We start from the raw sequence: 131,369 nt of genomic DNA, 5'->3' as shown, positions 1-131,369 counted from the left end.
AAAGCAAAGTTTTTGCAGTTTAATAAAACTTTTCCTATGTGTTTATGATAGAACCAGTTAGGAAATGACAGGAACAAAAATCATGTTACAAAGTGTTATGACATTCACAACAACGACTCAAATCCCTGCTTGGCCACCAAACTCGATGAGCAAGTCACACTCTCTCAACCTCAGAGGAAGGCCAAGGCAGTCTCATTCTGAACCCTTCTTGCCTTAAGGCAGTGGTTCTCAACCTTCCTAATGCCACGACCCCTTAATACGCTTCCTCATGTTATGGTTTCATTGCTACTTCATAACGGTCATTTTGCTGCTGTTATGAATAGTAATGTAAATATCTGATATGACGGGTGTATTTTGGGAGGAGAGCAATGTCCAGTCTCGATAAAATAGTGAAGAGTAGAGACATCAGACTGGCAACAAAGATCCGCCTAGTCAAAGCCATGGTATTCCCTGTAGTCACCTACGGATGTGAGAGCTGGACCTTAGGGAAGGCTGAGCGAAGGAAGATCGATGCTTTTGAGCTGTGGTGCTGGAGGAAAGTGCTGAGAGTGCCTTGGACTGCGAGAAGATCCAACCAGTCCATCCTCCAGGAAATAAAGCCCGACTGCTCACTGGAGGGAAAGATACTAGAGACAAAGTTGAAGTACTTTGGCCACATCATGAGGAGACAGGAAAGCCTAGAGAAGACAATTATGCTGGGGAAAGTGGAAGGCAAAAGGAAGAGGGGCCGACCAAGGGCAAGATGGATGGATGGCATCCTTGAAGTGACTGGACTGACCTTGAAGGAGCTGGGGGTGGTAACGGCCGACAGGGAGCTCTGGCGTAGGCTGGTCCATGAGGTCACGAAGAGTCGGAGACGACTGAACGAATGAACAACAACAACAACATTTTCATACACTGGACCAAAATTGGCACAAATACCCAATACAACCAAATTTGAATACTGGTGAGATTGGGGGAGGGTATTGATTTTGCCCCGTGGGAATTGTAATTGCTGGGATTTATAGTTCACCTACAATCAAAGAGCATTCTGAACCCCACCAATGATGAAATTGAATCAAACTTGGCACACAGGACTCCCATGAGCAACAGAAAATACTGGAAAGGTGTGGTGGGCATTGACCTTGAGTTTAGGAGTTGTAGTTCACCTACATCCAGAGAGCACTGTGGACTCAAACAATGATGGATCTGGACCAAACTTGGCACGGATACTCAATATGCCCAAATGTGAACACTGATGGAGTTTGGGGAAACTAGACCTTGACATTTGGGAGTTGTAGTTGCTGGGATTTATAGTTCACCTACAATCAAAGAGCATTATGAACCCTACCAATGATTGAATTGGGCTAAACTTCACACACAGAACCTCTATGACCAACAGAAAATACTGTTTTTTCTGGTGGTCTTTGGTGACCCCTTTGACACCCCCTCGCGACCCCTCCAGGGGTCCCGACCCCCAGGTTGAGAAACACTGCCTTAAGGTCACAGTGGATCTGAAATGATTTATGAGCATGATACAACAATGATATCCACTGCTGGAAGACTGGAGAACAAGCCCTATGAGGAGCAGCTTAACGAGCTGGGCATGTTTAGCCTGAAGAAGAGAAGGCTGAGAGGAGATATGATAGCCATGTATAAATATGTGAGAGGAAGCCACAGGGAGGAGGGAGCAAGCTTGTTTTCTGCTTCCCTGGAAACTAGGACGCAATGGAACAATGGCTTCAAACTACAAGAAAGGAGATTCCATCTGAACATGAGGAAGAACTTCCTGACTGTGAGAGCCGTTCAGCAGTGGAACTCTCTGCCCCGGAGTGTGGTGGAGGCTCCTTCTTTGGAAGCTTTTAAACAGGCTGGATGGCCATCTGTCAGGGGTGCTTTGAATGCAATATTCCTGCTTCTTGGCAGGGGGTTGGACTGGATGGCCTATGAGGTCTCTTCCAACTCTTTGATTCTATGATTCTAAGACATGGGACAACTTGTCCTGCTTGACAGAAAGCTTGACAGTGAGTGCAAGCACGAAAGATGAAATGATCATGACTTGTGCTCTGTAGTAAATGCTTTTTTCAGCACCTGTGGATGGCCATCATTTTATGTCATTCCATCAGACAGCTGGAGCTGGCTCCCTTTGAGTCAAACCCAAGCGCACAGAGCTGGGGCAGCAAAGGCATGTGCCAGGTGCAGGAATGGAAGTGGATTCAGATCTGCAATGTGCCGGGAACAAGAAGGATCATCCTGCTCCCAGCACAAGTTCGCAATCTTCCACATTTTACTCTTCCTGAGAGGGAATCCATCCAGTACTTTGAGATTTTTTTTCATTGGTGGGTTCCTTCCTTCTTTCCTCTCTTCCTTCTTACTGGTTGACTATTTGGCTGCCTGGACAACATCCCCATCAGTTCTGCAAAAGCTGTAATTTACAGTGTTCCCTCGCTACTATGCAATTCGCTTTTAGCAGACTCGCTGTTTCGTGGGTTTTTGAAAATCTATATAAATAAAAATGTTCGTTTGTGGGATTAACATAACTCAAAAACCACTGGACTAATTGCCACTGAATTTGGCCACAAGACACCTACTAACCCAAGAAGTGACCATCACTAAAAAAAATGATTTTGTCATTTAGGAGTTGTAAAGGTAAAGGTAAAGGTAGTCCCCTGACATTAAGTCCAGTCATGTCTGACTCTGGGGTGTGGTGCTCATCTCCATTTCTAAGTCGAAGAGCCAGCGTTGTCCGTAGACACCTCCAAGGTCATGTGGCCAGCATGACTGCATGGAGCGCCGTTACCTTCCCGCTGGAGCGGTACCTATTGATCTACTCACATTTACATGTTTTCGAACTGCTAGGTTGGCAGAAGCTAGGGCTGACAGCGGAAGTTCACGCTGCTCCCCGGAATCGAACCTGCAACCTTTCGATCAACAAGCTCAGCAGCTCAGTGCTTTAACCCACTGCGCCACCGGGGGCTCCCTTAGGAGTTGTAGTTGCTAGGATTTATAGTTCACCTACAATCAAAGAGCATTCTGAACTCCACCAATGATGATGTGTGTTATTTGTAAGCCACCCTGAGTCCCTATGGGAGATGGTGGCGGGTATAAATTAAGTTTGTCGTTGTTGTTAAGACTGAAGGACCGCACATCTTACCACTGCACTTGCCATGTTATAGCTGATGGGGTTTCTGTGCTAGTAAGAGCTGTAAATGCAAGCAGGACTAGAGCCGTTCACATCTGACACAATGCCAGGGGAGAAAAACCTCCGCTCCCCACTTGCGGCGCAGCTGTTCAAGGCCCGAAACAAAGAAGAAAAGTAGCAGGCGGCTTCTTTATTTCCAAGTCTCTTCATAGTTCCACAACAGACAAACCCGTTGGACCAGATTGTCCCATGATGAAAGGAAGCCCAGTGAGCAAAGGCAGTGGCGCCCAGTCAATTGTTACAGGTTTAATGGTACACACTAACCCATTTGGCCGTCACAGTCATAGCAGTGCATAACAGCATGGCTGGAGAGAACAGAGTCCAGAGATAAACAAAACTCACCCACTTCGGAAGATTCAGGGGAAACAGAGAACCCATTAGGATATTTTACACACTAAACCATTAGGATATTTTACACACTAAACCAGCTTTTACAATGTTTAACTTATTATTATTATTATTATTTTATTATAACATATGTCAATGCAAGGGGGGAGGGATCAGGAACAATGAATTCCCATAGTTTTTAAACTTTCATTTTTGAAAATAATAAATGCTCATTTGAGGTAAAGGTAAAGATTTCCCCTTGACATTAAGTCTTGTCGAGTCTGATTCTGGGGGGTGGTGCTCATCTCAATTTCTAAGCCAAAGAGCCAGCGTTGTCCTTAGACACCTCCAAGGTCATGTGGCCAGCATGACTGCATGGAGCGCCGTTACCTTCCTGCCAGAGTGGTACCTATTGATCTACTCACATTTGCATGTTTTCGAACTGCTAGGTTCAGGCATGTAGCCGGGGGGGGGGGGCCTCGGGGGACTTCAGCCCCCCCCCCCCCCCCCCAAATTCTCATGGTGGTTCGCGAAAAGGCCTTACTGGTGCATTATCTAAACTGTTATGTTTATTCATATCATGATCTGATCACCATACTCAATATATCCCATATGCATGGGGGTATTGGGGTAATGATACAAAAGGTTTGCTAGGCTAGACCTTCTTTCACTCAGACTCAGCCCCCCCCCCCGAAACTCAGTCCCCCCGAAACCCCCCCTGAAAAAAATCCAGCCCCCCCCCCCCCCCGAAACGAAATCCTGGCTACGGGCCTGGCTAGGTTGGCAGAAGCTAGGGCTGACAGCGGAAGCTCACGCCGCTCCCTGGATTCGAACCTGTGACCTTTCGGTCAACAAGCCTTCCCGCAGAAGCAGTACCTATTGATCTACTCACATTTGCATGTTTTCAAACTGCTAGGTTGGAGGAAGCTGGGGCTAGCAACAGATGTGCTGGTACGGCTGTGCCAGGAGCTCCAACTTTATTTGCTTTGTATTAAATGTTTACTTGCAGTCTAAGGTTTCAGGGATTCTGCAGAAAGGTGGCTTCCTTTGGTTGCAGTCGTAGGGCAAGTCACCTGTCCATCATCGTTAAGTTTTGGTTCCGCCCCTTGTTCAGGGCAATTGGGAAGGGAAGGGAGCAATTTTTAGTTAGTTTCAGTAAGGAAAGCTAATTTAGAGGACGTGTACAAGCTTCTCCTGTACAAACTTGCCCACGAAGGACAGGCAACTGTCTCCAATAACTTCTTTACTTTAAAGGGAAGTCCCCTTTTTAACTTCTCCCAGACTGACTGTAATCTAACCCTCACTGATGTGGGCTCCGCTACCAGGTCGAACTGCTTCTCAAACGCCAAGTGGACCTACCAGTTAAGGCTTAGATGCTCTCCAGCTGGAGTTCTTTGGTCTTTAGGGCTGTTTTCCTGGAAATTCTTGGATGCTCTTAAAACTGTTTCCCCCTGTAAATCTTGAGGGTTGAAGCTTTTGTACAGGGGAAGCTTGCACACGTCCTGTACATGAGCTTTCCTTGCTGAGACTAACTAAAAATGGCTCCCTTCCCTTCCCAATTTCCCTGAGCAAGGGGTGGGACCAAAACTTAACGATGATGGACAGGTGACTTGCCCTATGACTGCAACCAAAAGAAGCCACCTATCTGCAGAGTCCCTGAAACCTAGGACTGCAATCAAACATTTAATACAAAGCAACTAAAGTTGGAGCTCCTGGTACAGCTGTATAGTTGACTTTGCCCAGGGGCTCTCTTGAGGCGCTCTTGGGGGAAAATAGACCTTGACATATGCAAGTTGTAGTTACTGGGATGTATAGTTCGCCTACAATCAAAGAGCATTCTGAACTCCACCAATGATGGAATTGAACCAAATATGGCACACAGAACTCCCACAATGAACAGAAAATATATATCAGAGATTGGTTTGGGGGGAGGGTGCCAAAATACTGTTTGCTTACCATTGAAAATTACCTACGGCTGCCTCTGCCTATACTGCACCAAAATGGGGGCTCTATGTGCCAAGTTTGGTCTTTATTGGTCATTGGTGTGGATCACAATGGTCTCAGGAATTGAGTGAAGGTACTGCAAATTCCATCAATCATGGTAAATAATATTTTTTTCCTGAGGATTTTCGTGAGAGTCAAACTGCATAATCTGAGCAGGACTCAAGGAAACAATCATACTAACATTGCCACAAACTGCCAACGTTCAGGCAGCCTTGCTTCATAATGGAAATAGAGCTAAGGATGTTCTCCCCAATCTTCTTTCCAAAGTCAGAGGAAGAATTGTCTCATGTGGTCTCCTGCACGAGAAGCAGGCCTTCCTTTTACATGAGCTCACCCTGCCAGCCTGCTCCGTGGTTGCCTTTCCCCACCCTTTCCCTCCTTCCAGCCAAAAAGAAGGCAAGGCATTAGAAACAGCCAACTCTAGAAGGATAAAAAAAAAACAGAGAGAGAGAAAGGCCGAGGACAGGAAGAGGAGGAGGGAAAGTTGAAGACTGGCGAACTTGTTGACAGAACTGCTGGCGAGATTTGACAGCACTCCAGCTTTTACTCAGCACTTGAGCTTTAAAACTGCCAACCCAACAACGGTACATGCGATGCAACATTTGGATTGGTAGTCGCGCTTTCTCTTTCTCCATCTCTTCCTAAACTACTTCTGTGCGAGTTGTGCAAAGAGGTAGTTTATTGCCCGTGATCATAAGCCATTCACAAAGGAGGAAACTATTTCTAGCGTGGTAATGTGATCGCAGACAGAAAAAACACCAACTGAAGTGACACTGCAGTGCAACTTGCTTTAGATCGGCTGTGTATATATAAACGCTGCCGCCTTTCCGCAGATATACTGTAGGGAATCCTCTTTGCCAGGCATGACTGAAAAAGCAGGGGTTTTTTTTTGCACAAACTTCCTCCCAGTTGGAACTCTGTAAATATGTTGAACTCCAACTTCCACTATCATGATCCACGGCATTAGGTTGTGGAAGAATGCTCAGCACAGCAAGCTAGAAGTCCAATGCTACAACCTTAAAAGCTGGTGTACAGGAGGGTGAGACCCCACAAAAAGGGATACCCAGACCTCGATCTCATTATGCATGGAAAGAGGAAGGGCTACATGTCCACTCTTCCCACTTGTAGGTTGCAGTGCCAGCATTTTAAATATTTGTAACATGAAGCTAGTACTTTGGAGGGAAGGATAGTAGAGGCCAAGATGAAGTACTTTGGCCACATCATGAGAAGAAAGGAAAGCTTAGAGAAGACAATGATGCTGGGGGAAATGGAAGGAAAAAGGAAGAGGGGCCGACCAAGGGCAAGATGGATGGATAGCATCCTTGAAGTGACTGGCTTGACCTTGAAGGAGCTGGAGGTGGTGACAGCCGACAGGGAGCTCTGACGTGGGCTGGTCCATAAGGTCACGAAGAGTCGGAAACGATTGAATGAATGAACAACAACATGAAGCTATTATATCAACGGTGTCCAATCTGTGGCCCTCCAGTAGTTTTGGACTTCAGCTCACAGATTTCCTAACCATTGGATAAGCTGGCCATGGCTTTATAGAGCAGGAGTCCCAAAGTGTTGTAAGTTTTTCGGGCTGTGTAGCCATGTTCTAGAACAGTGGTTCTCAACCTTCCTCATGCTGTGACTCCTTAATACAGTTCCTCATGTTATAGTGACCCCCAATCATAAAATTATTTTCGTTACTACTTCATAACTGGAATTTTGCAACTGTTATGAATCATAATGTAAATATCTGATATGCAGGATGTATTTTCATTCATTGGACCAAATATGGAACAAATACCCAATATGGCCAAATTTGAATACTGGTGGGGTTGGGGAAGAGGTCGGATTGATTTTGTCATTTGGGAGTTGTAGTTACTGGGATGTATAGTTCACCTACAATCAAAGAGCATTTGGAACTCCACCAATGATGGAATTGAACCAAACTTGGCACACATAACTCCCATGACCAAGAGAAAATACTGGAAGGGTTTGGTGGGCATTGACCTTGAGTTTTGGAGTTGTAGTTCACCTACATCCAGAGAGCATTGTGGATTCAAACAATGATGAATCAGGACTAAATTTGGAGCAGATATTCAATATGTCCAATTATGAACACTGGTGGAGTCCAGGGTAAACAGATCTCGACATTTGGGAGTTGCAGTTGCTGGGATTTATAGTTTGCCCACAATCAAAGAGCATTCTGAACACCAATGATAGACTGGGCCAAACTTTCCACACAGATCTCCAATGACCAACAGAAAATACTGTGTTTTCTGATGGTCTCTGGCGACCCCCTCAGGGGTCCCAACCCCCAGGTTGAGAAACGCTGGTTTAACCCATTGTACCACTGGGGGCTTCTACCAATAGATAGATTAAATTAAACCATCATGCTTTTAAAAATAGTTCAAAAATACAACCAACTCTAGACACTACAGGGCACCTCAAAAATACAGTCTTCACTCTTCACCAAAAGTTCAAAATGGATAGAACTGGCCTGATTTGAGAGGGAGCTCCATAAGAGTGCTATGGCTACTGAGATAACCCTGTCTCGGAGATTCGCCAATTACGCTCTCAAGGCAGAGGGAGACACAAGGGTTAGGTAGATTAAAACCAATCTTATAGGGAGTGGTCTACCCCCGTTTAAGGAGCTCCACTGGCTGCCGTTTATTTTCTGGTCCCAATTCAAGGTGCAGTTTATCACTTATAAAGCCCTAAATGGTTTGGGACGTGCCTACCTTCATGACTGTATCTCCCTCCATGAACCAACTCGGGCCGTCCGATCTTCTGGGGAGGCCCTTCTTTCACCCCTGCCAGTTTCACAAGCTCGCCTTGTAAGTACAAGGGAGAGAGCTTTTTCCTCAGTGTCCACCCGACTCTGGAACTCACTACCTGGAGAGATTAGGAAAGCCCCTACCCTAGAAACCTTTAAAAAGAACCTTAAAACCTGGCCCTTCCGTTGCAACTTTGGTGAGTAGGTATACAACCTCACACTATTGCTTAGCCTCAACGTTCTGTCTTTGGAGTATACGTGTCCCCCCCCCCCCCCCCCATCGTGGAAACGTTTGATTCCACAACCCCCGCTAATAATTTGCCCTCCTCCACAAATAACCTGTTTCTCCTTTTATCTCACCCGAGTTTTAAATTAGTTTTCTTTTAATCCATTATGTGTAGCCCGCCCAGCATCACTGTGATTGTGCTTACTGTAATTTTATATTGTTATGTATCCATGTTTTATGTAATTTGATGTTGCTGTTTATTATTTGCGTTTTTGGTTTGCGTTTTCGGTTTTACTCTGTTGTAATTTGTTGTTTGGACTTGGCCTCATGTAAGCTGCCCCGGGTCCCCATTGGGGAGATAGTGGCGGGGTATAAATAAAGATTATTATTATTATTTATATATTATTATTACAGAATATTACATATTATTACATTATATTACATATATGTTTTACTTCATACTTTTCCTCTGTTAAACAGCTGGCATCATGTTGGTTCGTCCCAACTAAAGTGCACCCGTCAAATCAATAGTTGAATATTGAGTCAACATAAAGATTAATCAAATTCGTTTAGTGCTTCACTAACCACTAGCAAAAACTCAGCATATGATTTGATTTGGTGGAACTGATTTTATCTTAGAAGGATATATTTCTTTCTCAAATAACCAAAAATAAAGTTACACTGCAGTGTACATCAGAGAACCCTGCAAACAATAATTGTGACTGTACACAGAGCAATCACATTTGAGCAGATGTTCTCTTTTTGTAGACCTTCGTGTGCCCTTAACAGAGATGTACCAGTAATTAATTAAACCCTAAGATTAAAAAAACCCCAAACAAATTAAACCAGGACACATAGCACTTGAGTGTTCAAAAGATATTTGCACGGTAACAAGAAAATAGCACAATCATGTCTTTCCTGTTATGGCAACCTGACTGTGAAGCAGCAACTGCGAATGGTCATTGCCCATGGGAAGAGCATCTTCATTTGTATGTTCTAATGAATGCTCCAGTGGCAACCTCAAAGTTAATCAAGGGCAAGCGAGATCAATAGGATTGATGCACAATCTGTAAGAAAATTCTCTTGCAGGATTAGAAATTTGTCTCAGGAAATACAGTAGGTGGCACTGTTCTCCAACATTTTTGCATCCTTTATTTTGGATAGGATGTGAAGGTGGGGTGGGAGTGGGGGTTTTGTTAAAAAAAACAATAATTCTGCTTCCTGCAGTATTTTGGACTTCGGTATTTGAGATACACAGGAACTTCAGCTATAAAAGATTTTGGTCCAAATGCTCTTTTCTCCCTGTGTTGTACCAAATGGGTTTTTCAGACTCTGGGGGTAAATAATTCGGCACAGAGCCATGTTTATAATATACTAGCTTTCCCCTGCCACATGTTGCTGTGGCCCAGTCTGATGATCTGGAAAATGAAGTAATGAGAAAGTTTTGGTTTCTAATATAGGTTATTTCTTTATGCTTGTGGGCAAACAGTATTTCTCGCTTCCTAGTTCCAACAGACCTCACTACCTCTGAGGATGTTTGCCATAGATGCAAGCGAAACGTCAGGAGAGAATGCCTCTAGACCATGGCCATATAGCCCAAAAAACCTACAACAACCCAACTTGCAATTTCTCAAGTTGCTCCTGATATGAAAAAAAGTTGCCTACCTAGAAAGAAAGGTAAGGTGCTCATCCAAAAATATAGGTTTAACTAGCCGTCCATTGCCACGCGTTGCTGTGGCCCAGTCTGGTGATCTGGAAAATGAAGTAATGAGAAAGTGTTGGTTTCTAATATATGCTATTTTTATGCTTGTGGGCAAACAGTATTTCTTACTGTTTCTTTGCCAGTGTTGATGTGGAGATTTTCTGGTTTGCCTGCTCTGGAACATGCAATATATAATCGTATATATCTATCTATATCTATGGCTGGATGGCTCTTTGTCAGGAGGGCTTTATTTACATTTTCTTGCCCTGGTGAAGGGAGTTGGACTGGATGGCCTTAAGTATTTTCTATTGGTCATGGGGGTTCTGTGTTGGAAGTTTTCCCCAATTCTGTCTTTGGTGGGGTTCAGCATGCACTTCGATTGCAGGTGAACTATAAATCCCAGTAATTACAACTCCTAAATGTCGAGGTCTATTTTCCCCAAGTGAAGAGAGGGGCCAGGAAGGCAGTTCCATCTTGTCTCCTGCACTGTGCTTATAATATAATATAATATAATATAATATAATATAATATAATATAATATAATATAATATAATATTGATATTATAATGTAATACAATATACTACTACTACTAAAATGATATTATAATTATATATTTTATATGAAATATAAAATATATAATATTACTAATAATATTACAGTATAATGTTATAGTACAATGTAATATATAATATTAATATTGTGCTATGATAATAATAATATATTGTATTTACTTTTTACTTATAAGCCGCTCTGAGTCCCCTTCGGGGTGAGATGGGCGGCATATAAATGTCATAAATAAATAAACAAATTTAGTTTTCACTTACCTTGCAGTTTCTCAAGTTGCTCCTGACATGAAAAAAAAACTTACCTGGATGGCTCATAATATAAGCTCCAAACCTTTGGAATATTTATTTTATTTTGATCAATTTCACTGCCTTTGGAAAACAGCCCTCCAGTTAAGAATGGAGAATAGTTTCACAGTTCACCTCAATATATGGATATTACCCATTTGTGCTCTTTCATCTGGATCAATGCAGCCATAGTTGAAATGCTATCCAAATAGTTGAAAAACTATTTGGATAGCATTTGGCTTAATCAATACACTTTGAAAAGGGTAGGCAAAGGGTAAAAGTTTTCCCCTAACATTAAGTCCAGTCGTGTCGGACTCTGAGGGTTGGTGCATATCTCCATTTCTAAGCTGAAGACCCGGCATTGTCCGTAAACACCTCCAAGGTCATGTGGCCAGCATGACTGCATGGAGCGCTGTTACCTTTCCGCTGTTACCTATTGATCTACTCACATTTGCATGTTTTCGAACTGCTAGGTTGGCAGAAGCTGGGGGTGACAGTGGGAGCTCATGCCGCTCCCTGGATTCGAACCTGCAACCTTTCGGTCAACAAGTTCAGCAGCTCAGCGCTTTAACCCACTGCTCCACAAGGGGCTCCTTGAAAAGGTTATGTGGACTAATGAAACGACTTCTTGAAAATATGCTATCAACAGGAGTGGTTTGATTTTGTAAATGTAAGACCTTCACACCAATGTCTTCATCATATGGCTGAAGCGCAGGAAATGCACATCAATGTGTGATACTGGTACTCAAGAAGCCATGCCTCAGCTTGCAAACTTTTGCATGAATACCCTAAAATACTGTTGACTCTTCCTTCTCCAGATGAGTCTGATGAGGGGAAGGGTAAGGAAAAGGAATGCTATGCTTATTCTTAAGCCTTGCAAAATCCAAGTACCTGCCAAGGTCTTATAGACTGCAGCCTTACTAACCAGGAATCTTCATGATAAACTTCAGCCATGGCCCATGTTATGAGTAGATGGATGAATGAAACTATATCACTGGAGACCTATTAGAACAGTGTTTCTCAACCTGGGGGTTGGGACCCCTGGGGGGGGGGGGTCATGAGAGGGTGTCAGAGGGGTCACCAAAGACCATCAGAAAACACAGCATTTTCTGTTGGTCATGGGGGTTCTATGTGGGTAGTTTGGCCCAATTTGGTCATTGGTGGGGTTCATGATGCTCTTTGATTGTAGGTGAACTATAAATCTCAGCCACTACAACTCCAAAATGCCAAAATGCCAAACTTCCCCAGTGTTCATATTTGGGCATATTGAGTGTCAAGTTTGCTCCAGATCCATCATTATTTGAGTACACAGTGCTCTCTGGATGTAGGTGAACTACAACTCCAAAACTCAAGGTCAATGCCCACCCACCAAACCCTTCCAGTATTTTCTGTTGGTCATGGGAGTTCTGTGTGCCAAGTTTGGTTCAACTCCATCCTCTGCTTGTAGGTGAACTTTAAATCCCAGGAATTACAACTCCAAAATGACAAAATGCACCCCACCCCTGAACCCACCAGTATTCAAATTTGGATGTAGTGCGTATTTGTGCCAAATTTGGTCCAGTGAATGATACATCCTGCATATCAGATATTTACATTACGATTCATAACAGTAGCAAAATTACAGTTATGAAGTAGCAATGAAAGTAATGTTATGGTTGGGGGTCACCACCACATGAGGAACTGTATTAAGGGGTCGCGGCATTAGGAAGGTTGAGAAACACTGTATTAGAAGGACTTGCCAAGGCTGAAGACACCATCCTAAAAAAATTGGAACCTGGAAAACTGCATTATGGAGACACAAAGGAGGTAAAAAATTCATTATGGGATAAAAAGTGCTGATGAAGAAAAACTGTTGAGCTGCTGACATAACTGGGAACTTCAGGGGTAAAGATGACAAGTTTGCATGGTCAGAGACAACTTATTTAAGTTAAGGAAGTCAAAAACAATGGAGGAAAAATAACATTTGTTCAGAACTGATGAAGCCTCAGCCAGTCTTAGATGAATAACAAGTTGTCAATCAATCAAGAGAACAACAATTACAGAAAAAATGCTATATAGAGACACTTTCCTCTTAGAAAAGTGTGCCAGACCTTCAGGGATGTGGAGTCTGGGCACTCGTCGCCTCCTTTCAAAATGGCGTGAATGAAGAAGGTGACTGAATACATGTGACTGAATGTATCTGGAGTGAATGCAGAGTGAATGATTCCCCTTTGTCTATGCAATCAATATAGTTATTGTAAAACCAGTGCTGGGTCTGTGTGGCTACTTCTTTCTCTGAAAGTGCCCAACACACGCTGTCCTACTGAAAACTGATTAAAAGAACATTTTTAAGGTTCAAAAAGTAGTCATGATACCCAAATGGCTTCAATTCCACATAGACAAACATTGTGCAGTAAAAGGGAAACATTTCCCCATTTTATCATTGGGGCATAAAAAAAAAATTAAACTCAACATTGACAGTGTATATTTCAGTGAATGCATAAAAATTATTTTTCTTCCTAAGCAGTAGAAAGGGAGTTAAGGAAGTGGTCTGCAAACACTTAAAAACAAATGCAGTCATCGCTAATAGTCAACATGGATTTATCAAAAACAAGTCATGCCAGACTAATCTGATCTCTTTTTTCGATAGAGTTTCAAGCTGGGTAGATGCGGGGAATGCCGTGGATGTAGCGTACCTGGATTTCAGTAAGGCCTTCGACAAGGTCCCCCATGACCTTCTGGCAAACAAACTAGTCCAATGTGGGCTAGGCAAAACTACGGTGAGGTGGATCTGTAATTGGTTAAATGGACGAACCCAGAGGGCGCTCACCAATGCTTCCTCTTCATCCTGGAAAGAAGTGACGAGTGGAGTGCCGCAGGATCCCGTCCTGGCCCCGGTCCTGTTCAACATCTTTATTAATGACTTAGATGAAGGGCTAGAAGGCATGATCATCAAGTTTGCAGACAACACCAAATTGGGAGGGATAGCCACTACTCCAGAGGACAGGAGCAGAATTCAAAACGATCTTGACAAATTAGAGAGATGGGCCAAAACTAACAAAATGAAGTTCAACAGTGACAAATGCAAGATACTCCACTTTGGCAGGAAAAACAAAATGGCTCGAGAGCAGTACGTGTGAAAAAGATCTTGGAGTCCTCGTGGACAACAACTTAAACATGAGCCAACAATGTGATGTGGCGGCAAAAAAAGTCAATGGGATTTTGGCCTGCATCAATAGGAGCATAGTGTCTAGATCTAGGGAAGTCATGCTACCCCTCTATTCTGCTTTGGTTAGACCACACCTGGAATATTGTGTCCAATTCTGGGCACCACAATTCAAGAGAGATATTGACAAGCTGGAATGTGTCCAGAGGAGGGCGACTAAAATGATAAAAGGTCTGGAGAACAAGCCCTATGAGGAGCAGCTTAAGGAGCTGGGCATGTTTAGCCTGAAGAAGAGAAAGCTGAGAGGAGATATGATAGCCATGTGAGAGGAAGCCACAGGGAGGAGGGAGCAAGCTTGTTTTCTGCTTCCTTGGAGACTAGGACGCAGAACAATGGCTTCAAACTACAAGAAAGGAGATTCCATCTGAACATGAGGAAGAACTTCCTGACTGTGAGAGCCGTTCAGCAGTGGAACTCTCTGCCCCTGAGTGTGGTGGAGGCTCCTTCTTTGGAGGCTTTTAAACAGAGGCTGGATGGCCATCTGTCAGGGGTGATTTGAACGCAATATTCCTGCTTCTTGGCAGGGGGTTGGACTGGATGGCCCATGAGGTCTCTTCCAACTCTTTGATTCTATGATTCTATGAGTCTTCACTTTTTTCTTTTTGGCTGTACCGAAAGTATAAGATGAATTACTACACACAGTAACAGACTATAGAACTTTATTTTTTTTATTTTGTGTAAGCTAAGAGGAAATTTATACACTGAAATTTCAAAAAAGACCTCAGGCATGCACATAAACCTTGTTAGAGGTTGTTCTACATAGCATTCTCTTTTTCCATAGGAATTTCCCCGAACATTTACAACCCATAGTTTTACTGTACATACAGCCTAAACCATAGCAGTCTATGATTATGTCAAATTTACACTGTGCAAAATCAAACATAAGAATAGTGGTACAACAACGAAAAATAAATGTAACAAGTATATTTCACTGTAAGACATTCAGATAAGTTTTGGTCCTTCCAGCCCAAATCAAATTGACTAACACAGAGATTTCAAACAATTCAGTGGTTAGGCAGTGATTTATCACTTAACTAAAAAGAACTGATAGGAAACCCTTTGGAAGGCAAATATGATAAATCCATACTGTAGAAGTGGAAAAGCTAAAAACAAAAGCAAACAACCTCCCAGTCCCCCCAAAAGGAAAATGCCACATCAGATGAAAGCCAATGAAAGACCAAGAATATTTGGGCTTTTTCAGTAAAAAGGATTTTCATCAAAGGTAATTGATTCATTGTAAGAGAAGGGAGAAGGAAAAACTGGTGGAGGTTTTATGAAGAGCAAAGTTTGGAACTTTTTGATTTTTAAAAAATATTTATAAAGTTTTTTTAAGAAGGACATGACCAGTGTATTCCACAAAGACTAATGTTTACACCCCAGCACAACAAAAAAGAATAAATCTTCAAAAAAAAAAAGTTCAACCTTCCCCAGTTATTTACATTTCTTCTAATTATAAATTTAAGATTCCAGTATGTAAATAAATATACATAACTATGTATACCGTTCTAGTGCTGCTTACCAACAAATCATCTGAACTTTAATTTTCAATTAAAGCAAAATTATTTTATAGGACCCTGAAAATGGGGCTGGGAGGGGGGATCAATAGAAATTGTCCAATTCATTTTTTTTAGTCTACCTTGCCTTGGCAACTTGTTGAAGGTGTTAACGTGGCCGGGAACATCAACACCTTGGCATGCATGAAAGATAAGTCAGGAAGGCTAGAAATCACCTTGGCAGCTTCTTCACTGAGTTGTTCTTCCTTTTTGGGCTTTCTGTTAAAAAAAAGATAAACGAAAAGTTACTTGACGTTGCCAGAGAAAAATCTTGTACAGATAGCTTAACTCAGTGGTTCTTAACCTGTGGGTACGCAGTTGTTTTGGCCTTCAATTCCCAGAAATCCTAACAGCTGGTAAACTGGCTGGGATTTCTGGGAGTTGTAGGCCAAAACACCTGGGGACCCAAAGGTTGAGAACCACTGGCTTAACCATTCTTGAGGAGAAAGCTTCTTAGTCACAGCAATATCCTTTTTCAAACTTGCCAAATTGTTCAAGTGTTCAACAAATGTCAAGTTCATTCCATTCCATTTCTGTTCATTTAAATCACTGTGTTGAGCTGCCTTTCTTGGTTTAATAAGTTTAATATTGTGTGTTCACCTGTCTGAACATATTCTCCCCTATGGACCACCAAGACAATTAAGATCTTCTGGTGGGGCCCTGCTCTCAGTCCCGCCACTTTCACAATCGCGTCTGGCGGGAACGAGAGACAGGGCCTTTTCTGTGGTGGCCCCTTGGCTTTGGAATTCTCTCCCGATTGAGATCAGATCTGCCCCCTCCCTCCTGTCCTTCAGGAGGCTCGTGAAATCTTGGCTATGGAAGGAAGCATTCCCAGAGTAATGGTTGAAACCGGCTACAGAACAAAGTTATCGACCACACATTCGGACTGAGTTGGACATGATTTTATCTTGGTGATTTGGCTTATTTGTAGTTTTAATCAATATGTATTTTAACTTGTTGTTTATTGTATGATGTTTTAGATTGTACTACTAGCATTGAATACTTGCTGTGAGCTGGTATGAGTCCTTCTATAGAGGTTAGAGAAGATCAGGATATAAAAGTTCTAAATAATAATAATAATAATAATAATAATAATAATAATAATAATTGTGGTGCCTCCAGCTGAAGGAGGGCAGAAAGAAGAGGTCATTTCTGCCAATATGTTTATTTATTTTATTTACACCCAGCTTTACTCCCAACACTAGGATTCAAGGCAGCTCACAATAAGATTAAATGAAAAAGTGAGGATAAAAACATGATAAGTCATAATGTTAAAACGCAAATAGAAATATTAAAATACAACTCAGGAAAAGGCACATGAATAGGCCAAGATGAACAGTTAAATGCACTTCCTAAGGAACCAGACAATTAGCAAAACTTTCCTGAATAAAATGTTTCTGCCAGCTGGTGGATCTACTGCAGGAAGGGGCCAGCCCTATCTCACTTTGAAGAGAATTTCACAGCATGGAAGCATCCAGTTTAGAAGAAGCCCACTTAATGGACAATCTTCACACACTTCTCTTAAATTAGTTCTGTTTTTTATTTTGAGGATGGAGGGGCTTAAGAAGGAAATCAGTGGTGAACAGGATATCGAAGTAAAGTTTTTGTACTCATATTAAGTGTGCACCGTACATTGAATCACTACTGTATAAATGCTCACAGAATGAAATTATTTTGTTGGCTGTTTGGAGTTTACCAAATGTTCTACAAAGCAAAGTAGAAAGAAACTGGCCTTTTATTTCATCAACAGCAGTGTTCCAATGGGAACATAACCTGTGTTTCTGGGATCTGGGACAAATCAAGTCTCTGGAGACAACTGAGAGCCAGACCGGCATGTCACCAGTTCAGCACAATAAATGTTACTTGCACTAAATTAATCAAAATACTGAACCATGAAGTCAAATGTCACTTAAGCAGACCTAGTGCACAACATCTTTGGAGTGATATGGAGTGTGAAATTGATAAAAGAATAACTCATTTTTAAGTTGTGTAGGTTATGGGGGGCATACCAGACAAGAGAGATGAGGAGCACACAGCCTTTCTAACTATGTGGGCATTCGTTTGATACTCTTTCATCTCATGTTTTGGGTCTAAGAGATAGACTGAAAGGGTGTTATTTAAAAAGGAAGTTGCTCTAGTGCAAGGGTCCTCAAACTTTTTAAACAGAGGGCTAGATCACAGTCCCTCAAACTGTTGGAGGGCTGGATTATAATTTGAAAAAAACATGAATGAATTCCTATGCACACTGCACATATCTTATTTGTAGTGCAAAAAAATAAATAAAAACAATACAATAATTGAAATGAAGAACAATTTTAACAAATATAAACTTAATAGTATTTAAATGGGAAGTGTGGGCCTCCTTTTGGCTGATGAGATAGGATTGTTGTTGTTGCTGTTATGTGCATTCAAGTAGTTTCAGACTTAGGTTGACCTTGAGCGAGAGCCGGGTAAATGACCTTGGAGGGCCGCATCTGGCCCTTGGGCCTTAGTTTGAGGACCCATGCTCTAGTGAATGCTAGCAACCTTAATACATGATCAAAATCACTCTCTTAGTTCTCTACTTCATTTACATTTAGAAAATCTAACTGAGGCACTATCAAATTAGCCAAGTCACTTCCTAAGGGTGTTTATTATTATTATTATTATTATTATTATTATTATTATCTTGAATTGCATATTTATTTACAATTTGCAGACAGACTGATGAAGTGTAATTTGGCCAATAACACAACCATAAAAAGCATGAGATACTTTCAATTATCCATGTGTGTAAGTATGTGTGTGTCTGCAAGGCAATAGTTGTAATGAGAAGCAGACATGTAGATGGAAAATTTTCTTAAGTTCTAGTTTTCTGTGAAAAAAATCCCCCCCCCCCCCCCCCAACATTTATCTATATTTGTCTGGACTATTGTGCTGTAATCAACCATGTTAGATGGACTAAATATAGGATATGAAGTTTTAATCCTCACTCTAGCATTCAGAGGAACTGACTAAGAAATGAAGATCCTGCTAAATTTGTTTAGATTTCTCAAAATCTTTTGTTTCCCCATCAATCAAAAGTACAAGCAGTCAAGAAAAAATGCGATCTGTTGTTCGTGCCCACAGACTCACACTCAACCTTTAGGGAAATACAGGGTTCAACTAGTTGTACTGAATCTAACTTTTTCAATTTGAAATGGATTTAGTGAGTGAAGAGAATGCAAGTGAAGATGAAAATACTACAGTTAAACTTCAACAATAAAAGATTAAATTGTATATACAAGCAATAGCAGGTACAACTCTATTTCAGTTACTGTTGTTGCTATTTGCCTTCAATTCATTTCTGTTTTATGGGTTCCCTGGAATGGGATTTTCTTGGCATTTTTTCTCTGAATCTGAGGTATGAGTGGTCTAAAATTATCTCAGTAGGGTCCATGATTAAATGGGTATTTGTATTCTGGTTTCGGAGTGTTCTAATCCAACATTCACACTGCTGCACAACACTGGCACTCTCTCTTGGGATACTGTCCTTATCACATAGTGTACAGTAAATTGTTGCTAAATATAAGGAAAGTATGATCTATTCTCTTTATACTAGTACAAATATTAAGAAAACATTTTCACGTTAAGTTTTGAATGTGTTTGAACATATAATTTAAATAAAACCACCAAATCATGTTTAGCATAATAGAAAATATTCTCGAAAAATTCCAGTTCTACTTTTAATTTTTTTTGTTTACAGGTGGATCTGTACAAACCTATTTTTGGAGATATAATATTGATCTACTTTTGGACACAACTACTTCTGAATTATGAATTTCTATCAATTAATGTATAATTTTTAATCCAAAATGAGTTTAGATTTTTTGAAAAAATACACAGTAGCTTATGCCAGATTCTTTCCTTGTTGGAGCCTCATATATGCTTTGAGTAGTCATTCCTGAGGCCTAAGAAATCCTTTAGAATTAAGCTTGCAGTGCAGTAGAAGTGAGTAAAGGAGAAGAAACAGAAAACTGATATTCTGCCAAGCAAAGAAATGCCTTTTGAAAAAGCTATTTTAATAAACGACATTTAGAAATTTGCTACCAAAAGACTTCTGTCCTAGTATTTATAAGTGAAATAAAAAACAATTATGACTGTTCATCTAAAGTGAAGTACACAGCATGTCAACATTCCCCAGCACATTCCTTCTTTATGATCAAAAGCATATGGCTTCATTTCATCATAATTTCAATCCAAATATGGCCCATGGCATCAAGATAGATAATTTTTCTCTCTGTTTTACGTAATGTTTTCCTGTCTTTGAAAAGGCAGACTTCATAATACGTTTCTATTTCTTTCTCCCTACAGGAGTTGTGGTTAAGAGAATAAACATTAATTCAGAGTAAGCATTTATTTATTCAGCAACTGAGATGTGCTTCATGTTGGAAACTTTTATACGGTTCCAGCAGCTGAAAAATTGCTCCACTCAGTGCCAACCTGACTACAACCATCTATAAAAGGTTTCTGTACAGGCTCAGTTCTTCCTTGATCAGCTGCCACAAGCAAAGGCAGGGACTAATAATTTTCAGCTCCACACATTCCTTCAGCTGCCATCCTGGGAAGGAGCCATATCACATGCAGCCATGGCTACAAACAAGTTATATAATGTATCATGATACAATATGATACTCAAAAGAAGCCACACCACCCACATGTTGTTACCAATTATTGTGTGTGGCCTTTATTTGAATTTGTCATTTTTCCTGCCCCAATTCTGATCTTCTACTGTCTCTCTCCTATAGCATGTCTCATATCACCAAACATGTCTCCTTTCATGAAAATCCAAATATTGCTCATTACCAGACCTCAAACTATAAATAATATGAACTACTCCTAAGGTAAGCTTTCTGCCAATCTACCTGGTTTTAACCAAATGGCTAGCTATAGATCTTTCTTTAAAATTGTTCTACTTTGCTCATTACCTGGAGAGATCAGGAAAGCCCCTACACTAGAAACTTTAAAAAGAACCTTAAAACCTGGCTCTTCCGTTGCGCCTTTGGCGAGTAGGTGTACAACATGACACTATTGCTCCCTTCAATGCTTCTGTCACTGGAGTACATGCCCCCCAAATGGGAAGTTTAGTTTTACAACCCTGTGTGTCTTTATGAGCTCCCTGCAAATAACTTACTCCTATTTTTATCTCATTAGAGTTTTTAACATTTTATTCTGTACATGTGGCCCGCCCACTGTTACTGTGATTGTGTTTATTGTAATGTTATTTTGTTACTGCATTCATTTTTTTTTCTTTCCTTGTGTAATTTTGATGATGTTGCTTGTTGTTTATGTTTTGGTTTTATTTTGCTGTAATATGTTGTTTGGGCTTGACCCCATGTAAGCCGCTCCGAGTCCCCATCGGGGAGATGGTGGCGGGGTATAAATAAAGATGATGATGATGATGATGATTATTATTATTTGGCATTTTGGTAAACAACAGGTTGAATATAGCAAAACTCTTAATGCTCACAGATTGCCCACCAGATCAGTAAAGTCAAGTTAGGCAACTCAGTGCAACTCAGCGCATTCGGGATGTCTATGCACAGCTGGACCTAGAGAGCATAGGTCTTCAGCCACAAGGTTTTAGCTTCCCACAAAAGGAATATTCATATAGAGCATTACATAACTATTCCACTTCCTCTACCCTTAAGAAGAATATATACTAGGGCTAGGTTTGAACAACTCTGTACTATGGTGCAAACCGGGCGCTACTGTAACATCCCAAGAAGTGAGAGATTCTGCGTCTGGGGAGAACAAACAGTGGAAGACATTGAACATTTCTTAATTGACTGTCCAGCATATTCTGAACTGTGAGACAGATATTTACATCCAATATTATCCAACTGCAGGTCCCCCAACAGAAATGATATTCTGACATCCCTCTTGCAAGGGCAGGAAAGATCCAGCATCATCAGAGTAAGCCTTTTTATTCTGAAAGCTATTAAGAAAAGAGCAGATTTCCTGAAAGAAGAACCAGGAAAATAAGATTCTGACTATAAATAGAAGGTCGGCTGCTGTCTTCACCTTGTTGCCTTGGTTTTTTACTCATGTTCTATTTTGAAATGGTCATATGACTGATCAAATAAATAAATAAATATTATTATTATAACTCAGTGCAAATCCATGAAGAATGATAATCAATAAGGAGTTCAGTTTCCTGTATACTTGGTGAAAACATCCTGGATTTAAATTGCACTTTTTTGGGTTACGAGTGTTAATACCTACAGTATATATGCAACAGCAGTAAAAGTAAGGAATGTTCTGACATAAAAGACTGAAGTCTTTAGTTTATTATTTTGATGATTACAGAAAAAAAAACCTACAATAAAACAACTTCTAAACATCAAATTGTGTAAGAAGACTGACACTCCTCTTGTTTCAGAACTGAACATTCAAGCTAACATTAACTAAAGCAAAGGGGAATTTGTGTTCTGTGCTCCCCCCAGTGGCAAGCTGTTGGATTAACGTCACTAGAAGTTTTAGAACTTGGAATGACTTATTAACTTGCAGAGAAACAGTTTCAAAAACTCTGAACATGTTTCCTACTAGATTTTTAAAATCTGTCATATTAACTGCAGAAACACCATTGATGTAGTTACAGGAGCGGCTCACTGTATACCTGCACATGCTTGAGCTATGTACTAGTCAGATTTATCTTTTTTTCAACATCATAGGCACAGGCAAACAAAAATTCTGCCAGTCAAGTCACTAACTGGAGAAATAACAGGCCTCCATCGCATTGCTGCCAGCCTCATTCTCTTAGACATTTCCTTGTGATCTTGAGACTCTGGCATCCGACAACTATAGAGAACCACAGAAAGCGGCAACAGCCTTCTGAATTGATATGGAGGCACATCTCATCATGTTAAAACAGTAGATGTGGCCCTTAATGAGACATGCCGCATTATCACAGGATGTCTACGCCCTACACCGCCGGAGAAATTATACTGTTTATCTGTTATTGTACCACATGACATCCCTCGGGAAGTAGCAGCCTGCAATGAAAGGACCAAGGCATCGTCATCTCCAGCCCACCCTCTGTTTGGATATCAGCCAGCATGCCAACGCCTTAAATCAAGATATTTTCCCCTAAAATCCACAGAGATACTCGCAGGAAAACCTCAGCAAGAAAGAGTCCAAAAGTGGCAGGATAAAACCCAGAACCCTCAATCCATATCTGATACCAGACGTGAAACTCCTCCCTGGGTAAACAGAAGAATGGGTGATTTGGAAGGCACTGAACAGGTTGCGCTCTGGAACTATGAGATACAGAGCCAATCTTAAGAAATGGGGCTACAAAGTGGAGCCCACGACATGCAAATGCAGAGAAGAGCAAACCACAGATCACTTACTACAATGCAGTCTGAGCCCTGCCACATGCACAATGGTGGAGCTTCTTACAGCAACACCAGAGACATTCCAAGTGACCAGCTTCTGGTCAACGGAAATCTTTTCCTTTGTTTTTAACTATGTTTATGTTTTAAATACATTATAACTGTATCCTCAATTTGCTTCTGACATTATAAATAAATACTACAGAGTGACAACAAAAATATGGACTTGATAACTAGAACAGCATCCAAATCTATATCTTTGCTGTCACCTGCAAGCAATGTAAGTTTTCAGAGATGTTTATAACATGCAAAGTTGTGGTTGACCTTGTAACATGTCAATGAGCTTTTATCACTGCAGCTGAGTTGCCAGAAACCTGCATACTGCTATAGATAGACTGAAAGTTAGATAGATTCTGACAGGACAAAAGAATCACCATCTGGAAGCATGGGGAGCTGAATGTTACTACCAAAAGAAAAGTGCATTTTTAACATGAAGTTTTAAAAAAGAAGTGCATTTTTAACATGAAGTTTGTATGATATAAACCTTGGCAAAGACTCTTATTTCTGCACTGATGTAGTGAAAAGTAATCCCAGTCCATTTGTCAAGGACTATACAGAGAAGGAGGGAGGAAACATATTTGATGGATCTGGAGCTGTGTCTGGCAAGACCAAATTAGCTTATCTGTTGGTCCTCTTATACTGCAACTCCTCCCCAAATATGGGGGACATATATACACATGGGATCCAGAAGGCCTTTGTATCCAAGCAAGATAGCAAATTGCTCAAGGCAACTGTTCTTATGTGAGCATTGTGTCCCATTGTTAATATAAGGAACATGGGAGATCAGCCATAGTCACTTAAGTTTAAGTGTAGAAGAAATGTAAGAATCATTAGTTGTGATGACTTACTTTGCTGATGAGTTTGCTTTCTCCACTGTAGACATTAGCTTTGCAAATGCATCTGTAACTTTACTGGTGGTATTGGAAGTCTCCAGCTTGGAAGTTGTCAACTCGTACAATTCTGGATCCACACCTTATAGCATAAAATCATAATGAGTGATAGGTGGAAAGGCATGTGAAATGTTTAATTTAAGTTTAGGAAAGTATACTCCCATATTCTGTAAACATCTGAACTATCAACATTTCTCGTAAACAAATCAAATGCAAGATGTTAATTCCATCATACACTCCATCAGTCATATAAGATGTTTGCCAGGTGCAAATAATAATGTTGAACAATTGTTTACACTGGACATCATAATCTAGAAATGGTTTCCAATCATTACAGCATGATGCTTTAAGGATGCCATTTTCATTCCACTGTCTCTATAGAATGCACATGAGTAAGTGAAGTCTCATGCCACATTTCCTCCTCCTTTTGAATAATGTAAAGCATTATTTCAATATTTTCTTCGGTTTCTCATCTTCTGTTCTAAGATATTTATAATAGGAGTAAAGTTTGGGAACCCTAAACCCAGAATAGTAATAATACAAAACATTAAAAGGAAGAAAAGACTTTACAAATCTTATCATCTGAGCAAATTTCAGTATGAAATAATTTTTAGAAATTGGCACGCCTACAAGTACAAACTGTTGACAAGAGCAAAGGGATTTCTTTTACATTTCTTGATAATTTCAAGGAAAAAAGCTCAAATATTTTCAAAATGTGAGTTAAGTGAATATTAAATGGTGTATATTGTCTGCTATGTTATACAACTAGAGTAATCCTTCAGTTAAGCCAAAAATAGGGTATCCCAATTTCATTACAAGCATTTTATCTATTCTAATTAAACTTTTTGGTTCAAATATCAATACAAAACCAATATACTTTGCTTTCTAAATATTGTCAGATGTTTACAGAACCTATAGACATAAAAGGCACAGGCCTTCTGAAGAGGCACATATAGAATAAGTACGAAATAAAGCTTCTGAAATCCCAGTAAGTTATACAGATTTGCAATTGTGTTTTTCACAATCTAAAACAAGATATTTGATATGGAAAGGGCTTGTAGTATTGTGACATGTTGCAAGTAATATTTACAAGTCATTTGTCAAATGCAGCATCATTAATTTTTGATGCTCTTCAGTTTAGTATATGATTATGAAATTATTATTAGAGATTTTCTAACACTGATACTATTTCACTAAATTTAACACCAAGGTGTTGGAAAACATGAAAATGGATTTTAAAAAGTATGAAGAGTTTTGCTGACATAGGTATTGGTCTAGATATTATTTTATTTCTCGTAGGAAATATATATAGCATTTTAATAGCTTTTAGTAGAAAATGGGCACATCAGAAGCCTTAATGAGACTGAAGTACTTAAAGAACAAGATTTAGACCAAGCTCTGCTTAGACACACACATACACTATTACACATATAACCCACAAACAAAGCTCCAGGCTAGAAGCAAATGACTTTCCAAGAAACAAGCCAGCAAACCTATAGGAAATGCTGTGAATTAGATGATGACATTCGGATGAGAACCCAGAATAAATTATAATCTGACTTCAAAATGATCACTTCAGAAGTCGAGCTGCCAAAAATGCATGTACTGATAATGATCATCACTCTTGAAATTAAAATGCACTGATAGATTTACAACTGCTTTGTGAAGTTACACATAACTACTATATATAACTCATCTATATTTTTCGTTTCCAAATACTTGCATATCCACCAATTCTAATTAAAAGTTAAATTTGGACTTAATCATCTTCAAAAGTAGAAGAAAGGCCCCTGCAGAGAGAAAAGCAAGGACATGCTCTTTCCATCCATAAAACCATTTCCACACAGCATCGCAGAGGCTTATTCTCTCTCCCTGTCACAATGTATGCATGGATATGCTAACAGGCCTGCTTGCTGGTTGAAGCACTCTGCTGGGCAGAGTGATTTGGGAGATCTTCTATTCCCCCTAAAAAAACAAAGGGCACAGTTGTCTTCTTAGCCATACAGCAGTGCTGCTGCTGCTGAATATTTAATGCTCTTTACAATTCAGTTTCTTTTGCAATGTGTTGTGACGGGTATCTATATTTTTTGAGAGGAAGAAACTGAAGTAGCCCACACTGTGAAAGTTCAGTGTTTCAACAGATTTTCTCCTGAATGTGAAATCATTTTAATATTTAAAATGGCAAGCTTAGAGTAATTGGGTGCCATTGGGAGCTACTATACATTGCATCTTGACTTGTCTAAAATACCAATTGTGCGGCTTTTTCCACAAAGCAGATATGTGGCAGTTCTTCCCTAAGAAGACTTTTACTTTTATTTCCCCAGGAAGACTTTTACTGCTAGGTGAAGTATTTTCTGCAAACTTTAAGTTCTTATATAAGTCAAAGCTTTAGGGCCAAAATTATGGATTTTGATATGACCTGTGGGTAAGTCAAAGGTCATTTTGCAAAGAGGGGAAAAGATCAATGCCATCTCAGGGGGCCAATTGCCCCAGATCACTGCCACCATTTCCCGTCCAGGCATTCAAAAAGGCCATGGCAGAAGGTAGAGGGGTCGGTGCTTCTGGGATGGACTAAGGTCTTGCTTTTCGCCACTTGATTCACAGAAACGGATAGTTCCTTTTATATATATATATATATATATATATATATATATATATATATTAAAGTACAGTATTTACACTGACCCATAGATAAGTCGACCCAGTTTTTTTTTAACTAAAATGCCTAGCCTTATGCAGGAGTATATAGGATACACTTATACATGAGTAATGCAAAAATCAAGGCCTGAAGACGTTTACAGAAATATTTGTCTTTTGTTCCAACTGTATCTTAAATTGTGATTTAGTTCAAAATGTAAATCTTCTATTAAGGTTATTCACATTTCTGACATTTTAAAATTAGCAAAATCCACTTTCTGTTTAAAATTCTGTAGCGCTGATGAAGCTGTGTTACTAGAGACAAATACTGAAGTAAAACTCCATTTCAAAGTGGGGATCTTAAAGGAAAATTAAAGCACTGAAATTCTTGTTTGTAGGAAAGTCACACAATGCAGCTCATGCTTTTAGTAAGAATGTTAAAAGATTAAATGTGCAGCATTTAGGACTCTGCTGACCTGGGATAGTGGTGGCGGTGCTAGAGCTACTGTCATCCACGGGCCCAAAGAAATCAAGGTTCAGAAGAGTGGAACCTCCACTAGCTTGAAATTCAGTGACCGTGTTGGTAGGCAGCCATATAGAAGGTAAGCCAAGGTAGGGGTTTATGTGTAAAAAGGGGGTAAGACACACACTTGAACATGCCAGTTATAATTAGTAGTTATTACATAGTGTTTTTTTATTATTAACATAAATAAATAGTGCTTACAAGATTAGTTTGTAGTTTCTAAGATGTTAACAAGTCAGTGTACATTCTCATGTACATATGAAACACGTATTCCATTACTAATAACTTAAAAGCTAACCCATACTTTTTAGGAAAATGGACAGAACCAGAGAGAGATCCAGAAAAGATAACTAGTCAATTAAAGGGAAACATTCAGAACCTTTCATTGAATTGAAAGCCATATTGCTCTCTTGCATTATTATACACACACAATTTAAGATACTGACAAACTGATTTGTTACTTTTAGTGAATGGATTGTCAGTAGATTAGCAAAACAACGAATATGAATATTGGTAACATTGGTTCTCATTACATTCAACTTCTCAGTGGCTAATTATGTTGTTCCCCTTTAATACTGAAACAGAAAAATCAGAAATAGATACATTTTTTTAAAATTGTTATAAAAAGCATGATGAAGAGACTGAAGTAGTAAGACACCAGACAACAGCAAAAGAGTCCATCCAGGCTTTCCTTCAGCACCTTGATATGAATCAAAGTTTTTATAGCTTTAAACACTTGTATAGCAGTGTTTTCAAGTCATTGATATGGCCAATAATTATGACAGATTCAACTGCATTTAACAGAATAAACTGTGTTGATGTCGGCCAAACTCTTGTTTAATTTAGAAGCATTTAGATTTTGAAGTGTTGTTTCAGAAAAAAACTATGATAATACAATTTTTTGCCATTAACAAGATGTATTCAAGTAGTGAACATTTATAACTGAAATGAACAAAAATTAAAGTGGACTTTCAGCTTATATAATAGCTGCACATTTTATTTTTTTCCCCATTAAAGTGCACCCTTTGGAAACAGGGTTTGTTAAAACCTGTGCTTGGAAGCAGCCATCAATGCACAAAGGATTTTGCCATTTAGAAGCTTACCAAGAAGTCTAAGAAGACAAGAGTTTGTTGTGAGGAGCGTTTTTGGCTCAAATTTTAAAAATTACTTAACTATTCCAATCTTCAAACATGTAATGCAGTATTTTATCACGCAGGTATGTATGCAACTCAGCAAAACAATGCCTTGCTTTGCTTTTAAGCACTACAAATTGCTTTAATTTGGGCATAGCTAAAAAGAAAGAAAGCCTGAATTTCCAAAGTTAAGAAATATATATATATTATATATATTTAAAATATCAGCAGAGAGATGTTTGTCTGAACTTTGTAGCTTTCTTAACTCTAGCTCTGGTGCTAGAGGCTCTACGGAGAGACGTACCATCTAAAGGGTTAGTAAGGCCACTGCTACTCCAGTCAAACTGGACAGGTGGTAGAGATTCCTAGAGTTGGAAAGTCAGAAATCAGATTTTACAGTTAGGTTATAGCATAATAAAATGTCTTGTGTGAAGTTTTCTTTTGCATGCAAGCAAAAAGGCAATATTTGAAAAGCCAAAGAATACCTACAGAGTCTACAACAAAGACATAAAGATTAGCTTCCCATTAACCTTTAAACAGCTATGGTTCACAGTCCTTAGACTAGAAATGCATATGAGGCATCACATCCCTGCCAAAATGCAGAAACAAATAATGATGTTATGCTAGCACTGCAGGGATATTTCCTATCAGAGTGGCAGAAAAAACAATCAGCTTCTACAACACCGTTATTATCAACTTTTCAGCTTTGAAAACATAAAAGGAAGAATTGCTTGCAATGCAATTAAAAAGATACATGCAACAGTTGGGTAAAAAAGGTAGAATGGGATACTTTTTAAAGACCCAAATCCAAACAGTATCTGTCTACACTTGAAATCACAGCGATTAAAGAGCAATAGGCTTATGGGCAGGTAACTGGACTGAACTGTTAGTACAGTGGGCTGGGTTATACAGACCTTAGTTTGGTCAGCATGTTTGCAAAGGAAAAGCTTGCTAAATAACGACTTTAAATATGACCCTGACAGATAAGGCAGAAGAGCCACAAGTGTCAATTAATGTCACACTATATCTGCATTAAAATTGGTTTGGACAAAGAACAAAAGGAAATTTATGCAGGGCACCAGGATCCAGTGGAAACTTCCTGCTAGAATAGTGTTTCTCAACCTTCCTAATGCCGCGACCCCTTGATACAGTTCTCATGTCGTAGTGACCACCAACCATCAAATTATTATTTTTGTTGCTACATCATAACTGTCATTTTGCTAGTGTTATGAGTCCTAATGTAAATATCCAATATGCAGGATGTATTTTCATTCACATTTGGCACAAATACCCAATATGCCCAAATTTGAATACTGGTGGGGTTGGGGAGGGGGGATTGATTTTGTCATTTGGGAGTTGTAGTTGCTGTAGTTCACCTACAATCAAAGAGCATTCTGAGCTCCACCAACGATGGAATTGAACCAATCTTGGCACATCCAACTCCCATGACAGAAAATAAAAGAGTTTGGTGGGCATTGACCTTGAGTTTGGGAGTTGTAGTTCACCTGCACCCAGAAAGCACAGTGGAATGAAATAATTATGGATCTGGACCAAACTTGGCACGAATACTCAATATGCTAAAATGTGAACACTGGTGGAGTTTGGGGAAAACAGACCTTGACATTTGGGAGTTGCAGTTGCTGGGATTTGTAATTTTCTGAACTCCACCAACGATAGAATTTATTTATTTATTTATTTATTTATTTACTGCGCTTATATACCGCAATTCTCAGCCCCAAGGGCGACTCATTGCGGTGTACAACATGAAGAAAAACAAGTGCAATCTACAAAGCATAGTGCAAAACAGTGTACAATTCGTCATAATCATAAAAACATCTTATCAAACAACAACATTACTACAAAATTACTACTACATTCCGAATCGTCTCATCGTCAAGCCACAATCCGATATCATTTCCGCTGTTCCATTCCTATGGTCAATTGCCAGTCATTGCACTTATTGATCAAATGCCTTCTTAAATAGCCAGGTCTTTAACTTCCTGCGGAATTGGGCCAAACTTCCCACACAGAACCCCAATGATCAACAGAAAATACTGTGCTTTCTGATGGTCTTTGACAACCACTCTGACACCCCCTCACAAACTCCCCAGAGGTCCTGCCCCCAGGTTGAGAAACACTGTGCTAGAAGGAGGAGATAACTTTGTATATTTCTCTTTTCCCTTCTGAGTGACCTCTTCTGGGCTCTGAACCTTTCAGAGACGCATTTCATGAGAAACAGCAGGGTTCTCCCTCCTCTTCTTCCAGCATGAGTTGAATTCTGCAGAGTTCAAATCTGTATGGTATTCGGCACAGTGGCAAAAAACCCTACAAGGATTTGCTTTGAAAACAATCCCTTTGGATCCTAAGGAAGTTCATTCTATGGGGAAAAATAGAAAGCTGCGTTCTTTCTTTGAAAATTTTAAATCAATCTTATTTTCGAAAGAAAGGAAGGAAGGAAGGAAGGAAGGGAAACAAAACAGGACTGGCTTTAGGTTTATGACCATCTTGAGACTCAACCCCCCCCCCCCCTCGTGTGTTTGTGCTGCCTTTACCCCATCCCACGCTGCTTTCACTCTCTCAACTTTAACATTATTTACAATGAACAACAGCATCTCCTTCATACAATGAGGCAGAATGCAGAGGCAGGGAAGAATCAAAGTATGGTAGCAGACTGTTCTATACAATCTCTCTCTCTCTCTATTTTTGCATAGTGATTAGAGTTTACAGAACAATATTGTCTTAGTATTGTACTACTTTCCAAGACTTCAAACATAACTGCATAGATTCAAACGTTTACTTTTCAACTTATTCTGAAAGTCTACTGTTACAAAAGTGTAGATTGCCACACACAGAGGAATGTAATCCTTTACATCCAACAACTTTAAACAGAAATCTCATCCTCCATCTGCACTCATGGGGCCTATTTAAAAAGCTTGCATACTCTTTTGCAAAGAACCCTGATCTGATCACCTTGATCCTTTTGAATATGCTGCTCTCTGGATATAAAAAAAAGATACAAAGGAAATATCACACAAAATATGTAAAAATCCCAGTCAATTATAGGTTTAGTTGTGTTCACAACCTTAGAGGTACATTATAAATCCATTCTTCTCTTTACTTGCTCCCACTCACTTTGAAATCTAAGAAAGCTGAATCTAAATACTGGGGGAAACTGTACATGCAATTTTACAAACTGATGGTTTATAACTGAATACAGCATTTTTTTTCCAAATGGCAAAAGTAGGCAAGCTCAAAGGATGCAAAAAGGAATAAGTCTCTATATGTAGGTTCTAAATTATACCAAAAGATTTAAGGGAGGAAAAAAGGAAATTGCTAAGAGCTCAACTAATCTATAAGAAACTTTGCTGTTTGATATGTGGTGAGAGCAGATTTTCCTTTAGTGTACTGATTTTGAGGACGCATCAACCTCTTGAGACAGAAAAGACTGATAGATTCCTTTATAAATAAGTGTCTCTCCTCCAATAGATTTTGACTAGTCAGTTACATGCTATCCAAAGACAGTAGATAGGATCATAAATATAATAAAGATGTTAAGAGAAGCAACAAACAAATAAGGACAGATGCACACAAAAAACTCAAAGAGAGTAAGCATATAAAAGTGTATTTGTATTTGGCAAACATATCCATACACTGTTTATGATATTTCTCTCTTTCTCCCTCTTTTTTTACCTGGAATTGATCGGGTGCACATATATTCATCTCTGGTGATACAGGCGGAGTCTGTCCTATTGAAGCAATTTTTTCTGCAGCAGATATTGGTTTCAGGGGTTCTTTAGTAGGTTCTAACATACCCTAGAAATAAAAACATCAGATTGCAAGTTCTGTTTTATTTCCATGCATTCGGAACAACAATTAAACTCTTAAGCAGTGGTGGACATCATTTTGCCTTCCATATATTGCAATGCAACTCTCATCACCATGAGGCAGCACTACTAAGAGTAAGGGATGATGGGAACTGCTACCCAATATCAAAGCACTCACACATGTCCCATTCCAATTATTTATTTATGGCATTTATATGCCGCCCTTCTTACCCCGAAGGGGACTCAGAGTGGCTTGCAAGATATATTTTCATACAATGTAATATATTATTAGCATAGTACAATATCAGTATTATATATTACTATATTGCACTATACCATTATATTGTAATATTATTAGTAATATTACATGTAATGTAAATATATAATTATAATTATAATATTGTATTATTATTACTAGTATTATATTGTATTACATTATTTCCTTGAAATTAAAAATACCATCTTATCCATTCTGAATACATTTAGCCCTCTGTATCTATGGCTGTATCTATTAGCTTCTGAAATTATTTTATAAATAGTTAGACAAACATTTGCCAATTACTGCAGTCTTTGATTTCAATGTGGTATTTTGTTTTGTTTTGGGGCAGCATATAGTATTAAAATATCTATACTCTCTACTATAGCTATGTTAGTCAACATCTTTTTGATACACTTCTGTTTCAATGAACTTTATTGTAACTAATGCTTATACACTGCTGAAGAGACATATAGGCTGAATAAGTTTTATCTTAAAAGTTTGGAACCATAAATGTTTTGGATTTGTTTTCCTGATTTTCAAATACCTGTATTTGCACATATATATATAATGATATATCTTGGGGATGAGACTGACGTCAAAATTCAAAATTAATTGGTATCTTAGATACACTTGAGGGTCATTTTGATTAATTTTGTGCATAAAACAAAGCCTGTATACATCGATTCACCAAAAAAATCGTGAATTAGAGTAATTTCGGATTGGGGGATATTTAGGAGTATTTATCTGAACAGACTGGCATGCCCTTAGATTTACAAGTATTCTCATGTCCCATTTATTTATTTATCATCTGAATTACCACAAATCGTTATCAAAATGATCTGGTTGAAAGCTCCTGCTCCTACATTTTACTCTTTCAAATAGTGCTTTGTGTTTTAGCCTTTTAATATACCTCTGTATTTTAGCTTTTAGCTTAGACTATAATGATTTCAATGTATAATGCTTTTATGAGAATGTACCCCATTGTCCTTAAGCTGGTCTATGACTATAATAAATATTTGTTTCACTGGTTGAAGGTGGAATACAATTTAGATGTGCTCCCCTCCTTCCTTACACACACTTATTCTCTTCATCATTTGCTACATTACGATAAATATAAATTGTCACCTCCAAACCAGAGAAATCCAGGTCAAAATATGGATTCTAGTTTTGCCTAGAGGCAAAATCATAATTTGTTCTGTTCTGATGCCAAGACAAACTTTATCAGGAAGAACAAGAGGGAAGTAACTGGAACATACAAGAAACAGGACTTTGCTACTGCTCAACATGTAAAATATTGTTTAGTTGAAACAAATGTGTAAGAACAGCTTTACTGGATCAGATCAGAGGTCTTTCCAGTCCAGCACCATGCACCATTAGTAGTCAACCAGATGGAAAACAATACCCATCTCACTCTTTATCCTGAAATGAGTACATATCACCTTACCCATTCCCCCCACATCCTCTTTTTGCACTAGTCTCAATCAGGCCCTTTTAATTTACCTAGGTCCATTTTTGAAATTCTTGCCCTAACAGTAATTTTTGCACGAAGAATTGGGTGGGATTGGTTTTTAATGTATTTGTGTTGCTTTGATAAGTCTATGCTTATGTTTTGTGTACTCTGTATGTTGGTGTTCTGCTATTTGGAAACCGCCCTGAGTCCCCCAGGGGAGAAACATTGGTATATAAATAAAGTTTTATTATATATCATTATTATTATATTATATCAGTATACTGCCACAGTATAGCCCTATATTGGGAATCATGCAGAGCTGAAGTGGGAATCATGTAACACAATAAATCCTTGATCTATTATTCCTTTATATTTTGATGTAATGTAATATATTTTATTGAGATTAGCAACTATACCCAAATTCCAACAATTTCTGAATGGAAAGCAATGAAGATTCTGAAAGGAAAATCGGACATTCTAAATAGAACAGCATAAAACTTTTAACTTACCAGTCCTGCTGCATACATGGGCACTATAACAGGTTGCTTCTTGTTGCCTGTGAAGAGCTGAGGTAAAAGACATTTGGAAAGAATTAGTAAAATTATTTTAACTGCAAAGTTATCCAGTTAGTCTCAAGGCCCTTGCTGGAAAAGGGGCTGTTATAATTTGTTTACTTATGAATTTTAATGCAAAAACAAAGCTCCCAGGAACAAAACTGCATTCCAATCTGCATGCAAATAAAACAGAGGAAAGAGAATGGAAAGTAGAAAGAGAAAGTGGCTTTACTGATAACTTACAATATTTCTGGTGTCAATTCCCAAGGAGCAGAGGAGCTTTTTGTTGCTGTGGGAGCCTCCCCACTGATATTTCAGTCCATAAGCATCATGGATATCTTGAAGCTCTGCCCACACATCAAGCAGTTCCCTAGAGAATTAGTTATAAATTAAGTAAAGGGGAAATGCTGGCACTCACCAGCTTCAAACTCTTTATGGTGAGTCTTTGAATGACCAATCTATTAGAAAGTCTCAATTAAAATCATGCTCAACCAAAAACCTCTAAGGAGGTAACAGTGGTGTAAGAATAATTATTATTCCAACTTGTAATTAGAAGATGTCTGTAAAAAACAAAATTGTGCCCTCTTTGTGTTTTTTTACATAAGAAATAATATGCAGTAAGTGTTCATAATAAACCACATCCTAATTAACTACCTCATTTGTACATCATTTAAAGTGATAAACCACCAAACACATTAATCTGTGACCATATAATCATAAAAAGAACAAGAAATGCAAGCAATGAAAATGTGTTGCTATTCAGACTCACTGAAATATTTCTGCAGTTATATCTCAGAAACATGACTATTTTTAAAATATATATATATCTAGTTATTTGTCACATTAAACAAAAAATACCTTTCTGATTGGGTGTTCTCTGCTCTCCCAGGTTTATTACCCACTTCAAGCAAAAGATTCAAAGGAACAATCTCTTCTTCCATTTCAGAAATGAGTACAGAAGGAAAACAGGCTTCAAATATTCGTTCTATACGATTTAGGAGCACTGTCTGCATCAAGACATACAAGCCAAATGATTGACAATTATGCAGGTCAGCATTTTCAAGAGTTAAATAATATAGGAATAAGTACAGAGCTATTAATTTGAGACACAGAATCAATTATTCGAAAAACAGGTACTTCAAATGGTTGCTACAAAAAAAAAATCAAAATGCGTTAGGAAATTGATAACCACTGTCATGATGAATATTCCATTGTTCTCTAGTGAAAGGGGATCAAAAATCTCTCTTCCTCTCTACATTGGAGCAAAGAGTCCCTAAAAGCACCTAGAAGCACAATTACAAAGAAGGCAGGGTGAAAGAAGGAAAAGAGCATAGGTCAGCCAACATGGACCCACGAGGAATTAACTCTTTGGACACGCGGTTTCCAATGCTAGAGAGAACCCCACCTGCTAAAGGTAACAGCCTTGGTAACAGCCCTGCTCATCTTTAGCTATCCAGCTTGCTTTACACCTAAGACCACAATTCCCTGGACCAGAGTTTCTCACACTGTGGTCCTCCAGATGTTTTGGACTTCCCACAATTCCTAAGAGCTGGGATTTCTGGGAGCTGAAGTTCAAAACACCTGGAGGAGCACTGTTTGAGAAGCACTGCCCTGGACAATGGCATAGCACCTCAATGACCTAAAGAAGGCTGGACACAAAGACAGGAGTTTGAGTATGCAGATGACAACTTGAAGAACTACATGTACAGGTAAACCATCTGACATTATTTGTGATCTCTGAAATTCATACAAATGGGAGACTAGCAAAACACTTACTTTAGGAGGCGGGACTGTCATGCTAAACATGACAAAATATAGCCCTTTTGATGACTGGGTCAGTTCTGAATCTTGCATCTATTCTATAATGAAGATCACAAGCTATGACATTGTAGTTGCTCTTGCAAATATCCCCCAAAGACATGTTACTCAGAAAAGTTGATGGTGTAGCCATGCTGCCTGTAGAATGACTACACAAAGAGATTGGAGGGGGTGGTGGGAGGGTCTTTCCCAGTCAGCTCATAATCCAGGTCAATTGTGAGGGGAAAGCCATGTTTGCATTAGCTACCACTGTGAGATCAGGACGCATCTCGCTTTGTCCCTTTGGATTTATCTATCACCTGGGTGACAGAGAGAAATGGAGGAAAAGCATACAAAATGGGCCTTCCTCGATGAAACAGGAACGGTGCAAACCCTTTCCCTGCTGAGTCCTGGAGCAAAACATCTGACACTTGTTTTTCTTGGACGAGGTGAAGAGGTCCACTTACAGAATACCCCACTGCTGGATGTTTTGTGGTGTTTCTGGATGCAGCTTCCACGTGTGCCACAGACTTGAGGTTCCAATAAAGGCATCTGCCAAGACATTCTTCTCTCCTAGAGGACGGATTGCTGATGCACCAATCCCAGATGCAGAGCATGAGATTGAGAAGGTACTGAACCTCATTCCAGCTTGCTTGCTCAGTTAATAAAATACCATGTTGTTGTCAGTAATGATAGGAACCACCATGTTTCAAAGAAGTGTTTCAAAAACTCTAAAGGCCAACATCTTAAAGAGTATTGACATGGAGAATGTTCTCTTCAAGTATTCAATGACTCCTGAGAGGACTAGATAAAATTGCGTAGGATGGAACTATCCATGGTTGGTATTTGTATGACTATACTCGTACATCAACCCCAGTATGAAAGGCAGTAAATCTGTACATAAAACAAGATGCAGCTGCAGTCCTGTCCTACAGGTTTTAATTTTTTTATGGTATCTGCAACAATAATGAAAGTATATGTGTTCTCTCTCTGCCTTTGCAAATGACCATGCATGTGTGTAGATGTCAGGGAAAGAAACTGGGGTATGGGTGACATGGTAGATTGAAAATTTGTTGGATAAATAATGATTGTTGTTGTTTATTCGTTCAGTCGCTTCCGACTCTGTGACCTCCTGGACCAGCCCATTCCAGAGCTCCCTGTCAGCTGTGGCCACCTCAGCTCCTTCAAAGTCAATCCAGTCACTTCAAGGATACCACCCATCCATCTTGCCCTTGGTTGGCCCCTCTTTCTTTTTCCTTCCATTTTCCCCAGCATAATTATCTTCTCTAAGCTTTCCTGTCTCCTCATTATGTGGCCAAAGTACTTCATCTTTGCCTCTAATATCCTTCCTTCCAATGAGCAGTCGGGCTTTATTTCCTGTATTATGGACTGGTTTGATCTTCTTGCGGTCCAAGGCACTCTCAGAATTTTCCTCCAGCACCACAGTTCCTTCGCTCAGCCTTCCTTACGGTCCAGCTCTTGCATCCATAGGTTACTATGGGGAATACCATTGCTTTAACTATGCAGACCTTCCTTAACAGTGGGATGTCCCTACTATTCACTATTTTATCGAGATTGCTCTCCTCCCAAGAAGTAAACATCTTCCACCAAGAACTTGCCACAATTTAATATGATCCACACAGTCAAAAGCTTTAGAATAGTCAATAAAACAGAGATAGATGTTTTTCTGAAACTCCCTGCCTTTCTCCATTATCTAGCAGATATTGGCAATTTGGTCTATTGTTCCTCTGCCTTTTCTAAACCCAGCTTGTACATCCGGCAACTCTTGCTCCATGTATTGCTGGAGTCGAACTTGCAAGATCTTGAGCATTACCTTACTGGCATGTGAAATAAGGGCCACTGTACAACAGTTTGAGCATTCTTTAGTGTTTCCCTTTTTTGACACGGGGATATAAGTTGATTTTTTCCAATCTGATGGCCATTCTTGTGTTTTCCATATGGCATGCATCACTTTGACAGCATCATCTTGTATGAGGAATTAATGTTCTCCTAGTAATTTAAGAAAATCTATTGCTTTCAGCCCACACAGAATATTGGCTATCTCCTATGTGATGCCTTGTAGATGTTCCTGGCTCTTTCCTCAAAATTATCGCACTCTCCTAGCTATATGAAATTTTACTAGTCTGATGACGACAGGATTAGGGGGAGGGGGAGCCTTTTATTTTCTTTGTATTACTTTTTAAAAGGCTCACTTTTGAATAACTCCTAGAATGTTACAGCTCAGAAGTAAACATCACAGACTCCAATGGGACTAACCCACCACATAGAAGCATAAAGATGTTGCAATTTCAGTGTTAATCTGAAATAATCACTGCTAAAAGGGTTTTTGTACATGCATATGTGACAAAATGGGCAAAACTTGACTGCAACAGAGAAAGGAGTTACACTGAAAAGGAACAGGAAGTGATGCTCTTTCTACATTATAGGTACTCTTGGCATGGAGGACTGTACATGTACAATTCACAAATCTGGAAGACAAGAATGATAATTCCCTTCCAATGTTCAAAGTAATACTCAGTTAAATGGAACTTTCTAACTTAATAGCCAACTTTTAAAACTAGCATTTGTTATCCTACATGTAACAGACAGACTAGAGTGGATGACCATGGATACAGAACTTTGTGATTAAAAAAATGCCATGAATAAAATACGTTAATTGGCCTTATGCAGCTTTTCATCCCAAATTCTTGTGTAAGTGTTCACAGAATGTTCACTGTATTGAAGCCAGGTTCTGTAAAAGGGTATGAGATCTCCTGCCTTTACTGTGAAATTTACATTAATACACATTCTCCTTTAGATTCAGGGCAACAGATGTAAATTCTATAGTACATTAATCCAGTCATCGATGACTCTCCTATAAAACCACAATTAAGGTTTAACTGCTATTTTCCAGTCCGTCAGAAACTAGGTAGTTTTCACTGAAGGCAGTATTCTTAAACCATTGCAAATTAAATCAAATTTCTTCCCATCATGTCAAGTGGAGGATGGTCAGGTTCCAGAACAAGTAACCATAGTGAGGATGAGTATTTAAACAGAGTACTGAAAGTCAATCCAGTAATGAATTATATGTTAATCTAAAAATTCTAAGCATTCATGTAATAATTGATAAAATACACAAAGTTGTGTCACAGCTACCACAAGAAAAGCTAAATATATTCTCAGCAGCAACATAAGCTGTCCCAATAATACATATAATTTAAAAGAGCAAAGACATATTACAATGGCAGGGTAATGCTATATGTACTTTTCTGGGAGTAAAGGCAATAACACATTAGCCACAATTCAACTGACTACACATTGTACATATACTAGGGCTTGTCTAGATCTACTTTTATTTGACTGCCCTTCATGCTTATCCCTCCCTTGAAGTTCTTCTTGAAGTGGTGGGACTCCCCAGAACAGCACAAAGGTTCATAAGCCAGAGTGGTATTTAATGAAGCAAGAGGGGTTTCAATCAGATATGAAAATAAATACCTAATTTCACTCAAAGTACACTGGCTTTCAAAAAACACATTCATGGCAAGGAGATTAAAGTCTCTTGGCCAGCAAGAGTGCTCAGTGAGGGTGGCTGCTTTACAGCAACTGAATTATGTTGCGAGAAAAAAGAGTAGATTGTGCAGTAGTATGGAGTTTTGAATTGCAAATGGTCATTCACCACCACCACCACCGCTTTCCCCTTCCTTTCTCCTCTAGGAATACTCTGGATCTAATTGGTGGGTTGAGAAGATCAGTTGTCACATCATTCTTTATTTCTTTATAGTGATGTTCTGCTCATTTCCCCCCTTGATATATGCAAAGCAAACTTCTTTTGCTACCTTCCTGATTCCTCTTGTATCACTTTATCTCACTTTATTATGAAAATATATGCCTTGTATAGGAGCTGTAAATTGCAAATAGTAAGGTACCTTTCATTTCCTTCAGGCTTTTTCTGTTTCCAATTCCTATGTGCAACTGATTTCACTATAATCTCACCACAACTTCCAAATTAGTATGGAGGATCCCCACCTCCACCCCCAGCTCTGACCTTTGGGGTCAGATATTAACAACAGAATGAACTGTGGATAGAAGCTAGTGCAAGGAAAGAAAAAAAGGAATGGATTTCTCTGGGAGGGAAGGGAAGTATTGTTCTCTATTCTTTTTAATCCTGGTTTTGAGGGGGAAACAGTTGCTATGTTATCAACCTTTTCAGGACAGAGGCTAGAATTATTTAGTTGTATTGTTTAGAGATGGAGGCAGCAGCAAAATGAAAAAAATGGCAGTGGATGAGAAAGGATAAAAGCAGCAGTAATAGGGAGGGAAGTCACAGAGCTAAGGTACTCATGAGACATTAAATTGTTCTAGTGCTTCAGTTCCAAAGACAACCCTGGAGAGAGAAATTTGAAAATAGGTGACTCTGAGCGAGCAACTATGTCTGCTCAGAAAGACAACCCCTCCTCCCTGTATATGAGTACAGAAAAAGTGGAACCAATAGCATAACAAACTATAAATACAGAAATGTAACAGAAGATCCAACAGAATTCAATTTTGCACTTCACAAGGAACAATATATTAGTCTTTTTCTTGAATTCTTTGGAAAGGTTAACACATTCTGGGAGGAAAGAAAAGCTCTCTGCATATTCAGTGGCACTTTCACTATACTATTGCTAACTAAAAGAAAGATTTTTCATTACTAAGTCTGTACAGTACATAATTTGTGGAAACCTAACACATGTGCATTTGGAAGGTCCAAGTATAAGGAGAAACTGCACTGCAGGAGAAGCTCCAAAGTAAATATGCATACTGGATTACAAAAGCAACAATTTGAATACAATAGAATGAATTGCTGACATTTCCCCTGAAAAAGTAAATTGTGAAAAACTTTATCATCACAGAAGCAAATGATGGTAATTACCCGAGCTGAAGTTGACAATTCCTGCAATTGCTCACTGCCACTTCCATGTAAAGCTGTTGTAGAAACACTGTCGGTCACCTGACTCATTGAATGTTCAACATCAGATGTTGAGCCTTTTCTATGCGTAGGCCACTCATCTTTTCCAGTATGAGAATCCATCCCCTGTTCATCTTCAAATGCAGCCCATAAACAGCTCTCTTTCTGCTCAGCTTCAAAAGCATTCCACTCTGTACCTTGGTCACAACCAGCAGAACTGAAGTCTGAAAAGTCATCAGAGTCTGGAAACTTTTTTGTTACTGAACCAAAGTCCCCAAACTCACTGTCATCTCCATTTTCCAATTCAACAGAAGATTTCATGATAGACCCAGAATCAGCTGTTGGACAGTTTTCTAACACAGTGCTTGAAATTTCTTTTGTTGACTGCTGATGAGCATCCCTTCTGTCACCACATTCACTATTTGATTTACTGATGTTTTCATTTGGAATTTGAAAATGTTCTTGCTGTGCAGAAGCTTGAGCACCATCCACAAACACATGAGATCCATTACTGACTGTGCCAAAGTTGTCAAAATCATGGTCACTTAAGCCACTGCATGATATATGTCCTTTGCCACTTTCACCAATCTTAACTATTTCAGGAACACAGACTTTCTCTTCTGTAGGAAGACTGCTAAGGCTTTGAACTTTACTTACATTAAGTGTTAATATTCTTGTAGTATCATTGGTCCACAAATTATCATGGTCTTTGTTGTTTCCAGTGTTATGCTCTCCTTCAGAAGCTGCCGCTGTGCCAGATTTCACATTTGTTTGTAAGGAAGAGGAAATGTTATGTTCCAATGTTGTACAGTCCTCCTCAGTTTTCAAGTCATCAGAAATTGCTAAATTAATTTTTGAAATGCAGCTCTGTTCACCTTCAGTGGCAGTTTTCCCTTCATATTCACAGTTTCCGTCTGAAATAGTTTCCTTCACAGACTTCTTCTCTCCAACTCTGTTAATAATATTGTTTTCCTGTACACTTAGTCCTTCTCTTTCATTAGCATTTTTGCATATTTTATTTCCTGTTTCTTCTACCTGGGTTGTTTGCTTATTTGAAAATGTGGCAAAATCTGCAAAATCCTCTGCTGTGCTGGCTCTAGAATCGAAACTTAATTCAGTACTATGAGCGATCATTGTTCTTAATCCCTTTGAGTCACTGATACTGTCCAGATCTTCTACTCCCTGAGAATTTGCTGTGTCCGGTGTTGCAAATCCATTCATTAGAACTTCTGAACATGGTCGTTTCTCACCGTTACAGCTCTCTACTTGCTGGACTTGACTTGGAACTTTCACATCAGTTCTAATAATTTCAGGGTGCAATGACTCTGATTTCCCAGTTCTCTCTACTTCTGTTGGAATAATACCAAATGATGTACCCAAATCTCTACACTCACATTTCTCTTTACTACTATTGGAAAGTCCTTTAACAGAATTAGGAAACTCTGTAATGCCTTCTTTATCATTACTGTAGTGAACAGTAGTAAAGGCTATAATGCTATCCACGTTGCCTGAGTAATCAGAATTATATGAAGTTTTAAGTTCTTCTTTTGAAGTAGAGTAATCTGATGAGAAGTCAAAGCCTACGCTGGTACCTCCAGCACCAGAGAAATCACCAAAATCACCAAACTCCTCCTCGTCCTCCTCATCGGCCCCATTGTCTAGTGGTGGAGGGGAAGAAGAATACATTCGGATGACATCTGGTTCCATTGTTCAATTCTTGATGAAGGGTAATATACACCTATAAGGGGAGAAAAGAAAAATTATTACAAGAAGACAACTGTTTTCCAAAACTGACCTATTTCTTGGTTTAAAATGTTTTTCATCCAACAAATACTACATCAAGGAATTATGACAGACATTTGCTACTATTATAAACATTATTTCTCAAGAGTTTCACCCTATCACTCTGTAAAGAAAAAAAAAGAACATAAGTGAAGAGACCTGCTGTTTCACTGGAAAGTTACTCCACAAAACATATGTAAGATTGGGGGGGGGGGGGGTGAGGTGTAGTAGTTTGAGTGTTGTACTACGCTACTGGAAAATAGGGATGCATTTATACTGTAGAATTAATACAGTTTAACTGCCATGGCTCAGTGTTATGGAATCATGGGGGCTCTAGTTTGGTGAGGCATCAGACTATTTGACAGAGAATGGTAGAGAGCCATGACAGCACAGCACTGAGTCATGGCAGTTAAAGTGGTGTCAAGTTGTCAACTGCATTATTTCTACAGTGTATATCAGGCATGGGCAAAGTTCAGTCCTCTGGGTGTTTTGTGTTTCAACTCCCAGAAATCCCAGACACCTTACCAGCTGTTAGGAATTGTTGGAGTTGAAGTCCAAAACACCTGGAGGGCCAAAGTTTGTCCATGCCTGGTGTAAACGCACCCCAGGGTTCAAATCCCCACTCTGGTATAGAAACTTCTGTGAACTTTGGACAAGTCATACTTCTTCTACATCAAAAGAGTACCAATGTTAAATCATTTATGAACAAATTTTGTCAAGATAACCTCATGATAGGTTCATTTTACAGTAGCCACAAATTGAAAACAACGTGAAATATTATAGCCACAAAATCTATCTTTTATCTACTAACCCTGTAAGATATAGGAATATCTATTGCTATGAGTCTTAATTTATATTCAGAAATTCTACTCCACACAAGGGTGCTCTCACGTGGGTATGTGGCAGAATTTTGAAAAATAGCCTTGTTTCCTTTTATATATACCCCCTAAAGTGTCTGTGTGAAAAGTTTTCTTGAAAGTTTGGGCCCTACATATCCAAAATGAGCTCCTTCTATTTCCCCCACTAATATAAATGTTATTTAATAAAGAAATGGAAAAAAAATCAAAAGACAGTTACATCACTGTTAGAATACTACCAGAAAGAAATACACACAAAATATATTCGCCCTTTACATGTAAAAGTGTAAAGAAAAGCTACCTGAAGTTTGGAAATTGTTTTTTTGTCATAAAAAAATATGTTTTATCCTCATATTCCAAAGAAATGATTCTATGAATATAACTGTGTATAATCATGATTTGTATATAAAAATGAAATCATGCCATTTGGCATAAAATCCAGGTAATTAAGCCGATGCATCAGTTTTTCTGTCATGGGCTATTTGCCAAAGCTGCATAAAACGAACATCTCTAAGTTCTTCAAGTCTTTGAAGTTTGCTGTAACTATTACTCAATTAGCAACATCAAGCCTCCTTATGATAAAGACGTCTAGAGTAGAATTCTCAGTGGGATTTACACATACTGCGCGGCCTTTCTCCCTGACATCTGAAAAATGAAACCTATTACCTTCAAAGGGCATTTTCCATCTTAGTTTTGTTTTATAGATTTTGTTAGAATGATATGAGTTAATATAGCTTTAATTTTTAAAAAAGCAATTTGTACTATTTCACGGTTTGTTTGTACTGCTCCTGCATTACCATGCAGTAACACATTACAGATATTAGGTTTGTGTCCACAGATCAAACCCTTGATTATATGAAAGAGCCCGAACAAAGACAATGCTGGTTGCACATTCCTTATTCAAAATGCTTAGGACCAGAGTGTTCCACATTTCTTCTTTTATTATTATTATTGTGGAATACTTACATATATCTAATGTGATCTTGAAGATGGGACCCAAATGTAAACACAGATTTCCTTTATGCTTCAATTACACCTTATGCACATAGCCTGAAAACAATATATTTGATAACCGTGTGCATGAAACCAAGACTCTGTACACAATTAACAGGAACAATAGTGCCACTTTCATCCATCCATATGGACAATTTTGGAGTATTTTAGAATTCTGAATAAGGGATATTCAATCTGTAGCAAAAATATTAAAAACATTATACACTTTTACTACTGAGAGACAACTACTGTACTTGAGTCTAGTTTCGACCCTGGTTATGGGATGAGGATGGCTTTGTAGGTTAGCTAAACTGGGGGCTAAATGAGAGGAATGTGTTGCTGCTGGTTCTCTTGGACTTAGCAATGCCTTTTGAAAACCATGGTAACCTTCTGGCTGCCTTGCAGGGATGGAACTTGCAAGTACCGTTTTTATAAAAGCTGCATTTCTTTCTGGAGTAGAGAGCCCAGTAAGTGGTCCTGAGGGAATCCTGTTCAACTTCCCTCAAGACCCTGTGTTGTCCCTTATCCTATTTTAACATATACATGAAACTACCAGGAGAGTTGGTCAAGAGTGACCACTATGCTGTTGACATGCAGTTCTATTAATCATTTCCACTAATTCCAAGGAACCTCTCTCTCTCTCTCTCTTTTGGTGCTAAAATGACATCTGGTAGCAGTAACAGATTAGATAAGAACAAATTGAAGCTTAATCCAGATAAAAAAGTGCCTCTGCTCAAAAGCAAATAAGGCAGTGGTTCTCAGCCTTCCTCATGCCACGACCCCTTAATTCAGTTCCTCATGTTGTGGTGACCTCCAACCATAAAATTATTTTTTGTGCTACTTATTTATTTATTTATAATTCAAGCTTATATGCCACCACTCCCCTGGGGCTCGGAGCGGCTTACAAGAACAGGCTAAAATCTAACACAATTTAAAAACAATTTAAAAACAACAATATCAGATATCAAAGGCCTGTCGAAACAGATATGTCTTACATGCCCTGCGGAAAGCTGATAGGTCCCGCAAGGCATGGACTTCAGGTGGCAGAGTATTCCAGACTGATGGTGCCACTGCTGTAAAGGCTCTGCGTCTGGTTGCTGTTAGACGCAAGGTCTTGACACTGGGAATTTCCAATAGATCTTGGTTCTCAGAATGAAGGGATCTCTGGGTTGGTAGGGGGTGAGGTGGTCCCTCAGGTACATCGGCCCCAGACCATGCAAGGCCTTAAAGGTGAGTACCATCACTTTGAAAGTGATCCGGTGCTCAATTGGTAACCAATGCAGCTGTAGTAAGATTGGTGTTATGTGGCATCTCATCGGAATTCCCGCAAGAAGCCAAGCAGCTGCATTTTGTAACAACTTGAGCTTCTGGATCACCGACAGAGGAAGGCCAATGTAGAGGGTGTTACAGTAGTCCAGTCTTGAGATGACCGTAGCCTGGATCACCGTAGCTAGGTCGTCCTTGGACAAGTAGGGGGCCAGCCGTCTAGCCTGCCGTAGATGAAAAAATGCGGTTGTGCTCACGGCAGAGACCTGGGCCTCCATCATCAGCAGAGGGACCAAAAGGACTCCCAGACTCTTTACCAATGATGACGGGCGTAGTGCCTCGCCATCCAGGATAGGCAGCTGGATATCCCCACTGCCCGGTTGACTTCATAACTGTATTTTTGCTAGTGTTATGAATTGTCATGTAAATATGCAGGATACATTTTCATTGTTACAAATTGAACATAAAGAAGCATAGTGAAATAGATACTTCTAATTACAAATGAATGAAGTTTTGTCTTGAAGCATGGTGTAGCATGAATCCTATCAAAAGCAATGGCTTTAACCTGGCTCCCTGTCTCTTGTATCCTATGGGGTTTGGTGCAGAACATTAGGATCCCATGGAAAGAAGTGGTTTTAACCTGGCTCCTTGTCCCTTGTATCCTATGGGGCTTGGTGGAGAACATTAGGATCCCATGGAAAGAAGTGGTTTTAAATTGGCTCCCTGTCCCTTGTATCCTATGGGGCTAGTGTAGAACATTAGGATCCCATGGCAAGAAGTGGTTTTAAGCTGGATGAGGATGGGGGCAATGTCTCCTGTAAAGGGAGGGGGGGCTCCTCTCACCCCTCCCCCTTCCTCCAGAGATGCTCCCCTCTGCACTCCCCCCCCCCCCGTTTGCATCTCTCTCTTGCAGCAACCTCTTCCTTTCCCCAAGGGCCAGGAAATCCCCCCCCCCCCCACACACACACACACTTCATCCATCATTTGTTTCTCCTCTTCCCTTCTCTCGAGCCTGCCTGCCTGCCTCCTCTGAAGAGACCATCCTGTCTCATTGGCAGAGCATTGGCGGAGACAGCTGGGGGCAATGGGATGGTGCCTCTAAAAGGTCGCTGGGCTTGGGGAGGAGGAACTGGATGGCTGGAAGGGAGGCCTGTTGTCACCTTCTCACTCCTGCCTTCCTTGTGGGCCTTGGCTGCTGCTGTCTTTGTGAGGCTCCAAGTCTCCTTTGACCAGAAGCTCTAAAAAGCCTCAGAAAAGCTAAGAAGCCATTCCAGGGTGGGGTGGGGCTGAAGGAGGAGTCGGTGACCCCTCAGAAATGGCTGAACGACCCCCCTTGGGGCCGCGACCCCCAGGGTGAGAAACACTGAAATAAGGGAATATGTATTGCACCTGTGATAGATTGGTTACATGCCTCTTGCAGGTTTGGAGTCAATTGATGTAAATTTGTAAGGCTGATGCAGATATTACATCTGGATCAGGATCTTGACCCCTTGTTAACAGCTTGCTTATTTTAATTTTGACTGTAATGTGGGTTGTATACTGTATGTATAAATGCATTTGTTAAATGTTTTGATACAGCCAATGGATTAATCAATAAAACGTATGGAGCACCTGTGATAGATTTATTACACCCCTTTTGTAACTGCAGTTTTGTAATCTGGGTGTATTCCTGGACTCAGCCCTGAATTCAGAGGCCCAGGTTTCAGTAGAGTTCATATATACAATAAGTAGTGTGTGAACTGCACTTGTTTCTAGCAAAGTCCGTTCTGGCCATGATGGTACATGCCTACTTTTACAGGAGTCCTGCACGACTAACAACCACAAATGTAGATGGCAAACTGTACATCCATGGCCTATGTATCTTTGTAAAATTCAGATTGGGGTATATACTCAACAAAAGCTACTTTATATAAGAACCTGATAGATATAAGGATTGGTTCTCAAGAATCTGTATGCCACTTTCAACACTGAAAAACATGGCAGCAAGATAAAGATATTGGCTGGAGATGGGTGTAGGAGTTTTATTTAAATACTGATAGGGACATGAATCCCTGTGCAACTAGATCTCAAATCTATTTGAAAAAAATACAAAATGATTCAAAGTTTGAAAACAGCAGAGGAGGCCTGAGGAGAAGCAGCTGTTGCTATGGTTTAAAGGTTGAACTAATCTAGGTTGCTGGCAGTGCCCCATTTTTCTTCTTAATTAAAGGTAATGGAATTTGTCCTTGAGAATGTTCAACCGCTAAATTGCTTGCATAGCTGTTTTTAAATGTGTTTTGAACACTGAATTTGACACGTAAATATAAGCCAGAAGTACTGTTTCTTTTGGACAGCTCCCATTGCTATACATACAATGGCATTATAAGAGAGCTACTGCAAAGAATTTCAGTCATTCTGAGCTGGTAAATAAACACAGATTATCATAGGGTTGTTGTAAGTTTTTCGGGCTATATGGTCATGTTCTAGAAGCATTCTCTCCTGACATTTCACTTGCATCTATGGCAGGCATCCTCAGAGGTTGTGAGGTCTGTTGGAAACTAGGAAAATTGGGTTTATATATCTGTGGAATGTCCATGGCGGGAGAAAGAGCTCTTGTCTGTTTGAACTAGATGTGAATGTTTCAATTGGCCACCTTGATTAGCATTTGATGGCCTGACAGTTTTAGGTGTCACTTTTTACTGCCTGGGGGAATCCTTTGTTGAGAGGTGATTAGTTGCCCCTGATTGTTTCTTGCCTAGAGTTCCCCTGTGTTTGAGAGTTGTTCTTTATTTACTGTCCTGATTTTAGAGGGTTTTTTTAAATACTGAGAGCCAGATTGTGTTCATTTTCATCATTTCTTCCTTTCTGTTGAAATTGTCCACATTCTTGTGGATTTCAATGGCTTCTCTGTGTAGTCTGAAATGGTAGTTGTTAAGAGTTGTCCAGCATTTCTGTGTTCTCAAATAATATGCTATATCTAGGTTGGTTCATCAGATGCTCCGCTATGGCTGACTTCTCTAGTTGAAGTAGTCTGCAGTGTCTTTCATGTTCCTTGATTCTTGTTTGGGTGCTGCGTTTGGCGGTCCCTATGTTAGACTAGCATATATTATGTCATGATTTATACAAAATAAAATTTGCTTCCTTTATTAGATATATTTTCCCCATGTTTCAAAATAGTTACATAAATATATCTCTGTTTGCATACACATATTATTAATAATAAATAATAAACTTCATTTATACCCCGCCACCATCTCCCCAGTGGGGACTCAGAGCGGCTTACATGGGGCCAAGCCCGGACAACATATTACAGCGGAATAAAACAAAAACATAGACAACAAACAGCATCATCAAAATTACATAGAAAAGAAAAAAATCCAGTAAACACAGTCATGATAACAGTGGGCGGGCCACATGTACAGGATAAATCAATTAAAAGACTCTAATGGGATAAAAATAGGAGCAGGTTGTTTGTGGGGGGAGATGACCTCTGTTCACATGATCAAACTTTCTATTCTCTTCATAGCCTTGCACTTCACCAAATCCTCTCTAGACAGACCTTTCAAAGCAGATTTTGGGGATAGAAAGGTGAACCAAAAGGAGATATTTCAGTGGAAAGACTTAATTGGGCATATGTCCATTTCTCTGAGAGTGATATCAAAGTAAACTAATTAATATGAATAAATAAAACCCAATTAAGTCTTTCAAAGGCATTTAATCTTGCCTTTCTCCCAACATGACGGGGATTGAAGGTGGCTAATAGCAAACATGAGATAATACTATTAAAACAGAACAAATGTATTAAAGTATGACTATAAAAATTAAAAACAATTATATGTTGTTACATGGAAGAAAAAATTAAAATACATTAAAAACTATACCCCTCTCAAATCCTGCTCACATTTTCATCTGCCTCCGAAAGGGATGGCCCATCCTGATGTTTCTAAGTGATGCTTACAATACTACATCAATGACTTTCATCAAACATGGAGAAATGGCATATATTCAAACTGGGTTCAGGAGAGATAGAGGCACGAGGGATCATAGTGCAAGCATACTTTATAATGCAGCAAAGAATTTAAAAATACCATCCTGTAGCAAAGCCTTTGATATCACTCTCAAAGAAATTGACATATTGCAATATTTTATTATCTTCATGCATGGTCTGGAGAAGAGGATACCTATTGTGAACATACAACTGTTGGACTTCCTATTAGGTTCTGAATATGGAGAAACTGAATGGTTTCCAATCAGAAAGGAGGTAAGGCAAGGTTACATTTTATCGGTTTAACTTGTATGCTGACATACAATACTTAAAGCGGAATTAGGCATGACAAATGAAATAAGGAAAAAATGGAAGCAACCAAAAGTCTATTTTTGGTTTTGAAAAATGTTTACACATTATAGGCTGCAGCAACTATTTTAAGGGTAAATCATTACTCCTCTGCTTCCATGAGGAGCATTCACCTCTTTTTTTCAGAAAATGTTTAGTCTGGGAGAGTGGAAAGAAAACTACCCCTTATTATAGGCAACGCTTTATACAAAATACAAAAAGTATTATAGGTATAAAAAAGAAGTAAAACATCTTGATTTCAGATTAAGCCTAAAATTGTATTTTGCATTTCATTCCGTGTCTGTTCACTGCAGGCATGCTAAAATACTGCAGGTATGCATCAGTTAACAAAGTCCCTGACAAGTAAGTTTCCTTTTAAATAGTTTTTAAATGGCAGACCATATGGCAGCAACTTTTCTTGTCTTCTGACTAACTGGACATATCTTTGCAATGCTGCACTGGGAAGAAAGAAAAGGAGGGCTGGAGAAAAACAGATGTTCACCAATGTGTTGCTGCAGCATGAGTGCAGTAAAAACTTAATGAAACTTGATCTGGGAAAGAATAGGATTCTGATCTAGGTGTAGGTAAAGGTAAAGGTTGTCCCCTGACATTAAGTCCAGTCATGTCTGACTCTGGGGTGTGGTGCTCATCTCCATTTCTAAGCCGAACAGCTGGCGTTGTCCATAGACACCTCCAAGGTCATGTGGCCGGAATGACTCCATGGAGTGCCATTACCTTCCCGCCAGAGCGGTACCTATTGATCTACTCACATTTGCATGTTTTCGAACTGCTAGGTTGGCAGAAGCTAGAATCGAACCTGCGACCTTTTGGTCAACACACTCAGCAGCTCAGTGCTTTAACCCACTGCGTCACCGGGGGCTCCTGATCTAGGTGTATCCAGGATATAATTTGGAAGAAGCTTTCAAGTAGTCTCTAGAACAGGCATGCACAAACTTCAGCCCTCCAGGTGTTTTGGACTCCCACAATTCCTAACAGTGGGTAAGCTGGCTGGGATTTCTTGGAATTGAAGTTAAAAAGACCTAGAGGGCCAAAGTTTGCCCATGGTTGCTCTAGCAGATTCAAAATGTGTTTGTTTAGGTGCCTGACTTGATTGTTTCATTTCATAAATGCATAATGTTTGCTTTGTATAAAACATTGCCTGTAACAAATAGAACTTTTTTTGTTGTGGAAGAATCTATCCCTATCCTTTCTATGTTATTTCTATCTCTGACACCAAAGTTTCTGTTAAAAAACTAAAGCCTATAAATATATCTGCTTTACTTGTAGTTTAAAGAAAAAAACCTACTTTATTTGGCAATGCCATTGTTAGTTTTTTTAAAAAAAGCTATCAGCAGACAACTATAATAAGTATTGTTGAGAACATACTGGGAAGACCGTTTGCCTCTCATTAACTTGAAAAAAAATATTTACAAAAGATATACAGAAACTCAAATACATTTAAGAATATCTTATTATTGCAAGGAGACATTTTGCTATGCATGCTCTCATATTACTTTAACAAGCCTTGCAAACCAATTCTCAGTCTTTTCTACAAAACAAACAACAATATCCTGTCTGGTTTATTTTGGTGCAGCAATCAATTTGTCCTGTTGAAACCATTTACCAGTTGGAATAGCAGTGCCTGCTATGATTGGACTCTACACTAAGCTCTATAATTATTTCCTCCTTTGAGCAGGAGAGGGAGGTTCTATTACTGTCATATTATGATTTATTTTCTTTCAATACAAATTATTTTGAAAAACCTTCTCTTGTGCACTGTTAACCTCACCGCAAGCCACATCTACAAATCTGAAGAAGTTTCCTGAATCCTAAAAACTGTGTTCTAGGAGGTAAGGGGCGTTGGTATGACAAACATGCTGAAAAACTGCAATGAACATGTGTAAATATATTTGCTACTGTTTGGTATTCCAGTTGGCATTCTACTAAAAGTCTTACAACATCTTAAAGGTGTCTACTTCATCAAATGTATAGTGCTTTACATTCTAGTAGCAGATGGTACAGGTAAAAAGTGGCAACAAATGTCAAAAGTTGCCTGTGACATTTCACAATTAGATCATGAGTGTATGTAAAGCGTAGTGGTGATTAAAATGAAAACTAACTGGTATTAACAATATCTGTGACATAAACCGACATTTGTAATGGGATAGAAAGCAATTGCCCCTGAGGAAATCCAGATGAATGGAATCAAAGTTAGTTATTACTTTTAATTAAGCTACTTCATATTAGTCTCCTTCTGAAATTCTTCATAAAAGGATGTCAAATGTTTAGGCCTGCAATAGAAGCCAGGCAGACTTATTCTACCACTGATTGCTTTTGAAGTCTGACTTAACAACTCAGAACCCAATTTACAACATGTAAAATGATAACAGAGCCCAGTGCCTCTCACACTGGATGAATATTTCCATGTAACATTTAGGGCTAAAAGTATTGGATAAGTCTATTTCACATTATTTTAGTAATACTTTTACAATTTCCCCTCATAAAAGTATTACTAAAGTCCAGATAATGTGGTTCCCAAAAGCTTGGTGTTGAAAATGTGCTCTCTCTTTTCTCTTTTTTTTGATGTTCTGAATCTGTTACCAATCTATATAAGTGGATGATCCAACATGTGAACATTAAGGGAACGGGAAAAATGGTTTTCTAGCATAAAACACGGCTTTACAAACCTAACATGTTACAAACCTGTCACCAATTTGTAATTTTAAAACTCCAACAGACTTAGTAAAACTTTTACAAGGGGAATTTGTAAAAGTATTACTAAAATAATGTGAAATAGACTTATCCAATACTTTTAGCCCTAAATATTACATGGAAATATTCATCCTGTTTGAGAAGCACTGGGCTCTGTTATCATTTTACATGTTGTAAATTGGGTTCTGAGTTGTTAAGACAGACTTCAAAAGCAATCAGTGGTAGAATAAGTCTGCCTGGATTCTATTGCAGGCCTAAACATTTGACATCCTTTCATGAAGAATTTCAGAAGGAGACTCTAACATGAAGTAGCTTAATTAAAAGTAATAACTAACTTTGATTCCATTCATATTGAATTTTATTGTGTATAAACTATTTTAAATTGTAGGTCGCTCGGAGCACCTTGGTGGAGACCGACTAATTAAGAAATAAAGTGATGATTATGATGATGATGAAAAGCCAGAATTCTTCACTAGATCCAAATATCTCTTGTCAAGCTGTCATTGCTCATTCCAACCTGTGTGTCCATGCAAATACTTTTTTTTGTTTGGATGAGGCACCTTTTTACACAAAAAGGAATTAAATCATTTTGCTGCTTATTCATAGGGCCAGTAATTATCTGCAATCTACCTTGGGATTCATGTTCCTCAATAATTTCATATTATCTGCACATCTAGCACAATCTTAATTCAATGTGACTTCAAATAGATTAAATAAGATTGTATCAATACATTCTTAAAATAACACAACTACTTATTTTCCTCCTGTATGAAAGCCAACTCTTCCACTCCTTCTCTTCTATTCCTTACTTTCTGCTCTTTAACTAGTTCTCCTTAATAAGAGTGCTGAATTTATCAATGCATCTATGGTGAACAGTATTTTCAAAAGCTTTTTGGCAATTATTTTAATTCAATCCCATGAAAACCAATTTGACATGCTTTCCTTGAGGACTTCTGAAAGTCCGCTCCAAAGAGTTTGAAAACTCTTACAAACAATGTTGGACATAGTGATGGGAGTTGTATGGTAAAAAACAAACAAACAGAATTTTTCCGCCCGGTACTATTCACAGATGGCCTACTTGGATTCAAAGAAAATAATATAAAAAAGAAGTTTTTTTAATCTAAGCATATACATTTAATCAGCAGTCTAAGTCCAATATTATAGGCATTTAAAATGTATTGAATTAGATATCCCTTATCCAAAATGCTGGGAACAAAAAAAATGTTTTAATAGCTATTTTTCTATCTACATACACAATAAGGTTTCATGAAAATCTGAACACAAATTCATTTGTTTCACACCTTGTGGACATTACCTGAAAGTAATTTTAGATAACACATTAAATCATTTAGTGCAGTAAACAAAAAATGTATACACTGAACCTTCAAAAAGGAAGTGTCACAATTTCAACCGACCAGTTTTGGAGTATTTGGGGTTTTTGAATTCTGAATAAGGGATGCTCATTTGTACTGCACAGTGAAAAGCTTCCTTTAGTAAACAGCACAAACCAGAATTTATTTATCTCTATATTAGATGTATATCAGAGATACACACACATAAAAACAAGTCGTCTTGAGCTCTGCTTCAACTGCATAAGCTTACATCATCTATAATGTATCACTGGATTGTCTTCTCTTTCAGGAACACAATAGTATCCGAATAAATTGAAGGGCTGAAATAATGACCAATGTCTTCCACTAACTGGTAACATGAACTCAAGGTATTACCTTTCAATAACCGGCTTCAATTCACTATTGTTCCAGTTCTAAATGAAACATCTTGTTGAATTTTAGCCACATAAACTCAATGTATACAGAGACTAAGAGCCCATTCTACTGCAGATGGTTTTATAAGCAAATATTAGTTTGGCTCTATAGCATTTAGTTTTCTCAAGCAGTTGCTGTAAAAGACACTTAACAAGTTATCTGAATTTGAGAAGCCACAATGGTCAAATCCATTCTATATTATCAAGAGATGTCATTTTGGCACAGCAGGCAAAAACACTAGAATGTTTATCTTTCTGTTCCATATATATTTTATTTGTAAAAACAGGGTAACTTGAGAGTTTAATCAAAACCACCAAAGCAAAAACATTACATTCATATTGTCAGTCAAAGTTCCTTGGAAAGGTCACCATGAGTTCTGGCAAGAGTTCAAATTCATCCTGTCTGCCATAGAATATGAGAAAAAGTATTGAACCTTGTAGAGTTTTCCCCTATTAATATCCCCATTCCACTATCTACTTGAAACAGGGAACTCCCAAAAATCTAGCATGATACAAACCACACTGAACAAAAGGACCAGTGTAATCCCAGTATGTAACGAAGTCACTCAGCCATTATGTCTTGGATAGACAGGTAGACAGATAGGACATTAAATAAAGGGTTCAAAGTATACCCCCCCCCCCCATTACTTACTTTCTAAGAAACCTGATTTCACAAGGCTGCACATTTTCATTGTAAAACTCATTTTAATATTTGGACACGATTTAAAGTGTCACTGAGAAGGAAAAATGGCAAGAGCTATCCTACTCCATGTTTATGATTATGACTTATCTCAATATTTTTTAAATGAGTCCTGACTAATAGAAGTAAAAAAAACAAACAAAAAAAACAGAGAAGCCTAAACTTGCATAACAGTCACAGGAAACTCTAAGTAAAAAATGAAATATCCATGGCAGGATCACAACAGTGTCCGCCTTTTAGTCCAATGTCACACATGAGCCACCGTACCATGTCTTAAACATTCCAAATATGAAGCATCACACAAGAAAGCATTCACTCCAAGTACAGAGAGAAGGACCCACTCTTGCTAAGGAAGAATTCCTTTCATTAGAATTCTCCACAAGGCAGCACTACATGCACAGAAACTTTTCATGTCTGAAACTATTTTACTTTTACTAAAATTAGAGATCAATTTTAGTAATGTTTATTAAAAATTGAAAGTCACAAGGCAGATACAGAGATGGTCACAATAAGAGCAAGATCCACTGAAATAAATTACTTACTTTAATCTTGACCAAGTCTGTATCTGTACTCAACATTATTTTGACTCCCTTTGTTCACACATGAGTGAAATTTTAGAACAAACAGCTCAGAGTAAATAAAGTTCATTATCTCAGAGCAAGTTGCTACATTAGGTCCCTCAAGGCATGCCATAGCAGTTCAAACATTTCTGTACATATACTCACTTCAAAGAAATAATACACCTTAAAATGAGTTGATAACTTAATATAAGGTGAAGGGGAGAACAACGGAGTTTCTCAAAAAACCAATGACAGTCTTGTCAAAAAGCTAGACTCCAATTTTACAATTTGTGGGACAGCATAGGATTTTGGGGAGTAATTCACTCTGAGAGTACAGAGATAAGTCCAGCTTTGGAGAATGAGACAAAAATACTTCAGTGGGCACATCGACACTATATAATAAATGCAGTCTGATACCACTTTAACTGGCATAGCTCAATACTATGGAATCCTGGGATTGGTATTTTGGTAAGGCACCAGCATCCTTTTGCAGAGAAAGCTGAAGACCTTGTAAAACTACAGCTCCCATGAATCCATAGCATTAAGCCATGGCAGTCAAACTGGATTAATTGCATGCAGACTAACTGATGCACCTAGTGTCCTTCAGAAAGTTGGAGAACAGTCTAAAGGGATGATCTGCAACAGTGGCTCCCAACCTGTGGGTCCCCAGATGTTTTGGCCAACAACTCCCAGAAATCCCAGCCAGTTTACCAGCTGTTAGGATTTCTGGGAGTTGAAGGCCAAAACATCTGGGGATCCACAGGTTGAGAACCACTGATCTGGAAGAAGCTGTGGACCAACCTATTCCTAGGAAAAACAAAAGTTGGGCTTAGTTAGCACAGAAACAGAAGCAGTCTATCTATTCCTCGTTTATTTTAATGTGAAGCAACCTAGGGAAGGTTCTACACAGGCACTATAATGCAGTTCAAGGCCGGCTCAAGAGCAATGTGTTCACAAAACATACAGAATGCATCAAGTCAGAAAGTGTGTTTTTAAAAAAATCACCAGAAAATCCAGAATATGCTAGATAATGAGCTGCAGCTGAACATATTATATCCCATGTAGCAGTGGACCACTTGACCAGGGATCACTCTCCAACATTACTATCAAAAGGGTTACAAATTAGTTCTTGGTCAACTTTAGATTTGGTTTGGTTATTTGGGGAGATGATTCAGAAAATTGCACTGGATAGACCACATCAGGTCTAGTTTCTGATACAGAACATATGCAATTTAGTAGTCACAATTTGCTCGCCCACAGAAAACCATATTTAATAATCTAGAGCCACAGACCATATTTTAGGTCTTGCAGCCCAACAAGGTTTCCAATGCAAGATCAAAACCAGGATATACCCTGGTCATTTGCCACACATCAGAACATCTCAGACTGCTTAAGAGAAAAACTAACAGTTCGCAGTGGTTGTATAGTCATGGATACTGCATTTGCTGGGTTTGGTTCTGATACGCAATCAGAGGATATTGTGACCATTTTCACAGCCTCCAATTAGTTGCTGGGATATTTGTGTAGGTGCTGCACAGTAAAACCAGCTTGTTTCAATTCACTTCCAAATTGGATTATAGTGAACCACCCTAGGAAAATTATGTATATGCAGAAACACCCTAGAAAAACTAGGAGGGGGCAGAAAAACACCTTCCTCTACCTTCTGGCATGAGGGGAATGTATAGGAAAAGGCGGCGCCCTCTACTGCGTCAAGGGATTGCTTCATTGGTTTACTTAATAGCAAATGAGAAAGGAAGATATTTAGTGTTTACTACTAAAAAAAACTACTTAAAACAAAATATTTAGTGAAGTTAGTGCATCATCCCAGAAGCCAACAACAACACAAATTGATATCTTGAAGCAAAGTTTGAGATCCTGCAACCACAACATGAAAATGAGTGGCAAAATATCTGAACTAGCAAATATAATATTGGTAGAGATTTATAAGGTAAGGGTGTCCTCTTGAGCTTTTGTTGAAGACCCTTTTCTTTAATTAAAAAAAAAACTTTTATGCAAGAACAAACACCTGGCTTGGGCTCACAAGTATTATTAATATCCTGCCTCAAGTAAATTCATCACAGACTCTCATATATGGTTTTGTTATATGCTGTCCTAAGAGGTATTCAAATACTTTAATGAATAAAGCAGTTAACATTTCAGAAGGGAGAATGAAAAGAAAGCGTGTACTGATCCTAACATATTTCTAGTAGAGGATTTCATCTTTGGGATGCCTTGTCAATCTCACCTTAAGAAGTCTCCCAAATGTAAACAAGGTATCCTAAATGTCAACATATATAGGGAAAATGGGAAACCATAGCTAAATGTACCTTTATTTACAAAATATTCATTAATGTTTTTCCCCAAAGTATTTACAAAATATTATCTATGTATTGGCCACCTTTCTACACACACATGAAGTCTTCTCCCCCACACAGGGTGAACACATTCCAAGAAATCTGTTGTTTTGTAAACAATAAGGGTTTGTTAATATTTTCTATGTATGAAAACTTTCGTGACACCCTGTAAAGAAGGGCTTCTGAAACCTTTCCTCTTAGAACCATGTTTGGGTATATAGGTATACAAAACAGATATAAAAATCAAATGTTTACTGATTTGCAAGGCTTGCTAAACAGGCTGATTTTTTAAAATGAAGTACAGGCAGTTCCTGTGTGACAAACAAGATAGGTTCTGGGGGTCTGTTCTTAAATTGAATCTGTATGTAAGTCAGAACAGGTTCATTATTTTAGTGTAGTTACAGACTATCTAAGAACTATGGACAGAAGTCCGAGACATTGTTCAGGAGGCGGCAACAAAGTACGTCCCAAAGAAAAAGAAAACCAAGAAGGCAAAATGGTTGTCTGCTGAGACACTGGAAGTAGCCCAAGAAAGGAGGAAAGCAAAAGGAAACAGGGATAAGGGGAGATATGCCCAGTTAAATGCGCAATTCCAGAGGTTAGCCAGAAGAGATAAGGAACTATTTTTAAATAAGCAATGCATGGAAGTGGAAGAAGACAACAGAATAGGAAGGACAAGAGACCTCTTCCAGAAAATTAGAAACATTGGAGGTAAATTTCAGGCAAAAATTGGTATGATAAGAAACAAAGATGGCAGGGACCTAACAGAAGCTGAAGAGATCAAGAGAAGGTGGCGAGACTATACAGAAGATCTGTATAGGAAGGATAATAATATTGAGGATAGTTATGACGGTATGGTGAATGAATTAGAACCAGACATCCTGAGGAGTGAGGTTGAATGGGCCTTAAGAAGCATTGCTAACAACAAGGCAGCAGGAGACGACGGGATCCCAGCTGAACTGTTTAAAATCTTAAAAGATGATGCTGTCAAGGTGATGCATGCCATTTGCCAGCAAATATGGAAAACACAAGAATGGCCATCAGACTGGAAAAAATCAACTTATATCCCCATACCAAAAAAGGGAAATGCGAAAGACTGCTCCAACTTCCGTACAGTGGCCCTTATTTCTCATGCCAGTAAGGTAATGCTCAAGATCCTGCAAGGAAGACTCCAGCAATACATGGAGCGAGAGTTGCCAGATGTTCAAGCTGGGTTTAGAAAAGGTAGAGGAACGAGAGACCAAATTGCCAATATCCGCTGGATAATGGAGAAAGGCAGGGAGTTTCAGAAAAACATCTACTTCTGCTTCATTGACTATTCTAAAGCCTTTGACTGTGTGGATCATAATAAATTGTGGCAAGTTCTTGGTGGGATGGGCATCCCAAGCCACCTTGTCTCTCTCCTGAGGAATCTGTACAAGGACCAAGTAGCAACAGTAAGAACTGACCACGGAACAACAGACTGGTTCAAGATTGGGAAAGGCGTCCGGCAAGGCTGCATCCTCTCACCCAACCTTTTTAACTTGTATGCAGAACACATCATGCGATGTGCGGGGCTGGATGAATGCAAAGCTGGGGTGAAAATTGCTGGAAGAAACATTAACAACCTCAGATATGCAGATGACACCACTCTGATGGCCGAAAGCGAGGAGGAGCTGAGGAGCCTTCTAATCAAGGTGAAAGAAGAAAGCGCAAAAGCCGGGTTGCAGCTAAACGTCAAAAAACCAAGATTATGGCAACAAGAATGATTGACAACTGGAAAATAGAGGGAGAAACCGTGGAGGCCGTGACAGACTTTGTATTTCTAGGTGCAAAGATTACTGCAGATGCAGACTGTGGCCAGGAAATCAGAAGACGCTTACTTCTTGGGAGGAGAGCAATGTCCAATCTCGATAAAATAGTAAAGAGTAGAGACATCAGACTGGCAACAAAGATCCGCATAGTCAAAGCCATGGTATTCCCTGTAGTAACCTACGGATGTGAGAGCTGGACCATAGGGAAGGCTGAGCGAAGGAAGATCGATGCTTTTGAGCTGTGGTGTTGGAGGAAAGTTCTGAGAGTGCCTTGGACTGCGAGAAGATCCAACCAGTCCATCCTCCAGGAAATAAAGCCCGACTGCTCACTGGAGGGAAAGATACTAGAGACAAAGTTGAAGTACTTTGGCCACATCATGAGGAGACAGGAAAGCCTAGAGAAGACAATTATGCTGGGGAAAGTGGAAGGCAAAAGGAAGAGGGGCCGACCAAGGGCAAGATGGATGGATGGCATCCTTGAAGTGACTGGACTGACCTTGAGGGAGCTGGGGGTGGTAACTGCCGATAGGGAGCTCTGGCGTGGGCTGGTCCATGAGGTCACGAAGAGTCGGAGACGACTGAACGAATGAACAACAACACAGACTATCTACTACGCATACATACACACACACACACACATATGTACCAGCTTTGGATAGTATAGGGAAGGGTTAACAGCTCTGTAGTTTTTCTTTTGCTGTCTGTGCCCCTGTCAGAGAAGATTTCACCTCATTTTCTATCCCTATGAGAATTGGATTTTGAAAAATTGGCTTGTTGTGCAAACAATGGTGATACAGCTTCAGTGGAAACACTTTTTCTCCATGATAATTCCTTCAGGAGTGAAATTCCCTTCAGAGAGATAGAATTCTCTCACTTCCTGTTGTCTCACCCTCGTTCTTAACTAAATAAAATAAATAAATAAACTTTATTTGTATTCTGCCACCATCTCCCCAAACGGACTTAGGGCAGCTCACAAAAACACTCAATAGTGCAATAACACAGAGAATACATTAGGTACATAAACATATAAAACAGAACAATAAACATTTTCACTCAAAGTTTATATAAAACAAACTATAAACTATCTATAAAACCCCTACTGATAAAAACTTCTTCAGTAAAAAGACAACAAACTGTGGATATAGACAAACTGTATATAATGTTACTATGTGTTGTTTGTAAATTGGGTGTTTGTCACTCAAGGACTGCTTATATAGTTGAACCACATTCTGCATAGTCCACTGTAAACACTGCACAAGAGATTAGTGTAAACATATAAAACTGCCACTGTGCAACAAGAAAATATTTATTATTGCTAAATTTTCCAGGGCCTCAACATTGAGCTAACAGGACTCACGGTTTTAAAAACAATGCTGTAAAAAATGTCTGCAATGGGGCATAGGAGTAGTAATCCCCTTTAATGCAGCCTAGCAACCCTTACCTATGGAGTAAAAAAACCTATACATGAGTAGTGTCATATACTGTATTATGTGATGAAGCAGCTAAAAAGTCAATGAGCTGCATCAAAAGAAATAAAGTGTCTAGATTGAAGGAAATCATGGAGCCCCTCTATTCTGTTTTGTTCAAATCTCACCTGGAATACTGTGCCCAGTTCTGGGCACACAGATCAAAGGAGATATTGACAAGCTGGAAGGTGTCCAAAGGAGGGCAACTAAAATGATCAAAGGTCTGGAGACCATTGATCCCTATGAGGAGCATCTTAAAGAGTTGGGAATGTTTAGCCTACAGAAGAGAAGGGAGAGAGGAGACATGATAGCCATGTATAAATATTTGAAATGATGACATAAGGAAGAGGCAGCAGGCTTGTATTCTGCTGCCTTGGAAACTAGGACTCGGAGCAATGGGTTCAAATTCCAGGAAGAGATTCCACCTGAACATTAGGAAGAACTTCCTGACTGTAAAAGGTGTTCAGCAATGGAATTCTCTACCTCGGAGTGTGATGGAAGCTCCTTCCCTGGAAACTTTTAAACAGAGGCTGGGTAGCCATCTGTCAGGGGAATTTTGGGGTTTTTACTGCATGGCAGGGGGTTGGACTAGGTGGCCCAGGAAGTCTCTTCCAACTCCATCGCTGTTCCTCGCTAAAGGGATAGGGACAGAAAATAGGTAAACAAGGAAGACATGTACTTTCAGGTGAGATTCCCAAGATGAAGTAATCCAGACATCCCGTCTGGATTACTGTAACACACTGTATGTGGGGCTGCCTCTGAAGAGTGCTCAGAAACTTCAGTTCGTTCAAAGAGCTGCAGCCAGCTTGCTGACTGCGGCTGGCTACAGTTGGCGGACAACCCGCCTGTTGCAGCAGTTCTACTGGCTGCCAGTCTGTTTCCAGGTACAATTTAAAGTGCTGGTGATGACCTTTACAGCCCTAGATGGTTCAGGTTGAGGCTATTTGGCCAACTGCATCCCCTTGTATGAACCTGCCCATCCCTGAGATCTTCAGGAGAGGTCCTTCGCTTGGTTCCACCTCCATCTCAAGCTCAGTTGGTGAGAAAGAGAGTGGGCCTTCCTTCTTGGTGGCTGCCCCTCAACTCTGGAACTCCCCTTTCCCCAGGGAAGTCAGAACAGCCCTCTCCCTGCTGTCCTTCCGGCAGCAGGCTAAAACCTTTTTCTTCAGGCAGGCTTTTAAAGAAAGAAATGTTTTTAAGATCTAGTCAGAATATTGAATATGTTTTGATAGACTGTAACTGAATTGAAATTTTGTTTGTGTTTATTACCCACTTTACGTCCTGGTGTAGTTTGGGTGAGGATGATGGGATTTGCAGTACTCACTTTCACAGACCACTGCAACCCCTACAAATGACAACCCTGGACCAAACTTAGGGTACAGACAACTTTGTGACCCACTTCATGTCCTGGTATAGTTTGGGGGACAATGGATTACGAATGATGGGCAGTTGGTAAATGTGTGTAAGGTGATATATTATGTTCATTATTGGTTATTTATTATAAGCTTATATTGATGTTGTTTTATCTATTTTGTTGATTTATATGTTGTTTGGGTTCTTGTAGGTTTTTCGGCCTATATGGCCATGTTCCAGAAGCATTCTCCCCTGACCTTTCACCTGCATCTATGGCAAGCATCCTCAGAGGTAGTGAGGTCTGAGGGTGCTTGCCATAGATGCAGGCAAAACATCAGGAGAGAATGCTTCTGGAACATGGACATATAGCCCAAAAACCTACAAGAACCCAGTGATTCCAGCCACAAAAGCCTAATCTCCATGGAAGCAGTAAACAAGCTTGCTCCCTCCTCCCTGTGGCTTCCTCTCACATATTTATACATGGCTATCATATCTCCTCTCAGCCTTCTCTTCTTCAGGCTAAACATGCCAGCTCCTTAAGCCGCTCCTCATAGGGCTTGTTCTCCAGACCCTTGATCGTTTTAGTCGCCCTCCTCTCGACACATTCCAGCTTGTCAATATCTGTCTTGAATTGTGGTGCCCAGAATTGGACACAATATTCCAGGTGTGGTCTAACCAAAGCGGAGTAGAGGGGTAGCATTACTTCCCTAGATCTACACGAATACTCAATATGCCCAAATGTGAACACTGGTGGAGTTTGGGGAAAATAGAATCTTGACATTTGGGAGTTGTAGTTGCTGGGATTTATAGCTCACTTGCAATCACAGAGCATTCTGAATCCCACCAACGAGAGAACTGGGCCAAACCTCCCACACAGAACCCCCATGTGGGCCACAGCAACGCGTGGCAGGGAACGGCTAGTAAATAATAATATCGGTTTGGGTTGGAGAACTGAGACAACATGAAACCAAGACTAAAAGAAACCCAACATCTTCTTCCCATAGTTTTTAATCGTGTGGTCTTATTGTTAATGTTGCATTATTGTATTGTCCATGTTTATTTTAATTGCTTGTATTGTTGTTATTATTACTTGTATTGTTGTATTTGGGCTTGGCCTCATGTAAGCTGCACCGAGTCCCTTGGGGAGATGGTAGCGGGGTACAAATAAAGTGATATTATTATTATTATTACTCCTGCTCAAAAAGTGCATCGTTCTGGCAAATTGGACATTTCCCTATCATCCCTTGCTTCCCCTTTTCAGAGACATAGGGCCCTTCCCCACAGCCATATATCCCAGAATATTAAGGCAGAAAACCCCACAGTATCTGCTTTAAACTGGGTTATCTGAGTCCACACCTGTATATCACAGATAATGTGGGATTGTATTGAGCTGTGTGGAAGGGGCCAAAGGCAAAGGCGGAGCAACCGCTCCCCACCCCTGGCTTCCCCTTTGGCCCCACTCCCAGCCGGACCTTCTGCTTCGAAGCCGCAGAGCCAGTCCTCCCACTCCTGAGGGGAGTAGGCCTCTTCCAGGGGACTCACTCTGGGGGGAGCGGGAGGCAGGAGGGGGCGTCCCCGTTGCCATGGAGAAAGTGAAAGGAGGGAGGCCTGCGCGGCTTCCGTCTTCCTGGCCTCGAAGGGTCTCCTGTGGGAAAGCCGCCTTACCTTGCTGTGCCTCCGAAACCCGAGGGCGGCGGGAGGGCGAGCCTTCTCCTAAAGCGGGGCCGGACATGGCAACGGCCCTCAGGGCGAGTCCATCTCTCTTTCTCTCTCTTTCTCTGCCCTCCCCCGCTTCCTTCCTTCCTTGGTCTCGCCCGGCTCAGGCGCCCGACTCAGCCCACCGCTTCCCGGCATGCAACGCAAGCTCAAGGCTGCCCTCTCCGCCACATCCTCGGCGGGCGCGCGGACGTCGCTTCCGGCAGCGGCGCGCGGGCTTGGTCGGCGGAAGGTTCACGCCCTCGCCCAGCTGCTCGCCGCCACGGCGTCAACTTCCGCTTCCGGGATGTTTCCGCACACACATACACCCCCGCCCCCTAGTGGGCAGAGAGAGGAACCACGCTCGCCCTTTCACGTCTAGATTTTGAGGTTCCTTCAAGTTAGCGCTGACTACTTCAGTCAGAGAAGTCAGCCATAGCAGAGCAGAGATGAACCAACCTGGACACAGCATATTATTCGAGATCACAGAAATGCTGGACCACTCTCACAACCACCATGTCAGACTACACAGAGAAGCCATTGAAATCCACAAGCATGTGGACAATTTCAACAGAAAGGAGGAAACCATGAAAATGAACAAAAATCTGGCTACCAGTATTAAAAAACTCTAAAATGAACAAAATCTGGCTACCAGGGCCTTCTCGGTGGTGGCCCCTCACCTGTGGAATTCACTCCCTGGGGAAATCAGGTCATCAACATCCCTCTTTTCCTTCAGAAGGAAGTTGAAAACATGGTTGTGGGACCAGGCGTTCGGGCAATCTAGCAGTGAGACAAGGACAATCGACAACTAGAATTGATGATGTGGAATTGAATTTACGGACTATGAGATGGCGAACACTGAACGCTGAGCGTTAGAATGGATTTATTGATGTGATGTTTTAATTGTTTAATTGCTGTTATTCATGTTTTATTTTATTGTTTATGTTGATGTCAGCATTGAATTGTGCCTCTGTATGCCGCCCTGAGTCCCCATCCCCGTCCCGTCCCTCCCGGGGTTGAGAAGGGCGGGGTAGAAATACCCTAAATAAATAAATAAATAAAATTAGAAGAGCACAACAACAGAGAGGAAACAAACAAGGACATCTAATCACCTCTCAACAAAAGATTACTCCAGGCACTGCTAGGCAATCAAATGCTAATCAAGGTGGTCAGTTGAAACATTCACACCTAGCTCCAGAAGACAAGAGTCCTTTGTCTCACCCTGGTCATTCCACAGATATATAAACCCTTTTGCCTAGTTTCAACAGACCTCACTACCTCTCAGGATGCTTGCCATAAATGCAGGTGAAACGTCAGGAGAGAATGCCTCTAAACCATGGCCATACAGCCTGAAAAAACCTACAACAACCCAGGGAGGACACAAACAAGGACATCTAATCACTTAACAAAAGATTACTCCAGGCACTGCCAAGCAATCAAATGCTAATCAGGGTGGTCATTTGAAACAGTCACACCCAGTAAACTTATTCTATTCTAAAGTAATTTATGAAGCAAATATTTAGTGAGATAAAGAGATTTGATAAGCTTTATACTCGTTTTACAGAATGCTGTAAATCAGGGGTCCTCAAACTTTTTAAACAGAGGGCCAGGTCACAGACCCTCAAACTGTTGGAGGGCCAGATTATAATTTGGAAAAAAATGAACGAATTCCTATGCACACTGCACATATCTGTAGTGCAAAGAACACTTAAAATACAATAATTAAAATGAACAATTTTAACAAATATAAACTTATTAGTATTTCAATGGGAAGTGTGGGCCTGCTTTTGGCTGATGAGATAGTGTTGTTGTTGTGTGCTTTCAAGTTGTTTCAGACTTAGGTTGATCCTGACCGAGGGCTGGGTAAATGACCTTGGAGGGCCATATCCAGCCCAAAGGCTTTAGTTTGAGGACCCCTGCTCTAAATCAAGCCTACACAGCCTATGGCCCTCCAGGTGTTTTGAACTTCAGATCCCAGAATCCCTGACCACTGGACAAGTTGGCTAGGGCTTCTGGGAGCTGGAGTCCCAAACACCTGGAAGGCCACAGGCTGTGCAAGCCTTTTGTAAATGGATAGTACATTTGGTTGATGGGCTATCATTCATTTATTATTTAGAACACAATGTGTTGTCACTCACAATCTTGCTGTTTTTAGCCAACTTTAACTTATTTGTCCTGCTTCTTGGCAGGGGTTGGACTGGATGGCCCACGAGGTCACTTCCAATTCTATGATTCTATGAATTTGGCTTTAATTGACCGTTTAAATACTAGACACGTCTGTCACAGACATGTCTTCCATGAAGAATGTTGAAGGACATTTTATGCAAAAGCTGTAGAGGCATTTTGAGTCAGGACATTTTGAGTGATTGTGAAATGTCCCATAGATAGGTCAGGTATTGGTACAAATACAGGAAAGCTTTACTCCTGGTGCAAATTGTGTGACCACTAACTTCTACGGCATTATGCCCACATTTACATGTGAAAAAGAGTCATGCAGTAACTAGGCATTACTGGTATTCAAACAAGCTTGTGTGCCTCATAGACAAAGGATTATGATAATAAACTACCAGATGATAATATAAGTTGGGGTTCCTGCTTATTAAAAAAATGTTGTTACTGGGTAAACCTGCAAATCTTTGAAATAATTATGACTGTTCTCATACTACAAAGCCACAAGATGGCAACCTAAGTCTAAATGTATCCTGTAAGAAAGAAGAGAGTTGTGTTGTAAGCCAGAGGCTTTCATAAATATTACTGCACAGAACTACAACCTGTCTGTATGAATAACAAAACTCTTAAGCGAAGGGGAAAACGCAGTAAAGATTCATATGATTTGTTACTAGACATTGCAATAGCTCTTCCCAGCTCTGCATAGTCGTGCAAGGACAGGTGATAATATCATGAGATATGCTAAGAAAAGTTGTATATGATGCCCTATAGCTGAGTGTGTTGGCTGCAAGTGTCGCATGAACATAACAAGAGATGACAAACATATTGGAAATATATGTAATTATCTTGAAAATTTTTTTTTAAAAAAAACATAAATTAAAGGTTTTCATGACATATACTGTGTCCCCATACATTCCGTTATTGTAATTTATGTATGTGACCGTATCTCTTATGAGGGATTTGTTTAGCCTCCAGTTTGTTAGTAAAACCAAATTTGTCATGAAATTATATATGTCTGAAAAGCATATCACCAATGTGTCCCAGTCCATTGTTGGTAGGGGCTACAGTATCTCTGGATACAGGTTTACTACAACACCCCAAAATCAAGGTCAATTACCCCCAAACAATTCCAGTATATTTAGTTGGTCAGGGGGCTTCTCTGTGCCATGTTTAGCCCAGGTACTGCAAATCCCATCTGAGAAGAATGAATGCCATCTGTGCTGTCGCACGCTGGGCCTGTGCATCAGACTGTAGACAGGACATAAATTCCGTGTGCCCAACGGGACGCCAGGGCTGCTTCAGATTAAAGGCCCTTGGATTTCCTTAAAACACAGTCTCTAGAATGCTTAAAGGTTCAACAAAGTTCTTTATTGATGAAAACAAACAGGTACTTTAAAGCTTTCTTAACTGTCTATTGGCTCTCTCAATCTTGTCCACAAGGAACAGGCACTATCTTCATAACTGTATACTAACTAATAGGGAAATCCTTAACTTCTAATCTGGGCAGTCTTTCTTTGCCTCTGTTGGCGTGGAGCCCCTACACCCGGTACCAACTGCTTCTGGCTTCCGCGAGAGACCCTTACCAAGCAGAGCTTTGTAGACTTCCAGGGGAAAAGAATTCAGGCTTCTGTGATGGCTGACTGAAGTCCTTCAGCAAAGGAGCTGTAGGGCTGTATGATCCTCGGCCAAGCTGTGGGCTGTATAACCCCGGCCAAGCAGTAGAAGACGAAGCTTTCTACAGGAGCTCTTGGTATTATGTCCTGCATGGAAAGCTTCTCTGTGTGGACTGACCCAAAAAGGCTCCTATTCCCTCCAAAAACCCAAAAAGGGGGTGGGACCAGGGAACCTAATTATAATTGACAGATGGCTTGCCCTATGATTGCAGCCAAAAGAAGCCACCTATTTGCAGAGTCCCTGAAACTTAGGACTATAACAAACATTCAATGCAAAGCAAACAAAATTGGAGCTCCTGGAACAGCTGTACCTGCACATCATCATATTACAGAAGTGACCATTTTGCCCATTACATCTAAATTCTTCCCCAAAAATCCACTTCCCAACTAGCTCCTGAAAAGAAAGCAGTTCCCAATGCTTTAGACACAGAAAAAATGCTGTACCCCACACTTGAGCCCAACAGAATGTTACGATGGAATACGATCTATAGTCTGAATGAATTATATGGAAGATGAATGAATGACCGCTAATAATTTTGGAGACACCATTCTGAAGATTAAGGCCTGAAATGATTAAACCTGTTTGATGAATTGCAATTAAAACCTGCTAATGAGAACTGAAATGGTAAACTGTGATAAGAACTGTGACAGTGATAAGAAAAATGTTTACGTCTGTTTACATTTGTCAACATTTGCTGACTAAAACTGGATTAACTCTAAGAGAAATTACCTCTGTTTACATTAGTCAAAGCAAATGCTCTTTCAAGACACAATGGTTTGTTACCAGAAGAGTAAACTGAGATGCAATCAACATGTTCTGGGACAACCGCACCAGGAGCTCCAGCTTATCTTGCTATTTGTTGATTACTGCATGTATTTTAAAGTTCTATGCCTTTGCAGTTAGATGGCTTTCCTTAGTTTGCATTTATTGGATCTATGACCTGTCAATTATTGTTTGGTTCCCTGGTCCCGCCCCTTTTGGGGTTTTGGAGGGAATAGGAGCCATTTTGGGTCAGTCCACACACAGAAGCCTTTCAAACAGGACATAAAACCAGGAGCTCCTGTAGAAAGCTTCATCTTTTACAGCTTGGTCTGGGGTATACCGCCCCATAGCTTGACCAGAGAGATGCAGTCTCAGCACAGCTCTTTTGCTGAGGATTTTACAGCCTTACAGTCCCTTTGCTGAGGGAATCTGGTCCCACAGCACTTCAGCCAGCCATCACTGAAACCTGAATATCTTCTTTTCCCCTGGAAGTCTACAAAGCTCTGCTTGGTAAGGGTCACTCGCGGAAGCCAGAAGCAGTTGGTGTAGGGGCTCCACGGCAACAGAGGCAAAGACAGACTGCCCAGATAAGAGGTTAAGGATTTCCCCATTAGTTAAAATATAGTTATGAAGATAGTGCCTGTCCCCTGTGGACAAGATTGAGAGAGCCAATAGACTATTAAGAAAGCCTTGAAGTACCTGTTTGATTTCAATAATAAAGAACTTTGTTGAACCTTTGAGCAATCTAAAGACTCTGTTTAAAGAAATCCAAAGGCCTTTAATCTGAGGAAGCCCCGGCATCCCGTTGGGCACACAGAATTTATGTCCTGTCTACAGTCTTATGTGCAGGCCCAGCATGCGACATCACACAACATGTTTCAGGATGGAAGACGTCTATCATTCATTTACAGGTTTTTGGAACATCAGCGAAATATTGCTATATAAGAGACCTTCTGATATTCCAAAAATTGTGACATAAAGATGCTGTTCACCCTCTAATCTCTGCTCCATTGGGATTGAGAGAGATAGTGTACCTTAGGAGTGTTAGATCTGCTGTGGGAAAGCAGGATTTTGTGCACTTGCTCTTTTTCTCAAGGGATGAGAAAAGAGTGCATTTTGGAGTCATGTTCTCAGGGGAATGATGCATTTTGACATTTTGGCGTTTTAGAAGCTTGATGCTTTGGCAGATTTGCAAGGAAGCAGTCTGGCCTAAGAGGTGTTCTTCTCCAGATGACAGCAGGAGAAAGGAAATGGTGATGTGTGCATGTGAAAGATGAATGATGGGTGAATGTATATGGGAAATGTGAATGTTGAGTAAAAATGTTTGTTTGTTATCCAATGTAACTGTAGGTTTGTGAATTCAATGTAGTTACACAGAATCTGTATGTCTGTATGTTAAATGTTGTTCTGTAAAAGTTCTGATAGCCTTTCTCTTACTGGAAAATTGCAATAAAAAGAACCTCTACTTTAAAGTTATTGAAACTTATTCATAACATAATGTGATGAACACCGTGGGTTATCACTTTTAAAGTGGAGGACTCCGTGGAATTTAGTAAATGTGATGAATTTTGGCCAAAAAGTATTTTTTCCACACCACCCACGAAGTGAACCAGACTGCAAGTTTAATCACTACTTCTTTGATCCAAAGCAAAACAAATTCTTCAAGCTTCTCTAAGTTTGTTTACACATACAACAAACTCAAATAGAATCACAATGTCATCATAAAAATTATAAACCTGAAATATTGACACACTGTATAAGTAAAAAATATGTAATGTTTTATTAATGTGTATGATTTGATTACTGTTTCCTTCTCACAGGCTGCTTTGAATATTATTTAACCATTATTTAACTATAATGTTGTTATAAAGACACTAAGTACAGTAAAAACTAAGTTAATATCCGATGTACTTCACCTCAAGTAACGAACACAAATCTGTCTCAGATATTGATTTTACAGAATAATTAAATTATGTTCAGTAGCTTTTCAAAGGGTTCTAAACATTTCTTGCTGAGGAGAGAAAATACTCTTAAGGTGCCATTTCTTCTGGTTCTTGGTGTCCCCTTTGAATTTTTTTTTAACAAAAATTACAAAAATCCTTACTTGGAAAAATGTGATATGCAGGGAGCAGAAGTTCTAAATGATAATTGAGGATCCTTGTCATAGATGCAGGCGAAACATCAGGAGAGAATGCTTCTAGAACATGGCCATATAGCCCGAAAGACCTACATTAACCCATTGATTCCGGCCACGAAAGCCTTTGACAATACAGTGTTCCTTGAAGTTGCCCAAAAACATCTACTCTCCCTTAAAACCACTTGGTTTAAATCATGCTCTCTTTTTTCTCTCTCTCTTTAAAAAAATTAATTTATAATTTTTTCAAACAAAATGTATAAGCATACATTCTTCCCGCTTTTTGCAATATTTTAGACAAAAGAAGATGTCATATTATATACAATCTAACAGTAAAAGAAAAAAATCAAAAACATCTTTAAGCGTATTTCTTATCATTATTATTTAATTTCCCTTACAACTTATAATTCCGTCACACATATTTTATTAACTTATACATGCTTTTTTTTCTTTATAATTATTATTATACAGTTTTCCCACCTCTTCCCCTTACCCTTAGTTTGTGCCTCCTTCACCAGGACCAACCAACTCATGCTGTTTCACAATTCCAAAATGTCATTGTTTCTCTTGCTGGCTTGTACTCCTTTCCCTCATTAAAGACATACTCAATAAATTTTCCACACATTTTCCAAAAATCTGTTTGCTTCCATATTCCCCTATTTTAATATTGCAAGTTAGCTTATCATCAATAACTATATCCCAAACTTCCCTATACAATTCTTCTAATTTAATTTTTTTTCTTTCCAGTTTTTTGCTATTAGCAATTTAGCTGCTATTATCAAATTAGAAACCAATTCTTTCTCCTCTTGTATGGGATTGTATTATCATGTATAAGTAATAATGCTAATTTTGGTGTAATCTCAATCTCTATTTTTATTATTGCTCTTATTTCTTTGAATATACTTTCCCAAAACTTTTGTATAGTTTTACATGACCACCACATATGAAGGTATGTCCTTATTTCCTGACAGCCTCTCCAACACTGATTTGAGTATTTTTTTTATCAATCTGATGTTACATTTTCTTCTTTAGTCTCCCTTTGCATTATCATCTTTTCTATTTTTGTATATTCCCTACCTCCATTATACTTTGTGTTATGTCACTTGACCATTTACCCAATTGTAGATACTTGTACCAATCTAAGTCTCTTCCTCTTAATTCCTCTTTTATCCTTTCCATATTTACCATCTTCAGATCTCAGTCTTTTACTTTCATTAAACCTCTTCCATTGAATTCTGCTTCAAGTTCTTTTTTCAAATTTGCTGGTAAATTTTCTGTCATTAAAACTGGCATGACAGGAGAAATATCTAGCATTAGGGTTTATTATTTTTTATATCTCCCCCAAATCTCCAAAATATTTTTAAAGGAGTTGTTTAAATTATTATATCACTTCTTTTTACCCTTTCCTCTGGAGCCCCCGGTGGCGCAGTGTGTTAAACCCCTGTGCTGGCAGGACTGAAGACCGACAGGTTGCAGGTTCGAATCTGGGGAGAGGCAGATGAGCTCCCTCTATCAGCTCCAGCTCCTCATGCGGGGACATGAGAGAAGCCTCCCACAAGGATGATAAAAACATCAAATCATCCAGGCATACCCTGGGCAACGTCCTTGCAGACGGCCAATTCTCTCACACCAGGAGTCACTCCTGACACGACAAAAAAAATAAAAATAAAACCCTTTCCTCTATTACCCCTATGAAAAGTATTCTAATTTCAGTTTTATCATCTTCTTCCAGCCACTCCAAGCTTTTTTGTTTTGCTAAACTTTCTACTATATATCTTATTTGATTTGAAAGATAATATAACTTGAGGTTTCTCTTCAGATCATATAAATCTTTCGCCTTAAATCATGCTCTCAAGAGATAAAATAAAGTAGTCTTCTTTAAAAGTAACATATCTGGTTTGCTCACAATCTTCTTGTATATATTCAGGATACAGGTACATTTCTTGTTGATCCAGCTACAGATTTGAAGTAGTTTCTCTGTTTTGGTAACACAGCGCATCTTTCGTAGAATCAAGTCCATAGTCCAATAGAGTCTTTCAGCATACATCTTATAAAAATCCAAACTGTGTAACTGTACTCACTGCTTCTCAAAGCAAACACATACTGTAGCATACTGTTCTTACTGAAGTCTAAAGGCATTTATATCTACTGAAATCTAAAGCAACCTGCAAATCTAAAATGGAGTCTTGAGTCTGAACATGCTCAGTTCTGATCATATGGTCTGCAGCCCCTTCTATATCAATCCGGCTATTAAACCTTTTTCCCTTTGTCTAGTATAATTTCCAGTTCCAAATATGGCAGTTTATTAGACTTCTTCCACCTAGGCCAAAGAGACCCAGAAAGGTGGGTAATAACTTGGTACTACCTTGCTCTTTTAGGGAAAAAAAATCACTGTGGATGTCCTGGAGATACCAGAATGCAGATATTATAATCTTGGCTTATTCACCCTTAAAAGGACTGGCAAAATCAACTAGCTTGGTGGGTTATCCAATGAAGGGAGAAATAAAAGCAGATTCCTCCCACTGGTGCTTTATAGTGCAGTAAATGGGACTTCAATTTAGACCAGTGGTTCTCAACCTGGGGTCCCCAGATGTTTTTGGCCTACAATTCCCAGAAATCCCAACCAGTTTACCAGCTGTTAGGATTTCTGAGAGTTGAAGGCCAAAAACATATGGGGACCCCAGGTTGAGAACCACTGATTTAGACTTTTTAAGAGTTGCTGCAGTAACTTGGGGCAGGGGAGGATGTCAGTGGAGGACCATAGTCAAAGAGGAACTTCCTGCTGTAAGCCCATCACTGCCTTATATCCCACTCATTCCGGGGGCTTTGGCATTCTGTAGATGTCCCGTTTTGCATAATTTTGCCAGTCTATTCTGATCTGCATTTATTACTGTAGTGTAGAGTCACTGGATTTATCTTTAAGACAGTGTACTTGCCGTGTCACACTGTACACTTTCTGTATTTTCCATGACTGATTCTCTAACATTGAGATACACGGAGAAACAAGAATATTTCTTTGTGTCTGGAGATATTGTCCTTTGCTTATGAAGGCATATTTATTTATATACTAGCTTGGGGACCCGGCGTTGCCCGGGTTATTAGAGAAAGTGGGTAATGGCGGTTCTGTATGCCAAGTTTGGTCTTTATTGGTCTTTGGATAACGGCTGCATTGTTTTCAGGAAGTGAGTGAAGGTACTTGAAGTCCCATCATCCATGGCCCATCCTCCTACAAACAGCAGCAGGATATAGAGTGGGTCATGGGGGCTCTGTGTGCCACGTTTGGTCTTTATCAGTCATTAGATGAGGATGGCAGTGGTGTCAGTAAGTGAGTGAAGGTACTGCAAGTCCCATCATCCAAAGTCCATCCCCTTTCAAACTGCAGCAGGATGTAGAGTGGATCATGGGGGCTCTGTGTGCCAAGTGTGGTCTTGATTGGTCATTAGAAGAGGGTTGCAGCAATCTTCGGAAGGGAGTGGAGGTACTTGAAGTCCCATCATCCATGGTCTGTCCTCCTCCAAACTGCACCAGGATGTAGAGTGGGTCATTGAAGCTCCATGTGCCAAGTGTAGTCTTGATTAGTCATTGGCGAGGGTCTCAGTGGTTTCAGGAAGTGAGCAAAGGTACTGCAAGTCCCATCATCCATCTCCAAAGTTTTCCAAACAACACCAGGACGTAACGTGGGTCATGAGAGGTCTATGTGCCAAGTTTGATCTTGATCCGTCATTGGATGAAGTTTGCAGAGGGCTCAGAATGTGAGTGAAGGTACTGGAAGTTCCATCATCCATGGTCCACCCTTCTCCAAAACTGCAGCAGAATGTAGAGTGGGTCATGGGGGCTCTGTGTGGCAACTTTGGTCTTGATTGGTCATTAGATGAGTTTTGCAGCAGTCTTGGGTTGTGCAGGTACTTGATGCCCCATCATCCATGGTCTGTCGTCCTTCAAACTGCTCCAGGATGTAGAGTGGGTCATTGAAGCTCCATGTGCCAAGTTTAGTCTTGATGAGTCATTGGCGAGGGTCTCAGTGGTCTCAGGAAGTGAGTGAAGTGACTGCAAGTCCCATCATCCATTTTCAAATTCTTCCAAACTGCACCAGGATGTAGAGTGGGTCATGCTGGGTCTCTGTGTAAATTGTGGTCCTGATCCATCATCGTTGGCAGTTGTAATGGTCTTAGGAAGGGAGTGCGGGTATTGCAAGTCCCATCGTCCATGGTGCATCCTCCTTCAAACTGCACCTGGATGTAGAGTGCATCATGGAGACTCAGTGTGCCAAGTTTGGTATTTATTGGAATTTGGATGAGGGTTGCAGTGGTCTGATGAATTGAGCAATGGTACTGCAAGTCCCATAATCCATGGTCCATCCCCGGCCAAACCACACCAGGACGTAAAGTGGGCCATGAGAGGTCTATGTGCGAAGTTTGGTCCTGATCAGTCATTGGATAAGGTTAACAGCGGTCTCAGAATGTGAGTGGTGGTACTGCAAGTCCCATCATCCATGGTTCATCCTCCTCCAAACTGCAGTAGGATGTAGAGTGGGTGATGGGGGCTCTGTGTGCCTCTTTCGGTCTGTATTGGGAGTGTTCTGACCCAGCCCCCTTTGGCCTTTCCTTTCCTCTCTTTGTCATCTCGGAATGTTGGATTTGAGGCTGGCCAATCAGAGAGCATATGCAAATTTCCTTCTGTCATGCCCTGTTTCTGCCATGAACCCTCTTCTCCACCAGGGGCTCCTATTGAAGCTGGCCAATCAGAGACCATATGCAAATAGCACCACTGCGGCAGCCAATCCGAATGTTGGAACTTTCTGGCTGGCCAATCAGAACGCTGGCACATACACCGCCCTCCGTCCGCCCTCCACAATTCCTCTGTCCGATACAAACACTCTTCTTTATTATATACTAGCTTGGGGACCCGGCGTTGCCCGGGTTATTAGAGAAAGTGGGTAATGGTGGTTCTGTATGTCAAGTTTGGTCTTTATTGGTCTTTGGATAACGGCTGCATTATTTTCAGGAAGTGAGTGAAGGTACTTGAAGTCCCATCATCCATGGCCCATCCTCCTACAAACAGCAGGAGGATATAGAGTGGGTCATGGGGGCTCTGTGTGCCAAGTTTGGTCTTTATCAGTCATTAGATGAGGGTGGCAGTGGTGTCAGTAAGTGTACTGCAAGTCCCATCATCCAAAGTCCATCCCCTTTCAAATTGCAGCAGGATGTAGAGTGGATCATGGGGGCTCTGTGTGCCAAGTGTGGTCTTGATTGGTCATTAGAAGAGGGTTGCAGCAATCTTTGGAAGGGAGTGGAGGTACTTGAAGTCCCATCATCCATGGTCTGTCCTCCTCCAAACTGCACCAGGATGTAGAGTGGGTCATTGGAGCTCCATGTGCCAAGTTTAGTCTTGATTAGTCATTGGCGAGGGTCTCAGTGGTCTCAGGAAGTGAGCAAAGGTACTGCAAGTCCCATCATCCATCTCCAAAGTTTTCCAAATAACACCAGGACGTAAAGTGGGTCATGAGAGGTCTATGTGCCAAGTTTGGTGTTGATCCGTCATTGGATGAGGTTTTCAGAGGTCTCAGAATGTGAGTGAAGGTACTGGAAGTTCCATCATCCATGGTCCACCCTTCTCCAAAACTGCAGCAGGATGTAGAGTGGGTCATGGGGGCTCTGTGTGCCAACTTTGGTCTTGATTGGTCATTAGATGAGTTTTGCAGCAGTCTTGGGGAGTGGAGGTACTTGAAGTCCCATCATCCATGGTCTGTTGTCCTCCAAACTGCTCCAGGATGTAGAGTGGGTCATTGAAGCTCCATGTGCCAAGTTTAGTCTTGATGAGTCATTGGCGAGGGTCTCAGTGGTCTCAGGAAGTGAGTGAAATGACTGCAAGTCCCATCATCCATTGTCAAATTCTTCCAAACCGCACCAAGATGTAGAGTGAGTTATGCGGGCTCTCTGTGTAAATTGTGGTCCTGATCCATCATTGTTGGCAGTTATGGTCTTAGGAAGGGAGTGCAGGTATTGCAAGTCCCATCGTCCATGGTGCATCCTCCTTCAAACTGTACCTGGATGTAGAGTGCGTCATGGAGACTCAGTGTGCCAAGTTTGGCATTTATTGGTAATTGGATGAGGGTTGCAGTAGTCTGAAGAATTGAGCAATTGTACTGCAAGTCCCATAATCCACGGTCCATCCCCGGCCAAACCACACCAGGACGTAAAGTGGGTCATGAGAGGTCTATGTGCGAAGTTTGGTCCTGATCAGTCATTGGATAAGGTTAACAGCGGTCTCAGAATGTGAGTGGTGGTACTGCAAGTCCCATCATCCATGGTTCATCCTCCTCCAAACTGCAGTAGGATGTCGAGTGGGTGATGGGGGCTCTGTGTGCCTATTTCAGTCTGTATTGGGAGTGTTCTGACCCAGCCCCCTTTGGCCTTTCCTTTCCTCTCTTTGTCATCTCAGAATGTTGGATTTGAGGCTGGCCAATCAGAGACCATATGCAAATTTCCTTCTGTCATGCCCCGTTTCTGCCATGAGCCCTCTTCTCCACCAGGGGCTCCTATTGAAGCTGCCCAATCAGAGACCATATGCAAATAGCACCACAGCGGCAGCCAATCAGAACGCTGGCACATACCCCTTCCGCCCTCCGCACCTCTGTCCTTCCCATACAAACACTCTTCTTTATTATATATATAGATATAGATATAGATAGATAGATAGATATAGATGTACTACATTTATATGTTGCTCTTCTCACCCCGAAGGGGACTCAGAGCGGCTTAGTTTTTACTGTACAGGAGCCAGCAACATATGCGCCAACATATGTATTAGTCTTGCAGACTCTTTGTTTCCAGTATCTTACTGTGTGCGGTTTTTATCTCCCCCTGCATCTCAGTAGCTTTGGGGACCGAAGTGGTGATTTCTCATTGATTTACAACAGCACCCGTGTTGCTAAGAAATGTTGTTTGGGTGTGAACGTAAGCACAATGTTTCACCATGTGCTGCCTACTTGGGAGGGGTTATCTCTTAGTAGCTATAAGTAGCCATCAGTCTGGGACTGAGCACAGCCACTTCATCTTCCTACTCAGGGAAACTGCTGGCTGCTCCTGGGGTTTTGCAGAGCTTGGAAAAAGCATTCCTGGAAAGCAAGAACAAGATAGACTGCAAAAGTTGGCATATAGCTTTGATACCTCAGGAAAAAACAGCCGTTTTGTCATTTTTAGAGTTGTCCTCCTGGATCTTCTGTACGTGCAGCATTTTGGTTTTTTGTTGTGCTGCTCGCAACATGGCTTTGGCTAACACTAGCAGTCCAGCCGCATGTCAAGAAGAGGCTACAAAGGCATGGACACTACCACCCTGCACTGAGTACCTATGCCCATTGCTGCCCATCTGCATTCTCATCCCAGTGACAGCTGTGTGCTTGGTTTTACTAATTCTTGGCGTTGGTGGCAATGTTTTGACTGTGATTGTGACAAGCCGGTCTCGTGACCTGCGCTGTACCACCAGCCTCTATCTGGGGAGCTTGGCTGTCTCTGATCTGCTGCTGCTCTTACTTGGGCTGCCGATGGACCTGTACCGTCTGTGGCGCTCGCGGCCATGGGTGCTAGGAACACTGTTGTGCCGTGTCTGGCATTGGTCTGGGGAAGCGTTTGCCTACTGCTCCATCCTTCATCTGACGGCTCTGACGGCTGAGCGCTATGTTGCCATTTGCTTCCCGTTGCGTGCTAAAGTGCTGGTGACCCAACAGCGCGTAAAAGCATTACTGGTAATACTGTGGGCTATTGCACTGCTCTCTGCTGCACCGTTTCTCTTCCTTGTGGGAGTCCAACAGGCCAGCAACACTTCTAATGACAATGGCTTCACCCGTGAGTGTGGCCCTACCGACTATGCTAAACAGTCAGGGATGTTGGGAACCATGTTCTGGGTCACCACCAGCTATTTCATGCTGCCCTGCCTCTGTCTCTACATCCTCCATGGCTTGATTGCACGGGAGCTTCTACTGGTCAGGAAGGCACAGCTTGGTGGGACGTCCTACCGGAACCACCAGCATACTGTACGCATGTTAGGTAAGTAAACGGAGGGCAAGAGAGGGAAAAGTCCTTTAGTAACTAACTCATTCCTATGTCCCTCATTCCCATAGAGCAGAGGTCCTCAAACTAAGGCCCGAGGGTTGGATACGGCCCTCCAAGGTCATTTACTTGACCCTCGCTCAGGGTCAACCTAAGTCTGAAACGACATGAAAGCACACAACAATAATCCTGCCTCATCAGCCAAAAGCATGCCTACACTTCCCATTGAAATACTAATAAGTTTATATTTGTTAAAATTGTTCTTCAATTTAATTATTGTATTGTTTTGGAAATGTTTTTTGCACTACACATAAGATATGTGCAATGTGCATAGGAATTCATTCATGTTTTTTTCAAATTATAATCCGGCCCTCCAACAGTTTGAGGGACTGTGACCTGGTCCTCTGTTTAAAAAGTTTGAGGACCCCTGACATAGAGTCACCATCAATCCCACCCCTCCAAGGTCCTTTTATACCAGCTACCAGGATGAACAGAGACATGTCTTCTGTTTGTTTCACTGGCTATTTTTCCATCCAAAGGAAGGAAGGAACAAAAATTTGTGTCAATATCCCTACCTATAGCCAACTGCGAAATGCCATTAACGCACTTTTAAAGGATTATCTTCCATTTGGCTATTAACTCATTGGCAGATTCCTGACCACACTTTCTTAACCTTTCATTACAATTTATAATATCTATATCAGAGAGATGGATCCCTTTTCTGTTGGGCACTTCCATGCCTGTTCAACAGCAAAAAGCATCAAGGAGCCTTTAAAAAAGTATTGTCGAAGGCTTTCATGGCCAGAATTGCTGGGTTGTTATAGGTTTTTTGGGCTGTATGGCCATGTTCTAGAAGCATTCTCTCCTGACGTTTTGCCTGCATCTATGGCAGGTATCCTCAGGTTGTGAGGACCTCAACCTCTGAGGATGCCTTCAGGCGAAACGTCAGGAGAAAATGCTTCTAGAACATGGCCATACAGCCCAAAAAACCTACAACAACCCTCTTAAAAAGTGTTATTAGTTTATCCTTTCCAATGACTTCTAAACAACCCCACCATGGCTAGCAACAATGGTGTCAAAGCAACAAGTTAATTGTCTTTCCTCTTTTTCCTCCTTTCCAGTTGTGCTGATTTTGGCGTTTATCATTTGCTGGCTGCCCTTCCACATTGGCAGGATTATGTACATCAACCCAGCGAATTCCCTGATGATGTATATCGCCCAATATTTTAATATTTTTGCATTGCAGCTTTTCTACTTGAGTGCTGGTATCAATCCCATTCTTTACAACTTTGTCTCAAAGAAATATAGGGCAGCTCTTTATAAGCTACTGGTGACCAAGCGATCTACAGAAAGGTCTTCTACTATTACCCGAGAGACTGCTGGCTACGTAGAAATTAGTGGTTAGCAGCATTACTAACATCACAAATGTATGTGACTCTGTTTCCATTCCTTTCACTGTTATATATTTAAAGCAGGTTGGTGAAATAATTATGCCTCCAAAAAAAATAATAAGTGGCAGAGAGAGGTAAACAGGGAAAACTCAATTTTTGAAAAACAGTTATGGTTCCTAATTGTGAGGAGGATAACTGTAAGGAGATACAACTGAACTTGACAAATTGTTGCCCTTTTCTCTTTGATTTGGGAATGTTTGATTGTCAAAAACAGGTAGAAATCCATCATTATAAAATGCACTGATAGGTCTCTTCCTACATCCCAGTGTAACATTACTTCTCTGTACATATTGGGGCTATTCTATAATGAAAAATGCTGCTACAAGAACTGCAAGAAACGTTGGCAGTCTAGCTAAAGAAGAGACATAGGTTCATGAAAGGAGAAACCTGATTATATGTGTGTGAGTGTGTGCCCTATGGGTGTATATACATATACATTGCAGTAGACACCAGGATGCACTTCAGAAATTTCTTAATTATCTTTATAGGTGAGCTGCTAATATATCAGTAAAATTTCACGCTTGTTTGCAGATTTCTTTCTTTTATATAATAACATGTTGTATTTCGGTATATTACATATAAATGAAATTTCATATTTAGAAATCTCCAAGATATCGTATTATGTACTATATGCAAATACAAATATTCTAAAATCCTGACAAAATCCAAAACCCTTCTCGTCCCAAGTATTTTGAATGCAGGATGCAGGCATGTAGCTTCACCCCCCCCCCCCCCCCCCGAAATTCTCATGGTGGTTCACGAAAAGGCCTTACTGGTGCATTATTTAAACTGTTATGTTTATTCATATCATGATCTGATCACCATACTCAATATATTCCATATGCATGGGGGTATTGGGGTAATGATACAAAAGGTTTGCTAGGCTAGACCCTCTTTCACTCAGACTCAGCCCCCCCCCCCAACTCAGCCCCCCCCCGAAACCCCCCCTGAAAAAAATTCAGCCCCCCCCCCCCCCCCCCCCGAAACGAAATCCTGGCTACGAGCCTGGCAGGATGCTCAAATAGTCAGTTTGGAAGAAATTGGACTTGGCATTGCAGAGGACTACAACTGAAATAAAAATATTGCTTTGCCTGACTTTGTGCATATGGGATGCAGACCAAGTTGGCTGTGACACAGAGATACCAAATTGGGAAGGTACGGATCTGGAAAAATCTCACATGCCTGTCAAATGCGGCAAATGCTTCAAATTTATGGCACAGTCCTAAATTGCATTGGAAGTCAACTTCATGCAATATCCCTATAATAATCTATATATATATATATATATATATATATATATATATATATATAAATGCTCTGTGCATAATGAGTACCTTAAAAACAAAAACAAAAAACAATGAACGAAATCACACCAAATTTGGCAACAAAACGTCTCACAACACAAGGAGTGACCATCACTCAAAACATTATGATTTTGTCATTTGGGAGTTGTAGTTGCTGGGATTTATAGTTTACTTACAATCAAAGAACATTCCGAACTCCACCAATGATGGAATTGAACCAAACTTGGAACACAGGACTCCCATGACCAACAGAAAGAGTTTGGTGAGCATTGACCTTGAGTTTGGGAGTTGTAGCTCGCCTCCATCCAGGGAACACTGTGGACTCACACAATGAAGGATCTGGACCAAACTTGGCACAAATATTCCATATGCCTAAATATGAACACAAATGGAGTTTGGGGGAAGTAGACCTTGACATTTGGGAGTTGTAGTTACTGGGATTTATAGTTCATGTACAATCAAAGAGCATTCTGAACCCCACCAATGATAGAATTGGGCCAAACCTCCCACACAGAACAGCCTTGTGGCCACAGCTAAGCGTGGCAGGGGACAGCTAGTATAATATATAAATCTTTATTTGTACCCCACCACCATCTCCCCAAAGGGACTCAAAAGCACTCCAAGTGCTACACACAGACAACAATACATAAGCACAAACACAATGACACAAGTACAATCAACAGTGCATAAAAATCTCATTGATAAAATCACAAAAATTTGAAAGCCATAAAAGTCCTAAAAAGCAATGGAACCTGCGGGCCAGCTATCTATCATATCCTTCTTTAAGATCAGCATGAAGTGCAGATAATCCTGTATTAAATCCTTTACAAAAGCCTTCAGTTCTCTCTGAATGTGCCACCTATATATCAGCCGGCAATGCTAGGTAGGGTTAAGTAGGTAGATTTTGGAAATAAGACCTTCCTGCCAGATGTAAACATGTATTACACTATGTAACACTATTTTTGTTCCTTGCTTATGAATGTCATTTCCTAATTGGCTCTATCCTAAAAACATGGAAAAGGTTTGTTAAAGTGCAAAAACTTTGTTTTTGCAGGACATCCTGGAGCACGTTTTGCTATAGTTTTTCAATGAATTTCTCATAGAGTCTCAACCAATTCAACATAGTTTGAGGCAGCCACAAAAGCTAAGTTTCTTGAGTATAACAACTATTTTCAAAGTAAGTACTTCACAATTAAACAGGAAATAACACTTTCAAACCAGGAACAGATTTTTTTAAAATTTTGCTACACAGTACCCGATGGTGCAGTGAGTTAAACCCTTGTGCTGGCAGGACCAAGTCAGTGGTTCGAATCAAGGGAGAGTGGGTTGAGCTCCCTCTGTCAGCTCCAGCACTCCACGCAGGGACATGAGAGAAGCCTCCCACAAGGATGATAAAACACCAAAAGTATCCAGGCGTCTTCTGGGCAACATCCTTGCAGACAGCCAATTCTCTCATACCAGAAGTGACTTGCAGTTTCTCAAGTCACTCCTGACACGAAAAAAAATAATCAAAAACTTAAAACTTTTTTCTAAATCTCATTCTGTTTTGAAAGACATCTCACAATTACAAAGATTGAATTATGGTATATACTTGTTGTTGTTCATTCGTTCAGTCATCTCCGACTCTTCGTGACCTCATGGACCAGCCCACGCCAGAGCTCACTGACGGCCATCACCACCCCCAGCTCCTTCAAGGTCAGTCCAGACACTTCAAGGATGCCATCCATCCATCTTGCCCTTGGTCGGCCCCTCTTCCTTTTACCTTCTACTTTCCCCAGCATATATATAAACTTACTCATATATAACCTAGCAGTTCGAAAACATGCAAATGTGAGTAGATCAATAGGTACTGCTCCGGCGGGAAGGTAATGGCGCTCCATGCAGTCATGCCGGCCACATGACCTTGGAGGTGTCTACGGACAACGCTGGCTCTTCGGCTTAGAAATGGAGATGAGCACCACACCCCAGAGTCAGACATGACTGGACTTAGTGTCAGGGGACTACCTTTACCTTTACCTTACTCATGTATAAATCTAAAAAATTAGTCAAAAATCAACTTAACTGAGTGGGCTTCTGAGTGTGTCAATGTAAGTACTGTACCTTAACACTTAGCAAAAAACAAACAAAAAAACAGTCATATCCTTCTTTTAGTAGAGTGGCAAAAAGCAAGACATTTCCTGGAAGAACCTAAAAAAAGTGTCAGGCTCCTCTATTGTCTTCATTGGGGTATGGCTTCTGGAAAGATAAATGGCAACAATGGGAGCTCTTTGGTACTTTCCTTCAAAGGAGTGCCGAGATAGTAGAGGAGTCAGTGTTACTTTCAGGTTCTCTCAGAATGGACATATCTCATGCCTTTCACCACTCTACATTGACAAGGGATGTCTCCTTTGTTGACAAGAGTTAATGATTTTAATCTTTGTTCTGTGCATTTTAATATGTATTTTGAAGAAATACGTTTTAATATGTGTATTTTATAGAAAGTTTACAATGATTATATGATTTCGCTTGTTGTAACCCTCTCAAGCCAAGAGGAGAGGGGGGTAAGAACCAAAACTATTATTATTATTATTATTATTATTATTATTATTATGTAACTTAATTATCTGTACCTTATTATTATTATATTGTACCCCATTTTGTTTTAGATAACCATTCCCCTATCTGATTATAGTGATGATGGGCCATTGTGAATGCTGGTGCTTTTCCCTCTCCACGGAATGACCCTCGTCCTACCCACAGGTCATATCAAAATCCATAATTCAGTCCACAAAGCCTGCCCCCTGACTTACATTACACATGGCATCCAATGTTTGCCTTTTCTATGATGTATCATTTGATGTATCAGTTGCTCCCGTACCATGGGAAGTCTGATCTGGCCACAGTGGTCCACGCTCTTGTTACATCCCGAATAGATTACTGCAACGCACTCTACGTGGGGTTGCATTTGAAGACTGTTTGGAAACTTCAATTAGTCCAGCGGGCGGCAGCCAGATTACTCACCGGAGCGTCATACAGGGAGCATACCACCCCTCTGTTATGTCAGCTCCATTGGCTGCCGATCCAGTTCCGAGCACAATTCAAAGTGCTGGTTTTGACCTACAAAACCCTATATGGTTCCGGCCCAGCGTATCGGTCCAAACGTATCTACTGCTATGTCCTGCCTCGGAGTTTAAGATCTTCTGGGGAGGCCCTGCTCTCGGCTCCACCTCTATCACAAGTGAGGTTGGTGGAGACAAGGAGCAGGGCCTTCTCAGAGGTGGCCTCTCGCCTATGGAATTCACTCCCTGGGGAAATTAGGACATCGACATCCCCCCTCTCTTTTAGGAGGAAATTAAAAACATGGATATGGGACCAGGCTTTTGGGTAATCTGGCAGATAAAAAAAGAACAAGCGACGACTAGAATGGATGGATTTGACAATGTGGAATTAATTTACGGACTCTGAGTTGGCAAACGTTGAACATTAGTTTGGTTTTATTGACTATGATGTACATAAGCGACTGTTTTAATTGTTTTTAATTACTGTTTATATATGTTTTATTTTTATCTTATTGTTTGTGTCAGCATCGTATTATGCCTTTTGTAAGCCGCCCTGAGTCCCCCTTCGGGGGTTGAGAAGGGTGGGGTAGAAGTGCGCGAAATAAATAAATAAAATAAATGTATTGTTTTTCAGAAATAGCCAATTCAGAAATAAAACTGAATGGAAAGTTACAAAAACTGCATTGTTGTTATGAAAATCCACACTGACTGCAAAAAACCCCCCCCCTATTATACCAGAGCTAATGATTCTTGGATATTGGGTTTTTCCAAGGCTGTGAGAGAGAGGGAACCATTTGGCCAATAAGAAGTAAATCAGCTCTTGGAGGTCAAATGAAATTCTGATATTTGTTTTGCTTTGATTTCTGCTGCTAAGTAAATCACGGAAGGTCATAACTCAAGTAATTCAAACTTCCTCTTGTTATATCACAAAGAAATGTTTTAATCTTGCAAATGATATCATTTATGACCTCACAACCTCTGAGGATGCTTGCCATAGATGCAGGCGAAACGTCAGGAGAAATGCCTCTAGAACATGGCTCTATAGCCCGAAAAAACCCACAAGAACCCAATGATATCATTATTTCCCATACTGAAAAAAAGTGTCTAGAACAGTGGTTCCTAATCTTTTTTTGACCAGGGACCACTTTGACCAGGGACCACTCTCCAATATTAGTAGCAAAAGGGTTATAAATCAGTTCTTGGTCACTGGGATTGTGGCACAGCTGGCTGAGTGTCAGCTGCATTAAGATCACTCCGACCAATGGTCATGAGTTCGAAGCCAGCCCGGGTTGGAGTGGGTTTCCAACCATTGTGTAGCCTGTTGTCGACCTTTGCAACCCGAAAGACAGTTGCATCTGTCAAGTAGGAAAATAAGGTACCACCTTAAAGTGTGGGGAGGCTAAATTAAGTAATTTATGAGGCCATAAAAAAAGACTCCAGCAAGCACTCCAACAAAAAGCATGCGGGGAATGCGGAAGTGCTTCATCAGCATCGCAGATGGACGATGAAAACGACAGCTCCCCTGGCAGCCAGAAAAAGTTAAATAGCCTCTGTCTATGTAAATGTTGTATGTCAAAAATTGGCATTGAATGTTTGCCATATATGTGTACACTGTAATCCGCCCTGAGTCCCCTGCAGGGTGAGAAGGGCGGAATATAAAAGCTGTAAATAAATAAATAAATAAACTTTAGATTTGGTTTGGTTATTTGGGGTGCTGATTTAGATAATTGCATTGGGTAGACCACATCCACTCTAGTTTCTGATACAGAACATATGCCATCCAGTAGTCGCCACCTAATCGCTCATAGAAAACCATATTTAATAATCTTGATCTGATGTGGTCTATCCAATGCAATTTTCTGAATCAGCACCCCGAAAAACCCAAGGAACGGGCCTAAAAATGAAGCCCCCCATTTTGTGGGTAGTCAGCCTCTCTTGTCCCAACATCCCCGTTACCTCGGCACTATAAGAGGGTTTTGCAAGACCAGTCACTCTTATTTCAACAGTGTAGTAACGGTGAAGTCGCAGACCATATTTTAGTTCTTGTGGACTACTGGTGGTCCGGAGACCACAGGTTGGGAACCACTGGTCTAGAATGATTTCAATGGTGTTGTGAGTTTTTTTTTTAAAGAATGTTTTTAAATATAATATGATTTATTAAAATAAAATAAAGGATGCTTGGAGAGGATTTTTTTTTGTCGTGTCAGGAGTGACTTGGGAAACTGCAAGTCGCTTCTGGTGTGAGAGAATTGGCCATCTGCAAGGACATTGCCCAGGGGACGCCCGGATGATTTGATGATTTTATCATCCTTGCGGGAGGCTTCTCTCATGTCATGAGAGGAAATATGTGTGACCCAAAATGTACTTTCCATTATCAGGGGAACTCACCTCTCTCTGATGTCCAGTCATTCCTCCTGCCCCACATCTCACTCTGTTCAGCAGGGAATCTCACCTTCTGTGTACCATTTTCCAGGGCTGCAATGGGGAGGAAGGTGCGGAAAAGTAAAATTTCATGAATCCAGGGGCATGGTCCTAAATCTGCATCAAGCTATATATGAACAGTCAAGTATGTGAAGTCTCTGTATATTCATAAACCAGTATACTTACAAGCAAGCACTTTTTTTCTGTGATATTTAATATTTTTGCACAATTTTTTTTCTGACTGCTCATTTTCTATGAATAAACATCCTTTATTCACGAAACTATTATCATCTCTTTATCCGACACATAAGCCTCCCCTTTCAAATAAAACATAGCATTCAAAGATAAATGGGAAATCTACAACACAGCTTTTCTTTCATTGGTTCAGTACTGATAATTCCTTTTCTGCAAGGTAATTGTAATTTCTACCCTAACACGGCAAAGGAGTTCTTCGGGGGGAAAGAGCTATTGAGCTTAAGAAAGGCATGCCTAATATTTTCTGCAAATAGGTCTATTTGGTAGGCTGGTTGCACATATTATCTAGTTGCTGTGCTAAAAATCATAATGTTTCCATGTACATTTCAACATGTTGCCTCATAAAACCAACATGTTACTTGATATTTCAGGATTGTATTAGTTTCCTGCCAGCTGGGAGGTCATTGTCACTGGTCAAAATACTTAGAAGTGTTAAAACTCAGATGCAAACCTTTATTTAATCGAACACACGGGTTACTACCTATCTGTGATTTCCCTATCAGAATTGTATTATTTCCTTTGTTACAGAAGTATTATCTTCAAAAAGACAGAGAAAGAATAAAGCTAGTTTTATGGTACAGGTGTTTTAAAGCACAGTAATGAAACTATCATACTGATAAAATGACGAGATTACAAAATGGATTGCAACCATTCTTTTCATCCAGAAGCCTTGATAAAGCCCAACTTCCTTGTGACAAGGGCCATATTTACATGGATCACTTAGTGCAAAGGACCGCCAAGTCAGCTCCATAAGCTAAATGCCATACAGAGGTGATCCAAGTTAACACAAGTCAAAACTGCTTAACGTGACCTTGAACCATGCTAACTAAAGTTGTGGGTTGCTCTGAATTCTGTCTCAGAAACTGTAGCAACCCACAACTTTGGGCTCATGTAAGCAGTTGGGCCAACTCCAAGATGGAACTGGCCACAACTGTTTACATGGCCACACTGTGTTCCCCAGGCTTAGGCTTGCTCCCCACTTTCTGTTCACCTTGTGAAGGCAGCCAGCAGATGCAACATGGATCCTGCCAGTCATTCGTCACCTGGAGTGACATCAGACAGAGTGGAGAAAGACAGGGGGAGAGGAAGAGGCAATTCCTCCTTCATTCTAGCGCCCCGGCCGAAGCTACTCTTTTGTTGTTCATTCGTTCAGTCGTTTCCGACGCTTCGTGACCTCATGGACCAGCCCACGCCAGAGCTCCCTGTCGGCCGTCACCACCCCCAGCTCCTTCAAGGTCAATCCAGTCACTTCAAGGATCCCATCCATCTTACCCTTGGTCAGCTCCTCTTCCCTTTTCCTTCCATTTTCCCCAGCATAATTGTCTTCTCTAAGTTTTCCTTTCTTCTCATGATGTGGCTGAAGTACTTCATCTTGGCCTCTACTATTCTTCCCTCCAATTAGCAGTTGGGCTTTATTTCTTGAAGTATGGACTGGTTGGATCTTCTCGCGGTCCAAGGCACTCTCAGAACTTTCCTCCAACACCACAGTTCAAAAGCATCTATCTTCCTTCGCTCAGCCTTCCTTATGGTCCAGCTCTCACATCTGTAGGTTACTACGGGGAATACCAATGCTATGACTATGTGGATCTTTGTTGCCAGTGTGATATCTCTACTCTTCACTATTTTATTGAGACTGGACATTGCTCTCCTTCCAAGAAGTAAGTGTCTCCTGATTTCCTGGCTGCAGTCTGCGTCTGCAGTAATCTTTGCACCTAGAAATACAAAGTCTGTCATGGCCTCCACGTTTTCTCCCTCTGATTTCCAGTTGTCAATCATTCTTGTTGCCATAATCTACTCTATGCTTAACCATTTTTCTTCCCAGATCTGTGCTCAGATTTAGCGCATTAAGAGGGTTAACTTGGACTCCCCCCGCCCCAACTTGGCTTGATGCACTTTAAACCCTTTAATTTGTGCTGCAGTACATTTTGGCACCATGTGTTTTCTAGTCACCACAATTTGGAGGCAAGCTTCCAGCCACAATAAATAGTCAGTGTAGATGTGCTCTATGTTTCCAAGCCCAGTTCATCTCAAAGGACCATTTATCTTACATTATTAGTTGTTATTTATTCGTTCAGTTGCTTCTGACTCTTTGTGATCTCATGGACCAGCACATGCCAGAGCTTGAACAAAATAACATACCAAGATATATTTTTCATCATTTGGGACATCTCTGCAACAAAACAACACATGATCACAGGATTGTCCAATTTTATCATAAATGCTTCAAGCAAGTGTCATTCTGCATGGTGCTGATCTGACTTACTTGTTCCTACTTGGAAGAGACCCAGGGATGATACCAACCATGGATGCTGAATCTAATCAATAAAATGAACCCCACGTTTCTTAGGTACTCTAGTCCTGAAGACAAAAAGAATGGGTTTTAAGGGAGAAAACAATCTTACAAATGTGTTGTCAAAGGCTTTCATAACTGGAATCACTGGGTTGCTGTGAGTTTTTTGGGTTGTATGGCCATGTTCCAGTAGCATTCTTTCCTTATGTTTTGCCTGCATCTGTGGCTGGCATCTTCAAAGGTTCTGTTGCTAGTGAGGTAAGTGGGGTGTGTATATATGTGTGTGTGTGTGTGAAATGTCCAGAGTGTGAGAAAGAACCCTTGTCTGTTTGAAGCAAGTGAACCAAACGCAGTGCCCAGGCACAAATCAAGGAACATGAAAGGCACTGTAGACTAACTCAATCAGAGAAGTTAGCAATAGAAGAGCACTTGATGAACCAACCTGTACACAGACTACTATTTGAGAACACAGAAATGCTGGACCATTCTGACAACCACCATGTCAGATAACACAGAGAAGCCACTGAAATCCACAAGCATGTTGACAATTTCAACAGAAAAGAGAAAACCATAAAAATGAAAATCTGGTTGCCAGTATTAAAAATACCAGAATCAAGATAGTAAATAAGGAACACCACTCAGCAACAGGAATTCCAGACCGCAAATAACCATGTGCCAGTTAACACCTCTCAAACAAAGGATGCCTCCAGGCACAACAGCCAGACTATGTCTATGCAAATACCCCCACTGACTGATTTTGCAGCTGCAAGGCTACTCAGTGCTAATCAAGCTTGCTTATTGCAACATTCACTCTTGCTTCAAACAGACAATGGTTCTTCTTCCCATCCTGGACATTTCACAGATATATTTATTAGGCAAGGTTCGGTTCGGTCGGAATCTTCATAATTCAAAATAAATTCAGAAATATTTGCTTTTTGAAGTGATTTTGAAGTTTTTAAGGAAACCGGAAGTCCCTTTGCTGTTTCTAAGCTTTTTCCGCCATTTCTGTTATGAAGCAGTGAGTCGGAAATTATTCAACTTTCTCCCGCTCCTGGTCCCTGGCCTTGGCTCAAGCCAGAGAAGCCGTTTTAAACAAGAGTGGATGAATTTCCTCCCTTTCCTCTTCCCCCGCTTCTGTCTCAAGCCTGGGAAGCTGTTTTAAATGAGAGTGGATGAATTTCCTCCCTTTCCTTTCCCCTTGTTTCTGTCTCAAGCCAGAGAAGCCATTTTAAACCAGTGGATGAATTTCCTCCCTTTGCCCCCCCCCCCCTTTCTAGAGTAAAACAACTACTTTCAAAGTAAAGACCACCCGGTGAAACAGGAAATAACACTTTCAAACCATTAAGGAAGGATTCAGAAACCTCAGAAGTTTTGAAAAGTTTTGAACATTTTTTTCTGTGAAAATCGGAATTGACTTTAGAATCAAACCACCAGCGCCCCCTACATCTGAAATGAGTTTTGAACCATTTTTATCAAACAACCCATGTATACACACACACACACATATATACCCACTTGCCTCACTAGCAACAGAACCTCTGAAGATGCCAGTCACAGATACAGGTGAGAGAATGCTACTGGAACATGGCCATACACCCAAAAAAACTCACAGCAACCCAATCTTACAAATGGTGGAAATTGTGGAAATGGGGAGAAGGCTTGCCTTTCCTAGGATGACAAGATCTTAAACTAGATCTGCTTAACCATTTTAAATGTAGATCATTCTTTCTTAGCCCCAAAAGAAACAAGATTCCCTTTGGAAATTGTAGCCTTCAAGTCATCTATGACTTGTCACAGCTTTAAGGTAACTTATGATGACGTTTTCCTGCGAAGAATTGTTCAGAAGAGGTTTGCCATTGCCTTCTTTAAGCTGAGTATGGATTATGCACTGTCACTTAGTGGTTTCAATGGCTGCAGGCATTCAAACCCTGGGTTCAAGAGTTCTAGTTCAACAGTCAAACCACACCACCTGGTTCTATACACATTTATTAATCAGCAAACTCTCAATTGAACTCAGTGAAGCTTTGTTTCTCAATAAATATGGCTAGGGTTTGTCTGATATTGTCCTCTCCACTGCGTTCCTTCCAAGCTGCAATTTTTCTCAAAGAGCTTCAGAAATACATATTTATTTGATTGATTGATACGCCACATTTAGCCTTGCATGGAATCCAAGTTAGCAATAGAAGCAGCCAAGCTGCAGGAAGCAGGAATTCCTTCAACAGTGGTTTTCTCCAGGACTCTGCAAAGCTTCCTGCCTTCTCCTGGAATGTCACATAGGCACATCATTGCACTGGCCAAGAAGAAATAAGGGCTGGAGGAAGATTAGTTCCTGAGAAGACAGTGTGGCTCGTTTTGCCCAGAAGCTGGCGCTGCCAGTGCTACCTATTGTCACCTTTCGGGTAATGCATAATCCAATGCAGTCAGCGGTTTGCTATTAGCTGCTGCCAATTGACAGAAGCATTTCATCTGACCAAGGCTGTGGAGGGGCTGAGAGGCTTAAGCCTTCATTGTAACTAGTTAAGATAAAGCAAATAATAGTTTTTAAAAATCCCTGAAAGACTGAATGAAAGGATGTCACCACATAAAGAAAAAGGAGCATGTTATATTTACAAGCTGTACACCACTAGCCCACGTGTACAGGCCAACTTGGCATTGAATTATGGTGTCAATCATCTGGTGTGGAAGGGAAGACCAATTCAAGTAGCTTCAGTAACTGGTGTCTGCGTTGGTTATGTGGTCGGTACAGAGATCCTTGGGTGCAGCAGAGTACAGGCAATGTAATCCTCCAATATCTGGTCTTTTGTATAATTCAACAGATTTGAATCAACTAAGAACAAATAACACTATGTAACACAATTTTTATTCCTGGGTTATAAGTGCCATTTCCTAATTGGTTCTATCATAAAAACATCGAAAAAGTTTATTAAACTGTAAAAACTTTTTTTTTTTTGCAGGACATCCTGCAGCACATTTTGCTATACTTTTTCAATGAATATCTCATATAATCTCGGGCAATTCAACATATTTTTTGACAGTCACCTGGAGTAAAACAAGTACTCCAAAGTAAGTGCCGCACAGTTAACCAGGAAATAACACTTTCAAACTAGGGATAGATTTTTTTCAAATGTTGTTACATAGCATAATGTTTCTCAGTAGATATCCTTAAAACACACACACCCCATACATATACATTTTAACACTTTATATGTATTCCATCCTATCTCTCCAAGGGGACTCAGGGCAGATTCCAGCATATGTAGACACAAGGCAAACATCCAATGCCTTAAAACAGGGGTCCTCAAACTAATGCCCGGCGGCCGGATACGGCCCTCCAAGGTCATTTACCCGGCCCTCACTCAGGGTCAACCTAAGTCTGAATCGACTTGAAAGCATACAACAACAACAACAACAACAACAACAACAACAATCCTATCTCATCAGCCAAAAGCAGGCCCACACTTATCATTGAAATACTAATAAGTTTATATTTGTTAAAATTGTTCTTTATTTTAATTATTGCATTGTTTTTAAGTGGGGTTTTTTTGCACTACGAAGAAGATATACTTTTTCAAATTATAATCCGGCCCTCAAACAGTTTGAGGGACTGTGACATGTCCCTCTGTTTAAAAGGTTTGAGAACCCCTGCTTTAAAACAATGAAACATAGAAATACAGATAAAGGTAAAGGCTTCCCCTTCATCTCCAGCTCTGGGGGTGGTGCTCATCTCCATTTCTAAACCGAAGAACCTATGTTGTCCTAAGACACCTCCTAGGTCATGTTGTTGGCATAACTGCAAGGAGCACCGTTTATGCTCCTGCTGAGGTGGTACCTATTGATCTCATTGAGTTCATCCCATCTGTGAATTCAAACCATGAACTTTCTGGTCAGCAAGTTCAGCAGCTCAATGGTTTAACCCGTTGCACCACCATGGCCCCTATGGACTTGATCTCCCCTTTGCTGTAAATTAGGGCTGGGAAAGACGTGGCCCTCCATGCTTCTGCTGAACTACAACCCTCCTCTCCATTGGCTGTCTGTCTGTTTCTGGTCACAAATCAAAGTTTGTTATGACCTTTAAAGCCCTAGATGGTTCAGGCCCAGCTATTTGCCTGACTGCATCCCCTTGTATGAACCTGCCCAGGCCCTGAGATCTTCAGGAGAGGCCCTCCTCTCGGTCCCATCTCTATCTCAAGTTCGGTTGTTGGGAATGAGAGAGCAGGCCTTCTCTCTCAAGTTAAATCTACAACCCCCTGGGATATATATATATATATATAGTCGTGTCAGGAGCGACTTGAAGAAACTGCAATCTGCAAGGACGTTACCCAGGGGATGCCAGGATGTTTTTGATGTTTTACCATCCTTGTGGGAGGCTTCTCTCATGTTCCCGCATGGGAAGCTGGAGCTGATAGAGAGAGCTCATCCACGCTCTCCTCCGATTCGAAGCTGCGACCTGTCGGTCTTCAGTACTGCTGGCACAAGGGTTTAACTCACTGCGCCACCGGGTTTAACCCACTGCGCCACCATCCTGGGATAAGATCCTGGGATATAGGGCAGTGTAGGGTTGGCCTCTGTGGCTGCCCCTCAACTCTGAACTCTCTTCTTTCCAGCGAAGTCAGAATGGCGCCCTCCCTGCTGTCCTTCTAGTGGCAGCCAAAACCTTTGTATTCGGGCAGGCTTATAAGAAGAAGTTTTTAAAAGTCAAGTCAGGGCTGCTGTGGTTTTCAGCTGTGAATATGTTTTTTATGGATTTTAACTGATTAAAAAAATACCATTGATGTTTAATTCTGTTTTAATATTTTTATATTTATAGGTTTTAAATTGTATTGAAATGCTTTTAATGTAAGCCGCTTTGAGTTTCCTCTGGAGAGAAAAAGCAGGTTATAAATACACATAATAATAATAATAACAATAATAATAATCATCATCATCATCCTTCAATACAGTAATTCATCTTTGGAGTAAAGAGGAGAGTCATTGTTCTGTTCTTGTTATAGTTTGCCCTCTAGTGGTTTATTCTGAAGGACAAAAACTTAATTATGGAATTTATTTGGACTGAAAGAGAAAGAAAAGATAACAGAAAGAGAAAAAAACACTTGTCAGTTTTTTACAACCACATTGATCTTTGTGCAGGCATAGGACTTTATCACAGGAGACAGGAAGCCTGGCATTGCAGCTGGAGTGTTACTTTGGGTCATGGCCACATTACTTCATATTCATCCCACTATTGATTTACCTTCTTCCTCCGCCTGGAATTTCCCCATTCCTGGCTATTAACAGGTAAAACCCACCAATAGCTTCCAGTCCTAAAGTGTCCCTTCAACTTCTGCACCAGCATGCTAGCAGTAAAGACCCCCCCCCCCAAACTCGGTGTTCTCAACACGGATGCTGCCCCCTTAATTTCATGCATATATTTGCCCTTTTTTGCTTTTAATAATAATAATAATAATAATACTTTATTTGTACCCCGCTAACATCTCCCCAAGGGACTCGGTGCGGCTTACATGAGGCCGAGCCTGAATACAACAATACAAGCAAAACAATAACAGTACAAGCAATTAAAATAAAACATAGAAATAAAATATACAACATTATCAATAAGACAACACGCAATTGAAAACAGTGGGAAGGCCAAATGTAAAGTTAAAATGGAAGTAATGCTGGGACATGGACGAAAGGAGATAGTGGCGTTTGTGGAAGGGCATACGAGCAGATCTAAAAGTGTAAAGTGCTTTGGAGGACAAAGTGCTATGGGATCATTATTCTGGAAAGGCACACTGGAACAACCACGTCTTCAAGTTCCTCCTAAAGACTGCCAAGGTTGGGGCCTGTCTGATGTCTTTAGGGAGTGAGTTCCAGAGTCGAGGGGCCACCACCGAAAAGGCCCTCTCTCTCATCCCCACCAACCGCACCTGCAATGCTGGTGGGATCGAGAGCAGGGCCTCCCCGGATGATCGAAGGGATCGTGTACCATAATTGCTCAATTGTGATCAAAATAAACATAATTTTAAAAGTTAGGAACCACAGTAGTGCAGGAATGGAACATTATGAGAGTATGACTGCAGGACCATGGAATGGCGAATGGGTGCAGTTGTGCTATTGAAGAGAGGTGTGATAAAGAAGGTGCACAACCTAGTATGTATTAATCAACAATAATGCAACGGTGGCAGAATGACACATTGATGTGATAAAGTCCTTTCTGGGCAGATTCGGTTCTGTAACAGCTCACCAGCACATGTTACCGGGTCAGAGCAATAATAATAATAATAATAATAATAATAATAATAATCTTTATTTATACCCCGCCACCATCTCCCCAACGGGGACTCGGGGCAGCTTACATGAGGCCAGGCCCAACAGCGCATTACAATAAAATAAAACCAAAGCACAAAACAACAGCATAATAAAATACCTAAAACATAAGAGTACAGTAAGCAATCACAGTGACAGTGAGCGGGCCGCATGTAAAAGATAAAATACTAAAATGCTAAAAACTCAGGGGGAGATAGCGATGGAGTAGATTATTTATGGGGGAGAAGCTCATCAAAGCGGGGTCGTAAAAAGGCAGGGAGGGGTGTGTACTAAAGGAGCAAAGGTTGAGGGGGAGCAACTGTGCATGGTTGTATGGTTACTCTCCAAAAGCGCAACGGAAAAGCCAGGTTTTAAGATCCTTCTTGAAGCTTTCTAACCCTTGGCCATGTAAAGTAGTACAAATGGAAAATGCAAAACCTTTGGACAAACATCTCCAGTCTTGCTTTCCTCTTGTGTGTTGGACTTCAGTTCCGTTATCCCAGCCTCCCTGGCTGCTCACTAAAGTTGCCTGGAGGGTGGGTTTTTTGTTTGTTTGTTTTTTTGTCGTGTCAGGAGCAACGGCTCCTGTTGTGAGAGAATTGGCCGTCTGCACGGACGTTGTCCAGGGGACGCCTGAATGATTTCTGATATTTTATCATCCTTGTGGGAGGCTTCTCTCATGTTCCCGCATGAGGAGCTGGAGCTAATAGAGGGAGCTCATCCGCCTCTCCCCGGATTCGAACCTGCGACCTGTTGGTCTTCAGTCCTGCCGGCACAGTGCTTTAACCCACTGCACCACCGGGGGCTCCTTCTTTGGAGTGTGGTAAAGGCTCCTTCTTTGGAGGCTTTTAAACAAAGGCTAGATGGCAGGGGGTTGGACTGGATGGCCCACAAGATCTCTTCCAACTCTATGATTCTGTGATTCTAATGGATTCCTGTTCACTGAGTAAAGAAAACATGTTTTAAGGGAACTCCTTTCTACACTTCCTGATGCAAAGTGGATTTTGGGGAACTTTGCAGGAGTCCCCCAAAATTTTTGCGATTCTAAGTAATGTTCTCAAAGAGTTCGAGTGTTTGGGCCAAGGAGTAGGGCAAGTGATGCTCACTGCCATACAACCAGGCCAACATTATCCAAGAAAAAGATGCATGAAAAACCAAATGGATTAGTTCATAATAAGTATTTTAAAAACAATCTCCTTTGAATATCATGGGTACCATTCCTTTATTGGATAGAAAGAATTGGATAGATAGACGACTGTAGATTGGCATAGTGGACTGAGTTTTGGACTATGATTCTGGAGAATAAGATTCATATCCCCACATAGCTATGAAATCCACTGAGTGATCTTGAGCAGGTCACACACTCAGAAATTTCTATAATAACAATAACAATCAGATACTAGTGGGTGGTGATGTGCTTCCTACAGGCAATGGAAATAACTGGTCTCATTCCAGTTAGGATCCATAGGGTTCTGTATATGTGCCTTTTGAGCAACAAGAATGATTATTGCCTGAGAAGATTGTCCACAAATGATAGAACTGAAATGATACTCTGTAACTTGAAGACTAGCTGACTATGCTGAGACATCTGATTATTATTGCATTTATTCTGGGAACTATTAATAATTTAGGACCTCATCCCACAGATTCTGGGCTCCCGTTTCCATGAGCTGCATAAATGGAGTTGTATGGAGGCCATCACATGATGCAAGAGCACTTCTGGTGGGACTCCATTTCTGCAGTGCTTTGAAACGGAGTCCAGAACGTGTTTTGAGGAGCTGGGTGCTATCTGACTCCAAATTTATTTATTTAGAAGAACAAACCACTGACCACCTGCTGCGATGCAACCTGAGCCCTGCCACATGCACAATGGAGGACCTTCTTGCAGCAACACCAGAAGCACTCCAAGTGGCCAGATACTGGTCAAAGGACATTTAATCCACTACCAAACTCACAAATTTTGTATTTGTCTGTTTTTTTGCTTTGTTCTGTTAGAAATGTAATATAATCGACTGGTTGTACTGACACGATAAATAAATAAACCCTATTTATACCCCGCCTTTCTCTACCCCGAAGGGGACTCAAGGCGGCTTACATAGAGCCAATTATTCAATGCCTTAAAACACTTAAAATTCCAAAGTATTAAAATTATATTAATACATGTTAAACTTTTAAAAACATTACATTTAATATTAAATATAATGGGAGAAAGTGGAGGAAAAACAGATCTTGACGAAGAAAGGTCATGGAATGGCTGGCCATCCTAGATGATGGACCTAAACGAGAGGGAATGGGGTAAGACATTTCCCTCCACGTTTCCCCGCTTTCTTCCCACTCATGGGATGAGGTTATTTGTAAGTGGTTGCATTTTTCTTTTATACTAATGATCTTTTAACACCAGGTTTTACTGAACTGCTTTTTGGGGAGAATTGGCCACAAGGGGGCAGATTCAAAGTTTACGAAATTTCGTATATTTCAAAAAATTTAAAAGGAAAATTTCAGAATTCTTTAAAGAAACGAAACGTGATGGACCCCTTAAAAACGAATCGAGTTTAGAAACAAATTTTTCCGTGGTTACCCAGCCCTATAAGATACTATTATTCTGTTTTGAAAGCCATTTGTTGGAGTCTTTTTCTTTTCAATTACAGCTCCCATAATCCTTTAGACAGTATGTATCTACAGTATGTATCTACAATTCAAAAAAGTAACTTTTCCCAGGTGTCTCTGTTTTTTTCTTCTTCTTAGGGTTCATAGCATTACGGTCCTAGCTAAAATACATTGTCCGTGTAGTGGGTTAAAAAAATGTAAAAAAGAAAAGAAAAAAAAGAACTGAGATTAGGTGTAGATAATGAACCACATTAATTTAGCTATTTACAGATAATGCCCCCAATAGAAAATATTAATGAAGGAAGATTGAGGGTGGAATTAACAAAGAATTACATTGTAAAAATATTAGCGTGTAAACTAAACAATGAAGAAGTGTGGGAAGAATTAGTTTGTAAAAGTGATAAGAAAAGACAACTTTAAAACATATGACATATATTTTATAGATGGATGAAGGATTAGCTAATCAACTTATAAATAATATATAAAGCATGTGATATACTGTAGCTTAAGGGATGGATAAAGGAGTAGGTAATAAATTAAAGATCAAAGAGAACTATGTTAAGAATAACATTAACTGCTTCAATCGGACAGTTTATGTTTGAGAAAGCGTCAAAAATGGTCTCTTATTTAAACATGAATGTAAACTATTAAATCATTATGAACTTTTCTTTTAGTACTGTTTAATAATGGCATAATTAAATACAATGTATAAGACTGAACCAATGATGGTGATGTACAGAGAAGCATTTTTTATTGTGATCATATCTTAAAATATCCACAATTTGGATTAAGTTTGGACATACAATTAATGTAATGTTTAACTATAATCTGCTATTTGAATCATTTATCATGTGATCAGAATATGTTAAGAAATATTGGGAAAGGCAAGATTCTGCTTCCTCCTCCCCTCCATTTTGAACCCAGTCTGTAGCCATTGAAATAAGCTGAGGACAAAGGGGGAAATGGGAACCTTTGAAAAGCAGATGAAAAAAAAAGACTAGAATTATAATATAATAAGAATACAATATAAAAGGTCTTTGTGTCATATTTTCCCATACTTTTAACGTGCTCTTATACACTTTCATCACTCTCAATGGTCTTTTCAAAAAGATATAACAGAGAGAGAGAGGTCAGGGGAGGGTTGAAGCAGAGCTCTTCCAGATGGCACTCAAATCTGTGCCAAAGTAGGTTTTTAAAACCCGCTTTGGTGTGGATTTGAGTTCCCACACCCACCGCAAAAACCAAGGCTTTCCAGGGGGGGGGGGGAGTGGGTGGGTTCCCATGTCATCCCAATAACTACCTAAAACCCATCAAAAAGAAACCCTTAAACTGTAAAACAGCTTACCCCGCTGCCATTAAGGTACTGCTGGAGTCCTCCTGCCACATGGAAATGATGGACTCATTGGGCAATTTAATGGCGGAGCTCAGGAGCCCCAAAAGTGCGTGATGGCTGTGCGGATTGACTCCCAGGTAGTTTCAGGACTATCCAGTAGTCAGTCCCCACAGGCCCAATACTCCATTAGACATGGGCATTTAATAATAATAATAACAACAACAACAACAACAACAACAACAACAACAATCTTTATTTATACCCTGCCACCATCTCCCCAATGGGGACTCGGGGCGGCTAACATGAGGCCAAGCCCTTCTAAAAATACAATACAGTAAAATGTAAAATACAAGAGAAAATACATCAAAATAAAATAAAATAAAATAAAATACAATAACAAAATACAATAATAAAGCGGATTCACACCAGGAAGACCCAGGTTTAATGAGGGATTTAATTAATTCAGAATAATTGTGTTTATTCTGAATTAATTCACTTTCATTGGAGGCATCGTTTGGTTACCTCCCGCAAAAGTGTAACAGGTCCCACATTTTTGGGTCTGTCTGGAAGGGCCCTTGGTGTCTACAAATGTTTTGGACTGTAGCTTCTTCATTTTTTTTGTTGGTCATACTGTTTAGGGTTTATTGAGCAGTAGCCCAAAACTCCTGGGGGATAGTAAGTGAAGAGGGTTACTGTAGAACCAAAGAAGAATTGGGCTGAATTCAGGCATGTAGCCGGGGGGGGGGGGGCTCGGGGGGCTTCAGCCCCCCCCCCCCGAAATTCTCATGGTGGTTCGCGAAAAGGCCTTACTGGTGCATTATTTAAACTGTTATATTTATTCATATCATGATCTGATAACCATACTCAATATATCCCATATGCATGGGGGTATTGGGGTAATGATACAAAAGGTTTGCTAGGCTAGACCCTCTTTCACTCAGACTCAGCCCCCCCCTCGAAACTCAGCCCCCCCGAACCCCCCCCTGAAAAAAATTCAACCCCCCCCCCCCCCCCGAAACGAAATCCTGGCTACGGGCCTGGCTGAATGTCTCCATCTGATTTATTTTCCCAGTTGGCCAAATGCCTGCCTTGCAAATGTATCCCCTAGCAAATGGTATTCAGCTACTCTGGTACTGAATCTAGGTTATAGCCACTGCCTTTTTGTTTTCGCAACATAGGTATTGTGCCAAAAAAATGCAGGAATTCTGTAGGTTCCTAGATTTCCAAAGAAAATAGGCATCTGTATTTCTGCAAGTCAACTGACATAGTGTGGTTGCAGTGGAAACAAATTCAGGCAAGTGTTTGCAAGTGACCTAAATGGGAAAATGATCACGGTAGAAAGCACCCTGGTGACATTGCTGACGTAACGCTACCAAAATGGCAAATGACATCTCTAGATATTTTAGATGGCAGGAAAGCACTGCTGCTGTTGTCAGATACTGGCTATTATTTTTCATAAATATAAGGTTGTGAGTACATATCTTCAAAGCCCAATCTGTCCGTTGAGACCCAAGTGCTGTCACTTTGATATACATGTGTATATTAATATTGATGAGGTCATCACTTATTCTCTGCTTCTAACAAATTAACACTGTACGGCTTGTATCTCATAGCATTTTTAGACATCAGGGAATGTTGTTCTAAGGATTTTATCCCATGATTGGGTCACCTTAGGCCTGCAATAAGCCAGAAGCATCTTAAAGGCACACAACAGCAACAATGAATGATGGTACAAAAATAGCACATATTTCAATGGAAGCAATACTCCAAGACCCATGAGATTAGTAATGCCAATTTATGTGTGTATGTATGTATAGTCACCTATCTTACAAGACTTTAAATACTTCTTATGAAAATGAATAAGGTTCCTTTAGTGAACAGCTTCAACATCTTTCCTGACAACATACATTTTATTTTTACTAGCCGTAAAATTTTTACTAACCATAATTTTTACTGGGCCACGCGTTGCTGTGGCCCAGTCTGTGTATATGTGTTTTGTGTGTATATATATTTGGGTATATGTGTAAATATGTGTGTTTGTGTATATATATCTGGTTGTGTACATGCATTGTAATGTATTTTTTATTTTTTGGCTTTTTAAGTCTCTTCTGCTGTGTTTTTCAGTGTTTTTATGAGTGACGGTCACTCATTGGCTTGATAGGTGTATTGTGTGCAAATCTGGTGTCAATTTGTCCAGTGGTTTTTGAGTTATGTTAATCCCACAAATGAACATTACATTTTTATTTATATAGACTAGCCGTCCCCTGCCACGTGTTGCTGTGGCCCGCTCTGGTGGTCATGGTGGTTCTGTGTGGGAGGTTTGGCCCAATTCTGTCGTTGGTGGGGTTCAGAATGCTCTGTGATTGTAGGTGAACTATAAATCCCAGCAACCACAACTTCCAAATGTCAAGATTATATTTTCCCCAAACTCCACCAGTGTTCGCATTTGGGCATAGTGTAGAGTTTGGTCCAGATCCATCATTGTTTGAGTCCACAGTGATCTCTGGATGTAGGTGAACTACAACTCCAAAACCAAAGGACACTGCCCACCAAACCCTTCCAGTATTTTCTGTTGGTCATGGAAGTTCTGTGTGCCAAGTTTGGTTCAATTCCATCGTTGGTGGGGTTCAGAATGCTCTTTGATTGTAGGTGAACTATAAATCCCAGCAACTACAACTCCCAAATGACAAAATCAATTTTTTTTTAGTGAAGGACATACATTGGATTCTTAGGTGTCTTGTGTCCAAATTTGGTGTCAATTCGTCCAGTGGTTTTTGAGTTCTGTTAATCCCACAAATGAGCATTACATTTTTATTTATATAGATTCTGCTTCCTGCTTCTATTTTGCATGTTTGCCAGAGGCCAGCCCCCGCCCCTCTCTCTTTTAAATTGTTCTCACCCTTTCTTTAGAGACAGCAGATTGAAACCAGTGATCACTCACTTCTCCCGGCAGTACTTATCCTTGATCTGGTCATGGATATCTATGCTTACGCACAAACATGTGCAGTTCTTTGTTATGCTGCTGGGATACACTGAGTGTGTACGTCCCTGTTCTGATTTGCATCTAATAGTGACATATCTGCAGGAAGTTATAGATATCCCTCTGCAGAAAAGTCATTTATTTATACATCTTTTCAGCTCCTTCATCCTCCATCCACATGTCACTGTGTTAGGCAGATGGCTATTCAGGCATCAGAATGAAAACATCGCAAAGGAAAAAGTATGACTTTATTACAGAAATTACACGTTGGAACAAACAGAAAGGTTTGGGCATTTATCATTGAAATGTTTTGTATGAAACTTAAATCTCCCAATTATACATTTTAAAATTATACAGCCTGCCATAATTATCAAAGGATAGGGCTAATCAGGATGGATTGCATGTTTATATTATATATATATCTATATTTAAACCTTTAAAGATAAAAAATGCATAGATGAAAATGTAAGATTTACTGAGGAGGTTGTTTCAATAACTCGTCCACTCTCTTTCTTGAACACATTGTTTGCACAGTATGTTACTATGCTTTTTAAGCAATATAAAAATGTTTGGGTCTATAATCCTAAGCACAAAGTGGCTGTGAATATTTTGATAGTCTGTATATAAGTCACAACCAAAACTTTGGATTGTGCCAGATAAAGTGTTTCAATTATATATTCCTTATAATCAATTATGTTGTTGTTGTTCATTCGTTCAGTCGTCTCCGACTCTTTGTGACCTCATGGACCAGCCCACGCTAGAGCTCCCTGTCGGCTGTCACTACCCCCAGCTATAATCAATTATAATCAATTATAAAAGATATAATCAATTATATCTTCCTTGTAATCAAGCACTCTGGCCAAAACATTTTGGATTCACTTTGGTTTCCAAGCAGTTTCCAAAGTTTGCCATAGAAGCCCAACATGGGGATTTCATGTTAATTTCATGTTAATCTATTACATTATATTTTTGCACAATGAACTAGATAATATGGAAACAGCAACAATTCTCACGTATATGAAAGACGGATATGTAGAAATGTGATAATATATTTCGTTTAAAATAGTATTAAGGAAAATCTGTACCATTGTTTCTTCATGGACTGCACCTCCCAGGGGGCAACTCTGCAGCTGATTGGCTCCTTGCATAGACCAATCTCTGGCTGCTGTTTCTCCCTCCCTGGGAATCATCCCCAGCCAATCCCAGCGTAGATCCTGGCCAGCTCTTTCTAAGTCAACCAGGGAATGGAATGGGAAGTTTGAATGGCTGTCAGAAGTGTAAAAGATGTCCTGCATTTCTCTTGTTTATACTTATACCTTTTGAAGCAAATTGCTTGTACTTGCATCTGTTTTGACTGAATCATATTAAACCTCTGTAGTGTTGCCTTTAATCTGGTGAGTGTGTTTCTCTGTCCTGGCCTATCTGGTTTAGCATACGTTTGCCAGGCACAGACTCTCTCACTGCGGTCCTAGCTAAATCACTACAGTAATGGCAAAATGGTTCAGTCTCCATCTCCCTCAGAGAAGGGGGGTAAAGATGGTGTATGCATAAAAATGCAATTTGGAGGGAAACAGAGAAAGGGAAGGGAGTCTTGAGCTCTAGGAGCACTTTGGACTGAAGTGGTAATGGAAACCTGGAATTTGCTTTAATGGGATGTCTCATTCTTACCAGGAGGGCTTATGTTGTTTGATACCCCCATTTTATCCAACCCCAGGGGAACAACAGGGGAACAAAATGGGGACATCCCCCCATACATCAATAATTCATCCCCCCACTTTACTCCTACCCACATTTTTTTAAAGTTCCACATTTTCTATTATTGCAATTTCAAGTTGAACATTGAGGCTCCTGTTGATGTATTTCACTGTCACATTGCTGCTAGATTCAACACTTTGTAAAACATTAAAATAGTTTGCATTTAGATTTGATTTTTCACTATTGAAGCATATGTTAACAAATGACCTTGTATAGCAAGCTTTCAAAAATTATGTGTGATTTAGACTGAATTATTACATTTAAGTCATAATAAAATGATCCTCTAGGAGGCAGATTGGCACAAATAAAGGAGATAAGAGTGAGAACGACAAAGGACAGATGGATTATACGATCTTTACTGGTACAACACGATAATTTTAAATCTGAGACTTTAAGAGATGGGGAGATGTGTTATTCAGCTATGTTGTATTATTTCAGCTGTGAAACACAATAACTTATGTAGAATGGCATTTCCACTGCACCAGTAATCATGGTTTCAGGTATCTACATTTGTGTTTTCTCCCATTTTCTAGATTCTCCAGAATAACTCTATGGTATTTGTGGGACAGATACGATAGGATATAGAATAGAGACCTTATCCCAAAGTACTTTTCCCTGCTTTCTTACTATCTTGGTATGCTGGCATAACAGAATCCGATGCCTAGTCACCCATCAGCCTAGTCACCCATGGGAAGGAATTTTGTAGGTCGCCATTGAGGAGGTCCCTGTGTAATCACTGATGGTTCTGTGTTGATGGTAGGAGTAAGAGAATGTCCTTAGCAGGCTCATAGAGGTAGATATGGTTGTTCAGATAGTCTGTATATAAGTCACAACCAGAACTTTGGATTGTGCCAGATAAAGTGTTTCAATTATATATTCCTTATAATCAATTATATCTTCCTTATAATCAAGTCAGTCAGCACTCTGGCCACAGCATTTTGGATTCACTTTGGTTTCCAAGCAGTTTCCAAAGTTTGCCATACCTACGACCTTATCCCAAAGTACTTTTCCCTGCTTTCTTACTATCTTGGTATGCTGGCATAACAGAATCCGATGGAGACTATCCCATGACGCACAGCCACTTCTGGTGGCTGTGCATAGAAATCCATCTCACCAGCATGCGAAGATGGAGAGAGGAGTCCATTTTCATGATTGAAGGCAGAGGCAGGAAATGGAGGAAAGCCAGAAGAGGATGGGGAAACATTGTGGGATGGCTGACCATCCCCAAAAATGGACCTTGCTGAGGTAGGTTGTATCTCAACTCTTAAGGATCCTTTTCCGTCCCCCACCCCCACCTTCCCTCCTGCCCGTAGGATAAGGTTTCTAGTGTGCATTATAGTAATCCAGATGGGATGTAAGGCATTGCGACGGAAGCAGGCCCGTAGCCAGGATTTTGATTCGGGGGGTGGGGGTGGGGCTGAGTTTGATTGGGGGGGCTGAGTCTGAGTGAAAGAGGGTCTACCCTAGCAAACCTTTTGTATTGTTACCCCAATACCCCCATGCATATGGGATATATTGAGCATGGTGATCAGATCATGATATGAATAAACATAACAGTTTAAATAATGTACCAGTAAGGCCTTTTCGCAGACCATCATGAGAATTTCAGGGGGGCGTGAAGCCCCCAAAGCCCCCCCCCCCCCCGGCTACATGCCTGGACGGAAGCAAGATCTGACATCTCAAGGAATTGAGACAGCTGGCATAGTAGTTTTAACTATTCAAAATCACTTATATCCACTACAAAAATCTAGACATTCATGTTGATGGCATAGACAAAAAGTACACCCAAGCTATAGACTTGATATTTTAAGGGGAGTGCAACCCCCAACTAGCGCAAGCTGAATATTTCCTGGTCTGTCTTTCAAATGACCAGGAGCACCTCTGTCTTGTTAAGCTTCAATTGGTTCACCATCATCTAGTTACCATGGAATCAGATGGAAAGGACACAAAGGATTGGGCATCATCAACATACTGGTGAAACCGAACCACTAAACTCTGAATAATCTCCCCCGGAGGTCTCATGTAGATATTGAAAAGCATATGGGAGACAAAACAAGCCCTGAGGGTCCAACAACCAGGGTGTTGAACTGGAAGCCCCCAGCACTGTAAAATACCCTCATCCCCATCTCAAGATCTCTGATCATAAAATTGCCTTCATGTACACTGCATGCAGATGTCTTTGGTCTGTTGGGCTTGGGCCTGTCTCTCAGACATACTGGGTTCTAGATCTTGGGGGGCATGAACTACTTTGAAATTTACCTGCTCCATCCATATGGGGCACTTATGTTACAGAGAGCAGACCCAGAAATGAAACCAGTGCCAGATTCTAGTTCTAAAACCAGATGATTTTGATCAATATGAGATGATAATAGTGGTGGTTTGATTACCTTCTCCCACCCCATTAGAACTAGCTTCCAACATGGGGACATCCACAGGCTCCTTCTTCTTTTGTTCACATTCTATATTATGGTATGAATAAAAGGTAAAGTTTTTCCCTGACATGAAGTCCGGTCGTGTCCGACTTTGGGGTGTGGTGCTCATCCATTTCTAAGCCGAAGAGCCAGTGTTGTCCATAGACATCACCAAGGTCATGTGGCCAGCATGACTACATGGAGCGCCGTTACCTTCCCATTAGAGTGGTACCCATTGATCTATTCACATTTGCATGTTTACGAACTGCTAGGTTGACAGTAGCTGGGGCTGACAGTGGAAGCTCACCCCACTCTCCAAATTCGAACCTGCGACCTTTTGGTATGGATAGCCGGTATGGTATAGATAGCCGTTGCATATATTGGCTAAGTGTGTTTCCATTTTATCTTCCACATAGGTAAAAACTTGCTGCAGATCTCTTTCTCAGCAAGGGAAATTTCTTATAAGCAGCTGGCTCATTAGTTCACTCATAGGCTTAGTGTCACACCCAAATGAAGCCCTGTGGGAATATTATAATTAAACACAGTCTGCGTTGCCGATTCTTACTTGGCGTGGATAAAAGGGGAGCAAGACACACTTTTGGTTGCTCCCCGCCGCCCACTAAACATTGTCCAGAGAATAAATCAACCCTACTTATTATTACAGCCATTTATTAAGTAGAATTTGCAACAACATGTTTGGTGTGGTCATTGCTTGGGTCTATACATATTTTGTTTATCCCAATTAGAAATAAAACCACAAACATGTCCAGAATGTTGTCAGTGTACATTACTAGTAGTGAACTGCTGCGGTAAAATATTTGGCCCTTTGCTTTACATTTCTCTGCAGTGTGGCAGATGGGCAATTTAACTATAAATGTCAATTCGCCTGTGGTATTCTGAAGGTGGATTCCACTAAGAAACTTGCATTATAAACTGGATGAGGAGTTTAGGTGAAACTCAACACACCTAATATGTGTATGAGCCCTATTGTTTGTCTTTCCCTCATGAGTAAGCTGTCAAGTACTCTACACTCCTTACAATGGCACAACCCAGCTGTCTGCAGTGTAGTATCCTCCAGGTGTGTAGGGCCAGGGGCGGCTCGTCCATTATGTGAAGTAAGTGGTCGCAGAACACTTTTTTTGCCAGGGGCACAGAGGCGCCTCTGTAAATGCCCCTTGACCGCCACTTGAGGAATGCCCCCTCAGCTCGCAACAGCCCTAGCAGTCCGAGGGGAGCCTCGGCTTTCTTGCCTCACTGCCAGGCGATCCTCTTCCCAAAGGGTCCGGGCCCTTGAGCCTTGCCTAGCCCCTCTCCTTCCTGCTCCATCCGGCCACCGGGTGCGCGAGCAGAGCCGGCGCTCAATCGTTCTCCGCGTTCGATCCCTTCCCCATGACCAGCTCCCTTTCCCGATCCCCCAGCGCTCCACCCGCCTCCTCTCCTCTCCCCAATCCGCGGGTAGGCCAAGGGGCGGAGCCACTGCGCCTGGCCCGCTTAGGGTCCGGAGGCGTGTCTGAAGACCCCAGTGTGCGCATCAAAAGTTGCCTCTTCTTCTGACTTTCTCTTCAGCCATTGGGACCAAGAGAGAGAGAGAGAGAGCCCCTCCGGCTGGAGGTATCTCCCACCTCCGCTCCCTCCTTTTCTTTTGCGCCTACTCTCCACCTCTCTTTCTCTCTCTCTCTCTCTTGGTCCCAATGGCTGAGGAGAAAGTCAGGAGAAGAGGTGACTTTTGGTGCACACACCAAAAGTCTTCAGGCACGCCTTCGGACCCAAAGCAGGCCAGGCAAGGGAGCAAGTGCGGCAAGTGTAGTTATTGGGATGTATAGTTCACCTACAATCAAAGAGCATTCTGAACTCCACCAATGATGGAATTGAACCAAATATGGCACACAGAACTCCCATAATGAACAGAAAATATATATCAATGATTGGTTGGGGGAGGGGGGATGCCAAAATACTGTTTGCTTACTGTTGAAAATTACCTAGGGCCGCTTCTGTGTAGGACCACAACTTCTATCATTCCAACCATGCCAAACATTTACAAGGTGGTTGCATTCACCAAATCTGAAGGGTGAGTGTTTCGATCAAGTTGGCTACATTAGTTTAGAGAAGGGGTCCTCAAACTAAGGCCCGGGGGCCGAATACAGCCCTCCAAGGTCATTTACCTTGCTCTCGCTCAGGGTCAATCTAAGTCTGAAACTACTTGAAAGCACACAAGAACAATAATCCTATCTCATCAGCTGAAACGAGGCCCACACTTCCCATTGAAATAATAATAAAATTATATTTGTTAAAATTGTTCTTCATTTTAATTATTGTATTGTTTTAAAGTGTTTTTTGCACTACAAATAAGATATGTGCAATGTGCATAGGAATTCATTCATGTTTTTTTTCAAATTATAATCCGGCCCTCCAGCAGTTTGAGGGACTCTGACCTCACCCCTGGTTTAGAGTCTCTTGGTTTACCATAATGTGTGGTGTCACAACTCCAGTGATCTCCTCCAATCTTCTGACTATTTAGTCTTTGTTTTCTCTAAATTTGCACCTCAGACTAACATCGAGATCTATGGCACTCTTTGATATGATGAACAAAGCTTGACTGCTTTGAACTCTGCTTAATTGCATTTCCTCAGATGACCTACAGTATCTCATATTGACCTATCAAGCCCCGGGGTCTTGTCTGTACATAGAAATAAATTGCTCGGATTAAACAGATGCAGAGCATGTATTGCAGATATGTACCTACCATCTGGCAGCCACTCTCATCCCTACCAGGATAAAAAACCAAAGAATGAGTACTGACTTGAAATTATTCTTTTCCTGCTACTGCTTTTAGCTTTATATGTCATGTGTACATTACACCATGGGAGTAAATTTCTAAAAAACATTATGTCTAATAAGGTATCAAATTAATTCGGAACATACCGGAGAAACCTTGGTTTATTCCAAATTAATTCGTTTGGACACCTCCGATAAAAACCAAGACAGGTCCCAATTTTTGGGCCGGTCTGGATGGGCCCCTAGTTATCACTGAAACCAACTAGGGAAACATCTGTCAATCATTTTCCTTTTAAAAATCCTTGTAAGTGTATATATCATCTGTCTCTTTATTGTATTGTCGAAGGTTTTCATGGCCGGAATCACTGGGTTGTTGTAGGGCTTTTTTGGGCTATATGGCCATGGTCTAGAGGCATTCTCTCCTGACGTTTCGCCTGCATCTATGGCAAGCATCCTCAGAGGTAGTGAGGTCTGTTGGAAGTAGGGAAAAGGGTTTATATATCTGTGGAATGACCAGGGTGGGACAAAGGTCTCTTGTCTGCTGGAGCTAGGCGTGAATGTTTCAACTGACCACCTTTATTAGCATATAATGGCTTGACAGTGCCTAGAGCAAATTTTGTTGAGAGGTGATTAGATGTCCTTGTTTGTTTCCTCTCTGTTGTTGTGCTGTTGTAATTTTATTGTTTGCGTCTCTTTATTGTTTCACAAAGTTTAGTTATTATTTATTTAATGTATTGTCGAAGGCTTTCATGGCCGGAATCACTGAGTTGTTGTAGGTTTTTTTTCCGGGCTATATGGCCATGTTCTAGAGGCATTCTTTCCTGATGTTTCGCCTGCATCTATGGCAAGCATCCTCAGAAGTTGTGAGACCTCACAACTTCTGAGGATGCTTGCCATAGATGCAGGCGAAACATCAGGAAAGAATGCCTCTAGAACATGGCCATATAGCCCGAAAAAAACCTACAACAGCCCTATTATTTATTTATTTACCCCATTTTTATCTTGCCCTTCTCAACCCGAAAGGAGACTCACAAAGGCAACAATTTAATGCCATATATTAATGAAGTTACTTCATGAACAAAATCTTGTTTTGTATTGTGCTGATTAGAATCTAATTCTTTGTTTATTTTTTTAATGGAAGCATTTTTAGCATGGTACAATAGAGTATTATACTAGGGCTGAGGGCTTGGAAGAAGGAACATCAACAATTTAAAAACCCCAGAGCAGGTTTCCCATCTCACTGACATGGGCCCCACTAGCCACAACTGGTTTTCTAGCCTGAAAGAGGAAACAACTCAAACAGTTGTTTTCGAAGAAAAGTTGGGCAACCTGTTACTGCAGATGGGGGTGAAAAGAATTGTGCCTTCAAGTTGTTTCCAATGTATGATAAGATGAATGTATGATGTATTATTGATGTAGTGTGGGCTCGGCCTCATGTAAGCCGCACCGAGTCCCTTGCGGAGATGGTAGCGGGGTATAAATAAAGTTTTATTTATTATTGTTGTTGTTGTTGTTATTATTATTATTATTACTATTATTATTATTATTATTATCTATCACAGGGTTTTCTTGGCAAGATTTGTTTTATTATTTATTTCTTTAGAGTTTTTATAACCCAGTTTTCTCAACCTCCGAGGAGGGACTCGGGCCGGCTAACAACATAGGGTTCAATACAATAAAACAAAACAATATACATCATCAATATACAATACATTAAAATTCAATTCATACAAATTACAAAAAGTTACAAAAAAGTCAGTTCGTCAGAGTAAATCACAAATTCATTGCCATCCGCCAGAAAGGTCAGCAGTTATTGACTCAATCATCATTCTGCAAATGCGGTATCCCAAAGCCATGATTTTATCAGCTTTCTAAAAGTCAGGAGGGAAGAGGCAGATCTAATCTCTATCGGGAAGGAGTTCCAAAGCTGAGGGGCCACCACCGAGAAGGCCCTGTCCCTCGTTCCCACCAAACGCGATTGCGAGGGAGGTGGGACCGAGAGCAGGGCCCCTCCTGAAGATCTTAACAACCTTGATGCTTCATAGGGGAGAATCCGTTCGAACAGGTAAATTGGGCCGGAGCCATTTAGGGATTTATAGGTCAACACCAGCACTTTGAATTGTGCTCGGAAGCTGATTGGCAGCCATTGGAGCTGACACAACAGAGGAGTAGTATGCTCCCTGTACCCCGTTAGTAGTCTGGCTGCTGCATGTTGGACTAGTTGTAGCTTTTGGGCAGTCTTCAGAGGCAACCCCATGTAGAGAGCGTTGCAGTAGTCTATACGGGATGTAACCAGAGCATGTACCACCGTGGCCAAGTCAGACTTCCCAAGCTACGGGCGCAGCTGGCGCACAAGTTTTAATTGTACAAAAGCTCTCCCGGCCACCGCCGAGACCTGGGGTTACATATGTGTGCATTTATCTTTGCTTCCCTTTGAAGCTGACAGTGTTTGACTTGCCCAAGATCGTCCAAGGAGTTTGCACGGTTGAGCAGGAATTCAAGCCTTGGTCTCGAGAGTTGTAGTCCAACACTCAAACTGCTAGTCTCTCTTTGGAACGGATGAGCACTATAAATCTGATTCCCATGTTTAAAGAAGGGGGGATTCCAAGTGTTGCCCATCAAGAAGAACAAACACAAGTCACCTTACAAAACTTTATGGGGCAATATTTTGTGTGAAAACACACACTATTTTCTGTGGGGGGAAAGACACTTGCCAAGAAAAGTGTCTTGGTGAGTATGAAGAAACTTTGTGCAGAAACACATGTCCTTTTCTATGGAACATAGACACTTGCCAGGAAATCCCAATGACAAATACAATAAATACAATTTTCCAGTTGTGATGCGGTACAGACCTTGTGAAGGAAACGCATGCAGAAAATGTGTTTCCTTCACAGGAAAAACTTTATTTTGCAGAAATAAAAGAAAACACCATTCTTGTGCAGGTAACCAATTTTCTGCATACAAATTGTGACTGGTTGCAGAAACACCATTTCTACTGTTACAAAAAAAGTCTTCTCCTACAGACATCACCAGATGAGAATGTCAATCAAAACTGTGTAAAATTTTTTGTTGTCTCCTGCATAATGAGAAAAAATGATAATTATTTCTTCTTGCATGCAAGGCAGAAAAACAACATCATTTGCACCCTTTCTCCAGATTCATTGGCCAAACTTCCTAAGAGTCAAAAACACGAGGGAGAGGAAAGCATTGAACAAAAGGGAAATTCCTGTGGGTTATCCACTCTGCCACAATATCTGCCATAGGCAAACATTTGAAACAAACAATGCTTTGGCCACACTCCTGACACTGATGCAATTCTGCATGTTATGGTAGTGAGAGAGTTTAAACATGCCTGTTCATGAAGATGACAAAAATGAGGTGTGGCAAGAGACAACGTGGGAGATTTGGGCTTGTCGTTGCATTTGTTTGTGTGTCTCATCAAAACAAAGAACCTTAATGGAGTAATTTTGGCATTAACGTTCAGAGGAGTTCCCTGGCTCCTGCTAATGTGTCAGAAAAATATGAATTCTCATTTTGTGTGAGAAATTTTAGGAAGTTGAATTGCGGTAATGACAGTAATGGAGAAAACCTGAAAAACGAGGATTTAAAACCAGTGCATGCACACACTTTTGGAACTCTGTTGTCCTTCACTAACTTTATAAGGAGTAGAGGGTGTTTTTGTACCTGAGGAATTATTTGCCATTTAACACAAGCTGACAACATGACACCAAGATGCAGTATACAGTCCCCATAACTGGTGCTGGTTTTGACCTATAAAACCCTATACAGCACCGGCCCAGTGTACCTGTCCGAACGTATCTCCTTCTATGTCCCACCTCGGAGTTTAAGATCTTCTGGGGAGGCCCTGCTCTCGGCCTCACCTTTATCACAAGTGAGACTGGTGGGGACGAGAGACAGGGCCTTCTCAGTGGTGGCCCCTCGCCTGTGGAATTCACTCCCCGGGGAAATCAGGTCATCAACATCCCTCCTCTCCTTTAGAAGGAAGCTGAAGACATGGATATGGAACCAGGCATTTGGGTAACCTGGCAGATCAAAAAGGTAATGATGACTAGAGTTGGAAAGGACTATGGAAATGCTAAATGGATTGACGGATTTTAGAACTCGGTGAACGCGGGCTATAGAGCGGTTTTAGTTGATTTTGTATTAATTGTATGTTTTTAACTATTGTGTTATTGTTATTGCATTTTATTGTAATTGTTGGCATCGAATTGTGCCGGAAGTAAGCCGCCCTGAGTCCCCCCTAGGGGGTGAGAAGGGCGGGGTAGAAATGCCCGAAATAAATAATTAATTAATAACTGATAATACTCACAATCCATACATTCAACTTACACACTCACCATCTATTGTCCCGTTCAGTTGATCAGGCTTGAAAGGAGAAGGAAGCAGTGAACAAACACTGCATCCCCTGCAGATCTGACACACACTCGATAAGGAAAAGGGTCTTTCTTATGTAGATATTTCCTCATGCATCATTTGATTGTTTTGACGGTCACTGTCCATTCTCCTTGACCAGGTAGAACTTCATCAATCAATAAACTAATAGGTTGTTTGAAGTTTCTGAATTTTAGAAGTTGTTGTCTTTGGACTTCATCACATTTTCTTCCAGAATTGCCATAAATCATGGTGAATCTGGCAGCGTCTGGCTAGGGGAATCCATTGCCTCACGCCCCGCATCGCCCAACTTACCTCTAACCCCATCCCATGCCCCCCTCCATTATTTTCAATTCAACATGGGAAGCCTCCCGTGGGGTGGAAGCCAGTGGGCTCCATAGCAAAACTGAAGACGAACCAAGTTTTGATTCATTTGACGAAGTCTTTGGACTATGTAAGCATATCAGTTCACACCCAAGGTTCTCAGTTCGGTTCATTGGTTTTTCTCTCATAAGCACTTTTCTTGCCAAAGTTTATGAATTTCGTAATTCCTCACCTCCTTCACTCTTCCATAATACAATTCCTGGATTCCATGTTTAGGATGATGGCTTCAGTCTTGCCAGGACTTAGTAGGCCTCAACTTACCTCCAGACATACAATCCATTTATTACATGTACTCTTAATGTCTAGGCTGCCCCTTGCCCTGTGTTGCCAGGTAGATACCATTTTATTTTAGCAAGCATAAGATGATTAAGTGGTTGTGCAAAAGAGTATTTTAGTGAGGTATATGTGCTGTAAATAATAATAATAATAATAATAATAATAATAATAATAATAATCTTTATTTATACCCCGCCACCATCTCCCCCAATGGGGACTCGGAGCAGCTTACATGGGGCCAAGCCCAAACAACAAATTACAGTACAAAAATACAAATTGCAGTAAAATAAATAACATAACAATAAAGTATAAAACATCATTTAACTTCCTGATGGAAAGAGCTGTTCAGCCGTGGAATCTGCTGCCTCGGAGTGTGGTGGAGTTTCCTTCTCTGTTTTTAAGCAGATGCTGGGTGGCCATCAGTATTTTGGCAGAAGAGGGTTAATGGGATGGCCCTTGTGGTCTCTTCCAGCACTATGATAATAGAACAGTACCTAACCTTTAACCAGCCTGTTAAAGAAATTGGTTAATGAGTTGATCCTTTCAGCCGTGCTTTACATTTATTCCTACAAATAAGATTATGTATGACAGCTCTTTCATAGACTTTTTTGTAATGCAATTAAATTCTGTTTCCCACTTTCACCAGAATTTGTGAAAGTGAAGCTGATACCACTTTTGTGAGTGTGAGCAAGAAGAGATCCATAACTATTTTCCATTCTTTACTTCTCAGCCTTTTGATTATAATCTAATGTACTGTTTTTCACTCCTTTTTTTAGAACAGGTCAAGCAGGCCTGCCTTGGTGCATTTCTGTCCTTTTCATTTCTGTGCCAGTACACAGAGGAACAAATCACGTTTGAAGCATGGTGACTCTGTAATTATTTCTGCTTTTTATTTAAAATGTGTTTTTGCATCATCAATGTGCAAAACACATGCGAATGATATCAGGAGAAATCAAAGTGTAGAACAGAAGGGATATGCTGTAAAAAGTAGAAGAAGGCTTATTGCCAGTCAGACTCCCCAGGGTCATTTATATACCCTGTTTGTGGCTCAAGGACAGCCACTTCCAACAAGAGCAGGAAAGGTTGTTAAGGAGCTGGTGTATAAATGTCTGCAGGTTTTCTTTTTCTTTTTCTTTTCTGGGAGAATGAGCAAAGAAATATATTCAAACTAACCTAAGTCCCGGTAAAGCTGATCGTTGCATTGCCTCAAGGCCTGGATTTGGTCTAATACTTCATTGATTCTCAGCTGGTAAATCTAAAGTCCCAGTTGTGTCTTTCAGTTCATGATGGAATGATCTTCACCTCCTGCCGCCATAATTAATTCCACTGCTGCTTTACTCACCTTTTTGGCCACCAAACTGAATTTTTAAAAAACATATCCACACACCAAGAAGCAACAGTAAGTTCTTGTAGGTTTTCCGGGCTATATGGCCATGTTCTAGAGGCATTTTCTCCTGACGTTTCGCCTGCATCTATGGCAAGCATCCTCAGAGGTAGTGAGGTCCTCACTACCTCTGAGGATGCTTGCCATAGATGCAGGCGAAACGTCAGGAGAAAATGCCTCTAGAACATGGCCATATAGCCCGGAAAACCTACAACAACCCAGTGATTCCGGCCATGAAAGCCTTCGACAATACAAAGCAACTGTGACCTATGCTGCAGGGCTAGGTAAAGGTAAAGGTTTTCCCCTGACATTAAGTCCAGTTGTGTCCAACTCTGGGGGTTGGTGCTCATCTCAATTTCTACACCGAAGAGCCAGCATTGTCCATAGACACCTCCAAGGTCATGCGGCTGGCATGACTGCATGGTGCGCCGTTACCTTCCTGCCTGAGCGGTACCTATTGATCTACTCACATTTGCATGTTTTGGAATTGCTAGGTTGGCAGAAGCTGGGGCTAACAGCGGAAGCTCACACCGCTCCCCGGATTCGAACCTGTGACCTTTCAATCAACAAGTTTAGCAACTCAGCGGTTTAACCTACTGCACCACTGGGGGTTCCATTTGCTGCAGGGCTATTACAAATGAATCTAAGGCTCTAACCACACTGCAGGATCTTAGCAGTTTGAGACCATATAAACTGCCATGGATCAATGTTATAGAATTCTGGGACTTGTAGTTTGGGGAGATATTTACCCTTCTCGGTCAGAGAGCTCTAGTGCCACAACAAACTGCAAAATGCCAGCATGGAACCATGGCAGTTAGTTATGTCAAACTGCTATATTTCTGCAGTGTGAATAATATCTCACTCCTCCTCCAGAAAACTACATATACAGGCAGTCTTCAAGTTCCAAACAAGAAAGGTTCTGTATGTTTGTTCTTATGCCAAATTTGTATGGATGTGCCGTTGCGCTTGGGGGCTATTATTCTTAATGAAGGAGGGATGGAGGTGGCATCTTTCCCCAAAGGATTGCTTCTTGCCCTCCTATAGGAAACTGGAACTCTCAAAAACCCAAAATGCTGTAAATAACTCAAAATACGTTTTATTGATCACAAAAAGTTATTTCTTAAAGAAATAAGCTGGAAACTTCAGAGGGGTGAAGGAAAATATACGTTACAGTCTCAATTAGTCCTGGGTCCAAGGTGTTTGAAGCTGAGAAGCCTTTCCAAGTTTCCTCTTTCCTCAATGGCTGTGAATGCCGGAGCAAACCACAACCCCAGTTCAGATGGCCTATGTTTGAAGACTCAGGATCTTCCTTTGGTGCCAAAAGAACCGGTTTGAAGGCGCTTGAGACTTCCAACATCGTTCAGGTTGGTCTGAACATGAAGCACAAGTCTCAAGGGTAAAAAACCTCAGAACTGGTGCTAAGAGGTAACTTAAATCAGGGTCTTTTAGAGTCAAGTCTCTTACTCACGTCCATATGGTAGGAATTCTGATGGCAGAATGAAAAGAAAGGAAGCACTCCCCTCCTGATTGACAGCTATAAGTAACCAATCCATACAACTATACATAAGCAGGGTAAAAGGGGCAGGATTAAGCATGATACAACAGTTTAAATCTTGCAACTAACAGTTCTATACACAGGTGGCGCCACTCGCGCCATCACAATGGAAGTAGGAACAGGTACATTTTTAGTCTCATATAGATAGATGGATGGATGGATGGATCATCCGGGGAGGCCCTGCTCTCGCTCCTGCCAGCGTCACAAATACGGCTGGCAGGGATGAGAGACAGGGCTTTCTCAGCTGTGGTCCCCCACCTATGGAACTCGCTTCCCACAGAGGTAAGATCGGCTTCATCCCTCCTGTCTTTTCAGAAGAAATTGAAGTCATGGTTCTGGGATCAGGCTTTTGGACAGCAGGCATAAATAGCACTTTGGTCATGGAATTCGACTGGAATGATGATATAGCTGTTAATACTGTGTTTTACTGTTTTGATTGTTTTTACTGTTTTATTGCTCTTAATGAATGTTCTGTTTATTGTTTAATTGTTATACTATTTTGTTATATGTAGTGGCATCAAATTGCTGCCAAATGTAAGCCGTCCAGAGTCCTCCTTCGGGGGTTGAGAAGGAACGGGATAGAAATACCGGGATAGAAATAAATAAATAGCTAAAGGTTAACATCCCAGTGGTGCCTGTTTTATTGAGTGTGCCCCTGTTCAGAAGATTTCACCACACTCTCTGTCCCTGTGATAATTGAGCTTTGAAAAATGTGGCTTGTTGTGGAAACAAGGATTGGTGATAAAGCTTCAGTTGAGACACACTTTTCCTGTGGTAACTCTTTCAGGAGTGGATTTCCCCTCCTAGAAGCAAATTTCTCTCACTTTCGGTAGCCTCAGCCCCATTCTTAACTATGAGTCATTTGCAAGTTGAATGTTTGTAACTGAGGGGCTGTCTTGGTATCCACTAGTGTTTGGTTCCAGGACCCTTTATAAAATGGCAAAAAAATATGTTTTGGAATACAAACTCGCCAAAAAGGGATGGTCAAATCCATAAGCACAGAATCTGTGACTACGTAGGGCCAACTGTTATGCCGCTGGGCTTTTTGCAAGCTGTAATAATTCCAAAATGGTCTACGTTATTTTTTTAATTACCAAATCAAGGGCATGCATGCATAAAATAATATCTGAATTTAAAAGACTCCTGACTTTGCAGTGTTTGGTTACCTTGATAGCTATTTCTTAGTTTCCATCGCTTGGCCATCCCTAGAACAGATCCTCTTGCTCTTGGATCTTGTCTGCTCTCTGGATGCTTAAGGTCAGTAGCAAGAATGTCTCTACCTGGAGAGAGAAATCCTTAAGTAGAGTATTTTTAGTCTTGGCAAGTTGAGTAGAACCCCAGAGCTGAATTAAGACCTGCTGGGGCCCTGGGATATGTTAGGTAAGATTGCCAGGTCTCCGGAGGACAAGACGAAGCCATGGGGAATGGTTGCGCTTCTCTAGCTTTCTAGGTAGTGAATCTCAGGACAAGGAGGAGAAAGCCTGACAGTTAAAGTGGTGGCAAAATGCAATAAATCTATAGGGTAGATCAGGCCCGTAGCCAGGATTTTGATTCGGGGGGGGGGGGCTGAATTTGATTCGGGTTGGGGGGCTGAGTCTGAGTGAAAGAGGGTCTACCCTAGCAAACCTTTTGTATCGTTATCCCTATATCCCCATGCATATGAGATATATTGAGCATGGTGATCAGATCATGATATGAATAAACATAACAGTTTAAATAATGTACGAGTAAGGTCTTTTCGCAGACCACCATCAGAATTTGGGGTAGATGCACCCCTTGTCTCAGGTTTTGGCTCTGAAATATCAGGGAAGGGGACAGTGCTGACATCTCAATACTAATTATGCTTAAGATACTCCCAGCGAAAGGTGTACTGACAACTATGTAAAATATTTAGTACTATGTTTGTGCTAGAGAACCCTGATAAGCTGAGGCTCTAAACCAGGGGTCCTCAAACTATAGTCCAGGGGCAGGATATGGCCCTCCAAGGTCATTTACCCGGCCCTCACTCAGGGTTAACCTAAGTCTGAAACAACTTGAAAGCACACAACAACAACAACAACAACAACAACAACAACAATCCTATCTCATCAGCCAAAAGCAGGTTCACACTTCCCATTGAAATACTAGTAAGTTTATATTTGTTTAAATTGTTCATTTTAATTATTGTATTGTTTTTAAGGGTTTTTGCACTGCAAATAAGATATGTGCAGTGTGAATAGGAATTAATTCATGTTTTTAAAAATTATAATCCGTCCCTCCAACAGTTTGAGGAACTGTGACCTGGCCCTCTATTTAAAAAGTTTGAGGATCCCTGGTCTAAACTGCCATTTATGTAGTTCATTCCTGAAATCTGGGACTGGAGCATGTGGTTCCATGCTCATATTGCAAGAAAGGCATGGATTTATTTCTTACTATAATATAAATTTAGTTGAAATGCAACAAAATGGGGAAATTCAATATGTTTGAAAGAAAAGAAAAAAGCATCCTGGGAGCATATTGCTTAGTGAATGTTTTGCATTTTATTGTTATTAAAAGTTTCGTATCAAATTGGCACAACACACAAAAATAGATTTGTGGGTGAAGAACACATAGCATTAGTGCTGGATCATTTCATGCAGTCAAACGCTTTTGAGGGAGAAATCCCATTGCAACATTCTCATCTTCAAAGCACAATGATCGCTGGGCACATTTTTTTTTGTTGTATAAGGAACAACTTGAGAAAATGCAAGTTGCTTCTGGTGTGAGAGAATTGGCTGTCTGCAAGGACGTTGCCCAGGGGACGCCCGGATGATTTGATGTTATTATCATCCTTGTGGGAGGCTTCTCTCATGTCCCTGCATGAGGAGCTGGAGCTGATAGAGGGAGCTCTTCCGCTCTCCCTGGATTCGAACCTGCGACCTGTCGGTCTTCAGTCCTGCCGGCACAGGGGTTTAACCCACTGTGCCACCGGGGGATCTGCTGGGCACATGAGACGGCTCTAACTCTAGTAACTGATTGTAAGATACATTACTAACATTCAGAAAAGCTCATCACTAGGGATGAGACTTAGGCCAGATTGATACATTATCACTGAACAGGAAATCAAACGGTTACGACTGAAGTCTATGGTCTTGACTTCAAGGTGGTTTATTTCATTTCAAACAATCATGGGAAATTATAGTCTTGACCCACCGTGGTCTCTTTTTCTTCCCCAAATAACTTATCTAAGCAGCCCTTGCATTCTCGTAGAACTGGTTTATCTGGTACTCAAAAAGGTTGTTCAGATAGGCTTCATACATTTTTCTTCATAACTGACTTGGAATAATAATAGGACTTTATATTTATATAGCACTTCAGTTTTAGAAAGAGAGTAATCAATCTCAATAGGAGTTTACAAGAGGAGTTGGCCATTTATTGTGCTATTACTGCATATGGCCCTAAGCCAAATTTGAAACACTTTCAGGAACAGGGTTATTTAAGAAGGCTACAAAGAGTCAAGTGTTATGAGTCCCATCTCAACGGTCTACTTGCTCAGGGGAAGAGTGAGAGAAGGGGGAGCTGAGAGACAGAACATGGTCTGGACACAACCATTTGGAGATGAGTGGCCCCTGGGTGAGCAAGCCCTCTACAGAAGAAGCTTGCAAAAACCTCGTCGGGCAAGTGCATGCTGTTGCTCAATATTCACATAGCAAGTTTTTGAATGGTTTCTTCTTAGATCAAATCTGCTTCGGCACTGACGTGTTTGACATGGGTGTTCTCTGTCTCTCGTTCTCATGGGTCATTCTTGAGAAACCAGTTCCGGATTGAGAAGAGAATTGTGCAGAACCCACAATAATTTACACAGACTGGTTAATGCTAGTATTAGGTTTTTAGAAAAGTCAAAGTCTAACAAATACATGATTTGGTTAATTAACTGGTGCCCAATGTGATTGTCATCGTCAAAAGTCATTGTCGTAACAGCTGAAGTTCTAATTTAAGTATTTCCCACAGCCGATTTTAGACAATCATTTTAAATGTTCAAATCTCCAAAAGTCAAATCAAAAGTTTTCCATTTCTCAGAAGGATTTAAAAAATAAATAAATAAAAACTATTCCAAAAATTGCTGGAGAGGATGACAAGAATCAAGAACATATATACATATGTGGTGGCAATGTAAATATGTAAATAATTTTTGGGGGAAAGTATTTAGAGAAATAAAAGATATAATGAACATTAAAATAATTTTGGGGGGAAAGTATTTAGAGAAATAAAAGATATAATGAACATTAAAATAAAAAGAAGTCCTAGTTTAGTTTTATTATCATTATATAATAATAAACAATTGAAAAAAGAGGATAAAGATGTGTGCCGTCACACCCAGACACTATAAAGTTAAAACTAAGATGTGCTTCTCTCTATATCCAGGTGAACTGCGGATGCCTTACTTAGAAGCCTACGATTCCCAGCAACTGAGGCCAGTCCAGGTCTGAACATCAAACAGAACATTTATTTCTCAAAGTCCTTGGCAGACTTGGCACAGCTTGATGAAGTTACAAAAAAACCCAGTCAATTTGTGAAACCATGTAGTTGTTCTTTCCTTTCCTTTTCCTTCAGTTACTGAGTTAACTTTTCCCCAAATGGTAGAAAAATCCTGGGATCCTTTACCCTAACCCTGGGCTGCTATCTTTTAGAAAGAGCTGGTCTTCCCCTATCCAAGCTCAAGGTTAGTTTGGAGATGAAGTAATGGAGCCTCTCTCAATGGCAGAGAAATTCTGAGATATTCTCTCCCCCAGCGCTGAGCTGCTACCTTTTAGAAAGAACAGGTCTTCCCCTACCTGAGCTCAGCACCAGTTTCAAAGGCAGGAGGGTAACCGTACTCACGATGGCCTGTCCAAGCTGCCTAGCTTGGCTACCAGGACATCTGAGGCTTTTTCTATACTGAAGAAGGCAGAAGAGCTTATCCAAAATGGAGATCTCATCCCCAGGAAAAGGGGCGGTCTCTGGACCAAAGAGATACTTTCTTGAGCCAATAGCTGCAAAAGGCTTGCAGGCTGACTTCCAGCCTCTGTCTTGCAGGCTGACTTCCAGCCTCCAAGAGATTAGTTTGCATTTCCCCTTGTTGTTGTTGTTGTTCATTCGTTCAGTCGTCTCCGACTCTTCGTGACCTCATGGACCAGCCTACGCCAGAGCTCCCTGTCGGCCGTTACCACCCCCAGCTCCTTCAAGGTCAGTCCAGTCACTTCAAGGATGCCATCCATCCATCTTGCCCTTGGTCGGCCCCTCTTCCTTTTGCCTTCCACTTTCCCCAGCATAATTGTCTTCTCTAGGCTTTCCTGTCTCCTCATGATGTGGCCAAAGTACTTCAACTTTGTCTCTAGTATCTTTCCCTCCAGTGAGCAGTCGGGCTTTATTTCCTGGAGGATGGACTGGTTGGATCTTCTCGCAGTCCAAGGCACTCTCAGCACTTTCCTCCAACACCACAGCTCAAAAGCATCGATCTTCCTTCGCTCAGCCTTCCCTAAGGTCCAGCTCTCACATCCGTAGGTTACTACAGGGAATACCATGGCTTTGACTAGGCGGATCTTTGTTGCCAGTCTGATGTCTCTACTCTTCACTATTTTATCGAGACTGGACATTGCTCTCCTCCCAAGAAGTAAGCGTCTTCTGATTTCCTGGCTACAATCTGCATCTGCAGTAATCTTTGCACCTAGAAATACAAAGTCTGTCACGGCCTCCACGGTTTCTCCCTCTATTTTCCAGTTGTCAATCATTCTTGTTGCCATAATCTTGGTTTTTTTGACGTTTAGCTGCAACCCGGCTTTTGCGCTTTCTTCTTTCACCTTGATTAGAAGGCTCCTCAGCTCCTCCTCGCTTTCGGCCATCAGAGTGGTGTCATCTGCATATCTGAGGTTGTTAATGTTTCTTCCAGCAATTTTCACCCCAGCTTTGCATTCATCCAGCCCCGCACATCGCATGATGTGTTCTGCATACAAGTTAAAAAGGTTGGGTGAGAGTATGCAGCCTTGCCGTACGCCTTTCCCAATCTTGAACCAGTCTGTTGTTCCGTGGTCAGTTCTGACTGTTGCTACTTGGTCCTTGTACAGATTCCTCAGGAGAGAGACAAGGTGGCTTGGTATGCCCATCCCACCAAGAACTTGCCACAATTTATTATGATCCACACAGTCAAAGGCTTTAGAATAGTCAATGAAGCAGAAGTAGATGTTTTTCTGAAACTCCCTGCCTTTCTCCATTATCCAGCGGATATTGGCAATCTGGTCTCTCGTTCCTCTGCCTTTTCTAAACCCAGCTTGAACATCTGGCAACTCTCGTTCCATGTATTGCTGGAGTCTTCCTTGCAGGATCTTGAGCATTACCTTACTGGCATGAGAAATAAGGGCCACTGTACGGAAGTTGGAGCAGTCTTTCGCATTTCCCTTTTTTGGTATGGGGATATAAGTTGATTTTTTCCAGTCTGATGGCCATTCTTGTGTTTTCCATATTTGCTGGCAAATGGCATGCATCACCTTGACACCATCATCTTTTAAGATTTTAAACAGTTCAGCTGGGATCCCATCATCTCCTGCTGCCTTGTTGTTAGCAATGCTTCTTAAGGCACATTCAACCTCACTCCTCAGGATGTCTGGTTCTAATTCATTCACCACACCGTCAAAGCTATCCTCGATATTGTTATCCTTCCTATACAGATCTTCTGTATAGTCTCGCCACCTTCTCTTGATCTCTTCAGCTTCTGTTAGGTCCCTGCCATCTTTGTTTCTTATCATACCAATTTTTGCCTGAAATTTACCTCCAATGTTTCTAATTTTCTGGAAGAGGTCTCTTGTCCTTCCTATTCTGTTGTCTTCTTCCACTTCCATGCATTGCTTATTTAAAAATAGTTCCTTATCTCTTCTGGCTAACCTCTGGAATTGCGCATTTAACTGGGCATATCTCCCCTTTTCACTGTTTCCTTTTGCTTTCCTCCTTTCTTGGGCTACTTCCAGTGTCTCAGCAGACAACCATTTTGCCTTCTTGGTTTTCTTTTTCTTTGGAACGTACTTTGTTGCCGCCTCCTGAACAATGTCGCGGACTTCTGTCCATAGTTCTTCTGGGACTCTGTTTACTAAATCTAGTCCTTCAAATCTGTTCTTCACTTCCACTGTATATTCGCTAGGAATTTTAGTGAGATCATATCTAACTGGTCTGTGTATTTTCCCTGATCTCTTTAGTTTTATTCTAAATTGGGCAATAAGAAGTTCGTGATCTGAGCTACAGTCAGCCCCAGGTCTTGTTTTTACCGACTGGATGGATGTCCGCCACCTTTGGCTGCAAAGGATGTAGTCAATCTGATTTCGGTGCTGACCATCTGGTGAGGTCCATGTATAAAGCCGTCTTTTAGGTTGTTGGAAGAGAGTATTCGTTATACACAGCGAGTTTTCCTGGCAGAATTCTATCAGCCTGCGTCCCGCTTCATTTTGTTCTCCCAGACCATGCTTGCCTGTGATCCCAGTTGTCATTTGACTTCCCACCTTGGCATTCCAGTCTCCTGTAATGAAAATAATGTCTCTTTTTGGTGTATTATCCAGTAGGTCCTGCAGATCCTCATAGAACTGATCTACTTCTGCTTTTTCAGCAGCTGTGGTTGGGGCGTATATTTGAATCACTGTGATGTTGAAAGGCTTTCCTTGCACTCGAATTGAGATCATTCTGTCATTTTTTGGGTTGTATCCAAGCACCGCTTTAGCGAATTTCTTATTGATTATGAAGGCTACTCCATTTCTTCGATGTTCCTCTTGTCCACAGTAGTAGATCTGGTGGTCATCTGATGTGAAGTGGCCCATTCCAGTCCATTTCAGTTCGCTGACCCCCAGAATGTCTATCTTTAGTCTTGACATCTCACCAATAACAACATCCAATTTGCCCTGGCTCATAGATCTTACATTCCAGGTTCCTATGGTGTGTTGATCTTTAGAGCATCGGATTCGTCGTTCGCCTCCAGTACCGTCGGCCGCTAGCCTTCCTTTCGGCTTTGAGCTAGCTGCGTCATCACATCTGGGGCTAGTTGAACTTATCCTCTGCTCCTCCCCAGTAGCATTTTGGCCATCTTCCGACCTGGGAGTCCCATCTTCCAATGGCATACCGACATATCTCTGGTTGTACTGGTCCATTTAGTTTTCTTGGCAAGGATACTGGAGTGGTTTGCCATTGCCTTCCCCAGGGATCACGCTTGGTCTGACCTCTCTGCCACAACCGTCCCGTCTTGGGTGGCCCTTCACGGTTTCGCTCATGACATCATTGAGGTGCTCAAGCTCCAGCGCCCCGACAAGGCGGTGATCCTTTGCTGGAGGCATTTCCCCTTAGTTGCTTGAAATACCACCCTTTTGCATTTTCCCCAGGGTTGCTGTAGTCTCGGCAGCACCCTAAAAGTTAAGCATTTTGTAGGACTGCAGGCAAACAGTAAATGGGAATTTTCCCATAACTTTCACATAATCCACTGATGTCAGCTCCAAAAGCCCTAATTACAGAAACTATGGAAGACCTGCAGCAGAACAGGAGTTCATTATAATGATATTGCATCTACTGCTAAGTATTTTCTATGAGACATGCTTCAACGACACTAATTGTATTGTTTACCAGGAACTGGGAAGGTGTATCAAAGCAGCAGAGCATGTTTAATTGCCACTTTAATTCATTTTAGTCATGGTCCCAGATGCCCTTTCTTAAGCGTTTGCTGAGTTACATTAGCATCCCAGTTCTCCAATATTCCTTCCACTAAAACTAAAATTGCAAATGTGGAATGTAATTAAAACACGATGAACAAATATTTTTCACAAGCAAAGAACCAGTGGAACGCAAACACTATAGTCAGTAGGGTAATAACAAATTTCCCAGTACCAATTTAGTAGAACAAAAGCAAAACTGACTGGATTTCTGCCTTACCAATCACATCTCTAGATCCCAATTTTATAGGAAGTCTTCCTTACTGATGTCTGCTCAAATAAGCCCTGAAAAACTTTGCATCGTGGGGAATTCCTTGTCACATACAGTGGTAGCCTGTTGATGAACCTAAGATAGCCTTCATCAGCCAATAGCAATGCTACTTGGGAGTAATTTAATTTGTATTGTTACATAACTTGAACCAGCAAGCTAGGACAATACTAATTTAGGACAATACCCATCCCTGTTGTATCTTTTTAATTGCTCCACACAAACCAAGAATTTCTCTGGAATATGATGAAACATTTATCACCTCTGCACATAATAATAATAATAATAATAATAATAATAATAATAATAATAATAATATATACCGCTCTATCTCCACGAGGGGACTCAGAGCGGTTCCCAGGTAAAAATCACAGAACTTACAAATTAAAAACAAAATAACCATAAGATTAACAAAAACAAAATATACATAAAAATGGTTGCCATAACACACATATATTAAAAGTAATCCTGCCTATTCAAGGCAATTAAAAAAAATTAAAAGGCCGGGCCAAGATTTGTGCAAGCCCAAAAATTCTAGGGGGCCCGGGAATTAAATGCAATGCTATGGCAGGCAACAATAATATTAGGTACGGGTCTGTGGCTGTTCATTCCAGGGCCGACTAGAGGAAATGATCTGGGTGATTGGTAGGAAGAATAAGGCTGTATCCAACAATGTATAGGGCTGAGTTAGAACTGGCCATTTTCAAAGGCTTGTTGAAACCACAAGGTCTTCAAGCTCTTACGAAAGGAGGGGAGGTATGGGGCCTGTCTTATTTCCCTTGGAAGGGCATTCCAGAGGCGGGGGGGGGGGCACCACTGAGAAGGCCCTCTCTCTTGTCCCCACCAACCACGCTTGAGATGGTAGTGGGACCGAGAGGAAGGCCTCCCCGAAAGATCTTAGAGTTCGTGCCGGTTCATAGAAGGAGATACGATCGCAGAGATAGGTGGGGCCCGAAAATTGCAGGAAAAGATAAGTAGTGATGAACAAGTTGCCTTCCAGGGAATTCCCTGATAAGCTTGTGAGGAGTTCCAACTGCCTAGAAAAGCAGTTACAATCAAAGAGGACTTCTTTGCCCTTAATAAAAACAAAATATGGCTTGCTATCCCTGATAGGAAATGGGCTGATTCCATTTAAATGCAATAAGTATTTTCTAATGTGTGTCAATGACCTAAGGGCCCTTCCACACAGCCATATAACCCAGAATACCAAGGCAGAAAATCCCACAATATCTGCTTGGAACTGGGTTATCTGAGTCCACACTGACGCATATTCCAGTTCAAAGCAGATGTGGGATTTTATTCAGCTATGTTGAAGGTACCCAAAATAATCAATCATTGTGAGGTCCATGTTTTCTGTACAGAGAACAGACATATTTAAGGCAGTGTTTTGTAAAGTAAGATCAAGACAAATTGGTATACTGCTTCAGTATTCAATTATAGCATGACCTGGACCCTCGATAATGCCCACAAGTTGTCCAACATAGGGTTTCACAGTTCTCCAGGGCATATCATGGGGATTCATGGAGGGGATGCAAGAACAGAAAACGGAATGTTGGTGGGCAGGAAAAGAAATGTAAAGATGGGCTCAAAGCCAACCTTAAAAACTCTGGCATAGACACCGAGAACTGGGAAGCCCTGGCCCTTGAGCGCTCCAGCTGGAGGTCAGCTGTGACTAGCATTGCTGTAGAATTTGAAGAGGCACGAATGGAGAGAAACGTACCAAGAGGAAGGCGCATCAAGCCAACCCCAACCGGGACCACCTTCCACCTGGAGACCGATAGCCTCTCTGTGGGAGAACATGCAAGTCAAGAATAGGGCTCCAGCCACCTACGGACCCACCGCCAGTACACCAATCTTAGAAGACAATCCTACTTGGACAACGAGGGATCACCTAAGTAAGGTGATCAACAAGAAGAAAGGAGGTCCCCAATTCCCATGGGTCCCCAATGGATGTTCACAGGGGCGGCTCAACCCATTACGCAAAGTAAGCATTTGCAGTACAGTTGATTTTGCCCAGGGGCGCTCTTGAGGCGCTCTTGGGGGAAAATAGACCTTGACATATGTGAGTTGTAGTTACTGGGATGTATAGTACACCTACTCCAGGATTGTGGCGCAGCTGGCTGAGTGTCAGCTGCATTAAGATCACTCTGACCAAAAGGTCATGAGTTCGAAGCCAGCCCGGGCTGGAGTGGGTGTCCAGCCATTGTGTAGCCCGTTGTCGAGCTTTGCAACCCGAAAGACAGTTGCATCTGTCAAGTAGGAAAATAAGGTACCACCTTGTGTGGGAGGCTAAATTTAACTAATTTATGAGGCCATAAAGAAAAAAGACTCCGGGGAATGTGGAATGCAGAAGAACTTCATCGGTGTCGTTGATGGACGATGAAAAGCAGCAGCTCCCCTGGCGGCCAGAAAAAAGTTAAATAGCCTCGGTGTATTTGTCTGTTAAATGTTGTTTGTCAAACTGGCATTGAATGTTTGCCATATATGTGTTTACTGTAATCCGCCCTGAGTCCCCTGCGGGGTGAGAAGGGCGGAATATAAGAACTGTAAATAAATACAATCAAATAGCATTCTGAACTCCACCAATTATTATTTATTTGTCGTGTCAGAGCAACCAGTCAATTATATTACATTTCTAACAGAACAAAGCAAACAAACAGACAAAATACAAAATTTATGAGTTTGGTAGTTGATTAAATGTCCTTCGACCAGTATCTGGCCACTTGGAGTGCTTCTGGTGTTGCTGCAAGAAGGTCCTCCCTTGTGCATGTGGCTGGGCTCAGGTTTCATTGCAGCAGGTGGTCAGTGGTTTGCTCTTCTCCACACTCACATGTCGTGGATTCCACTTTGTAGCCCCATTTCTCAAGGATGGCTCTGTATCTTGTGGTGCCAGAGCGCAGTTTGTTCAGCGCCTTCCAAGTCGCCCAGTCCTCTGTGTGCCCAGGGGGGAGTCTCTCATTTGCTTCTTGTAGGTAAGAGCACGGTCCAGAGTGACTCCTAGGTATTTGGGTGCGCTGCAATGCTCCAGTGGGATTCCTTCCCAGGTGATCCTCAGAGCTCGGGATGCTTCTCTATTCTTAAGGTGAAAGGCACATGTCTGTGTTTTAGATAGGTTGGGGATCAGCTGGTTTTCCCTGTAATATGCAGTAAGAGCACCTAGAGCTTTGGAAAGCTTCTGTTCTACCATCTCAAAGCTCCCTGCTTGAGCAGTAATGGCACAGTCATCAGCATAGATGAAACTCTCTGTCCCTTCTGGCAGTGGCTGGTCATTTGTGTAGATGTTGAACATGGATGGAGCAAGCACGCTCCCCTGAGGCAGGTCGTTCTTCTGTTTCCGCCATCTGCTTTTCTGGCCCTGGAACTCAACAAAAAAGCTCCTGTTTTGTAGCAGGTTTCCTATGAGGTTTCCTATGATGTAATTGAACCAAATATGGCACACAGAACTCCCACGATGAACAGAAAATATATATCAGTGATTGGTTGGGAGGGCGCCAAAATACTGTTTGCTTACCGTTGGAAATTACCTAACCGCCTCTGGATGTTCACCATCGCTTTCCACTCTGTGCTAAAACCTAGTAGCCTTTTAGTATGTAGATTATCAATAGGAAACTTTTCCTTAATTTTCAATTGGGTCGGATGTCAGCCACAGTGAACTATTGTCAAGATGCTCCTTAGACCTTCATCGTCACTGTCTTCACTGGGATCTTACTTAATGACTTTTTTTTTGTGTAGCCTCATTTTTTACTGACAACCAAAAAGATTTAACCATGTCCAGTTTTCCAGACTCAACATTTATTTGTAAGGATGTAGTGCATGACCATGCCATTGTCAGGTAGTTTAGAATAACAACAGGAAGCCTTATGCTTTGGTGAGCTCTGATTCAGCTGTCCTGAT

At 40.8% G+C, this 131,369-nt stretch overlaps 2 protein-coding genes across 4 annotated transcripts; one reads left to right on the top strand and one right to left on the bottom strand.

Moving 5' to 3' along the window:
- Positions 1-14,903: 14,903 nt before the first annotated feature.
- AFTPH (aftiphilin) lies at positions 14,904-65,117 on the bottom strand. 3 transcript variants are annotated; one of them, XM_060784447.2, is made up of 10 exons: positions 64,820-65,117; positions 41,206-42,979; positions 35,355-35,503; positions 34,740-34,866; positions 34,452-34,508; positions 32,100-32,222; positions 28,714-28,774; positions 27,230-27,313; positions 24,075-24,198; positions 14,904-16,033 (listed from the first exon to the last, which is right to left on the bottom strand). In XM_060784447.2, exons 2-10 carry the CDS (start codon positions 42,946-42,948, stop codon positions 15,889-15,891), a joined length of 2,613 nt encoding a protein of 870 aa, XP_060640430.2. In that variant the 5' UTR covers positions 42,949-42,979; positions 64,820-65,117; the 3' UTR covers positions 14,904-15,888. The 3 variants fall into 3 exon arrangements, with proteins under 3 accessions (XP_060640430.2, XP_060640439.2, XP_060640445.2); XM_060784456.2 differs by lacking the exon at positions 27,230-27,313 and having other exon boundaries at positions 64,820-65,116; XM_060784462.2 differs by lacking the exons at positions 14,904-16,033; positions 27,230-27,313; positions 28,714-28,774 and having other exon boundaries at positions 24,087-24,198.
- Positions 65,118-78,852: 13,735 nt separating this feature from the next.
- Positions 78,853-81,041, top strand: MLNR (motilin receptor). Its single transcript, XM_060769054.2, has 2 exons — positions 78,853-79,633; positions 80,758-81,041. The coding sequence occupies exons 1-2, from the start codon at positions 78,853-78,855 to the stop codon at positions 81,039-81,041; spliced, it is 1,065 nt and encodes a 354-aa protein (XP_060625037.1).
- The last annotated feature ends 50,328 nt before the right edge of the window (positions 81,042-131,369 follow it).

Source organism: Anolis sagrei, chromosome 1, assembly GCF_037176765.1.
Source record: "Anolis sagrei isolate rAnoSag1 chromosome 1, rAnoSag1.mat, whole genome shotgun sequence".
Classification (NCBI taxonomy): domain Eukaryota; kingdom Metazoa; phylum Chordata; class Lepidosauria; order Squamata; family Dactyloidae; genus Anolis; species Anolis sagrei.
This window is presented reverse-complemented; position numbering and strand designations above follow the sequence as displayed.

Excerpts from the sequence above, each read along its gene's own strand:
- AFTPH (XM_060784447.2), bottom strand. The coding sequence starts at position 42,948 with ATGGAACCAGATGTCATCCGAATGTATTCTTCTTCCCCTCCACCACTA. Across the intron at positions 34,867-35,354 it reads GAGAACACCCAATCAGAAAG|GGAACTGCTTGATGTGTGGG; the intron begins GTATTTTTTGTT and ends CTAATTCTCTAG. Across the intron at positions 28,775-32,099 it reads GTGCACCCGATCAATTCCAG|GAATCTCTACCACCTGTCCA; the intron begins GTAAAAAAAGAG and ends TTCCAACTCTAG.
- MLNR (XM_060769054.2), top strand. The coding sequence starts at position 78,853 with ATGGCTTTGGCTAACACTAGCAGTCCAGCCGCATGTCAAGAAGAGGCT. Across the intron at positions 79,634-80,757 it reads GCATACTGTACGCATGTTAG|TTGTGCTGATTTTGGCGTTT; the intron begins GTAAGTAAACGG and ends CCTCCTTTCCAG.